Source organism: Adiantum capillus-veneris, chromosome 7 (genome assembly GCF_014529385.1).
Source record: "Adiantum capillus-veneris isolate H3 chromosome 7, ASM1452938v2, whole genome shotgun sequence".
In the NCBI taxonomy this organism is placed as follows: Eukaryota; Viridiplantae; Streptophyta; class Polypodiopsida; order Polypodiales; family Pteridaceae; genus Adiantum; species Adiantum capillus-veneris.
The window spans coordinates 38,980,612-39,124,790 of record NC_140937.1 but is presented as its reverse complement, the minus strand read 5'-3'; the positions used below and the strand labels follow the sequence as shown (position 1 = coordinate 39,124,790).

General features: G+C 42.7%; 1 protein-coding gene and 1 pseudogene across 1 annotated transcript; one reads left to right on the top strand and one right to left on the bottom strand.

The window, feature by feature from the left end:
* Positions 1-18,491: 18,491 nt before the first annotated feature.
* Positions 18,492-26,710, bottom strand: LOC147453711 (CBL-interacting serine/threonine-protein kinase 23-like; annotated as a pseudogene).
* Positions 26,711-32,475: 5,765 nt separating this feature from the next.
* On the top strand, positions 32,476-92,401 carry LOC147453710 (adenine nucleotide transporter BT1, chloroplastic/mitochondrial-like). The gene is made up of 4 exons (XM_086515814.1): positions 32,476-33,351; positions 90,800-90,961; positions 91,059-91,334; positions 91,736-92,401. Exons 1-4 carry the CDS (start codon positions 32,680-32,682, stop codon positions 91,970-91,972), a joined length of 1,347 nt encoding a protein of 448 aa, XP_086371940.1. The 5' UTR covers positions 32,476-32,679; the 3' UTR covers positions 91,973-92,401.
* Positions 92,402-144,179: the final 51,778 nt, after the last annotated feature.

The window sequence follows — 144,179 nt, the reverse complement described above, 5'->3', positions numbered from 1 at the left end:
CGACAACACTACTTGCAACCATGACTCAAGAGAAGTAGCCAAAAACTTTATGGCGAATTGCCTGGGATAATTTTGGCAGAGTTTCCCCTAGAATAGGAGCAAAAGTTCAAACCAAAAGTAGTGAAATCACTGTGTAAGAACGGCTAGAAGTGCCAAGAATTCATGAAACGAACTTGTGCGAAAAATCTGACAAAGTCTCCTCTGTACGGGGAGCAAACTCTCAAACTTCACATACCAAAAGTAAATGCATAAACTGTTGAGAAAAACTATTGGGCATAAATTGCTCAAAACCACTGTTGTGTGACAACCAACTCGACGTCAAAAGCACCAAAAATTGCCCAGATACATATCCTATGGCAACGATACAGTAAGAGGGTAGCTCTAGCTACCTGTATCACTGAAGATATCTCAACATCCAAGAATACCCCAGCTCAAAGAAAACCTCACACTATCGACCCTCCAAAAAGCTAAAGCAGACACAAAAGACACTAGCCACAATCTCTAAAAGGGCTCTTTCAGAACCGAGTCTCAGAAACGGCCAAGAAAACTGCCAAAATAGCCCAGAAAAAATGGCTCCACACGTTTTCATAAAATCTAATATCTAATCAACCCAAATGATTTTCTCATATTAAACTAATCATTTAATGTGGGAGAATAAACCCGAACAAGGGTTAGAATATAGACATGTGCTTACAGATCTATCTCACCACGGGGCCAATGGTAAAGGGGTCCAAATGAGAGATGGTCTGTCAAAGAGCAAGGCTAGTCAATGGAGCTTAAAATACCTTAGGGTTAGCTTCATTAAAAACCTCCCAAGGTTAGTGTTAAAAGTCCTTTGACCTTAGGTAAGCTAGGGTTGAGCTTGAGGTGGGAACCCGGCCCAAGCTTGAGGTGCTTGTCATGCTTGATGGCTAAGGTGCTTGAGGTGCTTGTCGTGCTTGATGACTAAGGTGCTTGAGGTGCTTGTTGTCCTTGCTGACTAAGATGTTTGAGGTGCTTGTCATGCTTGCCACTAGGGAGCTTGAGGTGCTTGTGGGAACACTACCCAAGCTTGAGGTGCTTTGTCATGCTTGCTGGACTAAGATGCTTGAGGGTAAGGTGTCCAAAAAATCAAATCACATCCCTACAAGATAGGGGGTGAGCCCTAAAGCTAGGGGGATGAGAGAGAACACACACACCCTCACACAAGGCAAGCTTGGTACAAAGAAAGCAAAAAGGACATTTGTCAAGATCCTCCTCATGGTGTACCTAAAGCCTTTTGGTTGGCCTCCCAAGGGGTCCAATGATAATTTAGTAGATTTAATTAATTGTTTTTGCATTAATCAAGTCCTCTCTCTCAAAGGGGGAAAGAGGGACACTTGTCCCAAGACTACCCTTGTTGTTTGTAATGCATCTTGCATGTGATTGGCCAATCTTGCAGAGGTCCAATGAGCTTCAAGCTTGAGCTACAAGGGGGGTTGATCAAAGCAAGAAGGGGGCTAGCTTGGGGGATATAGTTTCCCACACACACACTCTCTCATTGTGTGAAGTGCAAAGTGCAAGAGCTCCATCTCCTTCTCCAAGCTAGGAGAAAAGTTTAGAACCTACACCAATACTCTTGGCTATGGAATGCAAATCCAACCAAGAGCCATGCTTCAATGATTAAGCTTGCCATCTTCTCCATCTTAATTACTATGCTATTATTTATGTTAGCAAGAAGAGTGATGATAAGTGAGGAACTAATTCTTTCTCCTATGAAATGTTTCTTCTTCCTCTTCCCTATCCTCATTCCCTGCTAGCTCTCCCCACCTTTGAAGGTGTTTGAGGCCTTGGGACTGAGGATTGAGATAGTTAATGCTTTCTACAAAGTTTATGTTATGCTCTTAATGCATGAATCTTTCCATCTTCATTGCATCACCTAGGTCACTAGGAACACAAAGATTGTATTGTACCAAGTCTCTCTTAATGGGAGAACCTATAATACAAATGCCTATTAGAGGAGGGACCGTCGGCTCCACATAAATCCGAAACATTTCATAGGAGAAAGAATTAGCTCCTCACTTATCATCACTCTTCTTGCTAGCATACATAATAGCATAGTAATGAAGATGGAGAAGATGGCAAGCTTAATCATTGAATCATGGCTCTTGGTTGGATTTGCATTCCATAGCCAACAGTATTTGTGTAAGCTCTCAACTTCTCTCCTAGCTTAGGGAAGGAGATGGAGCTCTTGCACTTTGCACTTCACACAATGAGAGAGAGAGAGAGAGAGAGAGAGAGAGAGAGAGAGAGTGTGGGAGAGATATCCCCCAAGCTAGCCCCCTTCTTGCTTTGGTTGACCCCCCCTTGTAGCTCAAGCTTGAAGCTCATTGGACCTCTACAAGACTGGCCAATCACATGCAGGATGCATTACAAACAATAAGGGTATTCTTGGGACAAGCCCCCTTTCCCCCTTTGAGAGAGAGAACTTGATTAATGCAAAAAAAAATTATTAAATCTAATAAATTATCATTGGACCCCTTGGGAGGCCAACCAAAAGGCTTTAGGTACACCATGAGGAGGAGCTTGACAAGTGTCCTTTTTGCTTTCTTTGTACCAAGCTTGCCGTGTGTGAGGGTGTGTGTGTTCTCTCTCATCCCCCTAGCTTTAGGGCTCGCCCCCTCTCTTGTAGGGATGGGATTTGACTTTTTGAACACCTTACCCTCAAGCACCTTAGTCAACAAGCATGACAAAGCACCTCAAGCTTGGGTAGTGTTCCCACAAGCACCTCAAGCTCCCTAGTCAGCAAGCACGACAAGCACCTCAAGCATCTTAGTCAGCAAGCACGACAAGCACCTTAGTCATCAAGCACGACAAGCACCTTAGTCATCAAGCACGACAAGCACCTCAATCTTGGGCTGGGTTCCCACCTCAAGCTCAACCCTAGCTTACCTAAGGTCAAAGGACTTTTAACACTAACCTTTGTAGGTCTTAAATGAAGCTAACCCTAAGGTCTCTTAAGCTCCATTGGCTAGCCTTGCTCTTTGAGAGACCATCTCTCATTTGGACCCCTTTACCATTGGCCCCATGGTGAGATAGATATGTAAGCACATGTCTATATTCTAACCCTTGTTCTCATTTATTCTCCCACATTAAATGATCGGTTTAATATGAGAAAATAATTTGCGTTGGTTAGATATTAGAGTTTATGACATTACCTCTCTCTTGAAATCATAGTCGTCCTCGACTATGAGGTAGAAGCGATAAAGCCTTAGTCATTAGCCAATCTTGCTTAGCGGGTAGAGGATCCCTTTTTATCGTACGACATCTTTCCAAGATGGATGACTACTCCATTTGGTGCTTGGGAGACATAGCTGCCGCAAGCATGTTTGCTCTTTAGTCCGTTTCATTCTCCCAGGTAGAGTGACAAATTCTAGTTGGTGTTTGAGAGATGTTGTCATCACATGCATACTACTTAAATTTGTGCACAATAGAAAGAGAGAGCTAGTCTTATAAGACAAAAACATGATTCTAAGCATGCATACTACTTAAATTTGTGCACAATAGAAAGAGAGAGCTAGTCTTATAAGACAAAAACATTGGTCATTTAAAAGAAATTTGTACATTTGCTTACTCTAATGTAGCATTGTAAGCATTGACAAGAATCGTATTATCCTTAAGATGTATTCCTTGCATCCATCTAGCATTCTCAATTGTTGTCATGCTCTTTAGAGTGTCTCTCTTGCAAAATCATTTTTCATGCCAAGTAAACTAAGTGCTATGTTTATGTAGCTACAATCAATTAAGTTCACCCTCTACCCTCACCAAGTAATCTCACAAAAGTGCTTTATCTAATTTCCTAAATCTGCTACTCTCAAAGTTCATAGGCCATTTCCATTACATTGGTATCAGAGCATTTGGTTCCTCTTTCCTTGCTTAAGAAGAGAGGTCCTTAAGTAGCCTTTTTAATGGTTGATTTTGTTAATTATAGTAGGGTAAGTGGAGTGGGATCTATTATCGGTTTTGTTGATCACACTATGTGGGATATGGTGCACACCTTGAGAGCTTTGGACTTAATAATGAGGTCTTTTTAGACTTTCCTATGGCTTTACCATTATTGATCCCTAAGAAGTTCAAAAGGATCTAGCCCTCGAAAATTCTTCAATATTAGACCCACTCTACTACTCTGTATAATTAACCAATTCGAGCCGTGGGTGTAGATACTTAAGTGCTGGTTTTCAAAGGTTAAGAGGAGTAGCAACTAAGGTTTTGAATTTCCAAAGCATACACTAAGTAAGTACACAAATCTTGTTAACATGGCTGACAATAACCAAGAGAGTAGAATGAACATTGATAACTTTGATTTTGTACATAAAGGTGCTAATGATGATGCCCCCATGTTTGTCAATTATCTTGTTACTAGGTTGCAACAAGCTATGGGCAACCCTACTTTGCAAGCCGTAGCTACTCAACAACTTTGCGCTTATGGGATTTCCCTTCCTCTCCAAGAGGAGAGAGAGCTTAGGAGGCCTCTTGAAGAGACCCCCAAAAAAAGACTCTCTCCCATTCACGAGGAGGAATCCAAAGAGCAAGAAAGTAATGAATCTTTGAGTTCTTCTGAAAATGTGGCTCCACAAAGATGACGGTCTAGATGATCGCCAACTCCTCCCAAGAGGAAACGTTCAACCCACAGTCCTTCTCCTTGTCACTCTCAAAGGGAAGAGAGGAAACAAAGGAAGAAAAGGGCAAGAAAGAGGACCCTCTTCTCCTTCTTCTTCACCTTCCTCCTCTTCCAACGAAAGCTATGGCTATTCTCTTAGAGAGTACAAGAGGGGAGGACATCGCAAATCTTATAGTGCATGGCGAAGGTCACAAAAGTTCAAGAAGTTTAAAGAGGGAGGAAAGAGTATCTCTTTTCTCACCTATGATGGCACCTTTGGTGCTACAGACAAAGTATTGGCCTTCATCCAGCAATTTGATGCAGCCTTTGGAGACAACAAGGGATTCACAGTCTTCCAAGCTACGCCATGTAGCTATGCACTTCCAGAAATCGGCTCGTCAATGGTGGGCTAGCCTTCATGGCAACGGTGAAGCCCCAAAGACATGGAAAATTCTACGAGTTTCCATCATGAAGCAATTCCTTGCAAGCGATGCAAAGGACAAAGTGCTCACTAAATGGTGCAGCTAGAAGCTTCTCTCCCATGAGTCTATTCACAAATAAGTGGAAAAGTTTTGGGATTTACATCTCAAGGCTATTGTCTTCCAAAAGATAGACTTTGCCGAGCAAAAGCAACAATTATGTGCGGGATTACATGAAGAGATGGCCGAGTACGTCAACTCTCAACGGCCTGGTTCTATCGCCGAAGTAATCCACCACACCATGGTTGCTTCGCATATCAATTTCCAATAAGGGGCTATACCGAATGTCAAGCCCATGGAAAACAAAGACAAAAGTGATGCAAAGGGAAAAACCAACAAAATTCTTCCCAAGGCAATTCCAACAACAACAATTGGTCCAAGGAGAAGGGAGTTTACAAAGGTAAAAACAAACTCTCTCTTGAAGAGATTGAAGCTTTTTGTAAGGACCATAAGTGTTTTAACTGTGGGGAGCAAGGACATGGCGATCGTTCTTGCCCCAAGAGAAATGCTCACAATGAGACTCCTAGAGCTTCCACCATTGAAGCTCCAAAAGAGGATGCTCATTGCAAAGGATCACCTCTCTTCTATGCTTGGGAAAAGGTAAGGGAGCATGATGCCTTCATATTGTTTGACCCTGGCTCTACTCACAACTTCATATCAACAGAGCTGGCCACCAAGTTGGGCATTCAAGCTTTCGAGATGGGAGATGCTTTAACTGCCGATATTGCTTTCAAGGGATAGCAACCCTTCGTTACTCCCTTGATTGGGAAGTTGAGGCTTCATGTCCAAAGCTATGTTGACAAAGAAGACTTTTTCATCTCTCCTCTCCAACATGAGGATGCTATCCTAGGGACACCATGGTTCAAACGCATGGCTGCCAACATGAAGTTCCTTGAAAGGAGAATCTACTTCACCTACAGGGGAAAGAACATGTATATAGATGCTAGTGAGTTTGGTCGTACTATACCGCTTGTAAATCCTCCTGCTTTTGATGAATCAAAGAAGAGCTCAGTTTTTGCATACATGATTTTTGTCAAAGAGTCCCTAAAAGATCCGAATGTTTCATCAAATGTAAATGGTAAGAATCAAGAAGAGTTAGACTTGTCTAATTTTCTAAAAGGATTCCAAGATGTGTTCATTGATGATATCCCTATGGACTTACCTCCAAAACGAGGAGATGATGACCATCAAATTGAGCTCCTACCAGGAAGCTCACCGCCTAACAAACCTCGTTATCAAGTTTCCCAAGCTAAACAAGAGGAGATCATGAGACAAGTACAAGAATTGGTAGACAAAGGGATGGTGAGGCCTAGCTCCTCTCCCTTTTGTTCTCTAGTCCTTTTAGTGCAAAATAAAGATGGTACATACCGTATGTGTGTGGACTATCAAGCACTAAACCATATCACTATCAAAAACAGATTTCCTGTGCCTCTGGTAGAAGACATATTTGATAAGCTATGAGGCTCTACCTACTTCAATAAGATTGACCTTAAAAGTGGCTATCATCAAATAAGGATAGTGGATGAAGATATCCTAAAGACCACCTTTCATACAACGTTTGGTCTTTATGAATATTTAGTCATGCCTTTTGGCTTGACTAATGCACCAGCCACGTTCAGTCAATTAATGAAAAAAAAAAAGTTATACCCTACCACAAATTCGTTGGAGTGTTCTTTGATGATATCATCATCTACTCCAAGTCCTTTGAGGAACACAAGCAACATCTCCAAGTGATTTTTCAAGCATTGAGGGAGAACAAGCTTTTTCTCATCCAAAAGAAAAACAAATTTTTCCTTCAAGAGATTCAATTCTTAGGTCATATTATCTCTCAAAATGGTATCCGTATGGATCCATCAAAGTTGGAGGTAACAAAAGCATGGCCCAATCCAAGGAATCTACATGAGCTAAGAAGCTTTATTGGTATGTGTGCATACTATAGACGCTTCATAGCAAAATTCTCTCAAATAGCAGGACCATTACATAACTTAACAAAGAAGAATGTTAAGTATTTATGGACTGCTAAGGAGAAAAATTCTTTTGACAAGCTTAAAGAGTAGCTTACCTCCCAACCAGCCATCATGCTTCCAGATCTCTCAAAGCCATTTGAGGTCCAATGTGATGCTTGTGGTGATTGCCTTGGGCTAGTCTTGCTTCAAGAAGGGCATGCCATAGCATATGAGAGCTGAAGGCTCAATACGGATGAACGAGTCTTGGGCATATATGAGAAAGAGCTTTTAGCTATTCTACATGCCCTAGACACATGGAAGCACTATTTATTGGCGACTCCATGTATTCTACAAACCAACCACCAAAGTCTCAAGTACTTCATGATGCAAACCAAGCTTTCCAACAAACAAATGAGGTGGGCAAATTTTCTTTCGCAATTTAATTTTCATATTGCTCACGTTGCTGGTAAGCACAATCAAGTGGCCAATGCACTTTCATAAAGTTAGTGCGGTGTCTATAGCAACTCACAATGATCTATCTTCTATGATAGATGAGTATGCTATTGACCCTGACTTTAGAGATATAATGTCATCCATTGCTTAGGGGAAGAAAGAGGAACCATTCACCTTGCAGGATGGTTATCTTCTCCATGGCAATAGGCTATGTGTTACCCACTCCCTTCATTAGAAAGTCATGTATGAATCCCATGCTCCTCCCTATGTGGGGCATAGAGGCATTCAACCTACTCTCTGAGGAGCAGAAACGTACTTCTATTGGCCTACCATGAAAGTGGACATACAAGAGTATGTTTCAAAATGTGTGGTATGCCAAAAGACCAAGTATGATAGAGGGAAGCAACCTGGATTACTCCAACCATTGCCTATCCCAAATACACTATGGGAGAGTGTATCCATGGATTTTATCTTTGGATTACCCAAGTCTATCCATGGGAATACGGGAATATGGACAATAGTCGACAGGTTTAGCAAGCAAGCACACTTTTTTCCGGTCAAAAAGACTATTAAGGCACACCAAACGACAACTCTCTTCATAATCACAGATTTTCAAACACCATGGATTGCCAACATCCATCGTGTCAGATAGAGATCCTAGAATGACCAGTAATTTCTGGAAAGGTATCTTTGAAAATCTAGGAACAAGATTGAATTTCTCTTTGGCCTATCACCCACAAACGGATGGCCAAAGTGAGATAGCCAATCTTATGATACTCGATCTACTAAAGACTTATGTTACCAAAGTAGATCAATGCTCACAATGGGAAAAGTACTTACATCTTGTAGAGTATGCGCACAATAATATTTACATACTTCTATGGTAAAATAGCCTTTTGAAATAATTGAGGGAAGACCTAAAAGTCCATTGCTACTTAATGTTAGCCATGACCTACACGAATCTTTTCAAAAGATTAAGGAGGCTATATCCATCTCTCAACAAAGGCAAAAAGTTGCTACTGACAAGCACAGAAGGGTCTTAACATTTGAAGAAAATGATCGGGTCTTACTTAAGTTTCCTAAGGCTCGATTAAGGCACACGACGGACAAATATCCTACGAGCCATCAAAAGTATTATGCTAAATTAGCAAAAAGATACTATGGTTTTTTCCAAATTTTGAAGCCAATCAATGAAATGGCATATAAACTCAAGTTGCCCAGCCATTGACTAATACACAATGCTTTTCATGTGAGCCTACTTAAGACCTACAAAGGAGAGCCACCAAGTGAACCAATTATTGAAGACCCTCCCAACATCGAAGACCCTTCTTCCCTACCCTCATTCCCCACTAGCTCTCTCCACCTTCGAAGGTGTTTGAGGCCTTGGGACTGAGGCTTGGGATAGTTAATGCTTTCTACAAAGTTTATGTTATGCTCTTGATGCATGAAGCTTTCCATCTTCATTGCATCACCTAGGTCACAAGGAACACAAAGTTGTATTGTACCAAGTCTCTCTTAATGGGTGAACCTATAATACAAATTCCTATTGGAGGGGGGACCGACTCCACATAAATACGGTCCTCAATTGTTGTCATGTTCTCTAAACTCTCTCTCTCTCTTGCAAAAGTATTGTTCATGCCAAGTTAACTAAGTGCTATGTTTATGTTGCTACCATCAATTAAGTTCACCCTCTATGCTCACGAAGTAATCTTACAAAAGTGCTTTATTTAATTTCCTAAATCCGCTACTCTCAAAGTTCATAGGCCATTTCCATTACACACGTAGTACAATGGGCAGTGTCCACAACTCAACGTACATGAGTGACCACGCTCAAATAGGCGCTAAGAACTGTTGCATGTAGTAAAACGGATCCATGAGAGGATATCTGCTCTCAAAAGAGCTCAATACCACCCTGGTGTGCTAAAATAAACACGCATAAGTTAACATATCTGTCAGCAGAGAAGTTGTTGTTAAAATGATTGCCAAAATTACCTAAAAGGTGTTGTGTTTGTAAGTGTCTGGAAACCTAGAGAATCTGTGTGTAAACCGGCTCAAAATCCCCCTTTAGCCTGCGGGTCGGTGTCGATATGTGCCGATTTTCACCACCGGACGGAAATGTGCTAGTCAAATAGCCGCCAAAGGTGCTCAGAGTCGAAAAAGTATCGTACTCGATCAGTGTGCTTCGTGTCGATGACGGGCGTCACTCCTCTGTGGTAGAGGCACCTCACCCGTGCACGTGGCAAGCACAACCATCCGTGGGAACGTTGGCCTCGGGGTTGGATGTCGAAAATCCGACCGTGTAAAGAGTGTCGTCGATGTCAAAGTCAAAGAATCACCAATCTGAAGGACGATGCCCAATGTGCACACACTGTGTGTGTGTGTGTGTGTGTGTCAAAAAATGGATGTCGTATATCCTTGGTTGGAGAGACGAGGCTGATGTCTGAGATGTGGTGTCAGTGTCAGAGCCGGAGCTCTCTCTCTCTCTCTCCCCCTCTCAATGCCTGAGAGTGGTGTCAATGTCGGAGCTGGAGATGCCCACTGACCCAAGCACTCTCTCTCTCTCTCTCTCTCTCTCTCTCTCTCTCTCTCTGTGTGTGTGTGTGTGTGTGTGTGTTTGTTTTGCTCTCTCTTATCTCTCAAGCTTCTCGAGTGGGAGTGTGTTGAGCCAGGTCGGAGAGTCTTAGTCAAGGGCACCGTGATAGCAAAGCCTTGCAAACACAATATGTATAAGCTTAAAATTTTTAAAAAATTGAATTCAATTTCTATCCTCTGTTGAATGGTCAGACAATTCTGACGACCTGCGAGTGTGTGTGGGTGTGTTTTGCCTGCTACCCGGCTGAATGATTTCCCAAGCTCGTCTCCTCGGGCATTGCCTTCGATTGCTCCATTGCCCGATTTTTGGCTGCTCGTCACAGCTTCCTTGCCCGATTTTGATTGCCTCAAAATGCTCATTGCTGCACTCGATTCTTGCTGCAAGCCTTGCCTTCAAATTCTCTATCTACTGCCACAAGAAGATTTAGAAATTTTCTCATGTAGGAAAACAGAGTCTTTTCCAGTGTTTCCATACAATGAATAACATCATTCTGTTCGAGAGGCACCACATACCTAGCTAGGTACGATTGGGGGAAGGGGACCGCCTGCCCCCCCACCGGGCCGGCGGTCCCCTGCCCCAATCGTACCTAGCTAGGTATGCGGTGCCTCCCTCACAGAAGCTCATGATGTTGAGGTAAGTCACAATGTGGGAATTATTGCGAGAATTTGTCCAAAACTTCTTGTGTGCAGATTGCTTCCAAGCTTTCAAAGGCTTCTTTGCTTTCCTTACTCGGCCGATTAAGCTACCCCTGATGTCGACCTTGCTACTGCTCGCACTCCCAATTGACTTCAAGTTTTGCTCGGTGCTCATCAATTTGCTTGCTTTGCAAATTCTCCCAATTTGCAAGACCTTCAAGGCCCTCACGCTCACAGGCTCAATTTCCCTCTTGTTGCAAGGCTTGGTCCCTGCCTACCCGATTCTCTTGTTGTGCAGAGTTTCCAAAACTCCCTTGCTCGGGGTCGCTTCACGCGTCGGGTAGCCAGAGATGTCGAGGTTGCCTCTTGTGCTCTGATACCACTTGTAGATCCGGTAATCCGTGAGTGCAAGGGAAGGAGAGAAGGGGAAGGGAATGAGCATACACATTAGGTTTTGGTGGAGCTCTAGAGAGTATGAACTCTCTTCTCCTTATTCTCAATATAACCAAAGAAATACAGAGGGTGGGTTCTCGGCCATAATGTAACCCAATAGAAAATAAGCAAAAGAAAAACAAAAATGTATCAATGTGCACTCAACCATCTGTTTATATGGACACAAAAAGTCTTTTGGCTTTCCACTTCATGGGTATTTTCATTTTCTAAACTCACCCTTCACTTATGCACTTAAGATGTTTTGAAAAGCTTTTTAGTTTTTCGATATTGGGGACCTAATGGTTGCATGGAAAATTAGCTATTAACATCCAAAAGCAAGGCCCAATTGACTAATGGCAGGTAAATGTGAAGTGGTGCGACCTTGTTCAAATTCTTACCATCTTTGTAGTAAAGTAATCAAGGAAAACTAGTTTGCCTTGATTAATTCATTGTGGAAAAGCTATGAATCAAATAAGAGGAGCAGTGTTGTACCTTTCACCTCATATTGTCTCTTATTCTTTAAGTTTCGTAGCATCTTCCTGAAAGCTATTACCGAAAGCTCTATGACCTCGCATGACAAAAGGAAAGTTGACATTAATGGATGTGTGGAGGAGAAAATTTGCACATAGTAATTTTTAACCATGGAGAGAGATGCATTTAGTGCATTGGGATACTTGTGCCCATCAAAAAAAGAAAAGACCATACATATGTATGGTGTGGAGTTTGCACTATCCTCCACATTTATAATAAAACCGTAGGGAATGTACCCTTCCCCCGCCACTTTTATATCCTCTAGTGTTGAAGGGGGGCTTCTACTTCTCCTCTAGTGTTGGACTTTCTTATTTCAAAAATCTTGTAGTTGCATGAGGAAGAACTCATTACCATTGATTTATGTCCGTTTGTGATATTCTAAATTGTCATGTCGTGGCGTACTCTCCTAGTGTCCCTTCACTTATCACAAAAGTTCTTCAATCCTTGTCACGTTCATCTACAACCTTGTCAATAAATCTGATGTGGATCAAGTACTAATAAATATTCCTTCCATTGTTCCTTTCTGTAGATAATAGGAATTTAAAAAGAAAAGTTATGTTGTACATGTCATCTCATATCATAGCTTGTTCTTGCGGCTTTGTAGCATCTCTCCTTGGAAGCTTTTTTTTGAAAGCTCTCCAACCTTGCCACATAGTTAGAATTTGAAGTTAGATGATGTGTTAAGGAGGAGAAGTTGCACATGATATTCTGTAAAAATGCAAAGAGGAGCTTTTTGTGTACTGGAATGCTTGTGCTCATTTTTTTTAAAAAACAAACCATACATCATATGGTGTGGAGTTGGCATCATCCTCCACATTTTAATAATACCATAGGGAATGTGCCATTTCTTCGTTGATTTTATCCCCTCCAATATTGAAGGGGGACTTATGGTTTGCCTCTAGTGTTAGAGGTGTTGGGATCGGAGAGCACACACACAGAGAGCCAGCACGAAGAAGGAGATAGACGCAGTGTAATGTGTAGTTATGAGTATAGTTATTATGAATGAGTAAATGAATGGCTGTACATGGGCGGCTGAACAACGGGCAGCCAGGCACACGGGCCTTTAACCCAACAATCTCCCACTTAAAGGCAGTGTGCAACAATCTCCCACTTAAAGGCAGTGTGCCTTTAAAGTGGCCAAAGTACAGCAAAAGAAGTCAAGCCATACCCATCAGCGATCTACAATGTGCAAACCGCTGTGAGGCTAACGACTTCGTGAGTAGATCAGCAGGGTTATCGTCAGTGTGTACCTTGACAAGCTCTATGCGCTTGTCCTCTAGCATCTCTCGTATGAAGTGATACCTCACCTCAATGTGCTTTGTCTTCGCATGGAAGACAGGATTCCGTGCCAACGCTATGGCACTCTGGCTATCACAATGTAGAATCGGAGCATCACAAGCCATACCAAGATCTCCCACTAGTCGTGAGAGCCATACGGCCTCCTTGGCAGCCTCGGTGGCAGCCATATATTCAGCCTCTGTAGTGCTCAAAGCAACGCATGGCTGTAAACGTGATGCCCACGAAACCGGTCCACCTGCAACTGTGAACACATAGCCGCTAGTAGACTTCCTCGAGTCCACTGACCCTGCATAGTCTGAATCTGTATATCCGCAAACAGACATATCCTTCTCACCATAACATAGGGACAACTCTGAAGTCCCTCTCAAGTATCTGAGAATACCTCTCACTGCATCCCAATGACGCTTGCCCGGGTTAGACATGTACCTGCTAACCACACCAACTGCATGAGCAAGATCTGGACGCGTAGCCACCATGGCATACATCAAGGAACCAACAGCTCACGCATAGGGAATCTGAGACATCTCTGTAGTCTCCAAATCTGTCTGAGGGCAGTCATCATGGCTGAGTTTTACATATGGAGGCAACGGGGTACTAATGGCCTTCCCCCCTTCCATATGAAAACGCTCAAGCACCCTGTCAATGTACTCTTTCTGACTAAGAAAGAGCATCTTGCGAGAACGATCACGAGTGATCCGCATACCCAAAATATGACTGGCATCCCCAAGATCCTTCATGGAAAAGGTCTCATGTAGCCTATGTTTCAAGGCATCCACATCAGAAATACACTTCCCTGCGATCAGCATGTCATCCACATACAAAACCAAAACAATAAGACTACCATCTGCAGCCTTGCGAGTATAGAGGCATGGGTCCTCATAACTGCGTACATAGCCCAATGAACTCATGAATGCATCAAACTTACGATACCATTCACGAGATGATTGCTTCAGCCCATACAAGGTCTTAAGAAGCCGGCATACCATCTTCTTTGAACCATGAATAACAAACCCACTTGGTTGCTCCATGTACAAATCCTCGTCCAAGTCCGGATGTAAGAAAGCTGTCTTTACATCCATTTGCTTCAATTCCATGTCTTCTGTAGCTACCAAAGCAAACAACATACGCAAAGTAGACATCTTCACCACTGGGGAGAAGATCTCGTCAAAATCAATGCCCTTCTGTTGCTTGAATCCTTTAGCCACAAGCCTTGCTTTGTACCTAGGCTTTGCATCCATTGAACACAGTTTTATCTTGTAAACCCACTTGCATGGTAGTGCCTTCTTACCCTTTGGCAAAGGAGTAAGCTCCCACGTTTCATTTTGGATCAACGAATCCATCTCTGACTGCATAGCCTGCTCCCACTTGAGCTTGTCAACACTAGACATGGCCTCATCATAACATGATGGCTCCCCGCAATCAGTCAACAATACATAATCCATAGAAGGCACAAAACGCTGAGGCTGTCTTGCACGCCGCTCTGAACGCCTCAAAGACTGTGCAGGAGGTGCATCTGGCTGTCCCACATCTACATGATCTCCCAACAAGGGCTGATCTCCCACTTGAGGGTCAATGGGCTGCCCACGAGCAGCCATGGGACCATCATACCGATGTCCATCCTCCTCAAATATCACACGCCGAACCTCAACCGTTCGCGGTGATGCTCTATACATAGAGTCCTCATGAAAAACAACATCATGGCTGCGCACAATCTTCCTATCAATAGGATCCCACAATCGATAACCCATCTCACCAGAGCTACCATAACCCAAGAAGATACATCTCTTGCTCTTTGGATCCAATTTGCTGCGTTTTGCCTTAGGTACATGTACATAAGCTTCACAGCCAAAAACACGAAGGTGACCATACGAAGGTGTCAAACCTGTCCATACCTCTTCAGGCACTTTGAAGCCCAAAGGAACACTAGGTGAACGATTTATCAAATGCACAGAAGTGGCAATAGCTTCAGCCCAAAATCCATTTGACAAACCAGCCATAGAAAGCATACTACGGACTTTTTCCTGTATAGTCCTGTTCATGCTCTCTGCCACACCATTTTGCGGAGGTGTATAGGGAGCACTAAGCTCGCGCCGTATACCCTTCTCAACACATAATGTTGTGAAAGCATGAGACATAAATTCACCCCCATTGTCCGTACGTAAGCACTTCAACTTACAACCTGATTGGTTCTCAACAAGAGCCAACCATTGCTTAAATATATCAAACACCATATCCTTCTTACGAATGGGGTATGCCCATACCTTCCTGCTAGCATCATCAATGAACGTAACAAAGTACATAGCACCTCCAAGAGAAGCATTGGGCATCGGCCCACATACATCACTATGCACCAAAGCTAGCTTTTCCAAAGATCTGTGTGGAACACTTTTCTTATGAGAAGACCGAGCATGTCGACCATAAAGGCAATGCTCACAAAACTCAAAACCACCAAAATCTGAAACGGGAATGTAATCCGCACGTGCCAACAACTTCATACCTTTTAGTGACATATGCCCCAAACGCTGATGCCATAAAGAAGCAGGAGGTTGCTCAGTGATCCCGACAATGTGATCAGCCACACTAGCTACACAAAGGGAATACAACGTATTCCTCTTAGCACCTTTAACCAAAACAAGGCTGCCCTTAGTGATCTTCCAACCTCCATCACCAAAAGATACATTGAAACCAAGTGAATCCAACTGACCCACACTAATCAAGCTTTTTGCAAGAGCCGGCACATGACGCACACGCTGCAAGACAAACGTAGTAGAGTTTGGCATAGCCAAATGAATATCCCCAATGCCATGAATCTGCATAGAACGCCCATCGGCAATCCTGACAGTACCTGTGCTCGAAGCATCATAGTCATGAAACCACGACCTATGAGGCGTAACGTGAAAAGAAGCACCACTGTCAATGACCCAATCCATAGGCATACTACGCTCATGAGTGAGAAGAAAAGCGTCATCAAAATAGGATGCAAGCAACACATCACCAAGCTCTTCACTAGTAGCACTAGTCGGAGCACATACATGGTCATCTTGAGAGCTACACTCTCCCTGTGTTGCATTTAACTCCTCAATCTTGACATTGGATTTAGGCTTGTCCTTAGCATCATGGTCTTTCTTCTTACCATTTCCATTTTCCCTTTTCCACTTGTAGCAATCCTTTTTGAAATGGCCTTTTCTACCACAATGAAAACATTCCACATCCTTTTTACTTGTGCCTGCACGGGACTTGCTTCTAGATTTACCCCTGTTGGACTTATACTTGTCCATAGTCCTGCCTCTGACAACCATTGCACTAAAAGACTTACTACCTGCATTATTCTTTCGATTAATCTCTTCCGTGAGAAGACTAGACTCCACATTAGTACTTGTCAACTCATTCGCAGGAACCGAGTTACTTATGGCTGTCCTAAATGTGTCCCATGACTCAGGCAACGTGACAAGTAAAAACATAGCTTTTACATTTTCCTCAAACGTAATTTCCTGCGTAGCAAGTTGGCTGAAAATTGTATTGAACTCATTCAAATGCGCATTCATGGAAGCACCTTCCTCCATTCGCAAATCAATAAGCTTTTTAATCCAATACACCATAGAAGCAGCCGAATGCTTATCATACATATCGCAAATCCGCTGCCATAGCTCATAAGCTCCACCCTGTGCATCTTTCACATTGTAATAAATAGACTTTGAAAGGGAAAGCCTAATGGTAGACCTGCACATCTCATCCAACTCCTCCCAATCATCCCTCTCCATGTTCTCTGGCTTAACTCCCTGCAACTTTAGAGGTCGAATCTGTTTCTTCTGCACCAAGACATCCCAAATCTGATCTTTCTAATATGAGAAGTTAGCACCATCCAACTTCTCAATATTGAAAACTGTGTCCTCTTTAGTGCCCATTACAACAAGAATGCAACAATGAGAAACCTGTAACCAACCAACAAACTACCACAACAAAGTAGTGTTGCAAATATGACAACACCTGCTGCTCAATCAAAGAGCAAACGCATAGAGTATAAATCAGCCCATAATATGGTCAAAAAACGTACGTAGAAATCCACAAACAAATGCATAAACCCGTGACACCTGTAACTCAATCGGCCTAGGCAAACTGTGCCACAAAATGCATCAACAATGAGTTGTCATAGAGGCATAAACATACTCCATGTCTGAATAACCACAATAGAGACATAAGCTGACCAAGCTTACACAAATCCGTGAGCATAAATGGATCCAAGTGAGCATATAACCAATGCACAAGCTCAGCGAAGTCCAATCTCTACTGTCAACCAAGTACCTGTCCGTACTCAAACCGCAACACTGCAAGCAAGAGCAAACCCGCTCTATGTATAAGTGAACCAAATCTCCACAATATCATGCATAAAGAGTGTCTGTCAAACTGCCATATCCACATCCATCAACATACATAGATGATGTAAACCTGTAGCTCAAGAACACGCATAAAACAGACTGCCCAGAAGAGTAGAAGCTCCCACTCAAACCACAACCATATGCATGGCTGTCCCACAGTCAAAATACATGTTTTGTAACCACAGAAGAAACCTGTATCCAAAGCTCCCTGTAACCTGTAACCTGTACCCGTACCTGTACCTGTACTTGCACCTGTACCTGTACTTGTAGTCGAAGAAGACAATGTCGCCAAACTCCCACTCTATCTGTGTGTATGAGGCCACTCCAAGAAGAGGCTACACACTCTCAAATGAGCTGTGGGCTCACGTAAGTGGAAGACACTACAACAATGGCACCTGTAATGGCTATGGAAGCTCTGGCAGCAGAAAACTACCAAAGAGAGCTGAAAAACGCAGCTCCTAGTCTGTAGCTCGGATGGGATTTCTGATGGCACGAATGGCTCCGAAAGGGGGGTTAAACCCCAAGACGCCTGATGAAAATACTCGCGGAGTGCTGAACCTTCCAATGCCAAGCTCAGAAAAACCTTCTGCTCTTTAGAAATGCGCGCGTGCGCGAAACCGAAAAACGGCAATGAAACAGCAGCAAGTTTCAACACACTCAACACTGATGATGAAGCTCTCTCTCACTACCAAGCTCTGATACCACTTGTTGGGATCGGAGAGCACACACACAGAGAGCGAGCATGAAGAAGGAGATAGACGCAGTGTGTGGCGGGGCGGTACTCACACTACAATGTGTAGTTATGAGTATAGTTATTATGAATGAGTAAATGAATGGCTGTACATGGGCGGCTGAACAACGGGCAGCCGGGCACACGGGCCTTTAACCCAACAAGAGGGACTTTTTCCTTTTAAGCACTACAGATACATGTAGAGTAAGTCATTACCTTTGAGGTTATGCCGTTTGATGAGCTTCTTGTTGCTTTGGATGCCATATTGTAGTTGTTTCCTTTTCCTTCATCGTACGCACCATTTCTCATTTTGGAAACATTCATCTGATATCTAATGCCCCCTACCAAGTTTTCACGACAAACAAATCGTCTCAATTCTTTGCATACAATGTACTAATTTCAACCAGCACTCCTATCATTATATTGCATACATACTTGTTCAAGTCTTGATGCATTTGCAACCTACATACACATGGTGATAAAATTCAGGAAGAGAACATTGTATCTTCTTCACCTTTGCTCTGGCGTCAGTGTGAAGAGCCATATTGACATCCTCGGCCTCCAACATGCCATTTAATAGGTTATTGTAATTTTTCCCTCTCCTTCATTTGAGATAGTATCGTAAAACCGTGGAGTATACTTCCTTGGCTTAACATGCCATCTATCAAGCTTTGTAGGTGTTTATGGTGCATCCCCTTATATCCCCATGACTTAGGGCGGCAAGAGCCTTGTCCGCTTTCTTTGCCTTCAACATATAGTCTATCAGGCTGATGTAGGTGACTTTATTTGGGATGCTCCTACTCTTCTCCATCTGAGTTGGCATGACAAAAGACTATCGACTACCATCATTTATCGAGTGATTTGCAACTGCTCTATGGAACAAAATCATTGGCATTTGTAGGATATTCTTCCTCGCATTCTATTGTTCTTTTGATTCACCTTGTTGTATGCATATTGTGATTTTGCTACAATTGGCTAGCCTAGAATGTGACCTTGGTGTATTAATGTATTCAGTTTGTCGTTGCCTCAAATAGGGTTAATACATTGGCAATATACTCAGGTTGCTATATGTCACCATGTTTGAGACGCATCCCCGTTCTCCATGTGAGAGTATATCTCAAGAGCCTTATTGACCTCATTTAGCTTCAACGGGCCATGTATCAAGCACTTTATGCCACCACATTTGGGACTTATCCCGTCTTCTCATTCGGGAGTATATCTTAAGAGACATCTATCAGGCTACAAGAGAATTCTTTGTTGCCTGGTTCACTTTGCACGTGCACATAATAAACAAAAACTTAAGGCACGTAAGAGTGGTATCAAGCAACTATGGTGCTTCAACAACAGTTAGAGTAGGAGCTTGTATAGAGTCAGACGAGGCCAAAGATAAAAACTGGAGCTGCCAAAGATGAATCAGAGCTACTCACTTGCATGCTTATTACAACACTCTTCTCACACATACCGTTAGCTAAATAATGAACTTATTCCAGAGCTTATCTACCATAACTTCCTACAACTGACTTTGCAAGGCTAGGCATACAAAAAGTGAGACAAATGCACTAACGATGACAGAAGAAACACCTTAGGACTGCTTAAAGCTAAGGGCCAGCTTTGCATTACTAACTTATTACCAAGACATGCACAAAGTAGGAGGGCCCACACATCTTATAGTTATTTGCTTTGGTTTTAAAATCCAAGGCACTAGCAAAAGGGACAATCTTCCCAAGAATCTCATTGGTTGCATGCTTGGATGCAAATCTTGTTTCACTTTTCATTGATGACTAAAGACTATATGGATGTTAGTCAAGTCTCTGTGTTATTGAATACCTACAACTTCAACTACAATCCAAGTGCCCTTACCTTTTGCTCTTTGAAGAGTCTAGATAAATTGAGCCCTTGCGACGTAGAGATTATCCCAAACACATGTATGAGGGTATGTATTGACGAATCCACCAAAAAACTTTCTTGCACAATACACTACAGAGTCAACAATAAACACATCCACTTTAATGAGCCAGTATGCAAGCCACACCACTCTTATAGGCAGGCTGCACAAAGTGCACACAAGCATACCCCATCAATGCCATCAACCTTGACATCATCACAACCACACTTGGCAGCAATGTCATGAACTTGAACCACACATCCTCGAGCACTTCAAACATTGTCATGCAGTGGCAGACACCAAAAGAAGAGAGAAATGCTAATATACAAATCAAAGTTCTCAAGACAAAAATACACATTCTTTCCAAATTATGATACCAAAACTCTCATTCACTATTATGGGTTGGCATCAAGAATCTAGTCACATGGTTCTTGGCCCCTTTTGGAAACCAAGAGGGGAAAGTAAAATCAACTCCTTCTATCTGTAAATTCAAGAAACCACTAGAATGAGAGATTGTCAAGGTATCTAGAATAGTGTAAGACAATTTAGTTGACAACAGCTTCTTGTACAACTCAATGGTGTTGAACTCAGAGGGGAGACCCCTTTCCAAAAGAACATAAAGTATAACCCACAAGATTATATATCTATTGCAACGCCATCATAGCCCTTTTTGTTACCATATACATGTGGTAGTGATGTGTGTGAACACACTAGGACCGCCGGGGCATTTTTTCCCTCTTTAGGAGGTTTTTTCCCTGTGCATTGTATATACGCCCATCACTCTAGGGCTATCTATCTTTCCATTGCACACTAAGTAACACACTCTCTATTGTGTGCCATGAGCTTCCTTCGTCTTCTCCAAGCTGTGTGTGTTTCTCTGCAACCCTAATTCCAACAATTGGTATCAGAGCAGGTCACGTCCTCCCGGGCTTAGTCGCCAGCTGCTCCAGCACACGCCTGCTCACTTTCTCCGATTTTAGTGAGCTTTGGTGAGCGTTCGCAGGTCGACAAATATTTTGGGCAAGCTCGAAGAGCTTGGTCAGCTCAGAATTTTGATTTGGGCTCATTTCGGCCTCCGTTTCCACTACAGGCAGTACTGCACAGGCTATTTCGTCATTTTGTGCAGAATTTCTGTCAGTGCCGTTTTTTGCATAACAGGTGCCTTATAGTCTTCTACGGTTTGTGCTATATAGCACAGGTTGTTCACGCTCTATTTCTCCTATTTTCGAGCAGTTTTCACATCAGGTGCAGCATTTACAATGGCTGACAACAACAACACAGATGTGTTCAAGATGTTTGTTGCTGAGGACAGGTTGGATGGGGACAACTACCCTATGTGGGCTTATATGATGCAACATGTTCTTGTGTCAAAAGGTGTCTAGAACATTGTGCAGGGCATTGATGTACGTCCTAGTTCTGAGGATGTAGGTGATGTTGAGGATGTTGCATGTCTTGCTGCAAGGATTGCAGCTGTTAGAGTTGTTTTGCCTACGTCAGAACAAGCTTGTTGGGATGTTAAGGATGCGCAAGCTCATGCATTGATTGCGTTGTCTGTGAAGCGCACCATTGTTCCTCACATCCGTTCTGCAAAGTCTGCAAAACAGGCTTGGGATATTCTAGCAGGTCTTTATGCAAGCCGCAATGAGGCTAAAATTGCTTTGCTGCGTAAAGAGCTGGAGTCGAAGATTATGCATGAGGAGGATGATATGGACACTTTCCTTGCTAGTGTCAAGGATATCAATAAGCAGCTTATCTCTGTAGGTGAAGTCATTTCAGACAGTTCCCTTGTGCAGACTGTTCTTGATGCCTTACCAGATTCCTACCAGACTTTTGCTAGTACTTGGAGACTGATGACCCAAGGAAATCCAGAAGTTGTCAAGTTTGATGCATTATGCACATTGCTGTTGCAAGAGTCACTGTCCAGAAAAAACAGGACTAGACAACGTGCAGTTGAACAGGCTTTTATTGCTTCTCAAAGAAAGGGTGGTAACAGCAATGCAGCCACTTCTTATGGTTCTACTGCGAGTGGCAAAAATTATGTTCCTAAAGCTTCTGCTGGCAGTACTTCGTCTGGTAATTCTGGTGATAAGGGAAAAATGAAGATGCATTTCCATTATTGTAAAGCCAATGATCACTTGATCAAGTCGTGTCCTAAGTTGAAGGCCAAAGAGGCTAAGAAGAAAGAGGGTGGTTCCACTGCAAATGCTGGTTCCACTACAAATGCAGCCATTGTTGAGTCTTCGGTGAAAGGAGACTGTGTTGCTGATGTTGATGCAGAATGGGCTTTTAGCGCAGAGTGCACTTACAATCCTGCTGTCCATGATGCATGCTTGTCAGTTGCTGCAGATTCACATGTGTGGTATTTCGACAGTGGTGCTACAAAGCACATTACCTCACATCGTGAATTGTTTACCTCTCTCGAGTCTGTCCCTCATGGGAATTCAGTCACTTGTGCCAACAACGCCTCTTATCTAGTTCAGGGAGTTGGAAAGATTGTGTTCATTGCTGCTAATGGTAGTTCCTTCACACTTGTTGATGCACTTTATGTACCTGGGATCAAGAAGAATCTCTTGTCTGTATCCGCACTTGCTAGACTTGGACTTGTAGTCAAATTTGTGGATGACAGATGTACAGTTCATGATCTCAGTTTTGGTGATGAAATTGTTGCATCTGGGCTTCTATGCCGTGGGCTGTATAAGCTCACTTTGTATGACAAGTGTGGACAAAATTTTGCAAATGCTGTTGCAGATTCAAGGGCTATTTCCGATGCAAAACTTTGGCATGCACGTTTTGGTCATCTGAATTTTGCCAGTTTGCTGCGTTTGCAGAAATCTGATATGGTTGCTTCTTTGCCGCCTCTTGAAGCACCTGTCAAGCATGTTTGTGAAGGCTGTATTTTGGGTAAGATGCATCGTTCTAAATTTCCAAAGGATGGTTCAGTTCAGGCCACATGCAGGTTGCAGCTTGTGCATAGTGATGTTTGTGGGCCCATGCAAACTCCGTCCTTGGGCAATTACCTGTACTTCGTGACTTTCATTGATGATTACTCCAGGCATGCATGGGTATTTCCGCTTAAAGCGAAGTCCGAAGTTTTTATGTGCTTCAATCAATTTCTGGCTATGGTTGAAAATGTCTCGAAATGTACTATGGGCACCCTCCGTTCCGATCGAGGGGGGGAGTATATGTCTCATGAATTTAATGCATTTCTGGCTAGTCGTGGGATAAAACACCAATGTACAGTGCCTTATACACCTCAGCAAAATGGTGTTGCTGAGAGGAAAAACAGGTCACTGACATAAATGGCACGATGTATGGTCAAAAGTCAAGCTTTAGTGCATTCTTTTTGGCCATCATGTGTGCCACTTATGTACTTAACAGGTGTCCTACGAAAGCTTTGCAGTCTATTACTCCATATGAAGCATGGCATGATAGAAAGCCTTCTATTGAGCACATGCATGTTTTTGGCTGTTTGGCATATGCTTTGGTGCCACAAGTGCAGCGCAGAAAATTGGATGATAAGGCTGTCAAATGTATTTTTGTTGGTTATAGTGCTGAAAGCAAAGGTTACAGGTTGTATCATCCGCAAACAAAACGTATTCTGGTTTCTCGGGATGTAGTGTTTGTGGAAGATTCTGTTCAGCCCTTGCTGTCATGTACTAGAGACAGTAATGTAAGCTCACAGGACATTTATGACACTTTGTTGCCTCTTTTCATCGGTGGAAATACGAATGTAAGTTCCAATGAGGCAAATGTACAGCCTATGGGGGTTTCTGAAAATGTTTTGGATCAGCCTATTACTGATGCAGATGTACATGATGAGGAAAGGGCTGAAAATGAGCAGGCTAGAGGTATGCCAAAATGGCTGGTGCACACTTTGCGTGACATTAAATTGGATGCACCTTTGTCTAGTCGTACTCGTTCAGGCTCTCGCCATGGATCTTATGCATCAGATTGTTATGCTTTGGCTGTGTCTAGTTTACATGATGTTGAGGAGCCTCTGTCTTTTGATGAAGCACAGAATTCAAAAAATTGGATGGCTGCCATGCAATCAGAATATGATGCACTTATAGAAAATGACACATGAACTTTATGTGATTTTCCTCCTGGCAAAAAGGCCATTGGTACGAAGTGGGTTTACAAGTTGAAACGCAAGCCGGATGGTGAGATTGATCGCCATAAGGCTCGACTTGTTGCAAAGGGTTATGCACAACAAAAAGGCATAGATTATGAAGAGACTTTTGCTCCCACTTGTCGTATGAATACTGTGCATTTTCTATGTGCATTGGAAGCTCATTTTGGTTGGGATGTACATCAATCAGACATTGTTACTTCTTTCTTGAATGGTGACATATTTGAGGAAGTTTATGTAACGCAGCCTCGCGGTTTTGTCATAAAAGGACAAGAGGACAAAGTGTGCAAATGTAACAAGGCTTTGTATGGGTTGAAGCAATCTCCTCGTGCTTGGTATGAGAAAGCTGACACTCATTTGGTCAAACAAGGCTTTCGTAACAGTCCAACAGAAAGCACATTGTATGTAAAGCGTGAGGGTGATGTATTTCTCATCGTGGTTCTTTATGTTGATGATTTACTGATCACTGGACCAAATGAGAGACATATTGCTGAATTTAAGGCTGATTTGAATGCTACTTTCAAGATGAAATATTTGGGGCTGTTGCATCATTACTTGGGTATACAGTTTAAGCAGTGTGATGGTGGTATTGCCTTGTGTCAGAAAAGTTACATAGAGACATTGCTATGTAAGTTTGGACTTGAGGAGTGCAAACCTATTGCCACTCCCATGGAAATAGGTTTGAAGTTGAGTCTACATGATGTTGGCGATCCTGCTGATGTCACTCTTTACCAAACTGTTGTTGGCTGCCTCATTTATGTATGCAACACGAGGCCGGATATTCAGTTTTCAGTCCCACAAGTCAGCAGATTTATGCATAGCCCAGGGTCTAAGCATTGGCAGGCTGTCAAGAGGATTTTCCGCTACCTTAGTGGCACTTTACATCTTGGCTTGTTTTATCCCAAGGGGGGATCATTGCCGCCAGACTTACATGCTTTTTCGGACTCAGATTGGGCTGGTTGTTTTGACACACGAGTGTCCACAAGTGGTTTTTGTTTCATGCTTGGCAGTTCATGTATATTATGATTGAGCAAGAAGCAACCTACTGTGGCCACTTCGAGTTGTGAGGCTGAGTACAGGGCAGTCTTCACAACTACGGTTGAGTGTGTATGGCTCAGACGCCTTATGGCTGATTTGGGTGTTGGACAGGACATTGCCAACACTATCTACACTGACAGTCAGAGCGCATTGGCAGTTGCGAGGAACCCAGTTTTTCATGCTCGCACAAAGCACATTGAGGTGCATTACCACTATGTCAGGGAGAGGCTCTCAACAGGAGAGATCAACTTGGCTTATGTGCCAATACAGGACAACCTTGCAGATCTTTTCACAAAGGCATTGTCTCGTGAGAAGCTTGAAGCTTTCCGCAAAGCTTTGGGCTTACTCCCCTTTGTGGACTGATCCTTTCCTCAAGGCATGGCACTTCCCTTTACTCATGTGCCAGCTCTCGTTCACCGCATCACTCCAGGGGGGATTTGTTACCATATACATGTGGTAGTGATGTGTGAACACACTAGGACCGCCAGGGCATTTTTTCCCTCTTTAGGAGGTTTTTTCCCCCGTGCATTGTATATACGCCCATCACTCTAGGGCTATCTATCTTTCCATTGCACACTAAGTAACACACTCTCTATTCTGTGCCTTGAGCTTCCTTCGTCTTCTCCAAGCTGTGTGTGTTTCTCTGCAACCCTAATTCCAACACTTTTCATTGATTACTTGTGCATAAAATGCCCATCAAATTTCACACCAATGGCTTTGGCAGTGTTCTAATTTAATGAGAGAAAGTTAGTGAATGCCAAGCGAAGAGGGTTGACCTATGGTGTGACATGATTAGGAGTTTCACAAGTTGTATGGAGTAAGTCGTCCTTCTATACATGTAATGCAATCCAATAGTTTAAAATTTGATGTGACTCAAAAGTCTCTTGGTTATTTTAATCATGAAACATACCCAGCATTGTTGTGCAAGAGCACTAAGACCGAAGTTAACAAATTTCAGTTCACTTTTTGAGTCGCTGTAGGAGATTGTATGGCTGGCAGCAGAGGAACAAATGTCAATAATATATCATAAACAAATAATAACATAAAGCATGCTTGAGTTGAGGTCATTGAGCCAACCTTCAAATCTCGATGATATACACCATGATTCTGATAGTAATCGACAACATGTATAAGTTTCTGGAAGTACTTTCTAGCTTCATGCTCAACCATTTTGCCAATCTCAACCTGCACGTATACTAGAAAGCTTCTAAAAGAGAAGCCCTTACTTAAGGCAACTGATGTATGAGACATAAATAACACCTACAATATTGTCAAAGAGTTCACACTCATCCACAAATTATAGCACGTTATAGACCTTCTTCTTGCTGGCCACAACCTAGAATAGTTAGTTTATGCCTAGCCCGCAGCCTACCTCTACCTCAGCAAAGCCACTTAACCTAATAAGGAGGCCACAGGGAGATTTCCCTTTTGATCTGGTGCAGAAGAGAATAGGATGGATTAGATTGAGGAGTAAATAGAGAAGAAAATTATATCTCTGGAGTATGCAAAGAGCAGTACCATTTTGCGCTTGAGAATTCTCTCCTTGTTGATGGTCTTAATGGCCATGGATTCTTCAAAAAGACTATCAAAGCCCATCAAATGGCAACCCTCTTCATTTCACAAATTTTCAAGTACCATGGCTTGCCAATGTCCATAGTGTCGGATAGAGATCCTAGAATGACCAGTAATTTCTGGAAGGGTCTCTTTGAGAATTTAGGGACAAGGCTAAACTTCTCTTCGGCCTATCATCCACAAACGGATGGCCAAAGTGAAATAGCTAACCTAACAATTCTCGATCTACTAAAAGCCTGTATAACGGAAGTAGATCAAAGATCCCAATGGGAGAAGTGCTTACCCTTAGTGGAGTATGCTTACAATAACACTGTACATACTTCCACGGGAAAAGCACCTTTCGAGGTAATTGAGGGAAGATCAAAAAGTCCCTTGCTACTTAAGGTACATGGGAAAATCTTCGCTGCAGATGAGTATAGCCGAGACCTACAAGAATCTTTTCAAAAGATTAAGGATGCTATCTCTATCTCACAACAAAGGCAAAAGGCTGCTGTTGACAAGCACAGAAGAGCCCAAGCCTTTAAAGAAAATGATTGGGTCTTACTAAAATCCCCCAAGGCTCGATTAAGGCACACGACGGGCAAGAATCCTATGGGACACCAAAAGTACTATGCTAAACTAGCAAAAAGGTACTATGGTCCCTTCCAGATTCTTAGGCCAATCAATGAGATGGCCTATCAACTCAAGTTGCCCAATCATTGGCTCATACACGATGCTTTCCATGTGAGCCTATTAAAGCCTTACAAAGGAGAGCCACCTCAAGAACCAACTACTGAAGACCCACCGAAGATCGAGGACCAAGAGGAGGTGCTGCAGCTCGAGTCCATTCTCCGACATGAAGACAACGTACTAAGAGGCGGTAAGATTATCCGACGATATCTTATTAAGTTTAAGAATTATCCTTTTGAAGATGCTAGATGGATGCAAGGCATACAATTAAAGGATAACATAAACCTTGTCAATGCTTACAATGCTTCCCAAGAGTAAGCAAATGTACAAAATGTTAAAAATAAACAAAGTTTTTGTCTTATAAGACTCTCTTTTTCTTTATTGTGCACAAAAATGAAGTAGTATGCATGCTTAGATCAAGTTTGCGGAGACGATGTCTCCCAAACACCAAGTAGAGCTTGTCACTCTACTACTCTACTATGGAAGATTGATAGGACTAATGTGCAGACATGCTTGCGGCAGCCTCAGGCTCTCAAGCGCCAAATGGACTAGTCATCCATCGTGGAATGATGTCGAAGGGTAACATAAGGATCCTCTACCCGCTAAGAAAAGGACTCATGAATATGCTTTATCTTCTCTACACCATAGTCGAGGACGACTATGATTTCAAGAGAGAGGTAATGTCATAATAATCAATATCTAATTCTCCTAAATGATTTTCTCATGTTAAACTGATCATTTAATACGGGGAATTGCCAGGGGAGAAAAAGCTAGAATATTGGTTAAGCTAGCAGACCGGCCACAGTAGGGATCCAAAGGAGGGAAAATAGGGATCCAAAGGGGGGGCCATGTGTAAAAGAGCCATGTGCAACATAGGGCTAAAAAGACCCTAAGGTTTGGCCCATTAAGACTTCCAAAATGCTAAGGTTCCAAAATTCAAAGGTTGTGTCCAAAGGTCAACCATGGGGGAATTGGATGCTTTGTGTGTGTCAAAAAAGTCTTTACAAATCCCTACTTAGGAGGGGGCCAGCCTAGCTTGTAGGGGATGAGAGAGAAAGTCACACACACACACACACACAAGCTCCCTTTACACAAAGAGAATGAGGGACACATGTCAGCTCCCTAGCCCAGATGCCCACAAGATGTACCCAATTCCTATTGGATGGCCATGGAGGTGGACCGATGAGAATTAGGCTAGAGTAAATCTAGTTTAATTAATTTAAAAACACTTAATAAAAGAACCAATGAGAATTTAGTCTTCTAGAAGACTATTGGACAGTCTCCCAAGGGGTCCAATGAGCATTCAACAGCCCAATGACTTGCCTGATTCCTATTGGCCAGAAGGCAAAGGGGTCCAATGAGAGTTTAGTTGAATTATTAAATTAACTAAAGCTCTCACAAAGGGGGACACATGTCAGAAGGCTATCACTTATGCTGCTTAATTGTCATTGGCTAGCCCTAGGGAGGTCCAATGAGAGGGTAGCAAGAGAAAATAGCAAGAAGGGTAGCCCAAGAGAGAGAGGGGGCTGATTTTTGCAAGGCATTATCACTCACACACTCACACAATCTCATGTGTGAAGTAAAGAAGACTCTCTCTCCTTCTCAAGCTTTAATGGAAAGCTTACCACCTACTCCAAGCTTGTGAGAAGGGAGGCCTACACCAACAACTCTTGGCTTTGTGATGCAAATCCAACCAAGAGCCAAGCTTCAATGCATGCTCATCTCCTCTACCATGCTAATTACTAAGCTAAGCTATGGTAATATGAGTGATTATGTGCGGAGATGTACATCTTTCTCGTAAGACTACTCCTTCTTCCTCTCAATCTACTCTCATACCCTGCTAGCTCTCACCATCTTCGAAGGTGTGTGAGGTCTTCGGTCTGAGACCGGGGATAATTGATGTTGTGTTTGATAAGTGTTTTGCTTAGTGCATGGAGCTTTCATCTTCATTGCACTAGCTAGTCTTGAAGGAACACAAAGAATTGTATTGTACAATGTCTCTCTTGATGGGAGAAACCATAATACAAAGCCTTTTGGAGGGGGGACTAGCTCCATGTAAATCCGGTCTTCAACTGTTGTCAATAGCTTAATTTCTCTCTCTTTTGAAAGTATTGTTCATGCTATCTAACTAGGTGTTATGCTTTTTGTTGCTCTCTCCACCCAAGCACTCTTGTAATTCTCATTAGGAATCTATTCTAATGAAATGCCCACTATGTTCATGCTAATTTCCGCTACACACAAGTTTTTAGGCCATTAAATGTTACAGATTCCCTCTCTTTGCATCTGTTGAAAACAGCTTAGAGCGTCCTTGCCCTGCCCTTGTTGGGCATATCCCAAAATCAATTATGTTATTTTCAAGTAGCCCACTATCGTGAATATCAACATGTATCCTGCTGCCTTGGGCATATCCTACAATGCTAAGTATGTAGTGCCAAGCACAAGGTTTTCTGTCAATAGTCCCAGGCTAACAATATCATTGAGTATTCTTTTGCCCTCTTGCATGATGCTAGATGACGTCAAGATGCATGTGTAGGTGATTGCATTTGGAGAGATGCCCTCTCTTTTCATCTGTTGAAAATAGCCCAGAGCTTCTTGGCCCTGCCCCTACTGGGCATATCCCAAAATCAATGCACTCCAAGAAACAACACTCCATACACGAAGGTTGTCAAGGACTTGTTGCACTCGGGCAAGTACACCACACTTGACATACATGCTGTTATTTTCAATTAACCCACTATTGCGAATACCAGCATGTATCGTGTTGCCTTGGTACAAATCTCTCTCTCAAACAACCCAGAGCTTCTTGGCCTTGGCCCTGGCCCTGGCCCTGCCTCTGTTGGGCATATCCCGCAATCAGTGCATTCCAAGAGATGACATTCTGGACAAAAATCTCCTCAAGCGCCTTCTGTGCTTTATGAAGTACACCACATTTGGCATACATGTCGACCTTCTATCAACAGCCCCTAGCTAACAATATCATCGTAAATTCTTTTGCCCGTATCATCATCTTGCATAATGCCACATGCCTTCAAGATGCACGTGTAGGTGAATACATTTGGAGAGATGCCCTCTCTTTGCATTTGCTAAAAACAGCCAGAGCTTCCTGACCCTGCCTTTGTTGGGCATATCCCGTGATTTGTGCATTCCTAGAGGTGACATTCCGAAGAGCACTTTTGGTGCTTTGTGAAGTATACCACATTCGGCATACATGTCGACCAAGGCAGTGCCAAGCACGATGTTTTCTACCAATAGTCCCTGGCTAATGCAGCATTTCAAAACCGATACTAAACAATCAAGGTAACTAACTTCTCTTTTCCCTTTAGAAGTCCCAAGGGATCTCCCAAGATACTACATAATACTAATGAAAAACGTTTTGGCCACATACTACACATAATGGCAGATACTAAATTAGAAGCCCACATATTAGACAGATACCTACGAATTACCACCCCCCACCCCACCCCCCCCCAAAAAAAGGTGCGCCTGCCTGGCCCCTTTCGTTCGGCGCTCGACTTGCACCTGCTTCCTCTCGCCCTCGCCCTTGCGTGTTCATCCCTCCGCAGAGAGACTAAGACCTGGGTAGCTGGACTGCAACATGGCAGAGGCAAATGCTTTTCTGCCTGCACCACTTCAACAACGTGCGCCACTACGGACTGCAACACACACACACACACACACACACACAGAGAGAGAGAGAGAGAGAGAGAGAGAGAGAGAGAGAGAGTGGAGTTCGTCAAAAATTGAGTATTCATCTTTTGCCACGTGCCTCTAGTTTCATGTATAGATTCTAGAATAGAATCGCTCCCTAATTTCCTTTAAGTAGGTGATTCAATTTGTTTAAAGGAAATTAAGAGGAGAATCAAGGATGATTCTTCTCCACGCAGGGACACCTCTCCCTGCCTTCCTGCCTCCACCTCCTTCCCCCTTCTCCTGTGTCGTCTTTCCTCCTGCCTTCGTCCTCCTCTCTCGCACTTGCCCTCCTTCCATGCTACTCCTCCCTCCTCCCCCCTTCTCACACACTTTGCCCCCCCCCCCCCCCCCCCCCCCCCCCCCCCCCCCCCCCCCCCCTTTTGCACTCTGAGAAAGAAAGAGAGCTCGTATGGCGTCTGCAATCACTCTTGCACTCGCACGCGTGCACACAGAGAGAGCTGTGCTACTGTATGGTCGTGCAACAGAGAGCTGCAATCATCCAATGCATAGAGAGAGAGAGAGAGAGAGAGAGAGAGAGAGAGAGAGAGAGGGGGGGGGGGGGGGGGGGGGGGGGGGTTTGGTGGCACCGCCTTTGAGCACGAACTATCTGGAGTCTACACACTAGGGAGAGCGAGAGATAGGGAGCTCTTAGTCGATGCTCCACTTTTTTAAAACCTCCCTTTATAAGAGAAAGAATCTCATTGAGATTCTTACAAATTGCCCTTTTTCCAAAATCAAACAGACTTATTTACTCGCTCTACTCGCTCACTTCTTATTATATTCATTTATCTCACCACATTCCTTACGATTCCCTTCTTACATCTCAAGGGAATCGTATTACCCTTGCCTAGTAAAAGCAATGAGATGGGAGAACTCGAACTCAGTCAGACAAAGGTTTTCGACTCTATGAACTCACGTCTAACCACAAGAGCAGCAAGCCTCGACGGCTTCGTTGCATCCCCATTGCATTAAAAAAAAAGCGCAACCACCCTTCCGCTTGGCATGCCACCTTGCCGTCAACTCCTAAATGGACAAGAAACTCCTCAAGCATTCTCTCTCTCTCTCTACGATTGTAATCGGAATTTGCTTGCATTTCCTAGCTTAACCATGCGCACTCAACAAAAACTCAACTTTTGGCGGCGCGAACTGATGTTCTGACGGCAGTTTCTCCTTATCAAAGCTGCACAGGAGAAGAATCACCCTTGATTCTCCTCTTCATTTCCTTTAAACAAATTGAATCACCTACTTAAAGAAAATTAGGGAGCGATTCTATTCCAGAATGTATACATGAAACTATGTATACATGAAACTAGAGGCACGTGGCAAAAGATGAATACTCAATTTTTGACGAACTCCACTCGTCACGTACATGATAGTATGTGTGTGTCCTCCCGCTGTGTGTGCGCACCTCCATACATTACAGGTGAATAATTTACTGAGGCTGTCTCTCATTATTCCGCAGCCAGGGATCTCTCTCTCTCTCTCTCTCTCTCTCTCTCTCCAAATCCATTTATTGATTCTGTGTGAGAGTCTCAAGAGTGAGTGAGAGCGAGTGAGTGTGTGTGTGTGTGGAGCGCGAGCTTTTTGTGGTTGTCATACTCGTGATGGTCTCCCTCTCGAGGTCCAAGGGGCAGAAACCCCTAAAACATGGATTCGAGGGTTACAACTCTACAGGCTCGGCGCAACCTCCATCTGGAGGTTCGCTCCTGCGGAAGCAGCAACAGATGCGAGTCATGATCGCAGAGCGGTTGCCAAAGGCAGATCTCTGCTCTGTTTCGTCTTCCTTCGAATCCCAAGGCTTTCAACTGCTGCACTCAGGGTTAACGGTTGTGAGAATAGAATCCATAGCTGAAGCGGGCTACAAGAATTTTCTTCCTGATGATCACAAGGAAACATGTAGGCAACAACAATATTCTGAAAAGGGTCAGACTGCACAAGGTCATGGCGCTTTGAACTACAGCAGAGAAGCATCAGAGGCTTATCAGCAGAAGGAACAGAATGGCAAGCTGCGTGATGCAGGAAAAGCTCAGCGTCGGTTTAGTTTAAAAGTGGGTAATGCCTCTGTGAAGCGGCTGCTGAGTGGAGCATTTGCAGGCGCAGTCTCTAGAACTGCAGTGGCCCCTCTTGAGACCATCCGTACCCACCTCATGGTGGGGAGTGGTGGCCGCACGGTGGGGGATGTTTTCCAGCACATCATGCACAACGAAGGCTGGCAGGGGCTTTTCCGTGGTAATGGTGTAAATGTTATTCGAGTTGCGCCCAGCAAAGCAATTGAGGTTAGTATGCCAGCATGTGTACATTGGGAGTATCGTGTAAAAGTTATGCAATTGAGGTTAGTGAGCATCGGTATACATTTTTATGTTGTACGCAAAGTTATTGGTGTTTTATGTATTCTGTTGTCAAGGTGGGGTTTTTCTCGAAGTTCGTCATAGTGATTCACCTTTGTAAGGCTTGTGGGGGTTCTAATCTCTCAAAATGCATTGAACTTGCGTGCATTTTCTCTTTATGCAGTTTTCCTTGCGTTTTGGAGAATCTGTGTCAGTCATCGTCCTTGAAAAGTTCAAAATGGTAGGAACGGTGTTTAAGGTCGAATGTGGGTCCTCAATTTGTACACTGGGATTAGCGTTGTCTACATGAGCATGCATCTCAATTAAAAGGGCAGTAGGTTTTTAACTGAGGATCTCAAAGGTGAAGAACCCTTGCCTCCTTTGCCACACCATCCTCCGTAGATTGGATAGGTCCACTAGGATCCTGGTGCTGAGAGTGAAATTGGGTAAGAGTACTGTCAATCTGCAAGTCTTTGAGTGTATTTGGTGAAGATACAAGCAGATGAACCCAGTGTGTGCAAACCACAGCATGAGTGACGGAACTCGTCTCACCTGCATATGAGAATCTGAATTTGATGTAGCACTGGCCGACTCAGACTCGGGCAGCTTCTCTAAATATGTCCTCAACCACCATATTGTGACAATTTACCACCTTGGGGCTTCATTAGATCCAACAGTTTCATTCTTCTGTTGCTTTTACTTCTTGTCTGGCAAGGCTTCAAGCCCCCTGTAAATCCAGAGATCCGTAAGCGATCCTCCTGACCCAACAACATGGGAACAAGCTCCTCTCAAGTTAAATCAGTTGTCCTCCACAAAGTGAGGCTGAGTAGTAAACACTATACTCCAGTGTGAGATGAGTCATCAAGATGGTAGCCATATCATCCAAAGACATCAGCTTTTCTGCCTAAAGAATCACGCGCTACATCTCTTGCATCTTTTGTATATGATTCTTCATAGTTTTGGACTTCCGAGGATCCAAAAGTCCGCAAATTGTACCTTCAGGTGAGCTCTCTTCATAGTCGTCATCCGATTGTAAACCTTGTCTTAGTGTGTCAAGATCTCCTGGACATTTTTCATACTTCGAATGTGTGCAAGTGCATGTAGAGTACAATTCAAGAACACAAATGAATGGATCCAAGCATTCAAGTAATCCCACCTAGTATTGATACTAATAGAGCTCTCCTCTCCTTTGAAATAAGCTTACAGTCCTGGGAACCTTGGGCCTGTCCATCTTTGTTAGAGTTTCACCTTCTGTTTGGTGGTGGCTCTGGTATCTTCCATGAGTAGATTAGGTACTGAGGGCTGTTTTGTGGTTGTGCCCAGCGTTATTGTAGTGTATGGATGAATTTCTAGGTCGGGTACCCTATTTTGGGGACCCTCCCTTACGCTCTCGTCATATGTTGTGATATGCATCGATATGCCATGGCTCAGGGCAGATTTGTCTCTTTAGCGTTTTCTACCTCTCTCTTTCAGTTCAACACGTGTTGGATAGGTCTTTGATGAGGTATCTTGGTATTGTTTTTATGACTTTAAAAACTTCTCCTCTCTCTTCTCTCGCCCCCTCTCATCATCTACGATATTTCTTTATCTTTGTCGTTGTCACAAACTGATGATGTGGCTGGCTCTTGGACACTGCAACAATGACACTTGGCAGACTGTACAGAGATCCCCGCATAACAGGCAATCGTACGGAATTCGGGATTTGCGGCGGAAAACACGTTGACACGGCTGATGTGGCAGTTGTACGGATTTTCGTAAACTGCACTGGCTGATTTTAGCAGCTTTTGAGATAGTTGCTTGAGATTATAAGTTTTTAGAGTTTAATGCTTTTGGGCTTTGCTTTTGGGGCATCCCTTGTACTTATTCATTTCTCAGAGCATCTGGACGTAGAGTTTGAGAGTGAGCACCTACTGGCTCTCTTGTACTTTGAACACAAAATTAATACAAAAATACCAAAAGGGGCGCCAGTCTTTGGGGCCAATACCTCTGGGCACGGAACTATGCCGGGCCATGTCAATTTTGTGAACTGTTTTGAAGTGAATCTCTGCTGTGTTGCGGTAGAATCTTGACTTGGGGTATCCAAGTTTGTTACAGTGGTATCAGAGCGCGGCCGATTTCGCTTCTATCGGGAAATCTGATCCTTTTCTCGCGGCACTTAGGGATTCCAATAAGAATTAGTCCACTTCTTCTGCATCTGCGAATGTGGAAGGAGATCACGAAGAAGATTCTCATGAGCAAATAGAGGAAGAGTACGGCCCACCTCGGCCTACTTAGTCAAAGATTGAAGAGATGGAACGTTGACAATTGGTTGATGAGGCAACAAAGTAGATGATTAAAATTGCAAAGGATCCAAAATTTGCAAAATTTTTGACTCAGCAATCCCTCGCAGAAGTACACACCGAGTCGTAGAAGGCCATAGAGCCACCCATGAAAACGGTAATCAAGAAAAACCTCCTTCTCCGAGGATGTTTACAGAGCAAGAATCACAAGAGGTGGTTCAGACACAAATCAGCCGGCTTTTGGACGTGAACAACAAATCTAGAAAGCACGATAAAAAGCATAAGAAAGGAACCGATTTCCCAGGCTATTTGGGTCGTCAATCTTCTTTTGCATCGGTGAGAAAGTAGAAGAAGCGTGTACGATTTGAAGGACTACCCAGTTCTTCTTCTTCTTTTGACAGTTCTTCTAGCTCTTCTTACTCGAGCGAAGAAGACAGAAAAGACAAAAAGCGAAGCAAAAAGCAAAGCTTTGGAAAGGGAAAGAAAAAGTCAAAGAAGCCTAAATTTCGCCCAGTTTTTGACATTCTACAAAGGATTCATCCTCAGACAGTTCGAACTCCGACGATCACATGTTTTATGCAAAGCAAGAAAGTAAGAGAATTCAAAGAAGGTGGATAGTCAATTAAGTTTGACTGTTTTTCTGGATTCCAAGATGCTTCGAGGGCTTTAGTCTTCATACAACAATTTGACATAGCTTTCTCTGGAGGCATTACTCAGAGCACTTCAAGATTCGGAGGGCTACATCTTCCTTCAAGGACATGTTCGAACATGGTGGTCCACTCTTTTATTGAGAAAGGAAGCTCCAGTTAAATGGTTGAAATTCAAAAGGTTTTTTATTTCTTCTTGGTTGACTCGGGAGTACGAACGAGATATACGAACTGCTTGGAATTATCTTCGGATGACCAAGGGAGATTCTCTGGATGCTTATTACGAGAGATTTTGGAGCTCTTTTCTACCAGCCTCTTCATTTAAGAAGGTCTCGTTTAAAGAACAGATCGAGTGGTTTTGCTGTGGACTTCCTACAGAGATCCACGACTACTGCTTGGAACAAAAGTCAAATTCTATTCAAGAATCGATGGGTCATGCGAAACGGGGTTTTGCCATACATTCGGGCAATTTGACTTATCCCACCGATGAGATCTTGACTCAGAGAACCCAACAGACTTCTAATAATGAAAGTAGAAAGAGAAAGAGTTCCCAAGAAAAGAAGACAAGGATTTACACCCCGGCTCACTCTTCGAGAGAGGGCCAACTACATCAAAGAGGGGAAGTGTTTTGGATGCGGGGAACTTGGGCACGTCTCCGCGAAGTGCCCTAAAAAGGCACAGCAAGAACAAAATGGAGACAGGCCAGAGAGTTCGAGAGCAGCTGAGGAACGTGGCAGAAAAGGGAAGATGAAAGCAGGACTGGTTCCAGATTGCATGGGTATTGACCCAAAGCTCGATTGATGAAAGTACAAAACTTTGTTGAGCTTGGGGCCAAGTGAAAGATCAAGAAGCCTTGATTTCTTTAATGGAGGAGCCAAGGCCAACTTCATTTCACCTGAATTGGCCCGCGGCTCGAGATTACACTCGATTGGATGGGACCACAAGCAGAGGCAATTCTAGCGGCACTCGGACAGGACATAGCCATTACACTTGTCATTGGCAAACTTTGGTTGCATTGTCAGGGGTACTTGGGAGGTTGTGATGTCCTCCTTGGAGTCCCTTGGTACCATAAGAGCAATGCCGTTGTCACGTGACACATCCAACCCTATGTGTCCGTGGACAAGCTACAACATGATCAGGGTTCAGTCAGTCCAGTCAAGTCTAGATTAGAAGTGATCTGGCACTTTTGTGAGTCTATTCGTAGACCGTGCATGCCCAATCACTTAGTGTAGATGCATATCCTCTGGTTGCACACAGCATGATCATCAGTATTTCCTTCAGAATCCATCAGATTCAGTCAGGGAAATTTTCCAATGCATTTTAGCCTATTTTCCCTATTTTTGGTATTTTTCACTTATTATTTTTAAGTGACTTTCCAACAAAAGTAGGTAGGGCAATTTTGCTAAGTTAATATATAAGCAAACCCAAGTTAGCACTTTTTGGCAGAAGAGGCAGCAAGAGCTTCCCACTCAACAGGCACCTTCTCAGCAGGAACCCCTCAGCACCCCTAGCGTTTTTGGTCTTCATCATCGTCCACCATCAACCTAGCGTTTTTCCTCTCCATCAGCACCTCCCTCAGGCTTGGGCGTTTTCAGCTTTGCAGATCGCCCTCAGCATTACCAGATCCCCCAGCGTTTTCCATTTTCCAAGATCGCCAGCAACCCCCCAGGTTCAACGTTTTTACTAATGCTAGCAGACCAGTCCAGCGTTTTCATTTTCAGCCTGTTTTGAAGCAAATGCAGCAGCGTTTTCAGCCTTCAGATGGGTAGCAAATTCAGCCCCAATTGGTTGCAGAGGATCCCTAAATTCAGCCCTCTAAAACGCAGCCAAAACAGTCATTTTCAGCCACCCAAAACAGCCCAAAGATTAGGAGATTTCCAGCAGATAGAAGACCACAGATTTCAGCCATGAAGTCGTCTTCGTCACCGACATAGTCCCAGGTTGCATCAGTCCATTGCATCATCATTGTCCCACTTTGTGTAATCAATAAGTAGACCACTCTCGTCGACGAGAGTGGGGGCTTAGGAGGAGGGTTTTACGTCGTCTCTGGTGTCGTCATAGTTACCCGGAACGCGGAACGGGAACGGCAACGGGATCCCCGCGGAACAGGGGAACGGCTAGGGGTCCGGAACGGGAACGTCGCGGAACGGGAGGTATAAAAAACACCCAAATAGTGAAATTTTTAGCTCCTTGTGTTTAAATACAAGGAGTATTAGAGTGCTTTCACTCTAATACTCACAAAAAACTCGTTTTGAAGACCATTCAACCTTGCTATGACTAGATGATGAGAGAGAGAGAGAGAGAGAGAGAGAGAGAGAGAGAGAGGGAGAGATTTGAGAGAGTGGGAGGGAGAGGAAGAGAGCTTGAAGGCTTGAAGCCTTGAGCCTTGAGAGAGTGAGTCTTGAGAGGGAGAGATCTTGAGAGTGAGAGGGAGAGCTTGAGCCTTGAGGATTAGCTTGTGAAGAGAAAGGGGGAGGGGGGTGCATTTTATGAGTCCTTGAGGCCTTGCACACTTTCAAAAGAAGCCCAAAGATTTACTTCAATTTTTTCAATTTTTGCCAAATTTGTTTGTAGCCGTTGGCCGTTCGAGGGGCATTCCGGAACGGTCCGGGGGCGTTTCGGAACGTTCCGGAACGACCGTTCCGGTTTGCATTGGCCACCCGGAACGTCAGACATTTCGGGACGTTCCGGAACGTTTGGGAAGGGAACTGCCCCCCGGAACGCCGGAACGAGGGCTAGGGAGAGAAGAGAGACCCGCAAGAACCCAAGTTCCTCGTGAATTTAAGAACCCAAGACCACAAGAACCCACAAGAACCCACGACTTCTGAATGGTCATCACTCGAAGCGGAATGGATACTTTGCTTGGAGGTGATGAGCATGAGAGAGGCGAAGAAGAATTTTTCCCACCAGGAGGTTTTTCCGACCCTCCCCTTTCCACATCTAGGAAAAAGATTACACTAACTCCAATGGGGGAGTTGGAGCTGTTGTTTATGGAACAGAATTTAGAACGCCAAGCAAGAAATGCAGCAAGAATGGCAGAAATGAAACGTAGACATGCAGAAGACAAAGCAGAAAGAGAAGCAGAAAGAAAGGCCTACGAAGAACGAAGGGCAGCCATAGATCGTGACTACAAAGAAGGAATGGAAGCCATACAGCGTCAGTATGACTTGAAAGCACTACAAGAACAGAGCGACCGACAAAACAAAGAGTTCTGGTGATTCTATTCTCAAGTTCAGGCACAGATGCAAGAGATTTGGGGAAAAGACTCTCTCAGTCTCTTCTTCTCCAAAGCATCACACAGGATTTGCATGATTGTGATCAGCATGATGATTTGGATGATAATGATGAGCATGATGACAAGCATGATGTTTTGCATGATCAAGATGTGATTTCTCACAAATATGATGAGTTGCATGACGATGATGTGATTGTTCACAAGGATGATGTGTTAGTGGATGCTTTTTCTAGCAAAGCTAACCTCGTTGTAGATTCGATCAATCACGAAGAACCGATCTTGGCTTTTGAGTCGAGGTCCAAAGAACCCCCGCATGACGATTCGATCATTCAGGAAGAACCGATCTTGGCTCTCGAGCCTAGGTCCAAAGAACCCTCAGAGGAAGTATTATGTGTTCGCATGATTGATACGCACGCATTGTTTGAATGTTTCATTCGTGATCGTTTTCTGTATTTTAGTCAGCATCGTCATGTGATCCCTTTTCTTAGGCACGACGTATTGTATGTTGAGCACGTTTCTCTCATGGATGAGCACGAATGTATGCGGATTGTTCATGAAAAGCTGAAAAATATGTATGTCAGGAAGTCACATTCCATGTCTCTTCCTTGGCATAACACAGTTGTAGACAAGAGCATATGAAAGTATGAGCACCAAGCATGGGCATTTCCGTTGCGAATTGCCACAGTTGATTGCTTTAGATCAGAAACACAAGATTCGATCTCATTGTTTGCATGTGTGTGGTGAACGGTTTGGAACTCAGTCTCTTTGTCCATCCACATTGCATGCACAATCTTTGAGGAAGACAAGATTTTTTCCATTCACTTTACATGGAATAGGTATGTTCATGGTTTTGTGTTGGAAGTGCTTTTAGGAATTTTCAGCCATGGAGATTCTTGAAGAAGAAAGAAGCAGGACTCTCAACGAAGTTGAAGCATGGAAGGAGCCACAGAAGACTGTCGCTTTCGGCGCAGCCCAAAGGAGCAAGCGTTGCAGACCTTTATGAAGTTCAAGTACCGCACGACCCACACATCAGAGTGGGCCAGCGAAGAGTCCCTTCCAGGATTCCGGATGCTTTTGGTGATCTCCCTCGACGCCATACAGTTCGGTACCAGTACCTCACTTTGAAAAGGAGGGGATGTCACGTGACACATCCAACCCTATGTGTCTGTGGACAAGCTACAGCATGATCAGGGTTCAGTCAGTCCAGTCAAGTCTAGATTAGGAGTGATCTGGCACTTTTGTGAGTCTATTCGTAGACCGTGCATGCCCAGTCACTTAGTGTAGATGCATATCCTCTGGTTGCACACAACATGATCATCAATATTCCCTTTAGAATCCATCAGATTCAGTCAGGGAAATTTTCCAGTGCATTTAGTCTATTTTCCCTATTTTTGGTATTTTTCACTTATTATTTTTAAGTGACTTTCCAACAAAAGTAGGTAGGGCAATTTTGCTAAGTTAATATATAAGCAAACCCAAGTTAGCACTTTCTGGCAGAAGAGGTAGCAGGAGCTTCCCGCTCAACAGGCACCTTCTCAGCAGGAACCCCTCAGCACCCCTAGCGTTTTTGGTCTTCATCATCGTCCACCATCAACCTAGCGTTTTTCCTCTCCATCAGCACCTCCCTCAGGCTTGGGCGTTTTCAGCTTTGCAGATCGCCCTCAGCATTACCAGATCCCCCAGCGTTTTCCATTTTCCAAGATCACCAGCAACCCCCCAGGTTCAACGTTTTTACTAACGCTAGCAGACCAGTCCAGCGTTTTCATTTTCAGCCTGTTTTGAAGCAAATGCAGCAGCGTTTTCAGCCTTCAGATCGGTAGCAGATTCAGCCCCAATTGGTTGCAAAGGATCCTTAAATTCAGCCCTCTAAAACGCAGCCAAAACAGCCATTTTCAGCCACCCAAAACAGCTCAAAGATTAGCAGATTTTTAGCAGATAGAAGACCACAGATTTCAGCCATAAAGTCGTCGTCGTCATCACCGTCGTCGTCACCGACATAGTCCTAGGTTGCATTAGGCCATTGCATCATCATTGTACCACTCTGTGCAATCAATAAGTAGACTACTCTCGTCGACGAGAGTGGGGCCTTTGGAGGAAGGTTTTACGTCTCTAGTGTTGTATCCCTCTTCTCTCTCTATCTCTCAGTCTCATACACTTGCACGCATAGTGTCCATTCACTTTGTTTGTGATCATAGCACTTTCCATTAAGAACGGAAGGCTCTCCCTTCCATAAGAACTAAAAGGAACCTTGAGGACAGTTCGGAGCACTCATCTTGAGCAAAGCGCAAACATTCATTCCGCTGCACCTAACAACCGTGGTCGAAAAATTGTACTTGATGTGAAAATAAAGGGCGAGTCTGTCCCTATTGTATGGACTTCGGCCGTTTCGAAATTAATGAAATCCAGCCCGTTTGTTTACTCGATCTATTGAAAGAGTTAAATGATGAGCGCATGACAAATATGTCTGAACTTGGTAAAGAACGCCAATATTTTCTGCACACTCATACAGATTGCTTTTCTGAGGGCCTACCAGGCGAGCTGCCACCATCTCGTCCCGAGTATCATACTATTGATTTGATACCTGGAAGCACATCACCGAATCGGCCACATTACCGTGTGAGCCGAGCCCAGAATGATGAGATTATGAACCAAGTGAAAGACCTCTTGGAAAAGGGTCTTATCTAGCCGAGTACTTCGCCCTACTGCTCTCCGGTGTTGTTGGTTTTAAAGAAAGACGGATCTTGGAGAATATGCATTGATTATAGAGCTCTCAATAAAATCACCATTAAGAACAGATTTTCGATTCCGAGGATCGATGATATTCTTGACAGATTATAGGGATCCTCTTGTTTCAGCAGGATCGATTTGAAAAGCGGATATCATCAAATCCAAATCACGCCAGGAGATGTCTACAAGACAGCTTTTCGGGTTTATATGAATTTTTGGTGATGCCTTTTGGTCTTACCAATGCTCCAACGACTTTCAACCGAATGATGGATAGGATTTTCAGAGAGTACAGATCTTTTGTTGGAACTTTCTTTGATGACATTATAGTCTTCTCCAAGGATGAGACAGAACATAGACATCATCTGCTACGGGTCTTTCAGGCATTGCGAGATCAAAAGTTGGTGATCAATGCTAGGAAAAGTGTTTTTTTCTTCCTGGAGATACACTTTTTGGGACACATCGTCTCAGCAGCAGGAGTACAGATGGACCCGGCCAAGATTGAGACTATACATGATTGGCCCAATTTGAAGAATGTCCATGAAGTTAAGAGGCTTCTTGGGTTTATGTTCTTACAATCGGCGGTTCATTAGAAAGTTTGTAGAGGTTGCTTCCCCTTTGCATATCTTGACACAGAAAGGAGTCCCTTTCTCGTGGAGACCCACAAAGGTGACTGCCTTTCAGACTTTGAAAGAGAATTGACTATAGGACCAGTTTTGACTTTGTCGAATTTGCAAAAGTCATTCGAAGTATATTGTGATGCTTGTGATCGTAGTGTGGGTGCGGTCTTAATGCAAGAAGACCATGTCATTGCATATGAGAGCCGATTGTTTTCAAGGCCGGAATTGATAGCCCAGATTTATGAGAAAGAGCTTTTGGCGGTTATCTATGCTCTTACTCAGTGGCGGCATTACCTACTCAGAGCCGATTTTACGGTCTTCACTGATCATCAGAGTTTATGCTACTTCTTGTCAGCAGTAGCTTTCGGAAAAGCAGATGCGGTGGGCTAACATCTTGTCATAGTTTCACTTCTAGATTGTTCATGTACAGAGACAAGAACTTGGTGGTAGATGCTTTGTCTCGGAAGCCGTTAGTCTTGGCTATTTCCGCGATTCACCAAGAAGCTTCGAGGACATGGTTGATCAATACGCCACATATCCAAATTTTTTTGATATATTCAATCGAATACAAAATGGGGAGGTAGTAGCGGGATATTCCATACAGGATGGCTACTTGATGAAGAAAACGATGGTGTGCGTTACACAGCCGTTGAGGGAAAAGGTTCTAACTGAATGCCATTATCCACCATTTACGGCTCACCGCGGCATTGACACCACCTTGAAAGGTGTGGATCTTTTCACCCGCAGACAGATGGGCAATCTGAGATTGCAAATTCAGTCGTACTGGATTTATTGAAGTCTTATATTTGTGAATAGAAGACTCAATGGGAAAATTTTTGCCCTTGGTGGAATTTGCTTACAATAACACGATCAATTCTTCGATAGGGAAGGTGCCATTTGAGATTATTGAAGGTGCTACGAAGGTTCCACCCTTCCTAAGCACAAATGATAAGATTTTTGAAGCCGACCAGTATACGAGGGACTTGGACACTGCTTTTGCCAAGGTCCGGGAGGCTTAAGCAAAATCTCAGGAAAGACACAAGAAGGTAGCAAATCGACACCGTCGCGATTTGAAATTAAAGGAAGACGATTGGGTGCTCTTACGATTTGACAAGGCACGCCTTAGAAAGAAAAAGGGACAGGAGCGGCTTTTTCCAAAGCCTAGCATGAGATACTATGGACCTTCTAGATAAAAGAAAAGATCAATGATGTCTCCTTTAGACTAAAGGTGCCCGGAATTCACAATGGTTCTCATGTGAGTCTCTTGAAGCCTTTTAAAGGGGATGTGCCCGATGATGGGGAGCCAAATGAGCAACCTGAAGTGGAGGAAAGCGAGAACATACTCGTTCTAGAACACATATTGGCACATAAAGATAGAAAGATTAAAGGTAAATTGATTAGGCGGTTCTTGATTAAATTCAAGAACTACCCTGCATTGGATGTGAAGTGGTTGGAGGAGGAGGACCTAGCAGATACTCCTCAGATTGTGGAACTTTACCTTGAAGCATTCGGTTTAGCATATTCTACTCCGATAGAACCCCGATTTCAGCATGGGTGAATCTAGTGCAGCGAGCATGCACAAGAGGGGAGTCACTCCGCTCCTTTGTCAACAAATTACCCCGATTTTTGATATAGAGTCACTGATGCCCCTTTAGGTTTCAGGGATATTGTTAGGCTGACAATATTCTGCTGTATGACTTTATAAACTGGAATTCCTAAAAATGAAAATGATATTGGTTGATTTGTACTCGACTTGTTTGAGTGCTGGAACTGAAAGATGAAATGACTAGCATTTCGGTCTCATTAATCTCTCTAGACATGATTGTAATGTAGATTAGTTAATTGGGCATCTGTGAGGCGTCGACTGGATCTAGATGCGATTGCTAAATATGTTGCCGATTAATCATGGTCTGCGATTTGGAATGAATTTGAATGTGATTTGTCATGTGATGTCCGTGATGTGACTGACCATTGGTACATGTACTAGATGTGTTGTGCCTAGTGCGTCGATACTAACAGTCAGTGTCTACTAAGACAGTTTATGGCCTCTGTCTGTTTTGCAGGCGTAATCGAGGACGATTACAATTCTTTCAAGAGGGGGTATGTCACAAATTGATGACGTGGTTGGCTCTCGGACACTGCAGCAATGACACGTGATAGACTGTACGAAGATCCCCGCATAATGCCGTGACAGGCAACCGTACTGAATTCCGGGATTTGCAGCAGAAAACACACTGACATGGCTGACGTGGTAGTTGTACGGATTTCCCTAAACTGCGCTGGCTGATTTTAGCAGTTTTTGGGACAATTGCTTTTGAGATCTTAAGTTTTTAGAGTTTAATGCTTTTGGGGCTTTGCTTTTGGGGCATCCCTTGTACTTGTAAATTAGTGGGGAGGGCTTCACTTCTCAAAGCATCTGGACGCAGAGTCTGAGAGTGAGCACCTACCCGCTCTCTTCTACTTTGAACACAGACTAATACAAAAAGAAATACCGAAAGGGGCGCCAGTCTTTGGGGCCAATACCTTTGGGCATGGAACTACGCCGGGCCGTGTCAATTTTGTGAACCGTTTTGAAGTGAATCTCTGTTGTGTCGCGGTAGAATCTTGACTTGAAGTGTCGAAGTTTGTTACAGTCGCCCCATCCTCCGGCGGAATAGATTTGCATTGGCTCAGCGGAGTTCCGTGCCTAGAGATATTGGCCCCAAAGATTGGCGCCCCTTTCGGTATTTCTTTTTGTATTAATCAATCATCAAAGTACAAGAGAGCGGTTAGGGTTTCACTCTCAGACTCTGCGTCCAGATGCTCTGAGAAGTGAGGCCCTCACCACTAATTTAAAGGTTACAAGGGATGCCCAAAAGCAGAGCCCCAAAAGCTTTTAAAATAAAAAGCATCAGTTCTCTCTCTCTCTCTTAGAGAGTCTTTTCTTTTTTTCTATAAAAAAAAAGCAAAATTCGCGTCGCTTATCATTTTCCCAGATTAAAAAAAAAAAAAGCCTCCGCGGGAAATTAGGGTTTTTGGCAGAAATTAGGGTTTGCAGGAATTTTAGGGTTTTTGGCAGAAATTAGGGTTTTTGTTGTCCACCACGTCATCACTTTGTGACATACCCCCCTCTTGAAAGCATTGCAATCGACCGCGATTACGCCTGCAAAATCGACAAAAGCCATAAACCGTCTTAGCAGACACTGACTGTTAGTACCTACATACTAGGAACACACATCTAGCACATGTACAAAATCGACAGTCACATCACACGACATCACAGGACATCACAAGACATCACAGGACATCACATGACATTCAACTTTCATTTGGATCTTAGACCATGATTTATCGGCAATGTAGCTAGCAATCGCATCTAGGTCCAATCGGGACCTCATCGATGTCCGATTGACTAACCCCTATTGCAACCATGTCTATTCGAGATCAATCAAACCAAAATGCTGCAGTCATTTCGTCTATCAGTTCCTGCACTCACAAGAAGTCAAGAACAAATGAGTATCATAATCAGGAATTCCATTTCATAAAGTCATCCAGCAGACTACTGTCAGCTCTCAGTATCCCTGAAGCTCAAAGAGACATCAGTGACTTTAGTATCAAAATCGAGGCATCTGTTGACAAAGGAGTGGAGTAACTCCCCTGTTGTGCATCCCACTGTACCAGATCTTCGGCCAAGTTCAGTTTCTGGGTTCCGTTTGGAGTAGACTATGCTAAACCAAAACATCGAGGTAAAGTTTCACAATCCGAGGAGTATCTGCTAGGTCCTCCTTCTCCTTCCACTTCGCATCAAATGCAGGAAAGTTCTTGAACTAAACCAAGAACCGCCTTTGGACTTTACCTTTCTTCGTATCATTATGTGCCAAAATCTGTTCAGGAACAAGGATCTCCTCGTTTTCTTCAACTGCGGGTTGCTCATCAGGCTCCCCATCATTAGGCACATCACCCTTAACAAGGTTCAAGAGACTCACATGCAATGCATTATGAATCCTCCAAGTATCTGGCAGTTTCAATCGGAAGGAGACATCATTTATCTTGTCAGTGATCTGGAAAGGTTCGTAGTATCGCATACTAAGCTTTGGAAAAAGCCTCTCCTTTCCCTTTTTCTTTCGTAGGCGTGTCTTCTCAAAAGTAAGAGCACCCAATCATCCTCCATTTTCAAGTCGCTATGATGGCGATCCGCTGCCTTTTTTCTGTCGTTCTTGAGACTCCTGCAAAGTCTCGCTAACCTTGACAAAAGCCGTATCCAAATCTTGCGAATATTCATCCGCTTCCAATATCTAATCTTTCGTGCTCAGGAAGGATGGAACCTTTGCAGCACTTTCAACAATCTCACATGGCGTCTTCCCCGTCGAAGAGTGTATCGTGTTATTGTAGGCAAATTCCACCAAAGGTAAGTTCTTTTCCCATTGAGTCTTCTGATCCGAGGTACAAGACTTCAATAAATCTAAAATCACTGAATTGGCAATCTCAAATTGCCTGTCAGTCTGCAAGTGGAACGATGACGAGAACTGCAACTGCGTGCCAATGTTCTCCCAAATTGCCTTCCAAAACAAACTCATAAATCTGGGGTCTCTGTCGGAGACAATCGTCTCAGACATACCATGTAATTGGAAAATCATCGTGATCTTTCTGTGTTCTCGGGAGATCAAAAATGAAATCCATTGCAATACTTTCCGAGGGGTGGGTGGGTATGGGTAAAGGCTGTAACAATCCCCGTGCCTTATGCCTGTCAAACTTGACCTTTTAGCATACCAAGCAACTGCGCACAAACTCTTCCACATCCTTCTTGAGTCACGGCCAAAAGAAGTATCTCTCTACCCCTTTCATGGTGGTAGCAATACGCGGTGACCCGTAAAAGGTGGACAGCGGCATTCAGTCATAACCTTATCCCTCAACGGCTGTGTAACGCAAACATAGTCTTTTTCATCAAGTAGCCTTCCCGAAGAAAGTATCCAGCTACAATCTCCCCATCCCGTAGCCGTGTGAAAATATCTGCAAAATCTGTATCTGTGGCATACTGATCGACCATATCCTCGAAGCTCCTATGATGTATCGCGGAAATAGCCAGAACCAACGGTTTCCGAGACAAAGCATATGCCACTACATTCTTTTGTCCCTGCACATGGACAATCTGGAATTGGAACTGTGACATGATGTTCGCCCACCGCATCTGCTTTTCCGAAAGCTGCTTCTGTGACAAGAAGTAGCGCAAACTCTGATGGTCTGTAAAGACAGTAAAATCCGCTCCGAGCAGGTAGTGCCGCCACTGAGTAAGAGCATGGATAACCACCAAAAGCTCTTTCTCATAGATCTGTGCTGTCATCTCCGGCCTAGAGAACAAACGGCTCTCGTAAGCTATGACATGGCCTTCTTGCATCAAGACCGCACCCAGACTACGACCACAAGCATCACAATGTACTTCAAATGACTTCTGCAAGTCCGACAAAGTCAAAATAGGTCCCGTAGTCAATTTCTCTTTCAATGTCCGAAAGGCAGTCACCTCTGTGGGTCCCCACGAAAAAGGTACTCCTTTCTGTGTCAAGGTATGCAAAGGGGAAGCAACCTTTGCAAACTTTCTATGAACCGCCTGTAGTACGAACACAGTCAAAATAGGTCCCGCAGTCAATTTCTCTTTCAATGTCCGAAAGGCAGTCACCTTTGTGGGTCCCCATGAAAAAGGTACTCCTTTCTGTGTCAAGGTATGCAAAGGGGAAGCAACCTCTGCAAACTTTCTATGAACCGCCTGTAGTACGAACACAGTCCCAAGAAGCTTCTAACTTCATGGACATTCCTCAAATCGGGCCAATCACGGATAGTCTCTATCTTGGCTGGGTCCATTTGCACTCATGCTCTGCTGACACAATGTGTCCCAAAAAGTGTATCTCTGGTAGGAAAAATTCACTTTTCTTTGCATTAATCACTAACGTGTGATCTCGTAATGCCTGAAAGACTTGAAGCAGATGATCTCTGTGTTCGGCCTCATTCTTGGAGAAAACAATGATGTCGTCAAAGAAAGTGCCAACAAATAGCTTGTACTCTCGAAAAATCCTGTCTATCATCCGGTTAAATGTCGCAGGAGCATTGGTTAAGCCAAAAGGCATCACCAAAAACTCAAATAACCCAAAAGTCATCCGAAAAGCTGTCTTGTAGACGTCTCCTGGCGCTAGCCTGATCTGATGATATCCACTCTTCAAGTCAATCCTGCTAAAGCACGAAGATCCCTGTAACCTGTCGAGTATATCATCGATCCTAGGAATTGGAAATCTGTTCTTGATGGTGATTTGTTGAGAGCTCTATAATCGATGCACATTCTCCAAGATCCGTCTTTCTTCAAAACCAACAACACTGGAGAGCAATACAGTGAAGTACTTGGCTGGACAAGACCCTTTTCCAAGAGGTCTTTCACTGGGTTCATAATCTTTTCATTCTGTACTCGGTTCACACGATAAGGTGGCCGATTCGGTGGCGTGCTTCCAGGTATCAGATCAATGGTCTGATCTTCAGGCCCTCTGAAAAGCAATTGGCATGAGTGTGGAGAAAAATCTTGGCGTTCTTTTGATCAAAGCCAAAACATATTCAACCTTTATCCATCGTTCAGTTCTCTCCCAAAAGAATGAGTAAGAAACTGAAGTTCATCAAGTACAATCTCTAAGCCCTTCATTTATCAAAGTCGCTTTCTCGGCCCGGTAGTCAACCACGGCGTAGTTCTTGTGGTACCAAGGGATCTTGAGTAGAACGTCACTCGCGTGCCCTGAACACCCCTGTCATTGCAAACAAAGTTTGCCAATGCTTGGTGTAATGGCAACATCCCATCCGGGTGCCAGTCGAACTACCACCGCCCGTGGCGTCAGTCTGTTGGACGTATTTCCAAATCGAGCCGCCAATTCCAAGTGAAAAGAAGTTGGCCTTGGCTCCTTCAAAAGAGCTTCCTGATCCTTCAGTTTGCCCCAAAAGCGGCAAAGTTTGTACTTTCATTCATTTAATTCGGTTCAGGTCCCACGCCATGTGGCACCAGTTCTGCTTTTCTATCTGCCTTTTCTGCCACATTCCTCAGCTGCTCTCGAACTCTCAAGCCCGTCGTCGTTCTTATCATTCTGTTCTTTCTGTGCCTTTTAGGGCACTTCGCGGAGATATGTCCATGTTCCCCGCATCCAAAGCACTTCCCCTCTCTAATGAAGCGAGCTCTCTTCTCAGGAGTAAGCTTGGGTCGTGCATCCTTTTTCTCTGGGTTGCTCTTTTTCTTTCTACTTTCATTCCCAGAAGTTTGTTCGGCTCGTTGTGTCATGGCCTCATCTGTGGGGTAGGTCAGATTGCCAGAGTGAATGGCAAAGCCCCGCTTCGCATGACTCATCAACTCCTAAATAGAAGCTGACTTCTATTCCAAGCAGTGATCTCGGATCTCTGTAGGTAGACCCAAGGTAAACCGTTCAATCTGTTCTCTGAACAAGATCTTCTTGAATGAAGAGGCGGGTAGAAAAGAGGTCCAGAATCTTTCACAGTAAGTATTTACTGTATCGCTCTTGGTCATCCGTAGATGGTTCCAAGCAGCTCGTATATCTCGCTCAAACTCTTGAGTCAACCAAGAAGAAATAAAAAGCCTCTTAAATTTCAGCCATGTAACTGGCGCAGTCTTGTTTAAAAGAAGTGTGGACCACCAAGTACGAGCATTCCCCTTAAAGTAAGAGGTAGCTCTCCGAATCTTGGAGTGCTCTGAATAGCGTCCTCCCGCGAAAGCGATGTCAAACTACTGAAAAAAAGACAAAGCCTTCGAAGCATCCAAGTATCCTGAAAAAGTATCAAACTTGATCGAGTGGCCACCTTCCTTAAACTCTCGGACTTTCTTGCTTTCATCTTCGAGAAAGTCATACTGGTTGGCTTTATAAATTTTTCTTTCTTGTTCGCATAAAAGTTTCCATCATCGGAATCTAAGCTGTCTATAGACGAGTCCTCAGTAGAACTGTCAGTCTCTGGGCGAGATGTAGCCTTCTTTGCCTATTTCTTGCCCTTTCCGAAGCTTTGTTTCTTGCTTCGCTTTTTACCTTTTCTGTCTTCTTCGCTCGAATCCGAGGAGCTAGAAGAACTATCAGAAGAAGAAGAAGAACTGGGTACTCCTTCAAATCGAACACGCTTCTTCTGTTTCTTTGCCTTGTCAAAAGTCAACTGACGACCCAAATAACCTGGAAAGTCAGTGCTTTTCTTCTGCTTTTTGCCTTTCTTTTGCGCGTCAAAAAGCTGAGCAATCCGTACATCAACCACATTCTCCAATTCCTTCTCCGTATATTTCTTGGAGGCAGAAGGTTTCTTGAGAGCGGGTTTCGGGAGTGGTGTTGTGGTTCTCTGCCACTCCGTCTGTACCTCTTCCAAAGAGGTCTGGTTCATATATTTTGCCATCTTCGGGTCCTTGGCAAAATTGAGCATCATCTTCGTTGCATCGCCGATCAATTGACGACGCGTCATCTCTCTTTGCTCCGCTTGAGTAGGCCGAGGCAGGCCATACTCTGTCTGAATCTTCGTTGTGATCCCAGCCCGCATCTCTAGATGCAGAGGGAGTCGACTGATCATTGCTTGAAGCCATAGGTGCCGCGGAAAAAAATTTTCGGGGATCGGATTTCCCGTAGAAGAGAAATCGGCCGTGCTTTGATACCATTGTAACAGACTTGGACACTCCAAGTCAAGAATCAATCGCGACAGCACCAAATAACCACTTCAAAACAATTCACAAATCACAATAGATTTGCATTGGCCCGGCGGAGTTCGGTGCCTAGAGATATTGGCCCCAAAGATTGGCGCCCCTTTCGATATTTCTTTTTGTATTAATCAATCATCAAAGTACAAGAGAGCGGTTAGGGTTTCACTCTCAGACTCTGCGTCCAGATGCTCTGAGAAGTGAGGCCCTCACCACTAATTTAAAGGTTACAAGGGATGCCCAAAAGCAGAGCCCCAAAAGCTTTTAAAATAAAAAGCATCAGTTCTCTCTCTCTCTCTTAGAGAGTCTTTTCTTTTTTTCTATAAAAAAAAAGCAAAATTCGCGTCGCTTATCATTTTCCCAAAAAAAAAAAAGCCTCCGTGATTTCCAGAAATTAGGGTTTGCAGGAATTTTAGGGTTTCTGGCAGAAATTAGGGTTTCTGCTGGCTGCCACGTCATCACTTTGTGACAAATGTGCAGTTGGTGGCTGCTTTTTTTTCACCTACTTGGGGCTGGTTTGGTGCTGTTGTGGGCTGATTTGAAGTACCCTCTTCATCTCTACCTATCCTAGCATATTCACATGCCCAAGTTCTATTCAAAGACCATGTTGACGGGGGAAGGTTCAAACAAGGATACAACCTATGATGAAGTGCTATATGATGGACATGACGAGATCGGAAGTGACGAGGATTGGGGAGATTGGTCGAAGTTTTACGTGGAGTTGGAAACCAACCAATCAAGATAGTGACTCTACCCACCTTCCCAACAGATTGGCAATTGAATGACGAGAACTATGCTATCTGGCGTGCGACCATGACGGCAATTTCCGACTTATATAAGCTTGGAAGCTTTGTCAGCCATGACTTCAAGAAGCCAATGGATTCAACAAAAGCAAAATTGGTGCTTGTCAGTGCTCTGATTCCATCCTTTATTATCCTCAATAGTACTTTGTCTATCATCAACAACATCAAGTTGTTAAAGGATGTGAAGATGGTGCGGAATCGACTTGTTTCCCTATATGATCGAGAATCACCCATGAAGTGAGCTGTTTTGGGTTGTCAAAAGTGCAACGGAAGGGGAGAGAGAGAGAGAGAGAGAGAGAGAGAGAGAGAGAGAGAGAGAGAGAGAGAGAGAGAGAGAGAGAGAGAGAGAGAGAGAGAGAGAGAGAGAGAGAGAGAGAGAGAGAGAGAGAGAGAAGTGCAACGGAAGGGGAGAGAGAGAGAGAGAGAGAGAGAGAGAGAGAGAGAGAGAGAGAGAGAGAGAGAGCCTTTCTCCTCTTCTGTCACATTCTCGCTTTCGGAGATGCCACCTGTCAGGACCACTGATTACACGTGTCATTGGTAAACTACATTGTTAGGGGTATTTAGGGCACGAGGACTTTTACATCATTCCTTTTGAAGGGTGGGACGTCCTCCGAGGAATCCCTTGGTTCCCCAAGAACAATGCCGTGGTCGCTTATAGGGCAGGGAAAGCCATCTTGAAGAATGAGAAGGGCAAAGAGATGAAATCTAGTTTTTTTTGATTACCTGATTTTCTTTGAAGAATTGAATGATGATTAAAGGTCGAATATGTCAGGCCTCGAAAAAGCAACGACAAGATTTTCTGCAAGCTCAGGCTAGTTGTTTCTCAGAGGGCTTATCAGGTGAGTTGACTCCTTCACGGCCTGAAGATCACACGATTGATTTGATTTCCCATAGTACACCACCGAACCGGCCGTCTTACCGACCTAGCCGAGCCCAAAATGAAGAAACAATGAACCAGAATAGATTTGTCCATTTCGAGGATCGATGATATACTCGACGGACTTCAAGGTTCTACTTGTCGAATTGATATGAAGAGTGGTTATCATCAGATCCAAATTGCTCCTGGAGACATCTACAAGACAGCTTTCAGGTTGACTTTTGGTTTATGAATATTTGGTGATGCCTTTTGGTCTTATGAATGCTCTGGCTACATTCGACCGCATGATGGATAGGATTTTCAGATAGTACCGATCAATTGTGGACTCTTTCTTTGACAACATTATCATCTTCTCCAAAGAATAAAGCAAAACACAGACACCATCTGTTGCAAGTTTTCTTGCCTCAGATACAATTTTAGAGACACATTGTCTTAGCAGAAGGGGTAAAGATGGACCTGGCCAAAATTGAGACTATTCGTGATTGGCCTGATGTAAGGTGCAGCGGAAGTGAATGTTGAACTTTACTCAAGATGAGTGCTCCGAACTGTGCTCAAGGTTCCTTTTACTTACGGAAGGGAGAGCCTTCCGTTCCCTTAGTGAGAGAGTGCAATGGACACAAACAAAGTGAATGGACATTGTGCGTGAAGATGCATGAGACTGAGAGATAGAGAAGAGAATACGACACCAGAGACGTTGTAAAAACCTTCTCCAAGGGCCTCACTCTCGATGGCGAGAATGGTCTACTATTGATTGCACAAATCTCTACAATGCTTGGACTTACTGACGATGTCGACGACGACGAGATGGGCTGAAATCTGAGAATGCGAAGGGTTGAAATCTGCAAATCTTTATTTGCTGAATTCCGACTCTATGTCGGTGACGATGTCGATGACGATGATGCGATGACGATGCGCTGAAAACGCAGATACTGAAATCTATGTTTTCCAGGCTGAAACTGCAAACTTCGATGGATTCCACCCTGCGGCGAGGAACTGTTGCGGGAAGGTGAGATCTGCGAGGTTTGGGGGTTCTACTGCAGGTACGGAATGCTAAAAACTGAAAACGCTAGGGTTCTTGATGGTCTTGTCGCGCCGGAACTGCAAAAACGCTGAGTATCTATGCTGCTCCAAAAACGCTAGGCTGAAAATTGTCTTTTGCAGTGATGCTAGGGGATCTGCTGTCTTCTGGGGTTGCCGGGGCTGATCTGCTGTACCAACCACTAACGCCAGGGCTGATCTGTTCCCTGTTGTCGCCGGTAGTCCTGCCAAAGCAAAACGCTAGGCTGATCTTATCCAAAACACTAGGTCATTGCTGGGGATGCAAAAACGCTAGGGCTGAAAATGGTCCTGCTGCTGCGGGTTGTCCTGCAAGTGCAAAACGCTAGGCTTCTTGATTGGTCTTGCTGCTGTCGGGACCGATCTGCTGTGCAACAAACGCCAGGCTGCCTGTGGATGAAAACGCTAGGTCCTTGCGGATGCAAAAATGCTAGCCCTGCTAATGTGGGGGATCTTGCCGAGAAGGTGCCTGCTGAACACACTGGTTCCTGTTGCCTCTTCTGCCAGAAAGTGCTAGCGGTAGGTTTCTATTTATGCAAACTTATGGAATTTGCCCTACTCAGTTTCCAACAAAAGTCACTTAATAAATAAGTGAAAAATGTCAAAAATAGGTGTCGATATCGGAAGGAACGGCCCCGGACGGCCAAATTTTCAGATTTTGTTCTTGTGAGCCAAATTTTCACGTTTTGGTTTTCTATCTTGTGAGTCTCTGGCTTATAAAATGCCCCTCCCCCCACCCCTTGCCTTCACAATGCACACAAGGCTCAAGCCTCAAGCTCTATCCTCTGGAGTGTCGATGTAAGGTGCAACAGAAGTGAATGTTGTTCTTTGCTTATGATGAGTGCTTCAAACTGTGCTCAAGGGTTCCTTGTACTTACGGAAGGGAGAGCCTTCTCTCCCTTCCGTTCCTTAAGTGAGAGAGTGCAAAGGATCACAGACAAAGTGGTAAACACTGTGAATGAAGGTGCTGAGATTGAGAGATAGAGAGAGAAGAATACGACACCAGAATGCTGTCAAACCCGTCTCCAAGAGCCCCACTCTCTATGGTGAGAGAGGTCTACTATTGATTGCACAAATCTCTACAATGGTCTAAATGCAATCGTCTTGCCGACGATGTCGACGACGATGATGATGACGCTGAAAACTGAAAACGCTAGGGGCTGAATTCTGCAAATCTGCTATCTGCTGAATTCGGACTCTATGTCGGCGATGACGGCGACGCGACGACGTTGCGCTGAAAACGCAGCAAAAATGCCAGGCTGTTCTGTGCTCTGTTGCAAAAACGCTAGGCTTGCTGCTGTGAATTTGCTAACGTAGGTTGTCCTGCAGTCTGCAAAACGCTAGGGCTGATCTGCAGTTGCTGAAAATGCTAGGCTGTTCTTGCTGGCTGAAAACGCTAGGTTGTTCCGCCGGGGGTCTTGCTGAGAAGGTGCATTGTTAGACACTAGGTCTCTGCTACCTCTTCTGCCAGAAAGTGCTAGCGCTAGCTTTTCTTATATATCTGCTTAGCCAATTTGCCCTACCCTGTTTCCCAACAAAGTCACTTAATAATAATAAGTGAAAAATGGCTAAAATAGGGAAAATGGATTCTATGCACTGTAAAATGCTCCTGATGGGTATTGACTGTAATCTGATGATCATGCTATGTGCAACCAGAGGAAATGGTGTGTGGACATGCACGGTCTGCGAACAGGTGCCATAATACTTCCTAAGCTAACCGAACCCTTGTCATGAAGTAGCTTGTTCACATGCACATAGGGTTAGATGTGCACGTGACACTCGACTCTCAATCTCTAGCTTCTTCCAAGCTCTCAACTCTACATAGTACAAGCTCTCTCCCTATCTCTCTCGAGCTCTCCCTCTGTCTCTCTCTCTCCCCCCCTCTCCCTCTGAAGCTCTCAAGTCTACACAACACACGTCATGCCTCGTTTGCCATAGTAATGTTGAATGGTCTTCAAATCAAGGTTTTTGTGAGTGTTAGAGTCAAAGGAGTCAAGGACTCTAATACTACTTGTTTTCAATCACACAAAGCTAAAAATTGCATTATTTGGGTGTTTTTTATGCCTCTCGTTCCGTGCCGTTCCTGTTCTAGACTCCTCCTTGTTCCCCCGTTCCACACGGAGGCCTGTCGCCGTTCCCTCCCGTTCCGCGTTCTGGGTAACAAATTTACTGTGAGTTTGTGATGCTTGTGGTCGTAGTCTTGAAGCATTCTTGATGCAAGAAGGCGATGTCATTGCTTACGAGAGCAGGATTGTCACGTGACACATCCAACCCTTTGTGTCCGTGGACAAGCTACACCATAGCAGGGTTTCCATCAGTCCAGTCAGTCTAGATTAGAAGTGATCTGGCACTTTTGTGAGTCTATTCGTAGACCGTGCATGCCCAGTCACTTAGTATAGGTGCATATCCTCTGGTTGCACACAACATGATCATAAACATTCCCATTAGAATCCATTAGAATCAGTTAGGGGATTTTTCCAGTGCATTTAGCCTATTTTACCTATTTTTGGCATTTTCATTTATTAATTTAAGCGACTTTCCAACAAAAGTAGATGGGGCAATTTGGGTAAGAAAATTTATAAGCAAACCAAAGTTAGCACTAAATGGCTGATGAGCCAGGAGTACAGCAGGCCTTCGGCAATAGGTCCTCCCCTCTCTCAGCAAGAACCATAAAGAACCCACTAGCCTTGGCGTTTTTCCCTCACCATAGCCTAGCGTTTTCTGTGCACGCTCGCCAACCATTCCCTTGGCGTTTTTGCAGCCCTTACCTTGCGGGTGCACCATAGTAACAGGGAATGGCCGTTTTCAGGTCTCCGTTCCCCGTTCCCATTCCAAGTTCCCGTTCCGAATCCCCGTTCCGTGTTTCAAACTTGAGTACCCGTAACAGGGAATGGCATTTTGTTCCGCGTTCCCGTTCTGTTTTCCCGTTCCTGGTAACTATGGGGTGCACACCCTAGAAGCCAGCGTTTTCCAGATCGCCAACAAGCTGCAGAGGCCAGCGTTTTTCACATTGCTATGGGGCTGAATTCCTAGCGTTTTTCAATAGCAGATCAGGCTGCGTTTTCAGTGTCACAAAAAAACGGAAGCGTAAACTGACGTTTAATTGCACTTCAAATACTCAAGAGAATTAGAGGGAGCGAGAAAACTTGACACTTCATTGGGGACCAGAAGATGGGCTGGTCCCCCCCCCATAAAGAGAATATCTTTATTACTAAGGGAGAATCTTTACAAGCACATGAACGGGGCATACGCTCGTCCTCTATTCTTTCTTCTGTTCTGTTCTGACTACTGACTGAGAAAGTGTTTCCACTTTCTTTCTGCTTAGGGGATTTCCCCTATTCTGCGAGACTGGTTGGAAGCTCTCGAAAAGAGAGTCTATCTTCCAAAACAGCTCAGCGGAAGCTCTCGCAGAGGAGACTCCATCTTCCGTTATGTGTTGCCTTCTTGCTCATTCATTCATGCATCGAACACAAAAGAGAAACAAGTAAAATGCACACGCACATGCTTGCTGTAATTTTCTGCACATAACCTGAAATTCTTACCTGTGCACACCCCTACGCTGAAACAGAGGTCTTCTTCGCGATGGAATCGCACCAAACTTGATGTAGGCTTAGGATAAGGAGAGAGAAGAGAATTTCTATGGTTGATCTGCTGAAAACAGCCCTAATCGAGGTGATTAGGGGCTGAAAACAGAGAATTACAGCAACCGCACTCTGCTAAGAGAGCGTCTACGGTAGCTTCTCGCGATGAAACTTCACCAGAAGGTGTCTATGTCTGTGAGATCCCTTGTTCTTGACAATGGGAGCACAAGGCTACCACATATGTCGCAAGGGGCTGCTCTCAAGCTTCAATGGAGGGCTCCACCGCGTAGAGCACGCTCACATTAGGGGGGGGTAGGTGCACTGCCAGCCCTGAAAATGGGGGGGGGGGGGGGGGGGGGGGGGGGGGGGCTCCTAAATAGCCATCAGGGAGAGGGGGCGCTAGGAAGAGAGAGAGGGTGAGAGTGAGAGTGAGAGAGAGTTAGTTTGCATTGGTAAGTGTGCCAAGTGGCACACTTACTTTAAAAACTTAAAAACCATTCAACTTTTGACTTTAAAAACTTCTAGCTCATTAATTAAAAAAATGTGCAACTAACTAACAACTGCTACCAATGATTCTTTTATGAGAATACCAAAGGTCTGTCGGCGCAATGCCGCACGGGCACTGCACCGCCTTTACCTGTTCACACTTGTCCAGCCGCCCGCCCGGGCACGGACCGTTAAATTTAATTTCACGAAACTTACCCTAAGGCTTTATTAGCTTTATTAGCCTTAGGGTCACTGTTCTAAGGACCCCATCTCATTCATGTGCTTGTACTGACGCGAGTATTTTTTTGAGCCTAAAATCTGAGGCTACTGCTTACCCCTTTCTGAAGACCCGATTTCCCAATCAACTAGGGCTTCAGGGTAATTTCTGCTAAGGTCCCTCTGAGGTGTTGTGGCCCGCATTTAGGCTCACCTGAGGCCTTAGAACTGCTAGGTCTATTCTGGTGTGCACACAACTAATTAGATAATTCTTTTCTTGTAAATAAATTAATTATTTACAAAGTCTGACTTAGTTACATCCCTCTTGGTTCTAAACAGTTGACCTCAACTGCAGAGCGTCAACATAACTGTGCAAGATGTCAGGGTAGTCCTTGAGATCGGACTCAGTCATCCACTTTGCATCTAAAGGAGTGTAATTCTTGAACTTGACTAAATACTTTCGATGTAGACTCCCCGACTTGAGTTGTCTCTCCGAGTGGTGTATTATCTGTTCAGGTTGAAGGATTTCCTCAGTCTCTTCGACTTCTGGAGGATCTTCTTGTACGGGCACCACTGGAGGAGGTCCAACATAGGGTCGGAGGAGACTGACATGAAAAGCATTATGGATTCGCCAATTATAAGGTAAATCCAATCTGAAAGTCACATCGTTGACTTTATCTGTAATTTTGAAAGGGCCGTAGAATCTATGGGAAAGTTTGACAACTTTCCCTTTGCCGACCTGCTTTTTCAATCTAGCTTTCTCAAACGGAAGCAGGACATATTGTTCTTTTTCAAGATTGAGATTCCTTCTGTGCTTGTCTGCTTTTCTCTTTTGTTGCTCTTGAGTACGAAGAATCGCTTGCTTTACTTGTTGATGGGCAATATCAATATTGCGCACAAATTCATCTGCGGCGAAGATGTTTTCTTTGGTCACCATAATAGGAAGTAAGAGTGGCTTCCCGTAAATAATTTCGAAGGGGGCTTTACCAGTTGAGGAATGTATGGTATTATTATACGCAAACTCAACTATTGGTCAGTATTGTTCCCATTCGGATTGTCGTTCCGAAACATAGCACTTGAGGAGATCTAAAACAGTGGTATTAGCGATTTCGCTTTGACCATCTGTTTGAGGATGATAAGCTGATGAAAAATCAAGCTTAGTTCCCAAGTTTTCAAACAATGCCTGCCAAAATAGACTAGTCATGCCTGACAATAGTCTTTGGCAATCCATGGTGTTTAAAAATTTGAGCTAGAAATATTCTAGCCATGTGATCAGCTTTGATCGTCTTTTTTACTGGAAGAAAATGTGCTTGCTTACTGAACCTGTCTACTATAGTCCAGATTGCATCATTTCCATTCTTGGATCGAGGAAGATCCGTAATAAAATCCACGGCAATACTTTCCCATGGCATGTTAGGCACAGGGAGCGGCTGAAGCTTGCCATAAACTTTATGTCTGTCATATTTCACTTTTTGGCATACTAAACACATTTTTCAATGTCCGCACGGAGTGTTGGCCAAAAGAAATACCTTTCGAGGGCACTAGTGGTGGAAGCAATTCCCCGATGCCCGGCATAAGGAGAATTATGTGCTTCATCCATCACCTTTTATCGTAAGGGCTGAGCTATGCATATTGCTTGTTGACGATAGAGTGTATTATCCCTGATACAATAAGGTGGCTTTGAGTGACCAGCTTGAAGATCTGCCCAAACTGTGGCGAAGTCTGGATCTTGAGGATACATCTCGCTGAGAGATTCTAGTTCCTCATGATAAATTGTTGTTAGTGCATTGATCTTTGGACGCCTGGAGAGAGCATCTGCAATTGCATTCTTTGTTCCAGAAGTGTGTAAAATCTGAAAATGAAACATTGAAAGAAAGTTGGCCCATCTCATCTGCTTTTCCGATAACTTTCTCTGTGTGAGAAAGTAGCGAAGACTTTGATGATCTGTCTTGATAATAAAATCAGCTCCTAATAGATAGTGTTTCCAAATGGAAAGAGCATGAATTACTGCCATTAGCTCTTTTTCGTATATGGAGGCATGCAACTCTGCATCTTTAAGGCGCCGACTTTCATAGGCTATCGCGTGACCCTCTTGGTTGAAAACTGCTCCTACACAATCTCCAGATGCATCGCAGTATACCTGGAAAGGTTTGCGAAGATCAGGGACGGTGAGAACAGGTCCGTGACTGAGTAGATACTTAAGCTTTTCGAAAGCTTGTTTTTATCCAGACCCCCAATGGAATGGAATCCGCTTCTTTGTCAGGTCATGGAGGGGACCTGCTATCGCGGCAAAAGCTCGAATGAAACGCCGATAATAAGAACAGAGGCCGAGGAAACTTCGTACATCATGTACTGTAGTTGGCGTAGGCCATTCTACAATTGCTTGAATCTTATCAGGGTCCATTCTCACCTAATTGTGAGACACTATATGGCCCAAATAGTGGATTTCTTTTAAAAAGAATTCACTCTTCTTAGCATTCACAAATAATTTGTGTTTGCGTAATTCTTCAAACACTAAGGCGAGATACTTATAGTGTTCGTCTTCCGACTCTGAGAAGATTAAGACGTCATCAAAGAAAACGCCTGTAAAACTTCTATATGAGTGGAAGATTCTATCCATCATTCTGTTGAATGTAGCTGGTGCATTAGTGAGTCCAAAAGGCATCACTAAGAATTCATACAACCCGAAGGTTGTTCTAAATGAAGTCTTATGCACATCCTGAGGAGCTATGCGGATTTGATGATAACCGCTCTTCAAGTCTATACGACTAAAGACACTTGCTCCTTGTAACTTGTCAAGAATGTCGTCAATCCGAGGGATTGGAAATCGATTCTTGATTGTGATCTTGTTTAGAGATCTATAGTCTATGCACATGCGGAATGTGCCATCCTTTTTCTGTACTAGCAAGACAGGTGAACAATATGGAGAAGTACTAGGCCTTATTAAGCCCTTCTCCAAAAGTTCGTTAACCTGCTTGAGAATTTCCTCTTGCTGCATTAGACTAACTCGATAAGGGGGCTGATTTGGAGGAGAACTTCTTGGGATCAAATCAATGGTATGATCCTCAGGTCGCGAAGGTGGGAGTTCATTTGGAAGTTCATCTGCAAAACAATCTTTATAACTTTCTAATAACTTAAGTCTTTTTTGCTCTAAAGAGGAAGAAAGTTGTGAAACAGACACATCTCTCTCTCTCTCTCTCTCTTGCAAAAATCAAGTACGCTGAAACACACTTTTTCATTTCTTTCTTGATGGCAATGTGGTTGGCGATAGGAATACGCCAATCACCTGCATCTGCAAGTACAAGATACTCCTTTCCTTTATGAGCAAAAGATAAGGTTTTCTGAACATAGTCAGGAATGGGATGCATCTTGTAGTGCCAAGGCATTCCCAAGATAACATCGCATCCTTCAAGTGAAGCTAGTAAGAAAGACTCTTGATCCTTGTAGTCGTCGACCTTTAGATTCAACTTCCCTATGATTGGAGTAGAGTTTGAGTTCTGCCCTTTGAAAGCAGATTGCGCTTGAATAGAGACTCCAAAACGATTGGGCTGCAAGTTCAGGTCGTCAGCTAGCTTGGTAGAGATGAAGTTGTCTGTACTACCAGGGTCAAACAAAATAAGAGCCCGCTGGTTGTTGATACTACCCCATGCTTTGAGAAGAGCTCTTTCGTTTCCATCCTTGGTTGTATTTCCCTGTACATCTGGGACTGCATTGGAAGAGGGTGGTTGTGGAGGTTTGGTAGGACAGTCACCCTTCATATGACTAACTTGTCGGCACTTGAAGCATCTTCCTTCACTAACGTATGTTCGCAACTGAGCAGGAGAGAGATATCTCCCTTTCTTGGGCTGATTTGGCTTTGCTTCTGCTTCGGAGGCGGTTCTTTTCTTCTTTTGAGAAGAAGTAGAAGAGGTAGGTTGCTCATGGAGAGCCTTCTGCTTAGCATGGTAAGTGCTTTGCTCCATCTTCCTGGGAGTACCCTTGTCATGTATTCCATCAGCTATGCGGGCTGATTCCATAAGTATCTGCAAGTTACCTCGAGGGTAAAGCTTCATAGCCTTTTGCAAGGCTTCATGCAAACCTGCTTCAAACTTGCGCATCTTCTCCGAATCGTCAATCTTCTTGAATGGAGTGACTTTCAAGAGAACGTCCCAAAACCTATCCACATAGCGTGGAACAGTTTCGTTCTCTGACTGTGAAAGTCGATCCCATTCTTTCTTTACCTCTTCCTCATAGTCTGGAGGAAGGAACTGTGCGTAGAACTCCTTCTTGAAAGCGGTCCAATCTTGGGGTTTGCGATCTTCCAGGATAAGGGTTAACCACCAATTGTTAGCGGTGCCTTTCAGGTACAAACTAACATGGCGAAGCTTGGATCTTTCTTTAAAATTCCCTTCAGCAAATGCAACTTCAAATTGGCGGATGAAAGCCAAAGCTTTGTCATTATCACGCCGTCCATTGTAGGTATCGAATTTCACATCTTTATCTCCGGACTTGAATGTTTTCTGCCTGTGGTGCTTCTTCTTATGGTGCTCCTTCTTTCTATGCTTAGACTCCTTGGGGACAGGAGTCCTTTCCCTTGAATGTACTTCTTGCTGCGACGGATCGTCGAGAAACATGTCTTCCGGAGAAACTATGTCGTCCATATCCTTCATGAAAGAGAACTGAGGGGAATCAGGGGGATCCTGCTCTTGAACTTTTGGATTAAACCGCACATGACGTTTTGGAGATTTCTTCTGCCTCTCGTGCATGCGGGAAGTTCCAATCAAAGGATCTTTTCTTGGTTGTAGCGCCTTTGGGTTCTGCGGGATTTCTCCCGACCCCATCGGCATTTTCTCCTTCCCTTTTTCAAGAGTATGGAGAATCTTTTGGACTTCTGGATGGGAGAGAGCTTTCTCCAACTCTTCCACCTACTGTTGAAGGAGAGAGAACTCTATCTCGCATCCTCCCATTTCTGCAGTCTGCCAATAGTCGTCAATCCCTTCAGGAAGAGAGAGAGGACCTTGCTCTGATACCACTGTTACAAAAAAACGGAAGCGTAAACTGACGTTTAATTGTACTTCAAATACTCAAGAGAATTAGAGGAAGCGAGAAAACTTGACACTTCATTGGGGACCAGAAGATGGGCTGGTCCCCCCCCCATAAAGAGAATATCTTTATTACTAAGGGAGAATCTTTACAAGCACATGAACGGGGCATACGCCCGTCCTCTATTCTTTCTTCTGTTCTGTTCTGACTACTGACTGAGAAAGTGTTTCCACTTTCTTTCTGCTCAGGGGATTTCCCCTATTCTGCGAGACTGGTTGGAAGCTCTCGAAAAGAGAGTCTATCTTCCAAAACAGCTCATCGGAAGCTCTCGCAGAGGAGACTCCATCTTCCGTTATGTGTTGCCTTCCTGCTCATTCATTCATGCATCGAACACAAAAGAGAAACAAGTAAAATGCACACGCACATGCTTGCTGTAATTTTCTGCACATAACCTGAAATTCTTACCTGTGCACACCCCTACGCTGAAACAGAGGTCTTCTTCGCGATGGAATCGCACCAAACTTGATGTAGGCTTAGGATAAGGAGAGAGAAGAGAATTTCTATGGTTGATCTGCTGAAAACAGCCCTAATCGAGGTGATTAGGGGCTGAAAACAGAGAATTACAGCAACCGCACTCTGCTAAGAGAGCGTCTACGGTAGCTTCTCGCGATGAAACTTCACCAGAAGGTGTCTATGTCTGTGAGATCCCTTGTTCTTGACAATGGGAGCACAAGGCTACCACATATGTCGCAAGGGGCTGCTCTCAAGCTTCAATGGAGGGCTCCACCGCGTAGAGCACGCTCACATTAGGGGGGGGTAGGTGCACTGCCAGCCCTGAAAATGGGGGGGGGGGGGGGGGGGGGGGCTCCTAAATAGCCATCAGGGAGAGGGGGCGCTAGGAAGAGAGAGAGGGTGAGAGTGAGAGTGAGAGAGAGTTAGTTTGCATTGGTAAGTGTGCCAAGTGGCACACTTACTTTAAAAACTTAAAAACCATTCAACTTTTGACTTTAAAAACTTCTAGCTCATTAATTAAAAAAATGTGCAACTAACTAACAACTGCTACCAATGATTCTTTTATGAGAATACCAAAGGTCTGTCGGCGCAATGCCGCACGGGCACTGCACCGCCTTTACCTGTTCACACTTGTCCAGCCGCCCGCCCGGGCACGGACCGTTAAATTTTATTTCACGAAACTTACCCTAAGGCTTTATTAGCTTTATTAGCCTTAGGGTCACTGTTCTAAGGACCCCATCTCATTCATGTGCTTGTACTGACGCGAGTATTTTTTTGAGCCTAAAATCTGAGGCTACTGCTTACCCCTTTCTGAAGACCCGATTTCCCAATCAACTAGGGCTTCAGGGTAATTTCTGCTAAGGTCCCTCTGAGGTGTTGTGGCCCGCATTTAGGCTCACCTGAGGCCTTAGAACTGCTAGGTCTATTCTGGTGTGCACACAACTAATTAGATAATTCTTTTCTCGTAAATAAATTAATTATTTACAAAGTCTGACTTAGTTACATTCAGCTTGAGTCGCATCAGATTCAGCAACGAATTCAGACCTAAAACACAGCAGCATCTCAACTTTTTTAATTAGGCAAATTAGCGTTTTTCAACAACACCAAAACAGCCTCGAAATCAGCGTTTTCCATCACAGCAGATTTCAGCAGTTAGCGTTTTTGGACAGCTGTAGAAAGATTGCAAATTTCAGCCCTTAGGTCGGTCTCGTCGTCCCCGTCGTCATCGCCGACATAGCCTAGACTTGCATCAGTCCCATGCATTCCCATTGTACCAGATTGTGCAATCATAAGTAGACCACTCTCGCCGACGAGAGTGGGGCCTTTGGAGGAGGGTTTTACAACGTCTCTGGTGTCGTATCTCTCTTCTCTCTCTCTCTCAGTGTCATACACTTTCACGCACAGTGTCCATTCACTTTGTTTGTGATCATAGCATTCTCTCATTAAGAACAGAAGCCTCTACCTTCCATAAGAACAAAAGGAACCCTGAGCACAGTTTGGAGCACTCATCTTGAGAAAGAACAACATTCATTCCGCTGCACCTAACATTGGTATCAGAGCTTTGGCAGTGTTCTGTATCACTCAAGGAAAGAACCACAAGAATCACAAGATTTTTTTTTGCTTGTTGCGGTCACACGAATCCAAGTTTAGCTTGGGCGTGTCGATTCCTAATCGTGTTTTTTGAAGAGTGACAGGAATTCCAAGAAAGAAGGGCTTGTCCAGCCTCCCCTTGTGTCTCTTTTCACTCATCGAGAGCGGACTGTGCACTTAGCGGCCGGCCAATCGACGTGAGGTGGGAAAAAGCAACCTTGGTGTGAGCGCAAGGCCGCCAAGGGGTGCGCCCGCAGAAAGGAGTAGAACTCGGGTGAAGAGAAGATCCTTCTCAAATACGGTTTGCAAGCGAAAGAAAACCTCAAGACCCTCAAGACCCTCAAGAACCCAAGTTCCTCGTGAACTTAAGAACCAAAGATCATAGTGCATGGTCGTCACCCGAAGCGGAATGGATACTTCGCATACAGGTGATGAACATGAAAGAGGCGACGAAGAGTTCTCCCCACCAAGAGATTTTTCCGACCCTCCCCCTTCGCCATGTACGCCATGAGTTGTACCAACTTCTATGGAGGCGATGGTCAAGTCAATGTTGGACATGATGGCACAACAACAAGAAACGAATCGAGTTGCGTTGGCACAACTTGCAAGCAAAGCAGAACAAAAGGAAGCTAAGGACCGCGAGCGCGACGAAAGAAACGAAAGAATTGTCGCACAACAAGAAGCAAATCACATTGCTTTAGAACGCGAGCGCGACGAACGAAAAGAAAGAAAAGAACAAAGAAAGGAGGAAGCGGCAGCACAAAGCCCGACCTTGGAGGCCGAGCGTGCCGCTCAAAGAGCGGCCTTGGAGATAAGCGTGAGGCTCAACGAGAACTACGCACTCAAGAATTGATTCGACAAGTACTTGCCTCGAAATCCGAACCAGCCAAAGATCGTGGGAGTTCCTCAAGTGGCGCAAGCCACGATGCGGATTCCAACCATCCAGTCACAGAGAAGTTGACTTTTAGTAAGTATGATGGTAAGATGGATGCTACGGTTATTCATTCTTGGTTGCATCAATTTAATGCTTATTTTGCGACAACTAAGAAGACAGGGAATAGCAAGGTATTGACGATAGCTATGTACCTTGCCAGTGATGCCATTAACTGGTACTACGCATGGCAAGAGACACAGTTAGCCGCGCACCTAGAGGAAGCCGACGAACTCACGTCCCTTTCCTTCAATTGGACTGATTTCCAAGACAAGCTCAAGGCGCGGTTTATGCCACCTTAGTACCTCGCACGATCCCACTCTCTATGGCGAGAGCGGTCTTCTTATGATTACACAAATCTCTACAATGCTTTGGACTTGCCGACGATGTCACAAGATGAGCACCATGTGCCAATAGAAAAGAACAGACTGATAAACTTTTAGCACTTCAATAACAACTGAACTGAAAGAGAGAGAGAGATGACACGCGACACGAAGTGGCGGAATTCCACCCCAGAGAGTATTGGCCCCAAACCTTGGCGCCCCTTTCGGTATTTCTTTATATTATTGCCGATTCACAAAGTACAACAACCGAGGAGCACTTGCTTTGCAATCTGCGCGCTAAAAAGTGCCAGAGGGGCCCCCCAAGGTTCATATTTAAAGGCCTAAAGCCTAAAAGCATCAAATATGAAAAGTTGACCCCAAAAAATCACTTTCCAAAATTTCGGGATTTCCCTAAAAATCCGCCGCGAATTGTGGGACGTCCGTACAGGTGCCACATCATCATATTTTGATGTGCAAAGTCTTTTGAGTGTGTTCTGCTTTATTTTTAATGCCTTTATGTCACTTGGGGCCCCATCGGACGGGGTCCCCATAAGTTGGTAGGACTTCTTCTTCTGTTGCTTGTTCTTCTTAGGGTTTCTAGAATTAGGGTTTGCAGGTTTTAGGGTTAGGGTTTCCAAAATTAGGGTTTACAGGTTTTAGGGTTAGGGTCTTCAAAATTAGGGTTTCAACAGTTAGGGTTTCTTGCAGAAATTAGGGTTAGGGTTTTTGCTCTCGGGCAGTCACATCATCTGTAAGTTGGCTCCATTCTTTAGGCTTTGACACGTCAGTAGTTTGTTACATCTCCCCTTCTTAAAAGAGAGTAATCGTCCGCGATTACAACATATCTGCAAAACAACTCAAGTTAGCTCAAAAATTTCCGAGGGTCATTCCGAGGGACATTCCGAGAGACAATCAGTTTGCTCTTTTTATTAAGGAGTTAGCTTCTCCTTTCTGCTCTTTTGATCAAGGAGTTAGCTGCTCCTATCGACTGTTTTGATCAAGGAGTTAGCTTCTCCTTTCGTCCAGATCGGAACTCTTGATATTCCGGCGTAGTAAAATTAGCCATCACACCCAGACCGTATTGATCTTCCTCTTGTGTCTTGATGCACTAAAATTACATACCTAGGCAATCTCATCCAATTAGGAATATTTAGTGGTTGGCACATCATAATGCAACACAAATGCTCACATATGCATGTTACAAGACATAGAAACATAAAGCCGCCGATGAACACTCCTCCCGCATAACCTAACAAGGTCCGCGCCGGGAGATATTCAACGACTCCCACATCACTCGTCCCACATAACCTAAAAAGGTCCGGGCTGGGAGATATAGAGGCCTTTTACAACCAAACGCCCCCCAGACCGCAGCCTGCGTCGTTTGGAGGTGCTGAGAGTAACCACTGCTCAGACTTCTTAATACTCCTCCCGCATAACCATCCAGGTTCGGGCTAGGAGTCACAACAACAATTATTTTACAAGCATACAACCAAACGCTCCCCAGGCATCGGCCTGCGTCGTTTTTGCTCTCGGGCAGCCACATCATCTGTAAGTTGGCTCCATTCTTTAGGCTTTGACACGTCAGCAGTTTGTTACAGACAATGTCGACAATGATGAGGACGACGACTAGACGGGCTGAAATATGAAAATGCTAAGGGCTGAAATCTGCAAATCTTTATCTGCTGAATTCTGACTCTATGTCGATGACGACGTGCTGAAAACGCAGATTTATGCGTTGCTGAAATCTGCGTTTTCCGGGCTGAAACTGCAAACTTCGCAGGATCTTATCGTGCGGCGAGGATCTGTTGCAGGAAGGTAGATCTGTGAGGTTCGGGACTTCTTCTGTGGAGGCTGATCTGCAAACCAAAAATGCTAGGCTGAATTTTGCTTCCTATGGTGGGAATCTGCTAACACTGGGAATCTACTGTCTTCTGGGGAATCTGCTAACGCTAGGGTCGATTTGCTGTCTACTGTCGCCGGGAATCTGCAAGTGCAAAATGGCTGGCTGATCTGATGCAAAAACGCTAGGACTTCTGGTGAGTGAAAACGCTAGAGTTGTCTTTTGGGGGGGGGGAGTCTTGTTGAGAAGTTGCTTGATGAACACCGGGTCCCTGTTGCCTCTTCTGCTAGAAAGTGCTAGCGCTAGGTTTCTATGTATACAACACTTGCCAATTTACCCTACGTAGTTCCCAACAAAAGTCACTTAAAAATAATAAGTGAAAAATGTCAAAAATAGGAAAAATAGGTCTATGCACTGTAAAAATGCTCTTGATGGGTTCTGATGGAAATCTGATGATCAGGTTGTGTGCAACCAGAGGATATGCATCTAATCTAAGTGTCTGGACATGCACGGTCTGCGAATAGACTCACAAAAGTGCCAGATCACTTCCTATTCAAGAGTGATTTGACGGAGCTGAACCCTGGTCATGCTGTAGCTTGTCCACGGACACATAGGGTTGGATGTGTCACGTGACATGAGACCCCCATTCTTAGGGTTTCTCGGGGTCAGAGTCTTGAGTCTTTTGCAGTTTTGCTACCAAATATGTGTGTCAGGTCACTTTTAGTGGTACATATTTATTAGCATTATTTAGCCATTTAACAGGATCGTGGGGTTTTGCTGGAGATAGGGCAAACCTGAAGTTCGCCTATATATGCAACCCCTCTCCTCGGCATATGTTCAGTACAAAGATGTAGCGTTTGGGCACACACTCTCTCTCTAGAGTTTTCTGTCTTGCTAGCGTTTTGGTGTGCAGTCGACATTCTCTCTCTAGCGTTTTCTCTCTTCACAACTTTCTCCTATGGTGTTTTTCCCATAGTCACAAGAGATGCATTCCGGGACGGGGAACGGGGGACGGGGCACAAATGGATTTTTAGTGTAAAAAAGAGGGCGGGACGACAAGTGGGGACAGGAAGCCCGTAAAAGGGCGTCCCCTGTTACTATGGTTTTTCCACTTGCGATCCTCTCTCCTCTTGCTAGCGCTCCCTATCCCCAGCAAGTGCACACCCTCTTCGGTGTGCCATTATCTGTGGTGTATTCCCGTGCCCGTTCGGTAGGAGGTAGGCACTAGGAGCTTGATCCATCGTGATAGATATCAGATCTATTGGCTGCCCGGTTCAGAGAGGTGGTTTACTCGCAGTTGAAGACAAGTCCATCACTTGATTCACCCTTTGCTGTTGCACCTTTGACGTGGTATCAGAGCCACGGCGTGCTCTTGCATCGGATCGGTGATTTGTGCGAGTTTGTGGTGCCGATTTTGTGTGAGGAAACGAGACGGTTTGTTGTTTTTTCTGCATTTTTCACTCTTCTGGGGCTGATTTTGGTTGTAGTGGGCAGATTTGCAGATTTTATCTTTTACCTCGACCTAGCCTTATCACATGCCTAAATTCTCCAACACCATGGAGAAGAGTGATGATTCTGAAATAAGGTTAGCTCGTGATGACGAAGTACATCATGAGGAGGAGACAAGGGGGCGGTGGACCCATCGTCAACAAGAGTGGGGAGATTGATCTTACTTTTACTCCGGCATAGGTCATCAATCAATCAAGATACCTACACTTCCTACCTTTCCCACGGATCGGCAATTGAATGGAGACAACTATGTCATTTGGAAAGCCACCATGATGGCAGTCTTTGACTCTTACAAGTTTGGAGGTTTTGTCTCGAGCAACTTTCAAAAGCCAAAGGACCCTGTGGAAGGGAAGCTATGGGAGCGTGTCATTGCTCGAATCCGATTTGTCATTATCCTTAACAATACACCATTAGTTATTAGCCACATATGATTGATGAAAGATGCGAAGTTGATTCGGGATCGACTTTCTTCACTTTATAATTGAGCTTCTCCAATGAAGCGGATAGCCCTCGAGGTGCAGTTGAGGACCTTGGATACGAAACACTCTTCCATGCAGGATCACATCAACAAGATGGAGGATCTTCAACAAGAGAGACTTTATATGGGAAAGCTTATTAGTTCAGAGGACATGGCCATCCAGCTTTTGGCCCAATTACCTCCTCGGTACACCAACTTTTACTCTTCATTGATTACAAGTGACCGGCTGAATACTATCTCTTGGGACGAATTGTTGCAATGGTATTGGACCAAGAGGAGCGGTTCAATCCGGGGAAGAAGTCGGGCTTCGAAGCACAAGATGCAGAAGGGTAAGAAGAAAAGTAACAACACCAAAGACAAGAAGAGTGTTGCCGAATGGGACGCCTTGAAGGCGAAACGGCATTGCAACAGTTGCGGTGAGAAGGGACATTATTAGAGGAAGTGTCCAAAGCGAGTTGGGGATGCTTCGACTTCTTCGGCGGTAGTGGTACAATCACCAGTCTTTGTTCATTTGGAGTTTCTCCCTTCATAGGACTCTCTAGGGAAATCGAGGTTGCGTCAACTCTTACCGGTCGAGATGGTCATGATTGGATTCTTGACAGTGGTGCCTCACGGCACATGGCACCTTTGAAGGATCTTTTGTCCAACACGCGACGACACTATGGTACTATTTTCATTGGTGACAAATCTGAAATTCCTATTCCGAGCGAGGGATCTATGGAGCTCATTCCCGACAGAAGAGGGGGTATATATATCTCTAAAGTACTATATGTCTGTGCACGAGGTGTGCAAGCTTGGCATGGAGGTGATCTTTACAGAGGATGCGGTATCTATTCGGGATGGGCAATCAGGCAAAGAGGTGAGAGGGGGCTCGATAGAGAACGTATTCTATAGGCTCCATGCTCCTTCTTCAACGACTCGGATACCCATAGGTGATCTTTGGCAATACAGATTTGGTCATTTGAACAATGATGCTCTTTGGCTTGCTTTTTGTGAGCAAATGCTTACAGGCTCACCAAATTTTGGGAGTAAGCATGGGAAATGCATTACTTGCATTCGTGGGAAGCAACATTGAGAATCTACTCAGAGGCTTGCTACACACTGAATCATTACCATTTTGGACTTGATTCACACCGACCTTTGTGGACGTATGCAGACCCCTTCCCTTGGCAAGGCTCTTTATTTCATGTTATTGGTGGATGATTTCAGCCGCTTTACTTGGGTATATTTTCTACAGCACAAGCACGAGGCAATTGGCCTCTTCGAGAATTGATGTTCTCTTGTGGAGAAGGAACGCAATCACGTGTTGAAGACTATTCGATCAGACAAAGCTGCAGAGTTTACTTCCAATGCTTTTATTCAGTTTTGTGCGGACCATGGTATCAAGCGAGAGCTTGCGAATACCGGATCACCTTTAGAGAATGGAGTTGTGGAGCGGAAGAATAGGATAGTTGTAGAAATGGCACGGACCATGCTTGAGCATCGAGACTTGCCGAAGTCTTTATGGGCAAAGACAATTGCGAGGCTGTCCATACCATAAACCGTTTTTCAACCTCTTCAGTTCCTAAGGTTACCTTATTTGAAGCCTATTTCTGCAAGAAGCCCGATGTCTCCCACTTTCGGATTTTTGGGAGCGATGCCTATGTCCATGTACAGAAGGAGCAAAGGGGGATGTTTGACCCCAAGCCCCAGAGATTGGTTTTTGTTGGCTACAACTCTCTTTCCAATGGATATCGATTTTATGATCCATAGAAGAAGGATGTTGTACTCAGCCGTGATCTTGTCTTCGACGAGATTTTACCTTCAGAGGGGGCCTTCGCTTCCAAGTCTTCCACGACAACACCCGATTTACCGATAGTTGGAGACTCTGATTTTGATTTGCCTCTTGATGAACCCTCTTCTCCTACCCTTGTTGTTGAGGCTTCGGAGGAGAATGCACCCATTCCAGATGATGCAGATGACAGCGGTTCTCATCATAGTATAGTTAGAGCTAGATATACCAGTAGCTCCTCACCAGAGGAGCAAGACCGACAAGTTGCCGAATTGGCTATTAGAGACTTTACGAGATTCAACAACTTGAGACTTTCCACCCCATTGGTGTGAAGCCGATACTACACGATGATGACTACCCCTGTTTCTTAGGCTTCAGAGGAGAATGCACCCATTCCAGATGATGCAAATGACAATGGTTCTCATCATAGTCAGAGTTAGAGCGAGAATTACGAGTAGCTCCTCACCCGAGCAACAAGACCGACAAGTTGCTGAAGTGGCTATTGGAGACTTTGTGAAGTTAAACAACTTCAGACTTTCCACCCGATTGGTGTGAAGCTGGTACTACACGATGATGACAATCTCAGCGACTTCGATTTTGATGGGACTTTACTACAGGTGAACTATGCTTTGATGTCTACAATGATCAAGGACAGAGAACCTCTTACAGTTGAGGAGGCACTTTCATAACCAAAATGGAAGTTGGCCATGCAGAAAGAACTTGATTCTATCAAGAAGAACAATATTTGGGGGTTGGTTCCGCGGCTTGCCAAGTGGAAAGTGATTGGTGTCAAATGGGTTTACAGGACCAAGTACAAATTTGATGGTTCTTTGAACAAGCACAAGGCAAGACTAGTTACCAAAGGGTTTTCTCAGAAATCTGGTGTAGACTATGACGAGACCTTTGCATCGATTGCAGGATGGCGACTGTTGGGTTAAAGGCCCAAACGATCCCTTTAGTGTATATTTTTAAAGGTTACTAACCTTTGGCCAAGTCACATTGAACTTGGGCACTAACTTAAAAATGGTCCTATACTTTAATAAAGGGAATGAGAGCCCAATTTGACACTCTCATTAATTCCCCTTCAAAAAACGTGTAGCGCTCTCGCTCTCTCTCTCTCTCTCTCTCTCTCTCTCTCTCTCTCTCTCTCTCTCTCCTCCTTCGATTCTTAGTGCCCCACCTCTGTTGAGTGTAGGGAGTGTGCAAGAGCAGGAGGAGATGGGCACACAATGCAGGAAGAAGGATGCTCAGCAGATCGAAAGAGAGAGAGAGAAGGCTCAAACGTAAGAAACCCACGATTGTGTTTTGTGAGGGTTCTTTGTTAAGAAACCCACGATTGTGTTTTGTGAGGGTTCTTTGTTTTATTAAGTACACTTATAAGTTGTCCGGCCAAAGTGGCCGGACACTTAATAAAAATGTGTGTACTCACTTATAAGTGACTTTTGAGTATAAGTATGTGTACACTATACAAGAGGGGGGCCCCAGGGGACCTTTACCCCCAACAACCTCCCACTTAAAGGCCCAATGTGGTACCTTTAAGCAACTCTCACTAAGCGTATGCAATGCTCATGTTGAGATTGTAAGACTCTTAGTGAGGACATCTGTAGGGTTGTCTTGTGTTTTGATCTTTGTCAGTGAGACAAGACCATCATCCAAGACTTGTCGTATAAAGTGGTACCGCACATCTATGTGTTTGGTACGAGCATGAAACATGGCATTCTTAGCCAGGCATACAACACTCTGACTATCACAACCAAGCATTGGAGCACGTGCAGGAAGACCAAAATCCTTGACCAACTTGCCAAGCCATATGGCTTCCTTAGAAGCCTCTGTGGCTGAAATATATTCAGCCTCTGTAGTGCTCAATGCCACAATCTTTTGCAACCTTGAACACCAAGAAATAGCACCTCCAGCAAGTGTGAAGACATACCCACTGGTAGATTTCCTAGTGTCCAGATCACCTGCCATGTCCGAATCACAATAACCCCGCAGCGCAAGTGTACTCCCACCATAGCATATACATATGTCCTGTGTACCTTTCAAATATCTAAAGATGCATTTCATTGCCTCCCAATGTGGTTTGCCAGGGTTGGACATAAACCGGCTAACAACTCCCACTGCATGAGCAATGTTTGGACGTGTAGCAACCATGGCATACATCAAAGAACCACAGGCAGATGCATAAGGAATCCCTTTCATGACTTGTTTGGCAGCATCATCTTTTGGGCAATCAAGCTTGCTAAGCTTTGTGTGTGGCGGTAAAGGCACACCAAGAGGCTTAGCATCAGCCATATGAAAACGTTCAAGTACCTTTTTGATGTCCTTGTCCTGTGAGAGAAACAACAATCGTTTCTTTCTATCTCGCTTAATGCGCATGTCCAAAATATTTTTAGCTACACCCAAATCCTTCATAGAAAAGGCTGAATTCAGCTCTTTCTTCAATGCATCTAATGTCTCTTTATGCTTTCCTGCAAGTAGCATATCATCCACATAAAGGACCAACACAATAAGGCTTCCATCCTCAGCCTTTTTAGTGTAAAGACAGTGATCTGCATGACTGTGTTTAAATCCATGGTTGAGCATAAAAGTATCGAACTTCTTTACCACTGTCTAGGGGATTGTTTCAACCCATACAAGCTACGTTTCAATTTGCATACCAAATGCTCTTTCCTTGGAATGACAAAGCCCTCAGATTGCTGCATATACAGCTCCTCATCCAAGTCACCATGTAAGAAAGCAGTGATCACATCCATTTGATCCAGCTCCAAATCCAAGATAGCACATAAAGCAAACAGCACACGGAGAGTAGACATCTTCACCACAGGTGAAAAAATCTCCTGGAAATCAATGCCTTCCTTCTGTGCATAACCCTTAGCAACTAGACGTGCTTTGTACTTGGGTTTGTCATCAACACATTTGACCTTATAAACCCACTTGTTAGGAATAGCTTTCCCTCCTTTGGGCAAAGGCACAAGCTCCCATGTATTATTTGCATACAATGATTGCATCTCAGATTTCATAGCAAGCTCCCACTTCTTCTTGTCATCACATAGCTGTGCCTCTTTGTATGTAAGAGGCTCACCCTCATCCGTCAAGAAGACACAATCCAAAGAGGGCTGAAACCTCTTTGGTTGTCTTCTTACACGTGTAGACCGCCTCACCCAATGATCTACATTAACCGGTAAGGGTTCTACATCATGCGGAACATTAACCCATCGATTAGAGGCCGATTTTCAGCATTTATGCCCTGCTGTAATTGATTTTCAGGCTGCTGTAATTGAATTTCAGCATGTTGATTTTGACCCTCAAGCTGAATTTCAGCATCCCCTTGCTGTCCATTATCATGTGGCTCATTGATAACATGCTGACCCTTATGACCAGCATCAAAAGGAGCTGAATTTTCAGTAGAAAATGGATGTGGAAGTGAGTGATCATGCTGAAATTTCACCTTTTTCTTATCAAAGTCACTGGATGTGGCATTTCTCAGCAGCTTAGGTTCATTAAATACCACATCCCGGTTGCGAATTACCTTATGTGACACCGGAATCCGAACTCTATACCCCATCTATACCCCATTTTACCTTCACCCCATTTTACCTTCATCGCCATAACCCATGAAGATGCCTTTCAAGGATTTCATTTCGAGTTCGGTCCTCAAGTCAACAGGCACATGTACATAGCATTCACAACCAAAGACTTTCAAGTGGTCATATGAAGCCGGTTTGCCAGACCAAACCTCTTCAAGGATGCCACCATCAAGTGCGCGATGTGGAGATCGGTTGCATATATGCACCGCGGTTTTAAGTACCTCTCGCCAAAACAATTGCGAGAGATTAGCTGTAGACAGCATGCACCGAATCTTCTCACATAGCGTGCGATTCATACGCTCAACCACACCATTTGAAGATGGATTATAAGGGGCAGGGAGCTCCCTTTTAATCCCATTCTCACCACAAAAAACATTAAAGTCATTAGAAACATACTCCCCCCCCCATTATCTGGACGTAGGTATTTAAGTTTCAAACCCTTTTGAGTACAAACAAAGGCATAGAACTTTTTAAATGCATTTAAAACCTCACTCTTATCCTTAAGCAAATAACCCATAGTTTACGTGAACAATCATCGAGGAAAGACACAAAGTAACGAGAACCACTATGAGTTTTATTGGCATTGTGCATACATCAGAATGTACAAGATCCAAAATACTAGCCTTTTTAGAGGCTCCATGAGAGTAAGAAGCTTTTACATGCTTCCCAAGTACATAATCATCACAAAAATCAAGTTTAGAGCCTTTTACATCAATCCTACCAAGGGAGGAAAGAGTCTGCAATCCCTTATGACTCATATGTCCAAGACGCTTATGCCAAAGCTCCATGTGTGACTGCACTTGTGCAATTGCGACAAAACGACCAGGTAATGCCTTGCAATGCAGATAGTATAAAGTACCCTTCTTACTGCCTCTAGTAATAAGCATAGATTCCTTTTGGATCTTCCACATGCCACCACCAAATGTAGTGAAGAAGCCTCTGCTATCCAACTGACCAACTGAAAGCAAACTCTTCTTGATACCAAACACATATCTAACATCATGAAGAGTGAGTTCTTGGCCATTATCAAGTGCCAGGTGTATGATGCCAACTCCCTCAATGTCACAAGCATAGTTATTGCCCAAATACACTTTTCCAAGGTTTCCTGCAGTGTATGAGGCAAAACACTCCAAAGAGGGATTTACATGGAAAGAGGCACCACTGTCAACAATCCAAGATTGTGACAGGCCATCATGAGTAGAAAGCAAAGCATCTATCACATCATGCTTAGTGATATGCATATCCTCAACAGTCATGACATGTGGATCTAAAGATGCAACACAAAGATCACTAGTGTCTTCATTTTCATCAATCTCTTTAATGACAACACTAGAGATCACATTTGCCTTTTCAGGCTCACTTTCCTTAGGGGTAGAGCTACCCTCTTTGTCATTTTTCTTGCCTTTTGCATTCATTTGCTTCTTGCGCTCCTGCTCTTTCTTAAAATACCTGCAATCGGGCTTTTTATGCCCCTTTCTTCCGCATTGATAGCAAGTGATGTCTTGTTGTTTTTCCTTGCTTTTGTCGCGATTTCTTTGCTTATTTGCAACATTTTTCATTTTTTCATTGCGTCCACGCACATTATAGGTTGATCCATTGCCACTCCCACTTGACTTGCGTCTAATCTCCTCATTGAGGATAGAACCACACACACCATCATAGGTCAAGTTGGGGTTGTTACTCAAAGAAACAACCAATGCTTCCCAAGACTCTGGCAGTGTCATAAGTAGAAAGATAGTCTTTAGCTTATCCTCCTCAAAAGCCTGCAAACCTGAATCACTCAACTGACTCAAAATCCCACCAAAGGCATTCAAGTGATCAGAGACAGATTTGGACTCATCAAGCTCTAAGCTTACAAGCTTCCTCATGAGATGGACCCGATTTACAGGAGTCGTATTCTCATAAGTTGCTTTAAGCTTATCCCACACAACCATATCTGTGTCAAGTCCCTTTATATCAACAAGGATATCATTAGTCACAGCCATCTTGATGTAAGTAATGGCTTTCCTGTTAAGCTTAGTCCAATCTGTATCTGATATACCCTCTGGCTTATTTGTAGACAATGCATCATCGCACTCTTTCAAGAAAAGAATGCGCTATATGCGATCCTTTCACAAATCAAAACCTGTACCATCAAACCTACGGATCTCAAAGAGGCTCTTAGAGTCCAAGGATGACGAAGTGTCAGCCATAATGAGGCAAAACAAAAACTGATAATTTTCAGCCAAGAAGTACAATCACTGTACCGCAAAAGCAAATGCAAATATACACTGTAAAAGTGTCTGCAAGAGAAAATATAATGCTGTAATTTACTTCAAAAGTAAAATTTTCAGCAAGATGACATATTGAGCATGTCAAACTCAACGCATAGAACAACCTCACATCAAGTATACATCACCAAATGCATTTGCAATGACCCCAATGTTGTACATGCCACAGTTTCACTACATAAAGTACATTTGGCAATACACATAAGAGGTGAAAGTTGCTCAAATAATTGAATAAACACCTGTAGGCTCCACAAGCCTCAATCTCTTTGCTCAAATTGACCACAAATGTAAGTACATAAGTGAAATTTTGCCGAATTTTTCAAAATTCAGCAAAAGTCCGAAATTCTCATCGCTCAATTCTCCACTGTAGCTTCGCCACGTGCACCTGTAAGGAGTAAACTTGGTAGTTTTTGTTGAAATTAGCAAAAGCCCCATTGCTGAAATTTGAGAAATTTCAGCAAAGTGGTAGAAAGCCCCAATTCCAAACGTGAAATTGGGTTCCCCAAAGTGCCCTGTGAGACGGCCTGTAAACCTGTTTTTGTTGTTTATACACATGAATATGCAGAAAATGGTATGTTTTTAGCCAAAAACAGCCCAAAAAACACATGTTTTGGACCTGTAATTCCCTGTTTTCAGCGTGTAAGCAATGGTAGTCGACGTACCGTACTTGGAGAAGAGAGAGAAAGCTGTTGCGCTGTTGTTTCTAGAGAGAGAAAATCTGTGCAGGAGAGAGAAACTCCTTCCTATGCGCGAGAGATTTGCCCAAGGCACGTAGCCTTGCTCTGATACCAGTTTGTTGAGTGCAGGGAGTGTGCAAGAGCAGGAGGGATGAACACACAATGCAGGAAAAAGGATGTGCAGCAGATCGAAAGAGAGAGAGAGAAGGCTCAAACGTAAGAAACCCATGATTGTGTTTTGTGAGGGTTCTTTGTTTTATTAAGTACACTTATAACTTATCCGGCCAAAGTGACCAGACACTTAATAAAAATGTGTGTACTCACTTATAAGTGAGTTTTGAGTATAAGTATATGTTCACTATACAAGAGGGGGGCCACAGGGGGCCTTTACCCCCAACAACCTCTGTAGGCCATCGTCTTCTCTCCAAGCCTCTAGCCCTGCACATCTCCTCGTGCTCCTGCGCGCTCATCAACTGGTATCAGAGCAAAATTAGGGTTTGCTTCCAAACCTGCAAATGTTGATTTTCAGCCAAGGAGGTCAACTTTCATGCGAGATTTTGCAATTTTTATCGCCAAAGGACTTGTCTCCGGACACCAAAGGGCTCTCGGCTAGTCAAATTGACCTAAAACAGGCTGAAATTAGGTCAAAATCAGCAAATTACAGGTTATGATAGAAAAATACAGGTTTTGCTAATCATGTATTAAGGTGTAGGAACATCTTTACTAGGTCCCCGCTACCCGAAAACAAAGAATTTGCCAAAAAACAGGTCCCAAAACAGGTGTTTTCAGCAAATTTCAGATTTACACAGGTTTTTTTGCAAGTGTATTTTCGATGTATCTACATTGAGAAAAGTGCAAATTGATGCAATCTATGCACAGTTGACAAGTTTTGGCTATGTATGACCATTTGTGGTTCAATTTTTTGCAATTTGATGCTACAAATTGGGGCTTTTGCTTATACATGCTTCTAAAGGCTGTGCATTAGCCTTATGTATGTTCTGTGAGGCTAAAATAACTAAAATTGTTGTTTTTGAGCACAAATTCACTCGCTGAAATTTCCCGCGCTTAAATTTCAGAAATTGTTTTTTGTACCTAAATTGACCCATTTTGCCTCAAATTGCTGCTGTGACCATTTGGAGCTGTAGTGCACACTTCTGTGAGGTTATACTCCGGTTTTGGTGCATTTTGCCCAAAAATTTAGTATATTGGTCCTTTTATTCGTGCAACTATGGCCTCATCTTCTTCGGATGTAAAGAATCTCTTCGAGATTAAGAGGTTCGATAGAACAGGTTTCGATCTTTTGAAAGACAGGATCCAGGGAATCCTATTTCTTAAGGATTGTGAAGGGGCACTTGAACAAGTAAAGCCACAGAATATGTCGGATGAAGCATTGGTTAGCCTGAACAAGAAGGCAGTTACATACATCAAAATGGCCATGACCGATGAGATAGTCATTGATTTGAAAGGTCTCACAAATGCTTTTGATGTGTGGGAGAAGTTAAAGGCGATGTATGAGAATACAACGCTTGTCAACCAAGTGCATTTGATGCGAAAACTTGTTGGCATGCAGCTAGATGAGTCCAAGAGCGCACTTGTCGTTGTTTACAGGGACTTTGTCGCAGTTATAGGATTTAGGTTTGCCTCCTTTTGATAATAAGTTGAAGGCTATCTTCTTGCTTATGACCTTACCTGATTCATGGGAAACATTGGTGGTTTCATTGTGGAATAACCCCAATTTGACCTTTGATGGTGTTAGGGGCTCTATCTTGAATGAGGAAATGAGGAGGAAAGCAGGTGGAGACGGAGGCAGCTCTGCCAACATGGTTAGAGGCAGGACAAAGAAGAAGAATGTCTATGCATAAAGGAGTAAGAGTAAGAGTAAGGAAAGTGGAAATGCCAGCAAAGGCAAGGGTGATGTGACTTGCTATCAGTGTGGCAGGAAAGGTCACAAGAAACCCGATTGCAGGTACCACAAAGCCGAGTTAGAACGGAAAAAGAATGGCAGAGACAAAAAGAAAGAGAAGAAGGAAGTCAAGACAGATGCACATGATAGCTCAAAGGACAAAGAAAAGGCCAATGTGGCTTCTAGTGTTGTGATTGAGGAGCTGTCAGATGTAGAGGACATCTTGTGTCCCACTTTGTCAGATGATGATGCTTATGACCTTGATGCCTCTCTTAATGTTTATTCACATGACATGCTAATCACCAAGAGTGATCTTATTGATGCTTTGTTGACTGTCAATGATGCATTATCCTAAACTTGGATAGTTGATTCCGGTGCTTCATTTCATGCGACTCTTATCAAGGAGTGTCTCTCTACTTTTGATGCAGGCAAGCATGGCCATGTATACCTTGGAAACAATCATGCATGTTCCATTGAGGGTATTGGCACTGTGCATCTCTCCATAGATGGCACAAATGAGCTTGTCTTGCATGATGTTAGATATGTGCCAGGAATCAAGAAGAGTGTGCTTTCTGTTGGTCAGATGCATATGCATGGTTACAACATCTTGTTTGAGAGAGGATCATGGAAAATGACTAAAGGCTCAAGGCTGATTGTAAAGGGCACAAAGAAAGGGACACTTTACTGCATGCATGGAAAGGCCACGTTGGGCAAGTTTATTGCGTTGGTTGAAATTCTCTCACATGGAGTTATGGCACAAGAGGCTTGGCCATATGAGCCAAAAGGGCCTTTCTAAGCTTTGTACTTTGAACAAGCTTGATGCTTAAAGCACAAAGCTTGACTTTTGTAATGAATGTCAATATGGCAAGTAAGTAAAGCGTTCTTATTACTCCGGTGTCTCTCGTAAATCTTGTGTGCTTGATCTTGTACATTCTGATGTATGAGCATGCCTACTAAGTCTATGGGAGGTGCACGCTATTTTGTCTCCTTTGTTGATCATCATTCTAGGAAAATTTGGGTTTATTGGCTTAAATCTAAGGATGAAGCCTTTGTTGCGTTTAAGAAATTTCATGCATTTGTGACCACCCAAACATGTCGAAAGCTAAAATGCTTGCGTACGGACAATGGGGGGGAGTTCACAAGTGTTGAATTTAACAAATTTTGTGAAAATTTGGGCATTAAGAGGGAGCTTACTGTGCCATACAGCCCCTCTTCTAATGGTGTGGTTGAAAGCTTCAAAAGGACACTTTGTGAGAGGGTGAGATGCATGCTGTCCGCAGCTAATCTCTCTCATGGATTTTGGGGAGAAGCTTTGAAAACTGCAGTGCATATATGCAATCGATCCCCTCACATGTCTTTGAAAGGTGACATCCCTGAAGAGGTTTGGTTTGGCGAGTCTGCTTCATACGATCACTTATACTTTTTTGGTTGCGAAGCTTTTGTGCATATTAGACCTGAGTTGAGGAGCAAACTAGATGCCAAGTCCATTACAGGTCTTTTCATGGGATATGGTGAAGAAGGCGAAATGGGTTACGGGATTTGGTTACCTCAGCTCAAAAGGGTTGTGCGCAACCGGGATGTTGTTTTTAATGAGGCAAGGCTGTTTCAAAACAATTGTGCCTCAAAGCATGACCATAAAAGGGTCGAATTTCAGCATGACCAGCCACCTGTTAGGCCTATTCTTGACCCTCAGGATGCACCACACATGGCTGAAAATGTAGATGATCTAGTGGTGTTTGAGCCAGAAGATGTTGGGCAACAAATTGAGGCTCTTGAAGGGCATTTGCAGCCACAAAACAATGCTGAAAATGGTGCTGAAAATGTACAGCAGCCCATTGTTGATGATTTTATCATGCCACCTGATGTAGACCCATTACCTGATAATGTGGATCATTGAGTGAGGTGTTCTACTCGTCCAAGACGGACTGTGAGTAGATATGATCCCTCTTTGCATTACATTATGTTGACAGATGAGGGAGAGCCTCTTACGTATAAAGAGGCAAAGACATGTGAGCATAGCGACAAGTGGGAGCTTGCTATGCAGGAAGAGATTAAAGCTTTGCATGCTAATCATACTTGGGATTTGGTGGAATTGCCGAAAGGAAGCAAGGCTATTCCTAACAAATGGGTGTATAAAATCAAGACTGTTGATGCAAAACCCAAGTATAAGGCAAGGCTGGTTGCAAAGGGATATATTCAAACCAAGGGCTTAGACTTTCAGGAAGTGTTCTCTCTTGTAGTGAAGATGACCACTTTGCGTGTATTGTTTGCCATAGTGGCCGCCCTTGATTTGGAATTGGACCAAATGGATGTACATACCGCTTTCTTGCATGGTGATGTGGAGGAAGAGCTTTACATGAAGCAACTCGAGGGTTTTGTTATTCCTGGCAAGGAACATTTGGTATGTATGCTCAATAGAAGCTTGTATGGGCTGAAACAATCATGTAGACAATGGTACAAGAAGTTTGACCGCTTCATGCTCAAACATGGTTACAAAAGAAGCCATGCAGACCATTGTTTGTATATCAAACGTGATGAGGATGGCAACCCTGTCATTCTTGTGCTCTATGTGGATGATATGTTGATAGCTGCAAAGAAAAGAAGCACTGTTGATGCCCTTAAAGAGCAGCTGAAATCTGCATTATCAATGAAAGACCTGGGGCAGCTGAACATATACTTGGAGTGAGAATTAGAAGGCAAAGGGACCAGCGCTTATTGTATTTGTCGCAAGAAAAGTACATTGAAAAGGTGTCGGACAGATTTAACATGGCTGAAGCAAAGCCTCTTGGCGTGCCATTACAGCCATATGTCAAAATCTCCAAGGATAATTGCCCCAAGTCAAAGGAAGAAGCCAATGACATGCAAAGTGTGCCTTACGCTTCAGCTTGTGGTTCACTTATGTACGCTATGGTTGCTACTAGGCCTGACATAGCCCATGCAGTGGGAGTTGTGAGCCGGTTTATGGCTAATCGAGGCAGGCTGCATTGGGATGCAGTGAAGTCCATTATAAGGTATGTCACGTGACACATCCAGCCCTATGTGTCCGTGGACAAGCTACAGCATGATCAGGGTTCAGTCTGTCCAGTCAAGTCTAGATTAGAAGTGATCTGGCACTTTTGTGAGTCTATTCGCAGACCGTGCATGCCTAGTCACTTAGCATAGATGCATATCCTCTGGTTGCACACATCATGATCATCACTATTCTCTTCAGAATCCATCAGATTCAGTCAGGGGAATTTTCCAGTGCATTTAGCCTATTTTCCGTATTTTTGGTTATTTTCACTTATTATTTTTAAGTGACTTTCCAACAAAAGTAGGTAGGGCAACAATTTTGCTAAGTTAATATATAAGCAAACCCAAGTTAGCACTTTCTTGCAGAAGAGGCAGCAGGAGCTCCCCGCTCAACAGGCAACTTCTCAGCAGAACCCGCAGAACCCCCCCAACCTTGGCGTTTCCTCTCCCAGCAAGTAGCGTGTTTGGTATCCAGCAGAACCTCCCATTCCCTGGCGTTTTTCCATCTTTGCCACATCGCCATAGTATCCTACAGCCTGGCGTTTTCAGCTATGATCGCCAGCAATCCCAAATTTGCTAGCATTTCCAATTTCAGCCATTAGCGTTTTGGATTTCATCAGCAACCACAGCAGGTAGCCTCAACGTTTTTGATTTTCAGCATTGATGCATCAGAACAGCAGGGTTTTCAGCCCTGTTGGACAGCAGACAATTCAGCCTAGAAGCATTGCGGAAGACCCTCATTTTTAGCCCTCGAAAACGCAGCCAAAACAGTCATTTTCAGCCACCGAAACAGTCCCGAAATTCAGCAGATAGAAGACCACAGATTTCAGCCCTAAGTCGTCGTCGTCATCCCCGTCGTTGTCATCGGCATAGTCCCAAGTTGCATTAGTCCATTGCATCCGCATTGTACCACTTTGTGCAATCAATAGTAGACCATTCTCGCCGACGAGAGTGGGGCCTTCGGAGGAGGGTTTTACAACGTCTCTAGTGTCGTATCTCTCTTCTCTTTCTATCTCTCAGTCTCATACACTTGCATGCACAGTGTCCATTCACTTTGTTTGTGATCATAGCACTTTCCATTAAGAACGGAAGGCTCTCCCTTCCATAATAACTAAAAGGAACCTTGAGCACAGTTCGGAGCACTCATCTTGAGCAAAGCGCAAACAATCATTTCATTGTAGCTAACAAGGTACTTGAAAGGGACTAAAAACAAATGCCTTTGCTATGGTAAAGAACCATTGGAGTTGAAGGGATTTTGTAACTCTGACATGGCCGGTGATGTGGATACACAGAAATCCACAAGTGGTTATGTGTTTATTCTTGCAAGAGGTGCTGTTTCATGGTGTTCTAGATTGTAAAAGATCGTTGCATCGTCTACTACATAGGCTGAATATATTTCAGCCACTGAGGCTTCCAAAGAAGCCATTTTGGTTAGCACGTCTATGCAGTGATTTTGGTTTGGCTGACAAGGCACCTATGCTTGGTTGTGATAGCCAGAGTGCCATATGTCTGGCAAAGAATGCCATGTTTCATGCACGCACAAAGCATATTGATGTGCGGTATCACTTCATTCGAGAAGTGCTTGAGGAAGGCCTTATTACATTGGTTAAGGTCCATACATCACAAAATCCTGCAGATGCTCTCACTAAGTGCTTACCCAAAGCACAACATCAACTATGCATACAGATGGTGGGAGTCACGTAGCTTAAAGGCGCCATTTATGCCTTTAAGTGGGAGGTTGTCGGATTAAAGGCCCAAATGACTCCTTTGGTGTATATTTTTAAAGGTTACTAACCTTTGGCCAAGTTCACATTGAACTTGGCCACTAACTTAAAAATGGCCCTATACTTTAATAAAGGGAATGAGAGCCCAATTTGACACTCTCACTAATTTCCCTTCACAAAACGTGTAGCTCTCTCTCTCTCTCTCTCTCTCTCTCTCTCTCTCTCTCTCTCTCTCTCTCTCCTTCGATTCCTAGCGCCCCACCTCTGCAGGCCATCGCCTTCTCTCCAAGCCTCTAGCCCTGCACATCTCCTCGTGCTCTATCACTTGCACACATTGCTGCGCGCTCATCAGGCGACCATACAAATAGTTTTTGCCCTTGTTGCCTTTTCCGAGTGGGCGGTTTTTCAGATGGATGTTGTTTCGGCATTCCGCAATGGTGATTTAGAGGAGGAGGTTTATGTGGAGCAACCTCCAGGTTTTGAGGATCCAGACTTCGCAGACATGGTTTATAGGTTGCTGAAGGCTCTCTACGGACTAAAGCAATCTCCTCGGGCGTGGTACCAGAAGATAGACTTATTCTTCCTATGACACTCCTTTCGGCTATCTTCTATAGTCCTAGACTTGTATATTTACCGTGAGGGAGGATTGGTGACACTTGTTATTCTCTATGTGGACGATCTTGTGATTATAGGTAGCCACGTAGAGCACATTCACAGTACTATGAAAACCTTGGCAAAGGAGTTTGAGATGACAGATCTTGGCTTGCTTCATCATTTTCTTGGATTGGAGATATGGCAGACAAAGGGGGGCAACTTTCTTACCCATGAGTGCTGTATCCAAGAATTGTAAACCTATCTCAACTCCCATGGATCCCAATTAGAAGTTGTCATAGTTTGATCTTCCCATTGTAGCAGATGCTAGATAGTATCATAGAACTTGTCGGTTCTCTCATTTGGGTACTCAACACCCGGTTTGATGTGAGTTTCCTGTTGAGACTTATACGAGTTCTTTCATGCAGAACCCGCCAAGCCACATTTGGAGCAGGCTCTTTGAATTCTGCGCTATTTGAAGGTGACCAAGTCATTAATGATTAGACATTCATTACGCGGCTGGAGGTACAGATTCCCAGATCATTCTACGAGGATGGAGTGATTCGGATTGGGGTGGAGATCTAGATGGATGGCGATCGAGTACAAGTTACACCTTTTCTTTTGGCTCAGGAGCAGTTTCATGGAGCAACAAGAAACAACCAACAATTGCCTTATCATCCATAGAGGCAGAGTACCGTGCTGTTTGTAGTGGTACATGTGAGTCAGTGTGGATTCGGATGCTACTTTTGGAGATGGGCTTTCCCTAGCAAACGACCATTATGTACTCAGACAACCAGAGTTGTAAAGCCATTGCGAGAAACCCGGTGTTCCATGCCTGGACCAAGCATATAGAGATACAATACCATTTTCTTCGTGAGAAGACCCAGGATAGCTCTATTCGACTAGAGTACATCCCAACTTGGGATAACCGTGCTGATACCTTCACCAAACCTCTTCCATACGCAACATTATCCTCTCATGCGAGCTCCCTTGGACTCGTTTCCCGTCTAGGAGTTGTTCAATTTCCTGGCGGTGGTATGTCCAGTATCTCCCAACAGCAGATTAGGGAACGAGGGCTATTTTGTGGCTGTGCCGAGCCGTACTTGAGGTAGACATACCTGTTCATAACGGTGCTTTTCCGTGTGTTGCTCACCCGGTAGGCTGGCATGAGGTGGGACCCTCGTTCCTAGGCTTTCTCGGGGTTAGAGTCTTGAGTCTTCTGCAGTCCTTCCACTAAATATGTGTGTCAGGTCACTTTTAGTGAGTTTACATGTTTATTAGCATTATTTAGCCATTTATCAGGATCGTGGGGTTTTGTTGGAGGTAGGGCAAACGTGAAGTTTGCCTATATATGCTACCCTCCCCCTTGTACTTTTGGCATATGTTCAGTACAAAGATACAGCGTTTCGGCAAACCTAAAGTTTACCTATAAATGCAACCCCTACCTAATTAGCCATTTACCAGGATCGTGGGGTTTTGCTGGAGGTACGCGCTAGGAGCGTTTGGGCACTCTCTCTCTCTCTCTCTCTCTCTCTCTCTCTCTCTCTCTCTCTCTCTCTAGCGTTTTCTGTCTTGCTAGCGTTTTGGTGTGCAGCCGACATCCTCTCTCTAGCTTTTTCTCTCTCCACAACGATCTCTTTCCTTGGCGTTTTTCAACTAGCGATCCTCTCTCCTCCTACTAGCGCTTCCCATCCCTAGCAAGTTCACACCCTTTTCGGTGTGCCATTGCTTGTGGTGTGTTCTCGTGCCCGTTCGGTGGGCAGTACGTGCTAGGAGCTTGATGACGAGGAGATCCATCGCGATAGATACAAGATCTATTGGCTGCCCGGTATGGAGAGGTGTTTTGCTCGCAATAGTAGACAAGTTCATCACCCGATTCACCCCTTTTTGTTGCACCTTTGACAGTTTTCACATTGTGATCGCCTCTACTGTTTGATACACTCTATACCTTGTGCGTTTTATAAGATATGCTATCCATCAACACAATTGAGGGAAAAAAGATTTAGAGCCCAGGTGTTGTCCACTCAATTGAGCTTTCAATGTTTTGTAGCCCCCATGTTGGCCTGGGTCATCAACATCCATGTCAGCCTTGTAGACGTGGATCTAGGAGCCTGACGACGAGGAGATCCATCGCGATAGATACAAGATCTATTGGCTGCCCGGTACGGAGAGGTGGTTTGCTCGCAATTGTAGACAAGTTCATCACCTGATTCACCCCTTTTTACTGCACCTTTGAGAGTTTTCACTTTGTGATCGCCTCTACTGCTTGATACACTCTATACCTTCTGCGTTTTATCAGATACGCTATGCATCAGCACAATCGAGGGAAAAAAGATTCAGAGCCCAGGTGCAGTCGACTCAATCGAGCTTTCAATGTTTTGTAGCCCCCATGTTGGCCTGGGTCATCAACATCCATGTCAGCCATATAGACGTGGATGAGGATATGCAATTAGTGAATTCAAAAACGAAGAGAAAATATCTTGGAAGTGCTATAGATCCACCACTAAAAAAGAAGAAGAAGAAGATGTCGAAGGTGGTAAAAGACACGTCAGAGTCAATACTTCCTTTGCCCTTCTCAGAGAGCCAGATTAAGGTCATGAACATTCCAGGACTCTCTCCTTCTACTTTTGCTCCTAGTTCTATTGTGCCAGTGGTCAGCTCTATTATTCTTATCCACTTCTTGCATGTTACATCTGTGCCTTTTCCTCACATGCTCCCCTACCTACTTCTCCCGTCTTCACTCTTGCCACAGTGACTATTTCCCACACACAACCTGCAGTTACCTTGTCATCTCTCCCTATCTCAAGCTCACCCACTGTGCATGTTACTAGTGCCCCTTGAGAGCCCTACATCCCCATGCACTACTAGTGGATCTTCAGTTGTGGCAGACTCTACGCTATTTTGGCTATTTGAGGAGATTCTGTACGAGTCAAAAAATGCTATGGCTATCATTGAGTTAGGAGCAGAGCGGTTGGTTGCTACTCACCAATGCAATTCAGCCACATATGCAGCCATGGAGGGATGCCTACGTGTCACCGAGAGTGCAATTTTTGCGTTGTGTCAAGCCTTGACAGTGAAATCCCAAATCATCGACGACCTCAACGCTCAAGTTCAGGGATTTCGTGAGATGCTATTACACGGAGATATAGGGGCTTAAGAGCACAACACTAGAGATTATTAGACTCTGGTTGCTATGGGTTATGGGTGGACCGGTCCAGTGAGAGAGGCTATGGGTTATTCACAGCTAGGTTCTTCTACACAATTGATGGGAGGTGCTCAATCTCAGCATTTCGACTACTATCCCCAGAGTTTCAGGGGTTTTAGTAGCCCGCTCACATGACACAGATGCAGCTGACACAGGGAGTTCCTTGTGAGGGAGCTGCTGCGCGCATCACCATGGCTGTGTTAGTCGGTGGCCTCAATACCATTCAGGACGAGTGCTTCCGTCTGCCGCTTAGCAAGTGGCTGCTACTTTCACAAAGGACCAGTTTGTTGAGGGCGGGGTGCAGCCACCTATGATCGATCTTATGGCTCCACCTCCAGAGTCAAAAACTCTTCGGGTGCTGACAATAGTGACAACACTCTTTTGGTTGACAAGATCGAGAGAGTGTACTTTATCATTATTGGGTGTGCATATGCAGTTATAGACAAGCATAGGTGGGGAGGAGGGAGGGAAGGGGTGACAGGTGCGAGCTGGTGGCGAGCAGCATCATCGAGAAAAACTTTGGCAGCGACAACAGCGTAGACCCAGAGAGCGTTGGTGGGAGACAAAGGTTGGGCGAGAAGGGGTGACCACTTGCGTGAGAGGGTAGAGGGCGGTGCATGTGGCAGCAGACATGAACGTAGAATCCCTGGGGCTCCTCTCTCTCTCTCTCTCTCCATCTTCAGGAGCCATCCTAGCTCAGCTCAACGAAAATAATAATTTTTCTTTTGACCAAGAAAAAAGAAAAGTTCATGGTACATGTGCCTTTGCGAAGCGTTTTGAGAATAAGCGCAGCCACGTTTGCTGCATTGCTCTTTGCTGTTGGCGTCTGGACTTATTAGATTCCTTCGTCCCTTTGTGGCCTCCAGTTCCTAGACTTGTTTTGCACTCAGGATCTGAGAGGGGGGTGCTAAGAGGTTTGAGGTTCATCTCCTGGGTTTATAGAGTTTGACTCGTATCTCTTAGTGGGGAAGTCACACACAAGTGGACACCAGCATTTTTGCGTAATTGTAACCTGCAATATGAGCTAAGCTTATCATAATTCATTCTGAGCTTTTTCTACGTGAGAAGACAAAGGAATCTTGGTTCCAAATATGTTTTTCCAGGGAGCTGAAAACGTGGATGCATGAATAGCTCAACAAATGGTTAAAAGCATTCTCTTATTTTTCTGCCCTGTTTTTGCACATGCATTTGGCATCATAGCTCTTTTGCAACATCCATCTTACATTCGTGTGTTCAACATGTAGCTTTTTGCATATGACACAATCAAGAAGGCGTTGGATAGAACACCTTGGGTCGTTTCTCATGTTCCGGTACCGTCCTCATCCATTGCTGGCGCAACTGCAGGAGTCTGCTCAACGCTTTGTACTTATCCCCTTGAGCTTCTCAAGACTCGGTTAACCATTCAAGTGAGCATTGGGCTGTGAAGTGATTCAACTATGTGCCTGATGTGTTATTATGCTGGTTGTTTGTCTCACTGGATGGACTTTCATGTGTTCTTTGCAGCGAGGTGTGTACAAAAACCTTACGGATGCGTTTGTGAAGATTTGTCAAGAAGAAGGGCCAAGGGAGCTTTACAGGGGGCTTATGCCGAGCGTGATAGGTGTCATACCGTATGCAGCAGCAAATTATTATGCATACGACTTTCTGAGGAGATTGTACAAGAAGTTATCAAAGCAGGAACAAGTAGGGAACCTTGCCACTCTTCTTATTGGTTCAACTGCAGGAGCTTTTGCAAGTGCTTCCACTTTTCCTCTGGAAGTTGCAAGAAAGCAAATGCAGGTAGGTGCACTGACGGGTAGAACTGCATATGACAATCTTTTCCATGCTCTCTCTAGTGTTTTGGAGCAGCAGGGGCCTATTGGTTTGTATAGAGGGCTGGGGGCAAGCTGTATTAAGCTAATTCCAGCGGCTGGAATTTCCTTCATGTGCTATGAAGCTTGCAAAAGGGTACTTATCGAAGACGCAGCAGCCAGGTGACATGTCATAAAAAATAGATGCCATGCAGAGTGCCGCTGATGAATAAGGGGGAAATCCACACAAGCCTGTGTAATACAAGCGAACGTCACTTAAAATCAGTTGATGTCCATGAATCAATGATAAACAGCGTTCTCAAAAACCTTGCAATAAGAATCGTTTAGTCTGCTTTGTGTTGTATTGAGCAAGGGCCTGTTTTGTAGTAGGAACCATTCAAACATAAAGAACGATCGATGGATGCATTTGAAGGCGGAAAAGGCTTAATAGAGGCTTCATTGGTAGACCTTTGGATGTCAACTACCCATACGGGAAAGGAGGAAAGGAGGCCCAAAATGCCCATGAGCTGTTCACCTCAATTCAAGTATTTCTCTTTTGCTCCAGTTGTGCGTGCCTTTTCTGCAGCGCCATGCCTTTACACAGTTTTGACTAAGAGCATAAGCTAGATCTCCTTTGTGAGCTGCTCTTAATACTTTGTAATAACTTGTTTTAGGCCAGGTGGCCCGTGAGATCTTGGCAATTGGATGGAGAAAGGGTAGAAAAGTCGGAGGAATAGGTTTTCATTGCCATAGGGATATCTGTAAAGGCAGTTTTTGCATGAGTTGATGCTGCTTATGCTGTTTCTCAGCACCTGAAATTGTCATGGGAATCACACTGAGGTGTGTGTGATCTTCCTCCCTGAGAGAACGATGGTGGAGTGTCAGCTTATAAAGCTCTGCTGCTATCATTTCAGCGACCATGCCAGACAGTGAACAAGGAAATTACCCTTTGACCATGTCTTCACTGTTCTTTCTATTCATTTTCCTGTTTAGCTTCACACTTTGAACAACGTTCTACAAGTTGGCAGATAAGGAGAACTGGAAAGGTTCCAAACAGAGCCCTCTTCATATTCAAAGTGAAATAAATAGGTAAAATTGTGTTTACATTCATAGCAAAAGGATACATGAAATCGCTATAAGCACAAATCTAAACACAATTACTGGTCAAACTCAATGAGTCCGATGCATGAACACAGTAGCATTGCTATTTGATCCTATTAAAAGATAATCAACATGTCTACAACTTCAATTGTACGAGGCATGTTGTGTCTTGCTTTACTTCGATGAGGAGCAACACCATGTCTACACTAATCCAATGCCTATGTAATCATCAAAGCAAACAATGCTCGACACAAGGCAAACCAAAGTTCTAATTTCCTCCTGCCTAGGTTTACTGATCTTTCCTCTTGCCTCAGCTTTGTTCGCATCTCTCTCTCTCTCTCTCTCTCTCTCTCTCTCTCTCTCTCGCGTGCACACACACACACGAGCCATTTGGGGGGAGAATCATTTTGTACAACTTGGTTGTATGCATATAATAGAGTAATAGGTGGAGGTTTAAAAATTGATGCTTGTTGTCACAAAAACAACAACATTCTTATTGACAACACATGCAAAACTTCCTCTAAATTGTTAGCAACTATGTCATTTGAAGCAATTGATTATGCTTAGAAAGAAGATTTAGATGAGCCCAGAGGGGATGCGAAAGATGATGAAATTGTTAGCGATATTATTCCTATGGAGAATCAGTTTATAATTGTCTCCAACACAATGGTCTCCAACAGGAATTAATTCTTGGTTACGTCCTATCTCCTTTCATTAGCAGTGGCACTAGTGAACAATATGATTTAGAGATAGATCAAGAAGTGCAGCATCCATTACAAATTAAAAGTAAAGAGTCTGTTTCAGATGTAAATTCCTCCAATGAAATTTCAAACTTTGAATTCTGCATGACACAGATTGAAAGTGAAGTGTATTATGCAATAGAAGATTCTGTAAGCTCCAACTCAGATTCAAGCCTCTGATTCAGAATTTGAAGATTATCATATATAAGATTTCATGTATACACCCTTCAATCCTCAGAAATTGAAAAAATATTCTTTAAGAAATAACAGGATTAAAGAATCAAAAGCAAGTGATTCCAATTCTGCTTTAGTGTCTGTCAAATCAGGTAATAGAGACCGATCTGAAATATCAATTTTCCATAAGCAGCGAAAAGCAGCTTTAAAAGAAGTAGAACAAGCTCGAGCACCGACATCAAAATGAATGGTGATACCATCCTTGACTTACAAAATGAAGTCAAGAAAAGTCGAAGAAAGTAAACCCTTCTTTGATAGCAATTTCATCACTAATCTGGTAAGTGATAAAATCAATGCTAAATCTTTCTATGATCTACCACCAGGAAGAGATACCTCTTCATGCTCAGATTATGAAGATGTTTCAACCATGGCATCGACACCCAAGCAACCTATTGCTCTCTCTTACGATGCATTCCTCCAAAAAGAGAGAGAGCTTAAGAGAGCTAAGCAAAAGAAAGAGCTGCTTGTAAAACATGAAGTGCTGCTAAAATAGGAAGCTAATCTCAAGGATAGAGTACTCTTCACTCTTTACGATGGGGTGAAGTTAGAGAATTATTATCAACAAGTAACCACCTGACACCCTCACCAACGACGACACCAAAAACAGGTACAACTGCACCAATAGAAGAGTAGTCACCAAAAGGTAATCCTTTTACCTCTGAAGAAATCCAAAGGCTCAAACAATGGCTATCTTTATCTAAAAAGCCAAAAGAATAGTTGATAGAAGATGTGCAGAGCCTTACGAAATTGTTAACTCTGTCCAAGCAACAAAAGGTTCAACCACCTAATAAAGGTTCCACCGAGTTACAAAGGGCCAACTCAACAGAGTTACAAGTGGCCAACGAATGCCAAATTGGCAATAAAGATATCCTACCATCAAACATAGATATCGCAGTAGTTGGCAGAACTCCTTTAATAGGAGAATCACATCCAACTTCTTCAATAGGAGAATAACGTCCAAGCTCTCCAGCCAGTAAAGGTAAAGAGTCTCAAGCTAAAGATCATGTCTCTATGACACTAAAAGAAATAAGTGAAGAAGAGAGAGAAGATATCCTAAAATCTCTAGCTATTAATATTGATGGTATTCCTGCAAAAGCTCTACCATTTCTTACTCCTAAAGAAAAGAGAAAATTTTCTATCCATTATTCTGATAAGAAGGAAGAATCCATTTTGGATCCAGAATATTCTCTTAAAAGTCAATCTGATAAAGATAAAGCTAAATGGATTAATACCAATGTGGCAAAGAGGCTCAAAGCATAATAACTGGAGAAGGTTCTACATCAACTATGCAGACTCTGATTCAGATTTAGAAATCTTTGAAGAAGCTAATCCTCTTACAATTGGATGATAAACAAATTAAGCCAATAAATCTTGAAGCCATTAAGGAAACATGGATCAATCTAATTAGCAGACAAATCCAACAATGGATTGATGACCCTACACACCTCAAGCCGTTGCTCAAATAATAGATGATAAGAAATCCCAAGATCGATTCCTAGAAGGATCATCTTCATAGAGCAAGAAAAAAGATACACAACCAGAAGAAGTAAGGTTCTATCAAACGACCTCCCAATAAGGAAAACAAAAACATACAGGTCTCGTTCTCACCAAACTTGACATGCTTTTTGGTAAAGTTGACGACTTCCTAACCAGAGTATGTTACAACATAAAGCTAATAAAAGGAAATCAACAAAGCCTTGCAAGTATTACAAAAGAGGTAGAGGAATTCATCTTATTACAGTAAGAAAAAATTCATGAACCAATAAATGGAGATAACAATCTTTCACCATTATAATATGTTTTTATTTCCATAATCATGAATACAAAATTTCAGAATTCCCTAAATGCTATACTAGATATAAGAGCCAACTTACGCTCCTTAATGAAAAGTCTACTCTTGAAATTTTTTGGAAAAAACTAAAAGAACCCTTTCTAATCAAATTTGCTAACAAATCAGAAGATCTGATAAAATATCAGGCTAAATTGTTGCTACTACTTGGAAAAGCCGAAATACCTATCTTTACTTATCTCAGTTCTCAACCAAGGTATCATATAATCATCAAAAAAAATATTTTGGACAGATTACAACCAATCACATTTAACAATGGATATTTCAAATTCAGATGGAAGAAAATGGATTTCTTTGCTTCCATCTTACATCAATCCAATATACCATTCTATTATAAGAATATGGAAGAATTTAACCTACCTAATGCGGCCATACAGGAAGCTGCAAATATAATCTAAGCAGATCCCTATCTAGCTAACTAGAGCACATTCTTCCAAAATAAAAAATTTTAAAAATCCAAAGAAGAATCGTTGGGCCGAAGAAAACGAAGACCTCAACTGTCAATGCCCCGAAGGACCAAACCAACTCAATCTAGAGGCGGGGTGGATGATATCATCACTTATTCAAGCAAAAAGAATCATACCAGTGACATAATCACTTATGTCATATCCCACACGACTGTGCTAGCACTCAATGTTTAGAAAAAAAGTGTGCGATAAGATTCTCCACTTACCAATCCTTATCCTGCACCTCTCACTACCTGTTGAATTGTCCACTTTTCACAGCAATAAATCACCTTGGACAATGACACCTAGTTGTGTAAAGTGATACCTACTCATATAAAGTGACAACCACTACCTTACCCACCAAGGAATTACCTTGAGCCTCAAGTGAAGCATTCCCTGTATGAAGGAGGCCACGTCTCATTGTAAATCCATCTTGGAATGAGTCTTCTCTCTCTCTCTCTCTCTCTCTCTCTCTCTCTCTCTCTCTCTCCTAACATCTCGAGTCAGTTCTCAGTCGAGTCATATAGTAAGCTTACCCTAGCCCTTGTACAAAGCTTCATTAATATAAGCTCTCTCTTTTATAGAACGATCCATTAACACTTGTGTATTTACTTTTGTCTTTACTAATAGAAATACACTTCTTCCGCTTGCAAATCCATTGTGTGCATATTTTGGTGTGTATATATATATATATATATATACACATACACACACACACACACACACATATGTACATGTACATATATACATACATATATACATGTACATATACATATATTCACTGCCTACATAGTGCAAGGACACTCTTAAAGAGAAGAAAAAGCTGAAGAGAAAATAAAGGAGAAAAGAAACACAAATGCACCAATGTACACTCAACTATCTCTTTATGTGGATTCAAAAAGTCTTTTGACTTTCCTCCTTTATGTGTCTTTTAATTTCCTAAAGTCCTGATATGGGGGATCCTAATGCACGCACGCACACGCGCATGCACGCGCGCACACACACACACACATGCTGTTGTTAATACAAGGATTAAACTCCTTCTGGATATAGGAGTGGCTTGTTGCTACGACCACGGTATACTTAACTAGGGATTAACCTCAATATCTTGTATTGACCTAAGAAATCTCTTGTTAAAAAAGGGGGTTTGTATTTATGAGGTGAAATTTGTAATAAGAAATTTGTGGGTGGTTGCGTAATATATTGTACCTAACACCTAATGAGTTAAGGAAGATAATGGGTTTTTATGAGTTAGCCTGACTCTGTACAATGTGTCCTCATATGCTTGATGATGCGGTGGATCCCTCCCGCGGCATCGGCTCTACAACGCATCTATAGCTCTCTCTCTCTCTCACACACACACACACACTCTCTCTCTCTCTCTACACACACACACACACACACACACACACACACACACACACACACACACACACACACACACACACACACACACACAAATACTGGTTTGTGCTTGCTATTTTCTCCCCCCACTTGGGTTTTTCCCCTATTGGGATTATAGATCTTTCTTTGCTCTGCCTATTATAAAAACGTGGGGCAAAGCCCTTGCATAATTGAAGCGTGAACTTACTAGTATCATTATATGGGGAAGGCGGCCCCGTCTACTCTCTTCTACTCTCTGACTATGGACCTCCCAGGAGATGGCAATCGCGGGCCGAGTGTGGGATTCTCACAGTAAGGGGCGGCCAGGCGCATTCATCTGCACCTCTCTGGAAGCGTGCACACCTACCTATTTAAACAGAGATGAGGGCACACCTTGGACCTCACTTAGCCTTGGATTAGGTTTTTTCTGATGATTTTTGTCACTGTCTGAACTTGCTAAAGAAATGGAGCTTGCAGCTCAAGCAACACAGGTGTTATATTCTATCTTACTGCGAATTCCGGTTTTTGGTCTGTTCTTTGTAATGCTATGCATGGTTGAGATTGCAGCCGTGTGTTTTACGTTATATATTGGTCATAATCATAAACAAACAGTTGCGCTATGGCATGGATGGCTTAGGTTTTGAGACCTCGATTTGCACTTAAAGGGGAAATGGTCTCTGTTGAAGACTTGCATGAACTAAGCATAAATTTGTTGTAGGTGGTTGTACTTAAACCGCTGAGGGTTGCTTGTTACATTTAAAAACGATCCTCTTTAAACAAACTGTTGTGCATGACTGGCTGGGGTCTTGAGACCTCGTGTTGGTAGCTGTTTCTGTTGAAACACTGGCGCGGACTGAGGTTCCTCTTGCAAGTAGGTATGGGCTATGTGCTTGCAGCTAAGGGTTGTTGTTTTCACTAATTGTTATCATAACCACCTGGCAGTTTTCCACTACAGGTGTGTCAAGTAAAGTGTTGCTCTGAACTAGCCGATAAGGGCTGCTTTTTGCACTATAAATAAACTGTGTTTAGCCATTGCATTGTTGGCTCGGGTCTTGACCTTGTTTTGCATTTGGTAAATGACTTCTGTCGAACACTGGCAAGGATTGAGTGTTTCTAGCAGGCTCTGTGCTAGCAACTAAGGGTTATTATTTTCAATAACCGGTTATCATACCTACCTAGTAAAATGTCGATACAGATGTGTTAGCTTACGGGTTGCCCTGGTCGTAACCTATCTCTTGGATATTCAATGTGCTTTTTTTTTAAAAAAGGGGGAGGGAGCATGACTGGCAGGATTCGAAAACTGTTGGGTTTTTTAGATAAACTGGTAGCCACACTTGGGCTTATCACCGTTGGGATTTCATATCAGATAAGGGGATGGGGTGTTTTTTAAGTACCCATGATTGTTGAAACTTTAAGGCATCATACTCTAATCAGGCCGGATACTACAGTCCGTGATAACTTGGCATTTTGAAGGTAAGTATACAGCTGTTACTTTCGGCTTTGGAAAAAAGCTATGGTTGGTAATCCATGAGTCTACTTAGTATAGATGGAGTTTTTGATACTCTGTTGATTGGTCATACTGTCATTTTTTGTTGCAAAAAGGGAGATTATACATTAACCTCTTTTTTGATACCATTGGGCATCTTACATAGTTTAAGTCGTTCTTGACCTCTCGGTGTGTAAAGGAATACCAATGACACCTTGAGATTGTTACTCCTGAAGGTAAGTATATGGTTACTACTGCAAAGCATAGCTACCAAGCTATGGTGTAAAAAATAGATCTCACTATGATTAAATTGATATATGGATTCTTGGTGGGCTTCACAGCTCAGTATAAAAGGTAGAAGGTAACACTCATTTTTTGATGTAATAAGTAAAAAACTGCTATCATACAAGTTCTAATAAATAACCTAGCTTGTCTAAAGTAAATAAAATCTGTAAGATGGACATGGATAACAACTGATAGGGTCCATTGATACTTTTAAAACACATCCAAGGCTAACTGAATTGTTGTCTTGTTTGGGGGGCTATGCATGAATCAACTGACCTGTGAGACTACAAACTGAATATCCGGCCTCGTATTGCATACATAAATAAGATAGCCACTAGCAGTTTGGTAAAGAGTGACATTGATAGGATCACCAACATCATGAAGACTCAATTTTAAACTTGTTTCCATGGGAATGGCAATAGGTTTGCAATCCTCAAGTCCAAACTTACATAGCAATGTTTCTATGTAACTTGTTTGACACAAGGAAATACCACCATCACACTGCTTAAACTATATACCCAAGTAATGATGCAACAACCCCAAATCTTTCATCTTGAAAGTAGCATTCAAATCAGCCTTAAATTCAGTAATATGTCTCTCATTTGGACCAGTGATCAACAAATCATCCACATAGAGAACAACAATGAGAAGTACATCACCCTTACACATTACATACAATGTGCTTTTTGTTTGATTGTTACAAAAGTCTCGTTTGACCAAATGAGTGTTAGCCTTCTGATACGAAACACGAGGACATTGCTTCAATCCATACAAAGCTTTCTTACATTTGCACACTTTATCTTCCTACCCTTTAATGACAAAACCGCGAGGCTATGTTACATAAACTTCCTCAAATATGTCACCATTTAAGAAAGCAGTAACAATTTTTAACTAATGTACATCCCAGCCAAAATGAGCTACCAATGCACAATAGTCAACGACAAGCGGGAGCAAAAGTCTCTTCATAATCTATGCCTTTTTGCTAAGCAGAACCCTTTGCAACAAGTTTAGCCTTATAGTAGCAATCAATCTCACCATCCGGCTTGCATTTCAACTTGTAAACCCACTTTGTACCCATGGTCTTTTTGCTAGGAGGAAAATCACATAAAGTCCATGTGTCATTTTCTATAAGTGCATCATATTCTGATTGCATGACAACCATCCAATTTTTTGAATTTTGTGCTTCATCAAAAGACAGAGTTTCCTCAACATCACATAAGGTAGACACAGCCAAAGCATATCAATCTGATGTTTAAGATGCATGGCAAGAACCTGAACAATTACGACTAGAAAAGGGGCATTCAATTCACAGTCATGCAAAGCAGCCTTTTTGGCATACCTCTAGCCTACTCATTCTCAACCCTTTTGTCATCAACTACATCACGTACGTCGGCATAAGTAATAGACTGATCTATAACATTTTTAGAAACCCCCATAGGCTGTACATTTGCCTCAATGGATTTTTCATTCAAACTTCCACCACTAAAAAAAGGCAACAAAGTGTCATAAATGTCGTGTGAGATTACATTACTGTCTCTAGTACATGCCAACAAGGGCTGAACAAAATCTTCCACAAACACAACATCGCTTGAAACCAAGATATGATTTGTTTGTGGATGATAAAACCTATAATCTTTTCTTTCAGCACTATAACCAACAAAAATACATTTGACAGCCTTATCATCCAATTTTTTACGCTACGTTTGTGGCACCAAAGCATAAGCTAAACAACAAAAAACACGCATGTGCTCATAGAAAGCTTTCTATCATGCCATGCTTCATAAGGAGTCATAGAGTGCAAAGATTTTATAAGACACCTGTTAAGTACATAAGTGGCACACATGATGGCCTCAAGCCAAAACGAATGAAAAAAGGCTTGAATTTTGACCATACATTGTGCCATTTGCGTAAGTGACCTATTTTTCCTCTTAGCAACACCATTTTGTTGAGGTGTATAAGGCACACTACATTGGTGTTTTATCCCATGACTAGCCAGAAATGCATTAAATTCATGAGACATATACTCCCCCCTAGATCTGAACAGAGGGTGCCTATAGTACATTTCACGACATTTTCAACCATAGCCAAAAACTAAATTGCCCAAGGATGGAGTTTGCATGGGCCCATAAACATCACTATGCACACGTTGTAACCTACATGTGGCCCTAAACTGAACTATCCTTTGGAAACTTTGAACATTGCATCTTACCCTAAATACAACCTTCACAAACATGTGTGACATGTGCTTCAAGAGGTGGCAAAGTAGCAACCATATCAAATTTTTGCAAGCGCAACAAACTGGAAAAATTCAGATGCCCAAAACGTGCATGCCAAAGTTTTGCATTTGAAATAGCCTTAGAATCCACAACAACATTTGTAAAATTCTACCCACACTTGTCATACAAGATGAGCTTATATAGCCCATGGCATAAAATGCCAGATGCAACAATTTTATCACCAAAATTGAGATCATGTATTGTACATCTATCATCCACAAATTGACTACAAGACCAAGTCTAGCAAGTGCAGATACATACAAAAGATTCTTCTTGATCCCAGGTACATACAATGCATCAACAAGTGTGAAAGAACTGCCATTTGTAGTAGTAAGCACAATCTTTCCAGCTCCCTAAACTGGATAAGAGGCGTTGTTGGCACAAGTGACTGAATTCTTATGAGGGACATACTCAAGAGAGGTAAACAAATCACGATGTGAGGTAATGTGCTTTGTAGCACCACTGTCAAAATACCACACATGTGAATTTATAGCAATTGACATGCATGCATCATGGAAAACAGTAAAAGCCCACTCTGCATCTACATCAACATCACAATCTCCTTTCATAGAAGAATCCACCATAGCTGCACTTGTATTGGATGCTGTAGTTGATCCACCCTCAGCCTCTTTTATCTTTAATTTTGGACACTTCTTGATCAAGTGATCATTAGCTTTACGATAATAGCAACGTATTTCTTTTTTCCTTTATCGCTATAATTCCCAGACAAATTGATGCCAGCAAAAGCATGAGGAGCAGGTGATTTACCACTCGCAAAAGAACCATGAGAAGTGGCTACATTGCTGTTACCACCTTTTCCTTGAGCAACAATAAAGGCATGATCAACTGCACACTGTCTAGTCCTCTTTTTTCCTAGAGAGTGACTCTTGCAACAACAATGTGCATAATGCATCAAACTTGACAACTTCTGGATTTCCTTGGGTCATAAGTCTCCAAGTACTAGCAAAAGTCTAGTACAAATCTGGCAAAGCATCAAGAATAGTTTGCACAAGGGAACTATCAGAAATGACTTCACCCGCAAAAATTAGTTGCTCATTTATATCCTTGACACCAGCAAGGAAAGCGTCCATTTCATCTTCCTCATACATAATCTTCGACTCCAGCTCTTTACGCAGCAATGCAATTTTAGCCTCATAACGACTTGCTGAATGAATGTGAGGAGTAATAGTGTGCTTTAGAGACAATGCGATCAATGCATGAGCTTGCAGATTTTTTACATCCCAACGAGATTTCTCAACCGTAGGCAAAATAGCTCTGGCAGTAGCAATCCTGCCACCAAAACTGCAACATCCTCAACATTGCCTACATCCTCAAAACAGGACGTACATCAAACAATGCCCTTCACTATATTCAGATGCCCTTTGACACAAGAACATGTTGCGTCATATAAGCCCACATAGAGTAATTTTACCCATCCAATCTATCCTCAGCAGCAAACATCTTGAAAACATCTGTGTTGTTGTCAGCCATGGCAAATGCTGCACCTGATGTGAAAAATTTCCAAAAAGAGGAGAAATGAAGCAAGAACAACACGTGCTATATAGCACGAACCGTAGAAGATTGTAAGGGACCTATTATGTAGAAAACAACACTGAGAAAATTTTTGCACAAAATGACAAAATAGCACGCACAATACTGCATGTAGTGGAAACAGAGACCGAAATGAGCCCGAATCAAAATTTTGAGCAAACCAAGCTCATTGAGCTTATCCAAAGTATTTTTTGACCTACTGATGCTTGCCAAAGCTTGCAAAAATTGCAGAAAGTGAGCCGGTGTGTGTTGGAGCTGCTGGTGACTGAACTCGGGAGGACGCAACCTGCTTTGATACCGTCGACCCTAGAAGATAGGGGATGATTTTTGAAGCTAGTACATGCACTAAATGACTATCTTGTCTCATGTCATCTCATCTCATGTGAATGTCTTAAGGGTAGGCTCATAGGCTAAAGCTAGTTTGATCAATTCTCCCCTTGGGGTTTAGGCTATAACAAAGGTAGAAAAAAATCATAGGGGTCAAAATGGCTCATATGTTTCCATGCAAAAGATGGCTCATACCATGGTTTCCATAAAATGCCAGAAGTACCTAAAGGCTCATGATTAGGTAACCATAATGTGCTCTAATAGTTGTCAAAGGTGGAATAAAAGGAGCCAAAGTGAATTCTAATTTGATCTTCTTATCTTATACTTCTGCAACATTGGCTTGGTCTCCATCTACTTCTTGTTGTTGTTAATGATCTTCTTCTTTTGATTGACCTTTATAGAAATAGTTTAACAAGTGGATGCCCTTTTTTCCCACTATGGGTACACGTTGTCTCCATGCCAATCTTTGAAATTGTGTCCTAGCTTTCACATGTGTGGCACTTTGTTTTGGATGTTGAGGCCAAAAAGACTCCTCCCTTGGAAGAGGATAATGCTTTCTATGTTCTCTTTATTCCTCTTGTAAAATTAGCTGATCATACTTTGTAATGTGGCTGCAGTTGCTTTGCTTTAAAAATTGGTGACTAATTGATCATATTGACTTGGTAGAGCTCTTAAAAGAACAAATTTTTTTCATCTTTTTCTACATCATATTTCATGTTAGTAAGATATGTGAAAATGCTTTTGAGCCTATTGAAAAGGCTAGCAATGTCCCCATCAACCTCCATAGTAATTAATACAGTTGCTTCTTTAGGAATCATTTGATTTTTTATTTGTTTGTTCCAAAATGTTTCTCTAACACATCCAAGATTTATGTGCACTCCATACACTCATAAAAAAAGAGGACATAATTTGTGTGCAATCCTAGGATATTTATTCCCAAAGCTTTCTCATCCTTTGTGGCCAATTGGGAGGAAATTTAGGATGAAGATGTTCTAGTCTGGGTAGGATGAAAGTCATTTTTGGGTGCAATCCTAGGATAATTATCCTCAAAGCTTTCTCATCCTTTGTAGCCAATCGGGAGGCAAATTAGGATGAAGATGCCCTAGTTTGGGTAGGATGAAAGCCATTTTTGGGTGAGCATTTCCTTGTGAGCACTTTTACATCAAGGCAAGTGTTTTTCAAAATTAACTTGCATACTATTTGGGGGGAGAGAGAGAGAGAGAGAGAGAGAGAGAGAGAGAGAGAGAGAGAGAGAGAGAGAGAGAGAGAGAGAGAGAGAGAGAGAGAGAGAGAGAGAGAGAGAGAGAGAGAGAGAGAGAGAGAGAGAGAGAGAGAGAGAGAGAGAGAGAGAGAGAGAGAGAGAGAGAGAGAGTATTATAACAAATATTACCTATTTTTGCACACAAGATAGTAACCAAAGAGCCTTGTCATGCTCCACACATTGCCTACTACCATCTCATCTACTTCTACTTCTACCTCTCTACTCTTCCGTGTTGAGGATTTCTTGCGATGTTGTCACCTCCTCGCAAAGAGACTCCATGAGCACGCATAGCTAGTGTTCTCTCTGTTGGTGCTAAATGTGTTCCATTGATGAGACCAATTATCGAGAGTCCTTTCAAAAGATGTCATGCAATTGGACTCTATATACCCCTTACCCTCCCACCAATCAATTACCATGGTCACAACCCCACCACAATGTTGTCTATGTCTAAACTTTTCCCTAGCCGTCTGCATTCAAAAAACGCTATCTTGATCTCCAAGTTGCTGTCTTGCACTAAATTTTTTACATTGTGCATGTTTCAAAGAGCTTGTTGTTGCATGTAATGCACCCATCACTTTATCACATTACATAGAAAAATTGTGAAAGTGAAGTCAAGAGGAGGTGTCTTATGGTGAGGATAACAGTGAAGATTGATCACACAGCCACCACCAAGGGATCTCTAGAATTAGAAATTGTAGCATGTTACAATGGGAGCCAAGAATCCTAAGTGCAAAAGATAGATTCTAAACTACTAACAAAGAGAACACACATTGTGAGTGAATATCTTAAGCCATGTAACTTTATCATTTTATATCATTTTTTCCCTTTCTTAGTATAGGGCCTCCACATGGTGTGTGCTCTCCGAGTTCACTATTCACCATCAATTGCCACAACTTCATCTTGCCTATCATACCATGAGCACCTTGCTTTAAGCCTTTGAAACTGGCGATATTATTCACATCAATCTACAATAAACACAAGATTTAGTGTTACAAACACGTCAATATTTCAAAAGTAAAGATGGCATACTCACAATCTCACGATCAATATCATCACGAAACCTCCAAAACTCTCAAATGAGATTTAGATACAAATTGCTTATGAGGAGTAGGCCCACATATGTGAAAACATTGACCATTCAAGAGTGATTATCACCTCACACAATGGCTACAAAGGTACCATTCTCAAGCAAATACTCCTATACAAGAGTCACATTTATCTCAATGAGGTCAACAACTCATGATCCATCTACCATTGACCATGTTCCTACTATTTAATTTTATTGTACAATACTCGTCGTACGGTACACTTTGTGGTAGGTTGGTCTTTTTGTAGTCAAGCTTTCTTTGATCTACTAGCCTTGTCATGCCATTTGGTGTGGCACACATATAGGCTGGAACCATGTTCAGCCATTGTCAAGACTGTTGGATATGGTCATTGGCCGTATAATCATAGAATCTTGGCACAAAATTTCTCTCCACCTTGGAACCTTCTCTTTCTTTTCATCATATACATATTGCAAGTTTGCGTATAGGATCTTTGCATGTGGGATCTCTCTCATCCTTGCAAAATAAGCTTTCATAAATGCATCCTATAAATTGAAAATTATATGGATAAACTATAAAAAGACAAATATTTTTAGCAACTTGTTAAAATCATAAAGCATAATCTACAATTCATATTAGTTGGGCAACAAACGTAACTAGGATCCACACTCATCTTGATCAATTTTGGCCTTGCCTCTTTATCTTCATGTGATTTACACCCAATCTGACAACTCAGGCTCTAGTCATGCCATGATGGAAGTGGGGTCCACACTTGGTCCGCAAGCCCTAGGCATTATATCATGAAAATATCATGGGGAGTGTGTGTGAAGGATACTCACCTAGACTGCTGTAACCACCAAGAGAGCATGAGAAAATTGGAGAATTATTTAACTAGGTCAATGTAGCACACAATGCATAGGGGTAGCTCTTGGCTACTTACTCAATTTCTTGTAGTATCAGCAATAGGTCTATCATTTCTTGTAGTATCACCAATAGGTCTATCATTTCTAAAGCAAAAACTTTATCATCTGAAATGATCATAAGGAACATCCTCCTCTTTGATGTAGGTGGTGATGATAAGCAAATCCCTTCAAGATTTCACTTGATGGTTGACATCCCATACCACAAAATAGAAATATGCCATGTGTGACCACTTTGGGTGAGAGTGAAGCTTTTCATTGTACTTGATGCCGACCTCTTTTACTTCCCCCCATGTAGTATGAATAAGTTTGCTCAAATGGTGGGTCTCTAGGTAAAGGCTTTTAGATATCAAGGAAACCACACCATACACTCCCACTCCAATGAAAGAAAAAAGTATGGTGGAGTATCTTCAAATCCTAGACAACAAGGATATCTTGTGCAATTCGCCCACTACCTTTTCTTTGCCCTTAGCCTTCCACACCCCTCTCTAATGTTTTGCACTTTTTGGCCTCAATAGTTTTCTTGTTCTCTTCATATGGAATTTCTTCAATAACAACACCCTTACTTCTGATAACCACCATGACTAGTACTGGTTCTGGTCGCTTTGGTAAGATGTTTCTGGTTTTCACCCCTTTGGGAACTGGGCAGCAAAGTGGCCATACTGCCGCAACCATAAAAGTTTAGGTTTTGTTTTTCATAATTTTCCTATCTTGTATCCCTTCCACTTCCACCCTGATATCTCCCTGTGCCAGCACCACTGCTTGTACTAGTCTCATTCTCCTTGGACCCACTAGTCCTCTCTGCCTTGGGTGCTTCAGGGTTGGTTAATGTGATCATCGATAAGTCCTTACCCTTTGTGAAGTGGTGAATCCTTAAAGTGCATTGAGAACACTCATTAGACATTTGGTACTTTTGTTGACACTTGAAACACCAAATCTTTGTTTTCTTGACAATGGGTCTTGTCTTTGCAATTTCAACTATCTGTCTATCTATCTTCTTGTCCAGGGTCCCCTCTTTCTCCCCTTACCCTTATCATCTCACTCACTCTCAGATGAACTGGAGCTAGAACGCGAACTATAACTTTCTGTAATGAAGGACTCACTCTCACTGGACTATTTCTTCTTGTGCCTCTTCTCCTTCTTTGTTTGTTGCTCCAGTTTCAATGCTCTCTGCAACAAATCATTGAACCTTTTGGTTGGTGTTGGTACTTCTGGCTCTCTCAATTTCTTGCTTGTGAAGCCATTCAAAAACAAGGCTCTCATTCTTTTCTCAGAGAGAGGCTATTGTAATTGTCTGGTTAGTTCTTTGATTTTCTCAACATAGCTTCTGACCAAAAACTTTTCTTGCTGTTAGCCACAAGCTAACTCGGATACCATTTTTCGGAGCTCTCATTGTAAAAACATTTATTTTTGATAGATTGAGAATATTGGTCCTCCTATTTTTTGGATAAATCCTTGTAATAGATGAGCCGGGGCTACAAGCTTCCAGATTGTATGAACGTGTCAGTACCCATCTTTAGTTAGAGCTCCCGGATTATTAGTTTTGACCACCAAAAACCTTGGCTAAGGTATAAAAGCCAACTTTTGTAAGTTATTATTAAATTTTGGATAATGAAATACACAGCGTGAGCTAACGACGTTCACTTCTCTCCTTCTTGTGCTTCCTACTTCCTTGCCGGTTGTCACATTGCAATCGTGTTTGTTGAATTGCAACCGCCGCAGGTAAGAGCTCTACACATTGACATAAAGACATCACAGTATTTTGTAGCTTTTGGCATCACCGACCCGTGGCCTAATATCATTATAAGTAGGAATTTACACTTCAAAATAAAAAACTAAGCACAGCCGGGGTATTGGGGCATCATTGCTAAGCATTTAGGTGCATTTTGCGTCGAAAATGACTAGGTCAAAAATCCACTGTTGTTAAAAATCGTGATTTGGTACTTGACCTAATGGAATTTAAGACCATAAGCATGTGCGCTTAGGTATTATAAACATGTCCTAGAAGTCGTTACATTTGGATGTCATTTGATGCTGTAACGGATGTGATTTGTTTGCTGATGAGCGATTGGCTTTTGGTGATTTCAGTCACTTGAGTGTAGTTTGAGTTAGATGCGAGTTGTTTGTTGTTTTTCGAGAGATTGACAACCTCTTGTAGCCTGTATGCACTAGTCAAGTTAGCTTCGTCCCATTGATTGACAATTTAATCGTGGTTCTCGCTAAATCTGCAATAAGATAGGAGTAAGGTTAGAGACCAGTCCCACATTTGGCACCGCTGTCGAGGATCGGAGAGACCTACTAGGGAAAAACACGAGCGTCTTGTGAATTTATCCTTTAACTTCCTCTAGGATCTCCTAGAGTCAAAACTTTCTTTTTAGAAACCGCATAGCTTAAGGTTGTCTTTTTTGCTATGTAGAGGTAGCTTGGAGGTAAGTTGTACTTGATGAGTGACTTTAGGATTGTAGGATTGAAGAACTAAATTAGGATTTTGAGAATGATTGATAAACGAGACAGGTCTTAAGATTAATGCTCAGGAAACCATAAAAAACAAGAAAACGAGTGTTTGTGGACACTTTTCCCAACCCCATTGCATGAGAACCTAAAAGTAGGGTATGTAGGATCCGTGGTGGATTTCAAAACATTGCTCTGTGCGAAAGAATCATTGTGAGTTGTTATTTGAGTTGCAAAATTTCAGGTCTACGGCTAGAAATAGCACGAAAAGACTCCAAACTACTCAATCCGACTGGAGAGTATGCTTAAAAGTTGTATGAACCAGTGGGTAAGTTCAAGGACACATTGAGGTAAAAATTTCAAGAGTTTGCAAAAACTCAGATTATTTACTTTTTCTTGACATTTTAGGCCAAATTAAGTTTTGAATTGATTCATAGGCTTAAAATAGCTCTTGAAAAGACCGTCCATTGAAAAGTGCAAAAAAATTGTTCATTTTAGGCATAAAGTAAATAATCACGATTATTTACTTTCAGATCAAATTTGACCAAGGTTGATACCAGTGACTCGTTGCATGTGTACAAACAAGTTTTGTGAAGGCACAAAAGATTTAGATCACTAAACTGGCAAAAAAGTGTATAAAAACTAAAGTTTGTACTGATTTTCCAAAACTTGAGTAAATTGGGAAAAAAATTATCCAAACTTGATAAAAATTGATTCATAGGCTTATATTGATGTGATAAACATGTGTACATGCTCACTTTGGCCAAAAAGATGCAAAAATTTGCCAGTTGTAAATAATTACAATTATTTATATCTGTCCTATTTTTCACATTTTTTGACTAAGTTAGCATACCACTGGGTTTACCATGTTGTAATAAGTCCACAAACCAAATTTGGTAAGATTTGGATCATTGGATTGAAAATTGTGACCAAATTTGCAAAGTCAGTCTGCAAACACAAAACTGATGACCATTTGACCAAAAATAGTCCAAACTTGATGAAACTTGGCTAGAGACCTTAAGTTGAAGTGCTTAACAGATCTGTGTCAAAATTGGGGCAAAAACTTGCAAAAAATTAGTCAGAGTAAATAATCGCGATTATTTACATCTGCTTCAAAAATTGACATTCTTGCACATTTGAGTATACCACAAGGTCAAGCATATCAAGTAGACCACACAAATCAATTTTGGTGAAATTTGGATCACAAAAGGGAGATTTAAGCCAGAATCTTGAATTCAGAGTTTGCAGACACGAAACAGTTGATAAACTTAAGCAAATTTTAGACAAACTTGTTGAAACTTGCCCAGGGACCTTAACAGGTTGTACACTTGGCAAATCAAGCCAAAAAGTGCAAAAAACAGAGAAAAGTAAATAATTGCAATTATTTACTACTGCAACACAGAGACAACAATTTTGACTTTTGAGCTTGTACAATGTTAGACCAACATAATACAAGGCCATCGGGAAATTTTGGGTTCAATCGGATCCAAATTGGTACATGTTCACTTAGTTTTTAAGTTGCAGATTAGTCCTTTGATTTTTGTCAAAGTCGAGTTTGAAAATTTCAATTGCTGACTCAATTAGCTTGATTTGCAGTGATACACATAGACCAATCATAATAGCTAGCAAAAGCTACACGGTCTTTATGAAAGAATAGCTACCTTGATCAAATTTGTACAGGAATCAGGTTACAGACAAGGAATCAGTAGCTTGACAGAAGTTGCAATCCAGTCCTGTGAAAGAAATTGACAACAAGTCAATCCAAAGGTAAGTACTCTATCCAAGGCTTCACAAGTCTTTATGGACCTTAGATCAGGGCATACTTGGAGAAACCTCCAATAGAGTATCCACTGAAAAAAGTGTAAATCAAGGCAATTCCTTGCACACTATTCTTGAAGAAGTCTCAGACACTTTTTCAGATTCAGCATCTGAAATATCTTCCTATTCGACTCACTCAAAAACTGGAATGACAATGCGCTACAAGCATATACTCTCATTTTATAAGACTAATCGTCATGGAGCTTAGGTTTACTTGGATCCTAACCAAGAGTACACTGTTTGCATTGATGACCATGGTATTGAGCTCGAAGAGGAGATCAGGGCAAACAAACAAGGAAATGTTAGGAAATAAGACGTAGCTAAATAGATAATTGAGTAGATTACTTAATGGAGAGAGACAGATTTACATACACAAGATTATAGAGTAGAGAGAGAGAGAGAGAGAGAGAGAGAGAGAGAGAGAGAGAGAGAGAGAGAGAGAGAGATACACACGATATACGTGGTTCACCCAATGTGGGCTACGTCCACGGGAAAGCAGCCACTCAATGGCTTTAGTACTTCAAAACAAGAAGTAGTTTACAAAGGGATTATACCCTTAATGGAGCTCTGGCCTTGCTTCACTCTCACCACCTCACACTCACCTTGTTGCATCAACTTCACACTATGAAATGTGTGTAGAAATGGCCTCTTTTTATAGGCCAAAAGGGCTGCCCTCTCTCATGAGAGGCAGCAATGTGTAGCCGCCCTTGTGTAGATAAGTCCAAATCGGACCCTCCAATCCGCCCATGTGTGGCCGCCCTTGAGAAGACAAGTCCGCTTTTGAATTCGGCCACCGGCCAACCGACGATTGTTTTTCGACCACTTTTCGGACGCCGTCCGGCCATAATATTCCGGCAAAAAGGAATATTCCGGCGAAGGAAGAAAAAAAGTCTCGGGGACGGAACCCGAGGCCCATAAAGTTGCCCCTGATTTTTGGCTGTGAAAATTCTGGTTTCCGACGAGTGATTTTCCTTCACGCACGATGGCTTCTCCTCATAATGGGGGCCTTACAAATGTGCCCTTTTACCACAGAAAATTACAATGGTAAATCAAGCTCCATACTTAACAGGAAAAATGTACATGGATAGAAACAAAACTCAGTATTTACAAGTCGAAGACCCTAACGTGATAGACAAATGGGATTAGAAATAAACACCATAATTCCAGATATGGCCGGGCAAAAGAAGGACCACCATCTTTAGGATTTGAGGGATACGATCAAGTTGATTTGAAGCCTTTGAAACGTCTTAGTACGGATAAATCCTAGGATCGGAGTCTATTGTTGGGAGGATAGAAATGTAAAGATCTTCTGTGGGCTTCGCATGCCAAATCAGGACAACTAACACTCATGAAGATCATCTATATCTTCAAGATCAAAGATAAGGGATCATCAAACCTACCAACCTACCTATTATGATGACTCCTGAGGAGGTGGAACTAACCAAATATCAAGTGTATTCCATAAGGGATTGGATATTGGGACAAGGACCAGAAAATAGTCCAAGAGATGAACACCGTGAGAGATCATCTGAGAGTAATGTTAAGAAACCAGAAACCACCTCATCACGAAGAAAACCGGGCAACATTAAAGCCAGTACAAGATTACATGAGTCGTTATTTTCAATAGACTGGTTTGAAGGACTCAGAACAAGACGAACTGCTAGGAGACCGAAGCCAAATAGCCGTGTTAGACACAATAGATCAGGGGATCCATACGACCATCTGGCAAGCTTTAAGCAAGTGCTAAGAGCAGAACACATATTTGATTTTCATACTCAATTCGAGGGGTTTGGAATGGCATTAGAAGGGAAAGTATTGACATGGTTCCAAAACATTCCACCAAGGTCAATCATGGACTTGAACACATTAGCTCAAGGGTTTGTAGCTGCTTGTTCCAAAACGGGGATCAAACACAGTACGGTAGCTCAAATCTATAGCTTTAAACAAAAACAAGGTGAGTTTGTTAGGGATTGTGCAACTCAAATGAAACAATACATTGCTAGATGCCCATGGCTAGAGATACCTGCAGAAGAATGACTAGTATGATTTTTTCTAGAGGGACTGTTAATCAAAGAACTTCATGCTATACTCTATAGCAAGAAGCATACAACCCTCAAAGAGTGTGTGTGAGATGCATTGACTTAGGAGACAATTGTGATATTTTCAACGAAGAAGATGTCCCTAAAGGATAACCAAAGTGAGAAAACAACATCCACCAAACCAACACAAGTGGGAACGGTTGTTGCAACACCACTTTCAGCCATAGAAGGCATGCTCAAAAGAATAAATGACATGATGAAAACATGAAAAAATAACCTATGAGGGGACCAGGGCAAGGGATACCTCAATAGGGACAACCTATTGGACCGAAGAAATGGTGTGTAATCGAGGGTAAATGGACCAACCATGAGACCAATGAGTGCTACTACCGACCAAAGTATGATGGGAATGTTCAGTACGTGCCCATGAAGACACAAGGACAACCCATGTACAAATATTAGCCTAACATGGCACCAGCTCAAAGGCCACTGATGGGTATGGAAAGACCTCAACCCGTGTTGGGTCAACAACCTCCGTATCCAAGACATAATGCATTGCCTGTAAAGTACATGCACCCAAAGGGAATCATAGATGAACAAGCACTAGTGCATGTTACACCCTATGCTGAGCCTAGTCCATCTACCATAATGGTAGAAGGAGATTGGTATAGTTCACATCCACCACCAATGAAAGAACCTGTGACTTATGCTCCACCAGAGCTTGCACCGATGTACTATGTGGCTAATCAAGGTGTTAGACCTCCTATAGTAAGACCCATGATTAAGCTAAGAACGGAAAACTGTCATAACTGTGGTGCAGATGATCATTGGAAAAATGAATGCCCAGAGCTTGACAAGAACCTCAAGCCAGTTGAAGCTTATTGCATATAATATTGCAAAAAGGGAGGACACTTATCGGAAGATTGTCCTAAAAATCCTTTAAACAAGGGTAAAACAGTAGTAAATGTAGTCCAAGTGGTACCTAGTAGCTCATCTGAGAGTGAACCGATTGTTCCAATCAAGGTAATCACTAGAGCCTAGGCTAAGAAAAAGAACATAACTCCTCTGATGATTTGGAGAATACAAAAATTGCCTCTGAAAAGACCAAAAGAAGCAGAAGCAAAAGGTATGAAATGAGAAGGTAGAAACAAAAGGCTGAAATCAAGGAGAAAGCAAAGAAGCTATTCCATGAAAAGGTGAAAGAAACTGGAAGCGAAGTCAAAGAAACAACCGTGAAATCTAGAGGATCAATTTTGGTTGATAAAATTTTTGAGCCTATTAATGCAGCCTTTGAAGCCTACCAAGCAAGACTTAAAGCAAGCCAAAACATGGAAAACAAATGGAAAAACTATCCTTCTCCAGACATGGATGCAGCTAAGCTTGAAGCTTATCAAAATCTGGTAAGAATCATGCAAGAGATGCTAGAAAAACAAAAACGCAAGCTTGAAAGTATGGCAAAACCGGTAGAGCTTGTCGTAAGAGACAATCAAGAAAAATCCAAAGTGGTGGTAGAACCCCACCTTGAACCAAAAGAGCTAGAACTTCTAGTGCCGGAGAGGGAAGATGCCTTAGACAAAATTCCATTCGTAGAGGAAGACTGACCAGAACACTTATGGGAAACAGTTAGAGAGATCAATGATGGGAGCCTAACTCTAAAGTCAGCTCTTATCGAGGAAGTTTGGTTAGACAATCTACCTCCTGATATGAACATAGATGTACAATCCTTGTATGAAGATTGCGGATCTAAAGCTTCAGGAATGTCAAAACCATTGACCTTGACAACATTACCCTCTTACTTGGGAGATAATGAAGATGAATCATTAGTGTGTAAGACCACTCGGGTAAAAAGAGTAGAACAGATCCTAGAAGTAGACAACATCCATTCCATCATGTCTACACCCATCCAATTCACTCTTACTTTGGGAGAACCGTTAAAACTCAGACCATATTTATGGAATGATCTACAGAAAACCCTAGAGAAGGTGGGGATAATGGGGCTAGTCGCACAAAATTTGAAAAAATTGAAACATGAAATGGACAACAAAGACATTCAATCTGTTCCAATGAACAAAGTCAAATAATATTACGAAGGGGAAGAAGGAAACACCACCCTTCTAGTGAAATATAATGACATTGAAATCATTGCAATACTGGATAGTGGGGTAGGCATAGCCATAGCCTGGGGACAGCCAGCCATTAGACAAACTCGAATGAAATTGAAATTAGCTGATGGACACATTGAAAGACCCTTAAGACTGCTTGAAAAAGTGATAGTTAATTCTTGTGGGATTGAATATCAACACACTTTTGCCATGGTAGACTTTGCGAAAAAACTCAATTATGAAATCATATTGGGAATACCTTTCATGCGACAGGTACAACTCATCCAAGATTAGGGAAAAAATTCTCTGTACTTGAAGCAAGTGGGATCAATAACAAGGGTTAATCTAAAAGATCACACTTATAGAGATGTCATGAAAACGAACATACAAGAGTTTGATTCAATCTCTTCGGCTGAAACTAAGCTTCCATTGTGGTTGAACAAAGACACTCCTATTTGGATGTGCGGAGCTTCAAAAAACGAAATCTTAAAACGAGAATAATGTATTTTAGAAAGGTATTGCACGGACAAAGCCTATGTAACTGAACCCTTTCCAGAGCATTTGTTTGAGCCATTTGAGTGGACTCAAATTTTAGTGACAATGGATGTATGTGTGAATACGTCTATGCCTACTCAATTTTGCAATGAGGACGACTATGACATAATTCCCATACAAATGATATCAACCCTCCACATTGAAGATGAAATTCACAAAACCAAGGACTTGATGAAAGCTCAACAAGTCTTTTTGGACCTCTACTACGATGCAATAGATGAGTTAGAAGAACACTCACCTACCTCACAAGATTCGGGGTCAGAAAAATAACATGTGAGAGCTAAGCTACTCATGAAAGGAGGGGAAGAATTTTTTTTTGACTTTCCTAACCGGAAACCGAGAAGAGAGAAATGGTATAGACGAAAAAGAGACACCAGAAACGTGAAAGCTAGACCTATGCCATCACTCTCCAGTAGGACATAGTTCCTGATGAAGATAGATACACATGATTGTGTCAAGGACAAAATCACTGGCAGATATCTTTCAAACAAAAACCCAAAAATGTCAAAAACATTGAGAAAAATGAGGAAGAATACTCAAGCAAAACCGAAAAAACAGGAAAAGGAGTCAACCATGACACGAGTTGATCGGGAAAAGAAGTATCAAGAGTTGAAGAAAGCTCTAAAGGAGATATATACGATAGAAATGGAAACCACAGAAGAGGATGGTAAAGATGTAATGAGTGTTCCATCCAATTAAAAAAAAAATATTCTCCAAGATAAAAAAATCATATTTGAACAACTTGTAGAGAACTACAAAAACAGGGCAAGTCCTACAAAGGGCCTGAAAATGCAAAAAAAGATAGATCTGGCCAAACCAAGAGAAGAACCTAGACTTGTCTACATTGCAAATGACCTGACGGAAAAAGAAGAAGAGCTTTTGTTAAGCTTGCTGAAAGAGTATGAGATATCTTTCCTTGGTCTTACAAGGATCTCAAGGGTGTTGATCCAGAAATTTGTCAACATACTATACCCATGAGAGATGATGCGAAACTAAGTAGACAAAGGCCATACATATATAATGAGACATTTTCCAGGAAGATTAAAGAAGAGATTGAAAAACTAAAGGAAGACAAATTCATTTATGAAATTGAACACACACATTGGGTGTCTCCAATTGTGGTAGTACCTAAGAAAAATGGAAAACTACGAGTGTGTGTCAATCTCAAGAAAGTAATGCAACTACCATTAGAGACAACTTTTCTTCCAAGAGCATGTCTTGGAATGAGTTGCAGGTAAAGAAGCTTACAGCTTCTTAGATGGCTTTTTGGGATACAATCAACTGTTGGTTGACCCAAAAGCTCAACATAAAACTGCTTTTGCAATGGAATGGGGTATTTTTTCCTATCGGATTATGCCTTTTGGTTTAACTAAGGATCCTGCCACCTTTCAAAGATTGATGAGCCATGCTTTTAAAGGACATCTTAGGAAATTCTTGAAAGTATATACGGATGATCTATGCATACATTCATCAATCCGGGATGATCATTTTAAACACCTCAAAAAGGTATTTGGAAAATGTAGACTTTATAGGATTTGCTTAAATCCTGAAAAGTGCACATTCATGGGAAGACAAGGAAAAATTCTTGGACATATAGTGTCTAAAAATGACATAGCTAATGATATGGATAAAATTCATGTTTTTGCTAATTTGCCAAGACCAACAATAGTCAAGGAGGTTCAAGACTTCATGGGACATTGTGGATATTACAGATGGTTCATTTACATGTATGCTATAATTGCAAAACCCATGTATAGCTTGATTACACACTTTGAATGGACTGAGGCATGTGAAGAATCCTTCATGAAGCTTAAGCAAGCTCTCACTTCAACTCCAATATTGAAAGCACCAGATTGGAATAAGATATTCCACATATATGTAGGGGTGAAAGCATGTATAGGTGGCCTGGAAAGTAATGTCAAGGACATTGCTTTTTTGCGCTTAAAAGTGGGTGTTTTAAAAGTGCTTCAAATCTCAAAAAGAATATCACTCTCCTAAGGTACGTCAATTAAGTCTCCTAACATACCACAATTAATGAGACTAAATGTAATTTACTGCTGAACTCTAGGTTATTGTCCTCCGCTTCTTTCCCGCTACAACCTGTCTGAGCTTTCTTTGTCTCTGAGATCTCTCTTGGTGCTCTATCTAGCTCCTCTCTGTCTCTCTCTCATAGAGCTCTCGCTGAGATTTCTGTATCGCTCAGCCCCCCCCCTCTCTCTCTTTCTCTCTCTAAGAATGGCTCCTCTTGTGTCTGAGCTCGCGCTCATCTCTCTCTCTCTCTCTCTCTCTCTCTCTCTCACGAACTCTATCTCTATAGGTTCCTCTTCTACTTGATGATTCTTGAGGTATGTAAACACTTATTATGCTTTGTTAGTATCCTGCTAATTAGTGCAAGAAGTGCCATGTATTGATTAAAAGTATACCGTGTAGTTATGATTTGTTTTGTATTTCTTGTAGAGCAATCCTTTGAAAGTACTGCAACAATGGAGCAGAGTGAAGAACTGTCTATCAGCTCATCGTCATTGAGTAGAGAAGCTCAACTTCAGCATAGAAAATTAATGAGGGAATATTGGGCTGCTCAGAAACGAAAGCAACGATCAACTTTGTGACGGAAAGCAATACAGGGGAGATGGATGAAAGAAAGAAACGAAGGATATGTCAATCTATGGTACAACACTTTGATACATTAACCGTGGGAATCGATGCAAGTGGTAGGAAGGAAATCTTTGATGAACTTCTTCAACATCTTGCTTCCTTACTATGCAGAGTAAATCCAAAGAGTTGGAAGCAATTATGCTGAGAAACATCCGCAACACTTTGAATCATGTGAAGGTCCCAAGATCTTCAGACGAGTTTTTTGTGAAGAAATCAGCAATGATGATGTTGGTGAATGGTGGAAGCAAGGAGCAAAACACTGACATGAGCATACCGCAAGCTGCCAAGCTTATGGGAATCCACAAAAGAAACTTATATTCAGCCAAACATCACTCAATAGTGTCAAGTGAATCCGATGGTTCGTTCCCTGCATTTGCGTATCATAGAGATGATGCACGGAGAACTCACATCACTCAAACTGTTAAAGACATAGTCTTTCAATTTTGGACGGATGAGACGAGGGTGTCCCCCAACAAGAAAGATGTTTGCAATAAGAGACTAGCTAGATGTTCATATGTAAAGCATCCAATCCACCTTCTTGAGGAGCCTCAGGTAATTGATATATTTTTTTAGCACTTTTTATTGGTGCTACAACTCATATTCCTGCTACAACATTATGTTTCTATACCACTTTTTATTGGTGCTACAACTCATTACTGCCACAACATTATGTTTCTATACTTCTTTTTATTAGTGCTACAACTTGTTTTGGTGTTTTGCACCACTTTCTAGTGGTGCTGCAACATTAAAAAGTGGTGAAACATTACTATACTGGTCTTTAATTGTATCTGAACCACTTCTAAAATTTGATCAATAGTTCTAAATGTTTTTGAAGCACTTTTACTTGTGTTTCCACACCACTTTTTAGTGTGTTTGAACCAGTTTTTAATGTTTTGCAGTAGGTTTTAATGTTTAAGAAACAATTTTGACTAGAAATGCACCAACGCTTCACCGTAAACCCTACAAAGTGGTGTTCACCCACTCAAAAGTCTTGTTTACCCAATGCTAACAGACGTGTTTTACAAACTCGTAGGGGTGTTAAAGGTGCAAATGTTTTTGGTGGTGTAGCTCACTTTTTCGAAGTGATGTAGCAGCTTTTAGTCATGGTGCAACAGTTATAGTAGTGCCATAGACTTTTTACTGCTACTGCACGAATGGTGCCCACCACCTTATGATGGTAACCAAAACCATATTAGTGGAGTTTGAACACATTTTGTTAGTAAACACTTACAAGTGTTGTCACACCACAATGAAGTGGTGCACACAACACTTATACGTATAAAAACCACTTTCACGTGGTGTCTGACCGCATTCAAGTGGCGAGAAGCCACTTTCATGTGCTAAGTCACTACGTAAGTCCATCACTCCATGAAAGTGGTGAGGCACCACTCCCAAGTGGTGTGACACCACTTTCAAGTAGTAACTAAAACCTTATCATTGCAAAATCAAGCGGAAAGTTCCTGCTTTCAAGTGGCCAGACACCGCATTCAAGTGACAAGAAAACGCGTTAAAGTGATGACTGCCCACTTTGAACTAGTTTCTCACCACTCTCAAGTGGTCATCAGTGTGAGACACCACTTTCATGTGCAAAGTACTGTGTTAGTCATCACTCCATGCAAGTGGTGAGACACCACTCCCAAGTGGTGAGGCACCACTTTCAAGTGGCCGAACACCGCATTCCAATGACTTGAATAAGTTGTTCAAGTGGTGACTGCCCACTTTGAACTAGTTGCTCACCATTCTCAAGTGGTCATCAAGTGGTGAGATACCACTTTCAAGTGATAGATTAAACCTGGTCACTGCAATCAAGCGGCAAGCTCCCGCTTTCAAGTGGCCAGACACCGCATTCAAGTGACCAGAATCAGCGTTCAGGTGGTGACTGCCCACTTTGAAGTAGTTGATCACTAATTTCAAGTGGTCATCAAGTGGTGAGACACCACTTTCATGTGCTAAGTCACTACGTCAGTCATCACTCCATGCAAGTGATGAGGCACCACTCCCAAGTGGCAAGACACCACTTTCAAGTGGTAGCTAAAACCTTGTCATCACTGCAATCAAGCGGCAAGTTCCCGCTTTCAAGTGACCAGAAACCACATTCAAGTGACCAGAATCCGCGTTCAAGTGGTGGCTGTCCACTTTGAAGTAGTTTCTCACCACTCTCAAGTGGTCATGAAGCACTTTTCACAAGAGCTCCTCCACTTCCAAGTTGTGTTGGACCACTATCTAGTTTTGATGCTGGTCTGTCGCATAGTATTTTGTCCCTCCTTGCTACTTTTTAAGTGCTAGATTTTAATTTGTGACTGGCCACTTTGAACTAGTCGCTCACCACTCTAAAGTGGTCATCAAACACTTTTCACAAGAGCTCCTCCACTTTCAAGTTGTGTTGGACTACTATCTAGTGCTAATGCTGGTCTGTCGCCTAGTATTTTGTCCCTCCCAGCTACTTTTTAAGTGCTAGTTCTGAACTTCCCCATAACTTTCATATCCTTACTCACCACTTTTTAATCGTTGCCCACCATATTCAAGCAGTGCACACCATTTTTTATTGGTGGTTCATCACCGTCAAGTGGTTTGAATTCACTTTTAAGTCGTGCCAAACCACTTTTTAGTTACACTGAATGCGATTTCTCACCACTATTAAGTTGTCCTCACACAACCTCTTAATATTCTACCTTTTTGTATGGTTACTAGTTTCTACACTAATTTGTATTTGTGGTGCATTATTTTTACAGGTAAAACAATACTACTGAATGTATCATTTCTAGTTTTTAGTGGTGCACACCAGTTTTTAGTGATATAGAATCACTTTTTAATGTTTTGAAACAATTTAACCAGTTTTGAATGCTAAGTTTATTTTTAACATTTGTATACATGTATATTGCAGGTGGAGCTTTATTTAAGATTCAAGACAAAGTATGCAGATATTCAGATTTCGCAACGTTGCTTCGAGTCTATGAAACCGTTCTTTGTCCGAAAATTGAGGGATCGCTACACCTGCTGTTGTATTGTGCATGTACAAATGATTTTCCTTAAAGAGGCAATAAATCACATGCGGACTCGAAGTTTTGATCTTCATGGTTCTTGCTACATGTGCAGCTGCCCTATATGCCTTCATCATGATGAAGTTGTCAACCATGGATGTCTTGCATACAAAAATGCAAGTATGAGTACCACTTCACTGTTGGAGTCTATACTCTGCCCTATACTTGCAGAACATAGTTTCCATAGCTACCAATGCTTAATGGGAACATGCAATGCATGTGGTGTAGGTAATATTCAGATCTGTCCAAGAGAAGAAGTTGAGCAAAGTCAGCAAGTATCTGTGAATTTTTTTGAAAATATAGTGGGTGCTACCGGATTAAACAATGAAGCTAGAAAGAGCACTGTGAAAGACATTGTCCACAAGAAAATGCTGCCTAGAGAACTTTTGCGAGTGTACCAAGACCACTTGAAGAAGTATGTCACTCACAATTTTATATTTAGGTGTGGCAAGCATAACAGTTCAAGGACTACATTTCTTTGTTTCCAGATGATGTGGTTGTCTCCGTCGTTGACTTTGCAGAGAACTACTTCTTCAAGGAGCAAAATGAGATCCAGTCAAAAACATTGGGTTTGGTCAGATGGCGCAACTTCACAATTTAAAGCAAAGCGACCGTTTTACTTTGTTGCTAGATATTGGAGCCTTACTGGCATGGAAATGAATTGGATTTTTTTTTGCTCAGGACATGGAAAGGGGGAACATGATGGGGCTAGGGCTGTCATTAAAAGGGCTCTAAGTCATGAGCAATTGAAGCAAAATAGCGTGCGGTTGACTTGTGCAGTTGAAATTGTCTCTTTTTTGAGAATGTATCTCAGTACTTGTTAACCCTCGTGGCTCACGGACACCCTATCGCCTAGGACGGACACCGTAACTGTATTATTTATTTAAGTAGAGTCAGGCACCGGGCTTGTCGGTCCAATAGGGAAAGGTAGAGTGATCGCCGATGAGAGGCGCAGTCTAACACGAACATGCTAGGGTTAGTTGGCTAAGCATGGGCGCCCAAGTGTGAATGGGGTGAGCTCACATAAAAGCCAATTAAACCTAAAATTGAGTCATTCTCTCATTGTGCAATAGAAGCTGCTCTTGCTCCATCTCCACCTTCTCCTTCACCATCTCCTTGTGTGTGTGTGTGTGTGTGTGTGTGTGTGTGTGTGTGTGAGAGAGAGAGAGAGAGAGAGAGAGAGAGAGAGAGAGAGAGAGAGAGAGAGAGAGAGAGAGTGAGAGTGTGTGTGCGATCGAGCGTTGCGGCGGCACGACGACGGCGAGGCGGTTGAACGCGGTGTAGCGGCGTCTCCCTCTTCTTCGCGGCACGGGAATCCTTCATTCGCAACTACGCAGGAAGGTGAGTGACACACCGTTCTTCCTTGTGAGCTTGTCTGTTGTATGACTGTGTGCTAGGAGCCTTTGTGGCTCGCACACGATGCGTAGCAAGTCCCTAGCCTTGACATTTTTGGCGCCGCTGCCGGGGAGCTGCTGCGCGTGAAGCTCCAATGGCGACCTGTAAATTGTATTGAAGCTATTTTTTATGTAGGAAAGGCGCGGCTTAAGTTTGATTATTGTTGTTATGCAAAAACAGTAGAGAAAGACAGAATGTTGTTGACTGCATTCAAGTTTTCTGTGTTCTGTTAAGCTCTGTTTTGCTAGTTCTATTAAGCTCAGATTTCAGCTTACACAGTTAGCATTTCTTGTGTTTCTGCGTTTTCTGCATTTTCTGGTTTGCACTGCACAGTTCTGTCAAGTTTCAATTTTTGCATTTTCTGTGTTTTCTGGTTTGTGCACAGCTAGGCGCACAGTTAGTTAATTAAGCAGGTTAGTAATTAGGTGAACCACTGATTAGCAGGTCAGTAGGTAGGTGGGACAGTAAATAGTTAGGTGAGGTCAACGCGCACCAAAATGAGTACCAAATAATATCCCAAAAAAAAAATAAAAATAAAAAATAAAATTTAAAAAAAAATTTCTTTTTCAAAAAAAATAAATCGAAAAATAAAAACGTGAGTGAGGGGGAGGTTAGATTTTCGAAAATAAAAAACGTGAGTTATAAAAACGGACGGGTTGGTTTGTATAAAAGTTAGATCGGGATCATTTGCCCAAGCCCAAGCCCAAGCCCAAGCCCAAGTCCAGGCCTCAGGCCTCAGTCCTATGATATATACTAGACTCACTCTTATATATATACCCTACCTCCTCAAGAGGGAATGAGAGCATGTGGGACAAGTCCTCCACTCTCCTCCCTTCTCTTCCCACTTGCACCCTTAGACTTGCTATTTGGAGCCTAGTTCCCCAGCTAAAAAAAGACTGTTTCGGGCTTTTCTGGAGCAAAATAGAACCAAACGGTGGGCTGTAAAGCACAGCGCGTCCCTCCTAGCGATACGCTCGTTTCGAGCTATCACACGGCCCATTCCACGACACGCTCTAAAAAATCTAGCAAAAAAACAAACAAAAAACACGCAAAAAACTAGTCACAAGGCCTCCTAGAGCAGCTTTTTGACACCTTAGGGTATCAAAAGCACATGCACTTACGCTCTGGGCGGGTGCTAGAACACGAGTATATTGAGTGTGCCTCTGTTCATACGGACACCCATTACCCATCCACGATAGGCTCTAGACCCTCAGCGGGGACACAAGGTAGCACCACCAAAGACCCTAAAATAGCCGCTAGTGATTCCTCCTCCGACTTAGAAATCATGGAAGCATACCCTACCCAAAACACTGAGAGAGAAGGCCATGCACCTCCTGAAGCTCCACAGCCTAGTACTAGTATGTTTAGCCGTTTCATGGAAACATTAGGTAGAGCTACTCACTCGGAACCTGATGCAAATGAAGCACACGAAGGGGGTGGGGAAGTGGACTCTCCTTTCACATCGCACGTGGACCCCACACCCCCAAAGAGTGCCCATGTGGATATCCTGCCAAATTCTTACCAAGAAGGCCCTGTTGAGCTGCCTCCTTTAGAAGTTCCCTCTAGAGTACCGTTGGTGACATGTAAAACCACGGGGAGCAATATTGCTTCTACCTCACAAGAAACCGTTAACACGTCGACTCTAGAAGGATTGTTCATTAATGATCATTGGACATACGACCTCCACACTGAGGTGTTGACGGATCTACACTCTGGCCACGCCTACCATGTAGGATGGATAGAGATTGTACAATCCACCTCTAGTGCCACGAGCATCGAAGATCAACAGAAAATGATCTGTAATGTTATCCATGGCATTATTCAATCGGAAAGGAAAAACCGAGGGGTAAATATACTCTCAACTGGCCCCATGAGATTTCTGGATACGAGCAAGGCTCAACAGCCTACTCTATCACAAATGGAGACTCCTCTAATGAGTCCCATGGACCCATCTTACGCCATTTCACCTGGGGTCTCTATGCAATCTGAGCCTCCGAGCGAAAAATTTAGCTTCCCTAACTTGGCTCAACCCTCTATTAAGGAAAACACAGTGCTCACTCCAGGGACAGGCCTGACAGAGAATGTACCGATGACATCTACGGTTAGCGCAGTGCCACTACCTAGAGTCGTAGTACCTAATATTGGGCCTCGACCGTATGTGCCTCTAGCCCCTTATGCACACATGGCCCCCACACCTCCAATTGTACCACTTTTTTATGCTCCTCGAGTGCCACTCCCTAGCCCTTATCCGAGTGGACCTATGGCCGGTTATGTTCCATATCCTGCATCATCCACACATATGCCAAGACCGGTACCCGTCCCTCTCCCACATATGATTCCAAGAGTACCTCCACCGGCCCTGCCTCCTCACATAGGTGACTTGGCAGCGTTTGCTCAAACCATAGGTCGATCTATCGAGGAAAATATGCGTCATGCATCTGATAGAGAGCCTAGAAGTAAGGCAGTACAAATTGCCAAACTCACGCAAAAATTCAATGGGGACGAAGATGCTAGAAAACAAACATTGAAGTGTTTGAACAAGTATGTGATTCCTTAGGGGAACGCAACGAACTACATAAGTGCAATGCCTTAAGCTTGACATTAAGTGGGAAGGCTGGAGATTGATATAGAACCCTAAGGGTGGACGAGAAAACAATCTACCCTACCCTTCGAAGGTTGTTTCTAAAGGAGTACATACAAGAAGGTGTGCTTTGGGGTGTAGCATCTCAGCTACAGAAGGCCGAATGTAAGGTAGGAGAGTCAGTAAGGGACTTCATTAGTCGTCTAAAGCACTTAAACTCTCGTTGCCCTGTAAATGAGCGCTTCAACAATAACCAATTTCTTGATCGATTCATCCGAGGGTTGAGGAATGAAGGAATCTATAATGGACTAGTGATTAGAGGTATCACAACCTGGGAAGATGTCACTGCCAATGCAATCCAATTAGAGGACAACTTGATGATAGCAGGCATGAGGGTGTCTACTGACACGAGATCCACTAGCTCACAAGCCATTGAGTATGAACCCATGACTGCAAAGCCCATTGCCAATGAGCCAAAGGTATTTGAGACATTCTTGACAGACCTCACCAAGGCAATCCAAGAGTCTCTTAAGTATAATCGACCCCCTCAAAATAGTCACATGTATCCAAGAAGGGAGCAACAATGGTGTTCCATTTGCTTGTGTCCACATAGCACTAGTGAGTGCCCTACGTTTAGAGTAAAATTTAATGGAACTTGCAACGCATGTGGTAGGTATGGTCACCAAGATAAGGATTATTTAATGATCAAACGTATGATGGCAAATAGACCACCTGTAGCCTGGAAGGATGCGCCTCGAGCTCCTGTATTGATGCCTGCTCCACCTGTTGAGCAACTACCGCAACACATGGTCCCTAGATCTCAAAATGTTGTACAAGCTACACCGCTACCGCCTCCTGTGCTAGGACCGTAGCCCCCGCATCCAAGAGTCGCCCCTATGAACCAAGTGGGTTGCGAGCCATCTAATGCTTATGCAGATGGCTGTGAGGAGGAAATAGACACTAGTATTGCCTACGGACTTGATACATTGGAAGAGTGTCCTATATACTACATGGAAGATTGTTGGGGGCAAGTCAAGCCGGTTTATCAAGCTGCTGCTCTCGCATCTAGAGGTCAAAATATCAACACCCAGGCTAGGAGGCCACCTCTTCAATGCTACGAGTGTGGTGGACCACATCGGGCAGCGGAGTGCCCTATTAGGCTGCAAAATAATGCTGCACAGATGTAAATGAATCAAGGGAGCACGTTTGCAATGCCAATAATCACATGTAATCGTTGTGGCATAGATCACTTGATTGCCCAATGCCCCTATAACCCAAATGCGCCTAAAATCACACCCCTAAATTTGGTCGAAATTGCTAGTGTGACATCGCCAATACCACCCGTCGCACCCGCTTATGCGATTACACGGTCCATGCTTCAAGGGCCAGGCCATATCCTCGAAGAGAGAGATACCGCGTCAGTTATCCAAGCAAAGAAAAAGAAGACACGAAGGAAGAGGTCGCAGAATACAGGAAATTCAAAGCCAAGTTCCAAAACAAACATAGGAACAGGAGATGACCCCGTGTATATGAATGACCTCAAGGATGATTCAGATTCAATCGAGACAATGGAGACTAGAACCAATACCACAAAGGGAAAGACCGACAAAGAAAACCGTAACATGGAACCAAATGAAAACCAATCGAGACAATGGAGACTAGAACCAATACCACAAAGGGAAAGACCGACAAAGAAAACCGTAACATGGAACCAAATGAAAACCGAATAAGAGAAAACCATAAAGAGCCTCTGAAAACACCACAAGTGTTTCCAAATCCAATCCAAGACCCCCAAGATAAACCGCAGGGGCAAAAAGGGAAGAATCGTAACAAGAAGATTGGGACGTACCCAAACCCAGTAGACGAGATTGAGCAGGTGAAACATCTAAGAGGTTTAGTGGAGGAGACTCAAAGGAAACTAGAACCAGAACCCATGCATGTCAAAATTCATGACACAGTTTTTCCCACGCAAGTTCATCCACCCCACATGAACCATAGACCGTTAGCCATATCTAGGATCATCCAAGAAGGGAGTGAGGACGGGACATCAGAAAGTGAGCATACACCCTTCTTGTTGGAAAGGATGTTTAACGAAGGAATACCTGATCCCATTGAGGAATATGAGATTCCATCCTCACCAGTTCCTAGTCAAGGACCTACACCCTGCAAAATGCCAATGAATGTTGCCAAACTAGTGGACGAACCACGATCATCGAACCACGATCATAGCAAAGCGGTATGGAGATCCTGAGTTATTCCTTGCACTTCGAGCATTCCTTAACGGAGAGCTACGAACGGGATTACCGCAGTTTGCGCAACCAAATAGGCCTGACTCGATTATGATTGATGAGGAAAATCATGTGCAATCACTTGACTTAGATGGACACGAGTCTGTGATCGAGGTACCCATTAACGAATTAGGACAGTATTTTGAAGGCGACGAGTCTAATGCGACCCTACCCATCACTACCAAGGGATTAACTATAAAGGGAATTCTTGATGGTGGTGCGGGAGTTAGCATCGTTACAAAAGATTGTTGGGAATCCATGGGAAAACCCCGCCTCAGTGTTACTAACATTGTGGTAAAGATGGCAAATGGTACCATAGCCAAACCTATGGGGATGCTCAAGGATCTTAAGATCAAAGTTCTAGGACACAAGGTACGACATACGTTCATTGTAATGGATTTCTCTAAACACCTTATGTCATATGAAATGATTTTAGGACGACCATTCATGAGGGAAGCACAAATGGTTCATGATTGGTCTAAAAATAATGTCTATTTGCAATTCCAAGACTCTGTTCTTAGAGTGGATTTGGTGACTGGTAAGGTACACCCCTTAGGGAGTAAAACCATTATTGATCATCGCTCTGACACCACACTTCACTCGGCCCCACTACAATATTGTTACACTTGTAAGAAGGATACAGACATTGGCCAAGATTCTCCTTACATGGATGTGTTACCGGGTATGACGGAATCAGACAACGTAGACTGGGTACACCTAGCTGCAACCATAGATACCTGGGGAAATAGAGGAACCACTTGGGTCACACCAGAGGGGGAAGAGGTACCACAAATTGCACCTCTGAACATGATAAGTGCCATACATGCATCTTCTAAGGGCAAGGCAATTGTGGACCAATCTGACAGTGACACCGATAGCTCAATAGAAGACTTTAACCAACACGACTCAGACACTGACTTCCAGAGTGAAACGGATTTCGAATCTCATGAATTAAAGAGTGGAGCAAGTTCAGAGTCAAAACATTCGGAAGGACCGAGCACATCAACCGATGATAGCTCCTCCGAGAATGAAGAGGACACCAACGAGGACTCCTTTAGTGAGCCAGATCTAAATGCAAATCAAAAGCAGGTCTCAAATAAGAAAAAGAAAAACTTTAAGAGGCGTCGATATCGAGCCAATGTACGTGCTAGGATAAAAAAGAAGAGATCCTCAGCAGAATGGTGTAGTTATATAGGAGCATGTGATGCTCATCAAAAATTGGTAGACGATTGGGGTGAATATCTCCAAAATGTTATGTGGTGTAGACCACGACCCCATGACATAGCCCAATTAGAGATCATAGACAAGCCAAAGTTGAGCCGCACTGCAAGGAGGCGTCAAAACCAAGAGTTAGCTCGACAACACAAGAAAGCAGAAATGGAAGCACAAACCAAAGCACAACCAGAATCCACAGACTTGCATCCTGCACCAGAACATTTCAAATCTTACACCACAAGGGAAGCAAAGGTTGTGTACACAAAAGCCCAAAGAATACCTATCGATGGGAATAATGGAATCTATGATGGTCCGGCAATAGTAAAGAAATAGAATTAGCTGACCCCGGTGATGAATCAAAACCCGTTTTTATTGCCCAAGACCTCACAGAAGTTGAAGAGGCGGTCCTCAAAGAGCTTCTCAAGGAATTCAAGGACGTATTCGCTTGGACATACCATGATATGAAAGGTGTTCCACCTTCTGTGGTCCAACATACAATCCCTATGATTAGCACTGCGAAGCCCGTACAACAAAGACCCTACCCGATGAATCCTAAGTACGCAAAGATCATTCAAGAAGAACTAGAAAAGCTTATCAAATGTGGGTTCATATATCCTATTGAACACTCTGAATGGGTGTCTCCAATAGTTATCGTGCCAAAAAAGAATGGGAAACTCAGGGTGTGCGTGGACCTCAAAAAAGTTAATGCAGCTACTAGAAGAGACCATTACCCCCTACCATATTCCGAACATGTACTCGAAAGAGTTGCAGGCAAGGAAGCTTATAGCTTTCTAGATGGGTACTCAGGCTACAACCAAATCATGATAGCGCTAGAGGACCAAGCTAAAACTGCCTTCATCACAGAATTTGGCGTGTTTGCATTTTGTGTGATGGCTTTTGGCTTAACAAATGCCCCTGCTACATTCCAACGATTAATAAACACTGCTTTTAAAGAATATTTGAGAGAGTTTTGTGAAGCTTTCTTAGACGACCTTTGTGTTTACTCTTCTTGGAAAGAACATCTATCATGTTTGCGGAAGGTGTTTGAAAAGTGTAGGTTATATCGTATCTCATTGAACCCGTTCAAATGCCAATTTTGGGTCAAGCATGGAGTTATTTTAGGGCATATAGTATCTAAGAATGGTATCTCAACCGATGAGAGCAAAATTAAAGTGATTCTAGAGTTACCACCACCAACCAATTACAAGGGAGTTCAAAGGTTCATGGGACACGTGGGTTATTATCGACGGTTTATTTTATTTTTCGCTGAGATAGCACGTCCTTTGTACAAGCTTCTCATTGAATTTAAATGGACTGAAGAGTGTGACCAGGCCTATGAACAATTGAAGAAAACACTAGCAAGTGCTCCGATTTTAAGGACACCTAACTGGGATGTCATTTTCCATGTGCATATTGATGCATCAAACTTTGCTATTGGGTGTGTTCTCACTCAACCAGGAGAACATAAATTGGACTATCCCATTAGCTTTGCAAGCCGTCAATTGAACGATGCTGAAAGGAACTACACCACTACAAAGCGAGAAGGTTTGGCAATGGTTTATGCAGTAAAGAAATTTCGCTACTACCTTCTGGCAAACAAGTTTGTATTTTATGTGGATCATCAAGCGTTGCTGTATCTGGTAAACAAGCCATGCTCCACAGGAAGAATCACACGATGGTTGTTAATTCTTCTGGAGTTTGATTTCACGATTGTAGTGAGACCCGGTAAAAGGCACGTCATGGCTGATCATTTGTCTCGCATACTCAATGGTGAAGCCCCTACAGGAGTTGATGATGAATTACCCGATACTTCCCTATTCATAGTTGAGACTATGCCTGAATGGAGTGAGAACATTGTTAACTTTGTAGTTAATCGTAAGGATATCGCTCAAAGGCTAGTAAAAGAATGTGAACCCTATTGTTTGATTGCCGGAACTCTGTATAGATTAGGCAAGGACGATATTCTTAGGCGTTGTGCCCACGAGGATGAATATTTGTATATCTTGCAAGAAGCACATATGGGCATAGCAGGAGGACATTTTTTAGGAGACCTGACTGCTAGAAAGGTGCTGCAATCAGGCTATTGGTGGCCAACTTTATTTAAGGATGCATCACTTTTTACAAAAGGGTGTGATGAGTGCCGACGTTACAAGACCACACAGCGCAAAGACAGAATGCCCTTACATCCTATTAAAGTAACCCAACCATTTGAAAAATGGGGCTTAGACTTTGTAGGTCCAATTAGTCCCGCAGCTCGCAACACTCAATCTCGATATATTCTAGTTGCTACGGACTATGTAACAAAGTGGGCTGAAGCTAAGGCTTCACAAAAAGCTGACGCGAGGACAACAGCTAAGTTTCTTTTTGAGAACATTATCACAAGATTTGGTTGCCCTTTTGAAATTGTTAGTGATAATGGTACCCATTTTATAAATGAGGTAGTAAGAGAGCTTACCACGACCTTTATGATATCCCACCATAAGTCTACACCTTATTACCCGCAAGCTAATGGACAAGCCGAGAGCACCAACAAGACTCTAATCTCTATTTTAACCAAGACGGTAGAAGCTCATCGCATTGATTGGGATTTGAAGTTGACATATGCTCTATGGGCTTATCGTACTGCTTATAAAGTGGCTATTAATTGTACGCCATTCAAAATGGTATACGGCCAAGAAGCGGTTATGCCTTGGGAGTTTGTCATTCCTAGTCTTAGGGTAGATTCGCAAGAAGGATGGAATGGTAACCCCTTAACCGAGCGTTTGTATATCTTAGAAAAACTAGACGAAGAGAGACAGTTGGCTGTGCAAAATGCTCTTGTGGAAAAAGATAGGAGAAAGAAGTGGTTTGATCGCCATGTGAAGGATAAGGACATCAAAGTTGGTGATAAAGTCCTTATGTATGGAGTACGTAAAGAGAAGAAAAAGTTGAAATATGCTGGTAAAGGACCATATAGAGTATGTGAAATTACCCCACAAGGTACCCTTCGTGTGGAAACTCTTGATGGAGTTGAAACCATTGGATTCCTCAATGGGAGTAAATTCAAAAGATATTATGATCCTTTAAGCCAAGAAGAACTACGGGCCATTCATCAAAAGAAGGCCGCCAAAGCACAAACCGAGTTAAACAAGATACAAGCTCAAGATGAGGCTAAGGAGCGACAACAACGTATAAGACAAAAACGAGAGGCTAACCTTGGAGTCACAAATGAATTCCATGTGGAAATCGAAGAGGATTGGTTGGACTCTGACACACCTCTACGATACCCTATTGAGTTAAATAGTGCCTATGGAAAAGTGCTATATAACGCCTTATTGGACACGGGTGCTAAATATAATCTGCTATCCTATGGGGTGTGGTGTCAGTTAGGGAAGCCACCTCTATCTGAGAGTATTATCCAAGTCAAGGGTGTCAACAAGAAAAAAACTACGATTTTTGGAATCTGGCACACTTCTGTCAGTTATGACAATGGAATTGTAGCTCAAGACTTTTTGGTCATGCCTACTGGAACTATGGAGGGTAATATAAACCTAGGCCGCACGTGGATGATAGCCACCAAATGCACTATTGATTGGGGGACTGGGGGTGTTACAACACAAAAACCAACTCTTAGCCCTACCACTCAAGCCATAGTCCCTGAGATATTGCCTAAGGAAATAAAACCCAAGACATTGCATGTCCAGGAGGTTGAACCATACGTCCCCATAGCCCAACTCTCTAGAGCTTCAACTGATGTAGTTGAAAGAAAGCTTGAGACACACAAGAACCATCCTAATATAACAGAGAAAACATACAAGTGGGTCCCTAAAGCTTCTGTAGTGAGCATGGTTGATGCAAAAAAACGGAAACCTCGTAAGAACCGTCCCACTCACTCCAAGAAATGTAAAGAAACTTTGCATTGGATTCCTAAACGACTATTGGAAACCCAAGGATACTATGAAGTAAATGATCAAATCTGGGTGCCCAAACGTAAAGTGTACTCTTACCTGTCACCTGGCCCATGTAAACCCAATCCTGTGGCTCCAAAACAAATTGAAAATCGCGGAAAGGAAAAAATCATGGAATGTTACACACCCGCTCTAGAGCTAGTTTGGGTACCAAAGAAAGAACGATTTGTTCCACCTAGCTCAGGAACAGGGAAATCAAATGAAGCTTCTTGCTCTTCATGTAGTTCCTATACGCAAATAGAAGCTTCGACACAACCTCCACCTACCACTGTACATATCCATACAAGCACGAAAGAGTTTGCACCTCCCGGGGTAAGTTCACCACCTACAACAATGTTGCAAATAAAATCATGGGAGAGTACCTTACCACCCTTGCAACTAGATGAAACGCATAGGGCGGTCGAAAACTATTGGTTAAAACCTTCACCCATAACAACTTGGAACAATTGGTTTCAAAAGGTGACGACCTCATTCCATAAGGTATGATCTACCCAAGGAAGGGGGGAGTGTTTGCTAACATCAATCATTCACTCGCTCCCCTCTCAACCTTCCTCCCTGACCTCTCAATTCCAATCTTAGGGAATGTATATATATAGCCTTATACTCACAAAAAACAAAAATAGTAAAGAGTAAGAGCGACTAGCAACGAGAGAGCACCCTATCAGATCTTACATATAAGTCCAAATTCACCGTGTCAATTCAAGCAACACACAAAAACAACTCTTATGTTTTAAAGGCCTAACCAAATCTATATGTATTGTCAGAAATGGCTACTTCACCAGAGGCATGCACTTCTATTTTTGATGAAAGGTACCCTTTGTCTTTTCCTCAAGTGTTCTACGTATGCTACCCTATACTTTCTTGCGAATGGGATTTGATAGAGAGCCTTGCATGTGAGAGAAATTTTGAGGAGTTGGAATGGCTGATACGTCTATGGCTAACTAGTGATCTCTACTCAGTAGCGAATGTGTCTCCAGTGGCACATGCTTATTCTTTTGCACAAGATGAGTATCCACGCATCGCGAGGTTCTTGATTAGCATGCTTGCACAGGAGGATGATGAAGAGGAACTAATAGAGACCGAGGAAGACTATGGCCTCACGAACAACGATTTTATTTATCTAGATGATGAGGATAGAGGCCTAGCCTTAGGGTGGCCACCCGGTTTATATAATATCCTCTTTCCTTGATTCTAAAAGGGGTGACAGATAGGTAGGTTAGGGGTCTAGATTGTGTTTTGAGTTTGTTTTTTAGGAGTTTTAATTTTTCACACTGACATGCCTCCTAGAGGTATAGTGCCTGTTTTTGGATGTGTTAGGTAGGACTTATATGGATCTCCATCCACATGGCTGAGGACATCTGCTTCAACGAAATGAGCCACTCCATACCTCCAGGTGTACTACTTTCCATGATTCATGTTGGTGGATATGTGTAATTGCTAATAATGATTTTTCATGCTTTGTTTGAGTGCAATAGTTATGATTGTTATCTGCCATTATAGATGTATAAATTTGTCTTTGCTTAAGTTGATTGAACTCCAGTTTAATCTTATGGATGAGCCTGGAGATTAGGAGACCGTGACTTTAGGTTAACTCATTTACTTGACCGCTAGGCCTAGCTAATAAAATTATCCGAGTATTTGAGACCTTAGGAACGTTTTAGGTAGAGAAAGACTTGCTCACTTAAACAACAAAAAACACTAGTGCGAATACCAAGGAAATGGAAGCAAAAAAGAAAAAAAAGAAAAAACATAAGTGCCACAAATGAAAAATCTTACGCTGGAAGAGAAATCCTGGCTTGAATTGGTACTTCACTCACATGTATTGTCTATGGTACTAGAGCCCTAGAGGTTCCCAGTGTGGGCGCTTTTCCTTGAGAAGCAAAAAACCCCGGACATACAAAATAAGCACACACGTCACATGATTGTGACCCAAAGTAAAAAAGTATTAGTAAAAAAATAAATAAAAAAATAAAGAAAAATTAAAAGACTTCCATTGAGCTTACAGTTAACATTTCAAGCTTTTGTTTGCAATTGTGAGAGCGAGTTGGCTACTCAAAGATGAAAAGCATAATTAGGGAATCTTGCATTTAGATAATCTTCTTAGCTTAGCTAGTACTAGAGTAGTTGTTTTAACCTTAGTCATAGCTAACTAATTGATAGACTCACCCATAAGCTCAAACTCTTGATTAATTAATTTACTCAAAGTGCAATTTATTTGTCCTTAATGGCAGTCTAACATTTCATAAATCTTGCATTTACTCATTTCCACATGTACTTTACATTCCCCCCATGATTTATGGCAATATAATTCCGCTTGCTAAAACAGTGACTTTGCCTTGCAGATTCAAATCTAGATGCTCTACAACATGGACATACCAAGCTTCAACTCAATAGCTTCCGAGGACGGAATCTACATCAGGAAGGGGGGCAATGTTAACCCTCATGGCTCACGGACACCCTATCGCCTACGACGGACACCATAACCGTATTATTTATTTAAGTAGAGTTAGGCACCGGGCTTGTCGGTCCAATAGGGAAAGGTAGAGTGATCACCGATGAGAGGCGCACTCTAACACGAACATGCTAGGGTTAGTTGGCTAAGCATGGGCGCCCAAGTGTGAATGGGGTGAGCTCACATAAAAGCCAATTAAACCTAAAATTGAGTCATTCTCTCATTGTGCAATAGAAGCTGCTCTTGCTCCATCTCCACCTTCTCCTTCACCATCTCCTTGTGTGTGTGCGTGTGTGTGTGTGCGAGAGAGAGAGAGAGAGAGAGAGAGAGAGAGAGAGAGAGAGAGAGAGAGAGAGAGAGAGAGTGAGAGTGTGAGAGTGTGTGTGCGATCGAGCGTTGCGGCGGCACGACGGCGGCGAGGCGGTTGAGCGCGGCATAGCAACGTCTCCCTCTTCTTCGCGGTGCGGGAATCCTTCATTCGCGACTACGCAGGAAGGTGAGTGACACACCGTTCTTCCTTGTGAGCTTGTATGTTGTATGACTGTGTGCCAGGAGCCTTTGTGGCTCGCACACGGTGCGTAGCAAGTCCCTAGACTTGACAGTACTCGAGCAACTGCTATGTATGACAAGCAAAAGAGGGAGGTCAGTAGGGTGTTCTGGGAGGTCAAGCTAGGCGATGTTTAGCGATCCCATCAATGAGACTGCAAACCATTGAAGGGCTCAAGAGCAATGCATTGTGTGAATGAGAACAACACTTGTGCATTGAGATCAAAACGGTTGTCATGCTTTTGTTTTCATTGCAGGCTTGGCCATTGGAGAAAGTGTATGAACAGATCACATGTGGAGATGTGGCAATATCACACTTTGGAGCCACTTGCTAATGATTCCCAGTCATACGGAGACTCAGACGATGAGGAGTTCCATGGTGCCACTTATGCAGGTCATTATGACTCCTTAAGCGATGCTCTCACACCTGGAGACAATTTTGCTGTCACTTCTGAAGAGAATAATGAGGAGGCTGTTGACTTCTACATTTTGAAGTGTGTAGTAGCTAAGGGCCTAACAACTAACGAGCAAATTGATGCATGGGGCAACAAGATAGAGAAGCATACTTATATGGTCACGGGCCATTGGTATAAATCCCTACAAGCAAACTTGTATGAGCTATGGGATAACAAACCAGTAGTTTTCATATATTCCCACTTGATAAGGGCAATAAAGTTCCCTATGGAGCCTGTAGTGCTCGATGGCATAGGAGAAGTGTTTGAACTTTCCAATGAAAACCATGAGGCAATATACAATAGCATGCCCTTTGAATTGTAAATCAAATCTGATTTTATATCATCTAGTGAAAGATTGAACAAGATGGAATTGGTGTAAACGTATGATGCAATTGACATGTTGGTTTTTGAGAATGCTTCACCACTCCCCCCTCCCCCCAAACATCACCACTAAAAAGTGTTACAGTTTCAGAAAAACTCAATAAAAATTTACCACTTTTTAGTGGTACTAAAGTGGTTTAGCACCACTAAAAAGTGGTTTAGCCCCACTAAAAAGTGGTTAAGAATGCTTCACCACTCCCCCCAAACATCACCATTAAATGGTGTTGCAGTTCCAGAAAAACTGTTGCAATAACATAATAAAAATTTGACCACGTTTTAGGGGTTTAGCACCACTAAAAAGTGGTTCTGAGACATTCAGAAGTGTAGAGACATGTATAGTGCAGAGACAGTAAAGTGCCAGAACTTCTGTATATTAAAAAAAGTATATTACAACAATTATCTAGAAACGTCTACATATCCACCAAGAATGTACAATATATAACGTTTCTGGCACTTCCGGATGTACAATCTCATTCATCTCCATTTATAACAAAGTGCTCAAAGACTAGACTCAAAAGTTCATCTTTGGGATTGCTGATGGGGTTTGCCTTTGTATACTCCAGGGTATTGGGGGTTAGTGCCCATCTGCACAGCCATGGCAACAGTGTGCACGTGAGGTAATCAGGGTCTTGCTCTTCATCAAGAGGATCAAAGGTGGGTGGACATATACAGTTGTCCCAGACATTGCGCAGATTTTTATATCTGGAGTCATCTACTAGCAATGTCCGAGAGGAGTCGTATTCTAGAAACTTGTTCCAGACATGGTAAAGGGGCTTGAAAGACACATGTTCACCTGCAAGGTCTCTTGGAGCTCCAACAATCTCTTCAAAATACGACCACTTTTCACATTGCCAGTTTGAGAAGAGATCCCTAAAGTAATAAGTCCTATGTTCCCATATGTCTGGCCAACATGTACTGAGGATATGCTCAATGTTAGCAGCAGTACAAGTGCTCCAAATCATTGCATCTGCTATTTGCCTCAAATCCCAAACAAATTGCTCAACATCTCTACGGTAGTAGATCCACAACTTCTCGTCTACTCTTTTTAGTTTAACTCTGTCAAAAGCTGAACGTGGAGGGTGTTTAAGTTGTTTAAGTTGTCCAGTCTTTGGATCACGTTTGGTTACATCTCATTTCACGAATAGTCCATCGAGATCAAGGATGATGAGCTTTTTGATCTTGCAAAAATTCGAAACAAGATATCCCCATCCAGGGAAGTTTGGCGAAATCTCCTCAATTTCGGGGCAAACTGCTGGTTCCTGGTCTTCCTCTACTTTATCTGGTGTTACATCTGCATCCTGCTCTGCATCCTGCTTAGCTGCTATGTCTTCAACCTTCTCATTTGGTTCTTGAACAACTCCAATCCAGCTAAGTTCTGCCATAGACAAGTACCATGCCTTAAAAACCTCAATCAGACTGACATATTAACCTTTTCAAAATACACTTGAAAAGTATACCTTCCAGGCTATTGACTTCCATTTCATTAATTTCCTGAACTTCTATGGCAACAGTCCACTTGGCACAAGATACTGGAGAAAAAATAAGCTCTACTTGAAGATGCTCATGATGATGTCGGAAAGAACAATACGAGTACAATAAATAGACAGTCAATGAACAATATGAGTACAATAAATAGACAGTCAATGAACAATATGAGTACAATAAATAGACAGTCAATGAACAATATGAGTACAATAAATAGACAGTCAATGAGCAATAAACAACTAGTGAACGAAAAATAAAGCCGTCGTTTCATAATCATCAAAATGAGGGTACAAAGACAAAATTACAAAGAAGCTACAAAGCACAAAAGGTTATTAGGGGCTACAGAAGTTTCTTGCGGGACTTTGGTTTGGGAGGTTTAAGGTTGGGTGCTTGGAGGTTAGTCTTTTTCTGAGCAGATGAAGGCTCCTTGGATTTTTTACCTCCTGGAGTAGGCTTTGGAGGCTCGGATGCAACCTTAGCTTTTTTCTTTGGTGTGGCGTGCTCTTTAGTGTTGCTCCTCTTTTTCCTACGCCCCAAAATCTCTGCACAAACCTCTGAAATAAGAAGTTCTGAGTCCTCATCAGACAAGTTCACTGTTGTATCCTTTTCAATTGGCTTCTCAGATGATTTTTTAGCGTCCTCTACATCCTTGTTCATTGCAAGTTCAGGCTTCAAAGGCACCTCGGCTGACTCCTTGGATGCGTCACCTTGAGCTCCCACTACATCTGCTCTTTTTCAAGCCCTTTTTTCTGTCTTTTGTTGGTCCGGAGTGTCTTCACCTACTTGTTTCTGGGACGCATTCTTATCCCCGCACCCACCACACATGCTATCAATATTGGGCTTGCGTGATGACCCAGCTTGGGAGTGTGCTACATAGAAGACAATGTAATAATACTCAATATTAAGTTATGTGAACATTGAAAGAGAAGAATATTCCATAGAATATTACCAATTCCATCAAACAGGAGATCCAAAGATGCCTTCCATTGGATCTTTCTCTGCAATTACATGGAGAAAAGAAACAAAATGGTCAAGAAATGAATCTACAATCAGCTTCATATCATAAGGTAAAAAAAAATCGATTACCTGTACCAACAGGCTCATCCATGTTTGCCTCTCCAGGTGCCAGCAGCTTCGAAGCATCTTTTAAAGGTTCCTCACATCCATGAAATAGACACTGGCCGGCAGACTTACAGGCAGTTACAAAACAAAGTGGGTGATACGGATGTTGACACCGGAGCATGTAGACACCGGTAACAATAGTCTACATGATAGACATCCCACAAGAAACACAATCACCTAACTGCACACAGCTATTGTCGGATCTCAAATGAACAGGCGGCTTGACAGGAACGATAGGCATTCTTGACTTGAACAAATTAATAATCGTTTCCACAAATCGAAGATGCCCTGTCACCACTTCTACTTCCCATAACAAAGTGTCATGCGAACCCTGTAAAAAAATAGCATTGCGTACTTTATAAAACAGTATAAGTGTTTGTGCATTCCTTCCAAGAGTCTTCATCACTTTATGTGGTACCACTTAAGAGTGTTATATAAACACATTTAAGTGGTCTTTTACCATATAAAATGGTCTCTAGCCAATTTTTTTCTAATTAGAGTTTAACCACTTTTAAGTAATATCAACTACTACTAGGTGAATCAATCAAGCTTACATACCTGTAAAACTGTGCTGCCTCTTCACCTAGGTTATCGAGATTGTGCACTTCAATATCAAGTCCCATGTCTTTGAGAGCCTCCTTTCTGATTTGAATCAAGGTCTCAAGCTTTGCCATTGCTTCCTCGTTTGGTACAAGCCCAGCCTTATGCAACTTGAGTTCCTCCATATCCTTGTTCAATCTCTCTACGATCTTGGCGGCGCCTCGGATCAAACCAACTTGCTCATCTCTCTTTGTCTTTGATTGATCTAAAGAAATTTTTATTGCTTCGAGACATTGCTGCTTCTCTTTTAAATTTTTAGCAGCATTAGCCTCCATGTTAGAAATAGCTGCTACATCAGCCGTTGACGCAGAAAATGTAGTCGAGGAAACATTTAACATTCCAAATGTTCCCATCGAGCCAAAGGCCCGCTTCTTTAGAAATTCCTCCTTAGCCTGCCCTGAAAATTGATGTCCACCTGAGTATGTCTGCCAGTCAAAGCCTGTGCCAGTACTGTCAGTGTAATTAGGCATATTTTCTGCATTAAATTTCCACTCGCTTCAAGACATGGACCGTTTGTGGACCTCCATTTCTCCAATTTCCTATTTAAAGTTTTCTGTTGGCGTAACATTTTGATAACACCTTCAGCATACACAACCCATGCAACTAAACCTTCAGAATCTTTAGCGGCCTTGCACTTCTGCCAAGTAAATCCATGTGCAAAATGCATGCCTACTTCGTTGTTTGGGGGAGCTCCCTGATATACTTTGTGGTATAGAAGGAGACATTCTTCATACATTTTAGGCCTCAGCCCCTTTAAATGCACCTTCTCCTTTTGGTGGCGCTTGTAAAGCCATACACTAAGCCACTCCTCATCTGAGAAATCATCATCACATAGGAGCTTCTGATCCTGGCCAACCAAGCATAGCCCATATTCGGTATGAAAATCTTCCTTGGTGAAGCAAAATTTTGTTTGAGTGGGTAAGGCCACTCGTGGTACTGTCCACCTCCCTGTAAAAACATATAAGAATGCATGTTAGTATTTAATGAGCCATAATTAAACTTGTTTTATCAACACAATAAGAAGTGGTTGATATGATTTCTGCACCATTCTCAGTGGTACTGCAAAATTTTTAAGTGGTGGTGTACCACTAAATGGTTCTCAACCACTTAAAACTGGTTAGGTAACACTAAAAAGTCCTGATACACCACTATTTTCTAGTGATACATCCCCTTTTGGTGTTTCTTCACCACTTTAAAGTGGTGCTCCAGAACATAAAAGTGGGCTGAACCACTGTTCAGTTGTGCTACACCGATGTGAATTGTTGTACACAACTTAAAACTGGTGCTACACTCCTAAAAAGTGGTGCTACACCAATAGAATGTGGTATCTCCTTGTAAAGCTTCATCACTTAAAAGCACTTAACCACCACTTTTAGCAAAGATGCAGAACTAACGATTATTGCACTTTTGTAAAGCATCACTAAAAAGTGGTTCTATAGCACTAAAAGTGGTTGACCATCACGCACCACCACTTAAATGTGATTTGAACCACAAAAAGTGGTGACCACCACTTTATTGGTGTTAACCACTTTATACCAAATAACGTTCAGGTTAAGAAGCACCACTTTTTACACAACCTATCAGTGGTGCTGTACCCATAAAAAGTGGGGTTCACCCACTTGATATTTACTAGTGGTGTGCACACTACTTTTTCCTAATAAAGCAACACTTTAATTGAATCCATGGGGGAAATACCTGCATCTAACCTGCTGAACATTTTGCTTCTTAGGTGTACCCTTGGGGGACTCGGAAGTTCTTTTTGTAGCATGTATGTGCAAAAAATTCAGAAATTTTACAAGACATAAAACCAATTTTAGAAATGCATGCATGATGCATCTAACCTGTTTTGATGGGCGACTCCTGCGTAGAGCTCTTTCCCTTCCTAGGTGTACCCTTGTCAGAGTCTGAAGGTCCTTTTGTAGCTTGGTTCTTCATCCTGAAAAAATCACAAATGCCACATAGATACAAGATCAATAGTTAAATGCATTTATGCTTGAACCTGCATGATGCATTCGTATAAGCATGCACACACAGTTGATAAAATTTGCATTCATGCTTCAAGCGCATGATGAATTTTTATAAAGCATTCACAAGGGTGATCAATTAGATGTGCACAATGCATATACATTCCAGAAATAAATTTTAAACTTACACATGCATCATTAATAGTTACAATCTATGATTATCTTGCCACCCAACAGAGGGCAGACCATATCGCCAGGGGTTGAACCTGGGTCCTTACGCACCCACCCATTCACTTTAACCACTAGGCCAAGCCACCTTTGGTTATCTTGCCACACATTCAGAGACAAGCATACAAGGCTTCTACATCTGCATGAAGCATGTTAAAACATGGATCAATGCTACGTGGAAATGCTACCTAGGAAAACCAGCCACATTCAAATTCAACCAACATTCGAGATAGAATGCTTCAAGCTACATGATGACACATACCTGTTGCTGCTGCAGGGGATTTTTACTGAAGTTGATGACCAGCCCAACAAAAAGTACTCCTTCTGAATTTGCTTGTTGTTGTTGTGATGTTGCTGCTTGTTGCTTCGGCTAGCAGAGAAACGCAAAGGAGGGAGGAAAGAGGGAATCAGAAACCTGAATGGCACTGGCGAGATAGAGAGAGGGGGGAGGAACGAGCGAGACAGAGTGGGAGGGACGAGACTCGAGAGAATATTTGCATTAAGTGCTTGAACGTACCTTGAGGTGATCATTAATGAGTAAGTGCTTTCACTTAGTACACGTCAAATTTTAACCCTTTTTTCCATAAATTTTGAATTTAATCCCAATGTTTCAACGCCTAAAACACCCATTTTCTCAACCCCAAAAACCATATACTATATAGTGGCAAAAGCGGTCCACCTATACATGCTTTCACCCGTAGATGCTTCCAATTTTGCCATAGGGTGTATACTAGCTCAACCAGGAGACGAGAAAATTGATTTTCCTATTTCTTATGCTAGCCGACAGTTGAACATGGCAGAAAAAATTTACACCACCATCGAAAGAGAAGGATTAAGAATGATCTATAAAAGTATAGACATTACCTATTAGCAAACAAATTTGTGTTCTTCGTGGAGCACCAAGCTTTATTGTACTTGGTCAACAAGCCATGCAGCACAGGAAGAATAGTGAGATGGTTCATCATTCTTCTAGAATTTGATTTCACTGTGGTTGTAAAAAAGGGAACTACACATCAAAGAGCATATCATTTGTCAAGGATTGTTTCAGGGGAATCATCTAAAGGGGTAGATGATGATCTACCAGATGCCTATCTATTCTCTGTGGAAATGATACCTTGATGGTTGGAAAATATGGTATCATTGATGACAATAGCTCAAGTGGATTCACAAATACAACTTCCTATTACAATCGGATTAATTTAGCAATTGGCTATGTATCAATTGGACTTCACTTTGCAGAGGATCAAACTATGTAGAGGATTTTGAGACTTGGAGTATTTTGGCCAACTATGAGGAGTGATGTTCGCTCTTTTGTAAAGGATTTTCCTCAATGTCAAAAACAAACACCCATACCTCATGTAACATTGTTCCAAATGTCACATGTCCCTAAGTGGAGTAACTATCTCGTTACTTACTTATCGAGCCGAACATTTTATGAGGATATGAGTAAACGCCGTCAAAGAGCAATTGAAACTGAAGCAAGAGACTATGCTCTTATTGAAAACCAATTGTATCGGAGAGGTAAGGATCAACATTTGCATCTCTGTGCAAATGAAGACAAATATATTCCAATTATAGAACAAGCACATGCTGTAGGTCACTTTTCTAGTGAGACCATCGTAAGAGCATCTTAATGGCAGGCATATGGTGGCCAACACTTTTTGCAGATGATGCCAAAGAATATGTCCGAAGGTGTGATGCTTGTCAACGAGAAAAAATGTCAACACCTGTAGATAGCATGCCCTTGAGACCAATGATGGGAGCTAGAGCTTTCACAAAATGGGGTATAGACTTTGTTGGACCAATACAGCCACCTGCTTATAAAACCCAAGCTCAATATATTATTGTAGCTACGGATTATTTGACCAAGTGGATTGAAGCTAAAGCAACTCAAAAGAATGTTGATAGAACCACTACCGCATTCTTATATGAGTATGTGTTCACAAGATATGGACTGCCAATAGATATTGTCAGTGGTAGAGGAACTGAGTTCCTCAATGAGGTAATCGAGTATTTGCTTAATGAATTTATGGTCATCCATAACAAATCAGCTCCCTATCACCCACAAGCAAACGGACAAGTTGAGCATACGAGTAAAATTCTTAGCTACGTATTGACTAGAGTGGTTAGTTCAGGAAGGACAGACTGGGAAATGAATCTCCATGCAGCTCTATGGGCTTATTGAGTTTCATTCAAAACAGCTTTAAATGCTACACTCTTTAATCTTGTTTATGGTCTTGATGCCATACTGCCAATAGAATTACTATTGCCGACACTAAGGGTAGCTAAGGATCTTGAGTGGATTGGACATGAATTGTTAGAAAGAATAAGATTTAGAGAAGCTAAATGAGCAAAGGCTAACTGCTGTAGCTCACATCTATGCCCAAAACCGGAAACAAAAACAATTTTTTGATTCCCATATGATTACAAAATTCTTGAAAAAAGGAGACTTAGTTTTAGTCTATTTCTTGAAGCAACACATTCCCAAGTTTAAGAAAAAGAGAAACAGACCGTTTATCATTGAAGATGTACCTCCAAGTGGAGCAGTTAAGTTGTCCACCCTCGATGGTGAACCAATGGCTAATTGGATTGGTGATGTTGATTAAAGA

Coding starts and splice junctions, on each gene's coding strand:
- LOC147453710 (XM_086515814.1), top strand. CDS start 32,680: ATGGTCTCCCTCTCGAGGTCCAAGGGGCAGAAACCCCTAAAACATGGA. Junction 33,352..90,799: donor CGCCCAGCAAAGCAATTGAG/GTTAGTATGCCA, acceptor TTCAACATGTAG/CTTTTTGCATATGACACAAT. Junction 90,962..91,058: donor AGACTCGGTTAACCATTCAA/GTGAGCATTGGG, acceptor TGTTCTTTGCAG/CGAGGTGTGTACAAAAACCT.